Raw genomic sequence first — 144,179 nt, forward strand, 5'->3', positions numbered from 1 at the left:
AACTCCATATCCATTACTGCCGTGCGCTTCTGGAACAAGCTGCCCTGCATTCTGTGCACAATCCAACGTCCTGTTTCCTGTAAGAAGCATTTCCTTCTAATAATGTTTCCCGACAACAAAGTATTTGCTAGTTTAGCACCGTCAAACCGTGAAGAAAATGCATATATTTTGTCCCGGTTATGCTTCTTTCTCTCTCTCTTCATTTCTCAATCACCTGCGTCACTTTCTTCTCTCCTATCTTCCTTAATCGTATTTTATCACGTTTATCTTTCACCCGTCTCTCATGTCTGTTGCTGATAGCTCTCAAGATTTAAATCTACCTCCTTTTAATTGGTATCTATTGTTGTACGTCTCATGAAAACATCTAAACAGTGTTTTTACTACACTGTAGTAACTACGAAATGTTGTATTCTATATTAGATGTAACGTATAACATGCTTGTTGTAATGTATGTAATGTAAAATATTAAGAGTGCCTGGTTAGATGTGAGAGAGGTCCTGATGGCTCTAATCTTGCCAGGTTAAATAAATCAGTATAAATAAAAAAAATTCTAAGCAATAATCCATTTAACGCCATATGTTCTGAAGCATATGTGGAAACACCGACGGAAGCGCATTAAAAATGCACAGTTTGCGTTCTGGGGCTGTTTTTAGCAAAGGTGTCACGTTTGCAAGGTTCGTCACATAGCCCGAGTCGGCCGGAGTGGCCGAACGGTTCTAGGCGCTTCAGTTTGGAACCGCGCTGCTGCTACGGTCGCAGGTTCGAATCCTGCCTCGGGCATGGTTTGTTAGGTTCAAGTAGTTCTAAGTCTAGGGGACTGATGACCTCAGATGTTAAGTCCCATAGTCCTTAAAGCCATTTGAGCCTTTTTTTCTGAAATATCGCTTAAATACTTCGTCGAACTTACATTAAAAAGTTTCTGTTATTCATAAACAACTTTCGCATTCACCAATAATAATAGCAAACTCTTGCCTTTGATAGCAACGAAGAAAATATCATCAGTTCCAGTTACTTGGCGGAGGGGGTTGGGGTGGTGGTGGGGAGGTGTGGGTGTGGTTGGGGGGGGGGGGGGGGGGTGAAAAGAATCGTCAACTTCCAGTTCGTTTCTTACACTTCCATTTTTCTTTTACTGCCAATACTACCGCTAGTGCCACCATTTACTCACATTTGTTTACTCAACGTTTTGGTAGAGTGCAACTCTAGGTATAACCGATCTAGCGCTTTGGGAATCGGTCTGTCTGTGTGTGTGTGTGTGTGTGTGTGTGTGTGTGTGTGTGTGTGTGTGTGTGTGTGCTGAAAGGTGCAATCCTTGGAATCCGTATCAAGCTGTGGCATCAGACATTGCCTTAACACGTCCAAGTAAATGTTTGTTGAAAGACATAGCTTAACGAAGGAAAATGGACTGTTTTTTGAAATTGCCGATGCCATCTGCGAATATTGTTGGCATTTGGAGGTGCTCGATCGTAACGCTAACAGAATATTCTCTGCACTGGGGTGACATAACGCCAATGATTAAATTCTAACACGCAGAATGCCTTCTGTACTGGATCCGCCATTTTCACTTATGACACAAAACTTTCCACTTATGCATCACCACGTATGCGTCGGCTTCCGATTCACTGCGCTTGCACAATGATAGAAGTTTTGAGTTTCCTTTTACATTCACTGTAATTCTTACCTATGTATAGCTTCGTATTAAATCGATATATTCACTTTGAATTTCCCTGTATATCGTCTTTATTGTAAAATATTAGCTGATTTCTTTGTGTGAGTGTTACATTCATTTAAACCACGCTGTAATGTAAATATAAAGGTAAACCGAAATATTTTTTATTATAAAATCTTGTAATACGTAGTGGCTGCATGGTCAATACGACCAACTGCGAAAATAAATAAAACAGGAATTGCTAGTGTTGAGTTCAAAAATGTTGTGAATTCCTGAGGGATCAAACTGCTGAGGTCATCGGTCCCTAGACTTACACACTACATCCGGCGGGAGAGGCCGCGCAATCCGTACATGGCGCCTTAAACCATGAGAGGTGGCATGAGCCCCCTCTCATATTTCTATCTTACGATTCTCCTCTCTAGTTGCATGCGGTGGAGGGTTGCTTTTCCTTAACACGCGTACTTCCCACGCAGCGTCTCTCGTCACCCGGGTGGGCCGGTGACAGGCGGGCTCTGTGGAACTGGAGAGAGTTAAGCCGACGTGTGTGAGGCAGTCGAGTGAATGCTTTTCAGACGCCGACATTGTCAAGAGACACGCCCGCTGGGGTGTGAAGTAGCGGCTGGGCTAGAGGTTCCGTTACTTCAGAGAAACTTTGCGAAAACACTTTCTGGCGGGCTACCAGCGAGGCGTGGGAATGACTTGTGTACCCACGCAGTTGTGGCGGGAAAATTCCCGCACTTTCGGCAAAATCAGCACAGAAATTGGCGCCAAGAATCTCCATTGGTGGAATGGTAGTGCTCCGGCAATGGAGTGGAATTTCCGCCGGTTTTCGAGTTGCTGATTGGAACGTAACCACGGCCACTGTCGTGGGGGCGGGAATGTTCGGTGTTCGGCCTGTACGGGTGCTCTGAGTAGTCGGCAGTCGCCTTTCGGTCGAGGACGTCGGAGCAACCAGCCCTCGCCTGCGGTACGCCAGATCGTGTTCTGGGAGATAAGAAGACTGTTGGTAATGTACGTCCGCAGCACCGGCAGATAGGGATTTTCCTAGGTGATAATCAGAGCTCAGCAGAGCGCGCCTGTTCATCCTTTTCTAACTTTGTTCAGTTTCGAGTAGCAGCAATTACTATTGGGTTAGCTGTGTGTCTCTCTTGAGATTTGAGTGGAAAGGAATTGGCTCCACATACCACTTCGTCTTAAACCTCACGATCTAAGTTAGGGACAACTTCACCTTTACTGTGTTTGTATGAATCTCCAATTTTAGCCAGTTTGATGTTTTATATTTCCTGTGTCTCTTTTACTATTCTGCGTTTAATCTTAATAAATCATATTGTTATTTTGGACAGAACTTTCTTTCTGTTAATCAATAGAGCAACCCTATCATTCCTCACTATGCTAATGAAACCTTTGTTTATTTAACTTATGTATCAAATTAAATTATTGCAGGTGCCAAACTCTCTTCTACTCCACTAGCAGGGTTGATTAGAGTCAGTTCGCGTATTTGTTTTATCCTTGTGCAACAGCAAAAGTCGGAGTTAGAATAGGGGGGGCTTAGAGCATGATTTACACATGTGGATTCTAGTAGAATTTAGTGATAAATACACTACTAGCCCCGGCACCTCGCAACCACACGGCCACTCCGCGCGGCGCTAGTATTGAGTCTCTGCCGTATTACCTTTCGTTCTAAATAAGCCTTTCATCCTCACGCATTCCCAGGAATAGTATACTGTTCGGTGCAGTTATAAAAAAATAATAAATATAGAACCTATACAACAACTTCGCCGTTGCCCGAAGCGATTCCGTTTTCAGAAATATTGTACAGCGAATATTATTATCTGGATTCTGTTAAAATTAACCTGTAACTAAAGCAATCGTCGAACAATTATAGGTTGTGGACTCTTTCTTCAGTTATTTACCATTGTATGTATATATTTTTTAATATGTCATCCCTTCCTCAATAAACGTGTGGAACAAGCACGGTGAATCAGAACAGCCATCTGTCTCCTTTCTTGATTTTAGCTGTTCTTTCAATTCCATTGAAAGTTATTTGTGTACACTGCTTCTTACACAGTTTCCGTATAAAGAGTCTTTACAGTTCCCATTCTATACTTCGAATGAAGTGCCGGTTTAAAGTGTAACATTTGTAATCTTTTCCAAACAAATTAACTAAAAAAATGTCTTCTGCTGATTTCCAGTGATTTCTTCAGTATCATCTTCAAAGCTAAAATTTCTTCACCAGCTACTTCCCTGGGTCTAAAACAGTGATCTTTGTTTATTTGATGGTGTATCATGATTTTAACTCCTTTTTTTTATTGAATAATGCGTTTGATGTGAAGGACAAGCAATCTCAAATCAGTGTACCATGTAGTCATAATGACGTTCCATCGGTCAAGTGGGAACCTTAAAACTGGCGTCCGCTTTGTTACTTCTCGATACGAGTAGACTTAGAGTCGGCAACTGGCTGCACCTCCTGAGTACTGCTAGCTCAGCATTTAGCACCACCTTAGCACAATACTACAATGCACTGTACTTGTATTCATAACAATAGTGCATTCTAAATAGTAGCACTTAAGTCTAACATCACTTGTTTATGGTCATGAAAGATGTCAGGTGTCGGCAGGATCAAAACAGCTTCCAGTTCGTCAGCTCACCGAATGTTACACGTTTAATTTTTGCCCCAAGACCCACAGCTAGATACATGCGCGGGTGAGGACTATCCGCAGTGATCACTACTTTGCGGATCAAAGCTTACGCCGATGCTGATAGCTGTTGATAAATATCTGCGGATATCCGCAGTAATAATTACTTGGTGATGAAGAAAAAAAAAAATGATCGGCAAACGAAACCTTGGGCCAGGAGCAATCACACCGTCACCACTCCGGCTACAAAACAATGTTTTGAAAGATATTAATGTCCGTGGTTGTGGATGGCGATGCGGATCTCGTTTCTCTTATCTGCGCAGACCTCTGCCTGTAGCTGTTATTCGAGTGACATAGAAAGACACTTGAGCGTGTAATAACCTCATTTAAGTATATCAGGGGGCGAAAAAAATGCAGGGTTTATTCAGCGCTCAATGAAAAAGTTTGAGAAGGCCATCCTCTGGCAGGCTGACATCACAGGACGAATGTTATCAGAGTCGGTGATGGTAAGGTTTTTCCCTCCGGCGCCAAGAAGACTGGGACAGAACAGCTGGCTACCATAAACAGTGCGCGCCCAGCCCATCAAGTGTTTCTTGCAGCGGCTGGGCTTGCGTACACACACACACACACACACACACACACACACACACACACACACTGGGGAGACGAGACGCGGCCCTCTCTGATTTACCGACGGCTATTAATTAGCGCTCTTGACGACGGCCATAAATTGTCTGAGAGACACTCGGTGCCTACTCGCGTGTCGCTGCTTCGGACGACCACAATCTGGAGACTGCAGGGCTCAGTGACCAGATGGAACCGACGTCTGACTTACAGCAAAGAGTTGCAGACTGTGATTAAAATGATAAAAGACGAAGTTGACAGAGTATTTTGTTAATATACAATAATACCTCATTTACTTCTAGACTCAACCATTTGCGACTTCGTTACGTCGTCAGAGTGCGCTGATGTAGCCAGTAACATCTGATAAGTGTTCAACCAAGGCGAAACCGGGCCTTCGACAACAACGTCATTTAGAATGTACTGTACTAAAATACTGTTACCATCAGATGTGATGCTGTGTGTACATATTTACGTATCATTTCTTCAAATACAGAAATTTGTTTTGCAAATTCCATTTATCGTGTGAAAAACCGCGCCACCATTAACGGTTTTGTGGTGGCCCACGAGCGACGTAGACCAAGTTAATCGCTGTCACAGTTCATGCTAAGACCTGCTACAGTAAAAAACGCAACCTTCCGAAGCACCCGGTTCTTCCATGACCCCTGAATAGCATATTACAGTTGCATAGCTGGTGATATTGCAGACGTGGTTTGAACAGTACGAATGCTCCAACAAATATTACACGGGCATCGTGACTTGGATTGTCGTGAAAAGGAAAACACGAATCCCATTCTCTGCTCCACGCTCTCATAAAAAACTGAGGGAAGAACAGTCGATATGATCTGAGTCCTTGTGCATCTCAATCCACGCTCGGTTCTTGTTGTAGCCTTACAAATGTGACGCAATAGGTAATATTCCTAACACACTTCTGGCAATATGTACCTTACTGATTTTACCAGTTAGTCGTTTAGTCAACTTCTCTTCGTATCCGATTCTGCTGACCGCCATGATCATCTACGAAAAACATTCTCCTGTGTGGACAAGGACTCATGTCTCTTAGCAATGGTATCACGGTATGTAATTGCGAAAGTGTTTCCATTACTTATGAGATGATTGTAAGCTTCCTCTGATGTGACAGCTAATTTTCATTTGCATACTGCCAATTATATTTCGTATAGTTTCACTATATTTAGAAACGACCAAAATGTACCCCCTCCAAATGTTGATTTACGCACTTGATCACAGAAGCCAAAACTCCGACACCTTTCGAAACAAAACACTCTTAATGTGTCCCGGTTTGCTGTATCCATTACTGTCAGACAAGTGCCCGAAAGATAAGTCGTATACAGACCAATAATCGTCCCAAAATATACTGCAGGGGACAATGTTTTTATGAGATTGCAGGAGTGGCCCAGCGGTTCTAGGCGCTACAGTCTGGAACCGCGCTACCGCTACGGTCACAGGTTCGAATCCTGCTTCGGGCATGGATGTGTGTGACGTCCTTAGGTTAGTTAGGTTTAAGTAGTTCTAAGATCTAGGGGACTGATGACCTCAGAAGTTAAATCCCATAGTGCTCAGAGCCGTTATGAGATTGCAGTGGTGAAGCACGATTCGTGACGATACTTCATTCTCACAATCAAAATTCGTACAGCACTTGCTGATTATGAAAACTCGACAAACCGTTAACTGCGCCCTTAAATTTCTTCACAGTTGCGGATTATATTGCACAACGTGTTACTAAATATCGAGAATTCATCATTCATGGAGGAAACAGAATTTCAGTGTTTGGTAGGGAACAATCTGCAGATGCATAGACAGTTGATCAGGCTCGTGAACGTCATCAACTTTGGCATGTTGGAGGGCTGCTGCTGTTATTTAACAATTGACAACTGGTGTCAATCCGGAACCAATAGAACAGCTGTGACCAGCAGTTACAGGTTAACAGTCCAAACGATTGCCGCATGTTGCGTTCAAATTCTTATATACCTTCAGTCTACATCAGACGCCCACTATTTAAACCGCGTCTCGTACTTTTTCATCAGCGATGGTGGTTCGCCTGGTACAACAAACATTTGATTGAATGAGTAACGAATGTGGTGAGGCCTGTTAGTCATGTGAGTAATAATTTTATTCATCCTTAAATCACTTTTACAAAGATACTGGACTCTTCGTGGCACTACAATTTACGAAAAAATTACGTTAATCGTATATACTTGGACCAGAATGAAAAATGCACCTATCACGGCATAAAAAAGGCGAATGTGTCTTTAAAGTTCAGAATGCATAAATTGGAAGTTGCAGGTGTTCCAACACCTTGCAACTAAGAGAGCTCATTGCGCTGGGGAATTAATCTCGAATTCACTGAGTAACTGTTTAACGCTACTCGGTATGTAGGCGTCCTCATGTTGGGGGTTTCCCCCCAGGGGATCCACAACTCTTTTGTGGATACGTGCGTAGCGAGCACGGGACCCCGAGCTGATGTGGCCTTCCTTCCTTTCCGGGCTGCATACCTTCCCTTTCCGCATCCTTCCCCATCCCCCATCTTCGCCCCCCCCCCCTCACCTCTGGCTCTTTCTTTCCCTTTCTCCCCTTCTGGGGTTTTGGTTTGTGCCTACGTCCGGAGACGGACGCTTCTAACTATACTACATTCTTCGCCTTCCTTGCTTGTAAGTCTTCATCCTTCCTTTGTCCTTCTCTTTTCCTTACCTCTTCTCTCTACCCCTTTCTCCGCTGCGGCGTTTGAGACCTCTCTTCTTTCCTTTCCCTTTCTCTTTTTTCCTCCCTGTGCGTGTCTGAAGGCCGACCCACGCACTCCCATGCGTAGCCGGTGATGGGGTAACGCGTAATTCCCCGCCCCGGGTAGACAGGTAGGACACGTACGTACCCCCTGGTAACGGCCAGGCCAGGGAGGGGTGATTACCCGAGCTGATACCTTCCGAAAGTGCCGATTGGTCCCTCCGTCCGTTTGTCGGGAGGTGTGACCTGAGGTGTGAACAATCACCTAAGGCGGGTGTGCCCTCAGTGAGGGCCCCCACAAGGGAGGAGCGCGCCATCGGAGACGCCGGTAATCATGGGGGATTCTTCCGCAATGGTTTCCTCACCTTCCACTATGTCTGCTCACAAACGTAAGTTCACTGAGTCTCAGCCACAGACGGTTCTTCCATCGTTGCCACAGTTCCTTGTTGTTTCTCGGTCTGACGAAGGTCACGACTTCTCCACGGTCAACCCTTTCATTATTCAGAAAGGTGTCGACGCAATTGCAGGTCCTGTAAAGTCTTGTTCCAGATTACGGAATGGCACCCTGTTGTTAGAAACACACAGTGCCCTCCAGGCACAAAAATTGCTGCGTACTTCTCTGCTCCACACCTTCCCTGTCCGGGTGGAACCGCACCGTACCTTAAATTCCTCGCGTGGAGTCGTTTATACACGCTCCCTCGATGGATTGTCTGACGAAGAAATTCAGCATTACCTGTCTGACCAGGGCGTAACGGCTGTTCATAGAGTTATGAAAAGGGTTGACACGAACATCATTCCAACCCGCACTGTCTTCTTGACATTTGACAAAGTTCAACTCCCATCGAAAATCAAAGCCGGCTATGAGATAATTTCCGTTCGCCCTTACGTCCCAAACCCTACGCGTTGCTATCGATGCCAGCGGTTCAATCACACCAGCCAGTCCTGTTCCAATCCGGCCAAATGTGTTACGTGTGGCAAGGATGCCCATGAGGGTGCTTGTCCACCTCCATCCCCTCGCTGCATCAACTGTATGGGTGACCACGCTGCTTCCTCTCGAGATTGCCCCGTTTTTAAGGACGAAAAACTCGTCCAGGAAATAAGAGTGAAGGAAAAGGTGTCGACCTTTGCTGCTCGAAACTTATTCGCCAGTCGACAGCCCACCGTGCCTCAGAAAGGACAATACAGCGCTGTCCTTGCTTCTCATCGGCCAACAAAGGAGGCGGCCACGCAGACTTGCGACCTCACCTTTAGTACCACGGTCGTCAGATCGGCCAGCGCAAAGATCGCCCGTTCAACCTCACCACTTTCGCCTGCCCACTCTATGGCTCACCCTTCCTCGGGTTCTGCTAAATCTCGAGCCCAAAAGTCAGACGCCAAGTCTTCGAAAAAAGAGCATAATCGTGAAGAGTTTTTACGTACGGCAACTTCCCAACCATCGGTTCCTCCTTCCTCTAAACATCATACTTCCAAGAAGGCTACAAAGAAACCCAGTTCCTCTCCTTCTCCGCCAAGGCGTGTCCCATCAACAGCACCACCTGGCGGAAGTCGCCCTCGGCCGTCTTCTGTGTCGCCGAGGCGCACTGCTGGCGGCCGATCAACCGGCCGGTCGCTGGTGGCAGGAGCTGCTCCTGACCAACCTATGGATCAGGATCTTCTGCCTTCGGCTGAATGCCATTCCATGCTGTCGGTCGCAAGCTCAGAGCAGTCGTTAAGTTGACAGCACCCTTGGTCACATTCCTCCATTTTCTGTTCACCCTATGTCCATTCTCCACTGGAATATCCGCGATATTCGAGCCAATCGGGATGAATTGTCGATCCTCTTCCAATCCTACTCACCGGTCATCTTCTGTCTTCAGGAAACAAAGCTGCGTCCCCATGACCGCTTTGTTCTCCCTCATTTTCAATCCGTCAGATATGATCTCCCCTCTGTTGAAGGCACTCCAGCACATGGAGGACTCATGATTCTTCTCCATGAAACTCTCCATTATCACCCAATCCATTTAAACACTTCCTTCCAAGCTGTCGCCGTCCGTCTTTCCCTTTCCGGATACACATTCTCTCTTTGTACTGTATACATTCCATCGTCCACACCAATGGCATGAGCTGATCTCCTTCATCTTCTTGGTCAGCTTCCACCCCCCATATTTGCTGGTTGGGGACTTCAACGCCCACCACCCGCTTTGGGGATCTCCACATCCTTGTCCACGTGGCTCACTATTGCTAGACGTCTTCCACTAAGCAGATCTAGTTTGCCTCAACACTGGGGTCCCTACATTTTTGTCTGCCTCCACGACAAATTTATCTCATTTGGACCTTGCGGTCGGTACTCCGCTAGCTCGGCGCTTCGAATGGTTCGCCCTTGATGATACACACTCGAGTGACCACTTTCCATGTGTCCTTAGACTGCAGCCTCAACAGCCATATATGCGCCCGCGACGCTGGAAGTTTGCCCAAGCCGATTGGACACTTTTTTCATCTCTAGCGACATTCGATGACTGTCACTTTCCCAGCGTCGACGATGAGGTCACACATATTACCGACGTTATTCTTACAGCTGCGGAACATTCAATACCACGCACCTCTGAATTGCCCCGGCGCCCCCCAGTTCCTTGGTGGAACGAGGCATGCCGTGATGCACTACGTGAGCGGCGACGTGCTCTCCGCGTTTTCCGCCACCATCCTACTTTGGCCAACTGTATCCGCTATAAGCAGCTCCGAGCGCGATGCCGTCGTGTCATCCGCGATAGCAAGAAGGAAAGCTGGAAATTCTTTATTAGCTCATTTAACGCCTTCACTCCCTCCTCGGAAGTTTGGAGACGGCTTCGACGGTTCTCAGGCGCGTCTAGTTTCTCCCCGGTCTCTGGGCTCACTGTCGCGCATGACACATTAGCGGACCCCGTCGCAATTTCTAACTCGTTGGGTCAGCACTTTGCTGAGATTTCGAGCTCTTCAAATTACCCGCCAACGTTTCTCCCGAAGAAACGTGCGGCGGAAGTGCGACCTCTCGCTTTCTCCTCTCAAAATCGCGAAAGCTACAATACCGTTTTCTCGTTGCGGGAACTCCAACATGCACTCTCTTCTTCTCGCTCCTCCGCCCCAGGACCGGATGGTATCCACGTCCAAATGTTGCTGCATTTATCAACCCATAGTCTGCGTTCCCTCCTTCGCCTTTATAATCGAATTTGGACCGACAGTACTTTTCCCAGACGATGGCGGGAAGCTATCGTCGTTCCTGTTCCGAAACCTGGAAAGGACAAACATCTCCCCTCTAGCTATCGCCCCGTTCCTCTTACGAGTAGTGTCTGTAAGGTTTTGGAGCGTATGGTGAATTACCGTTTAGCGTGGTGGCTGGAATCCCGCAGTCTTTTAACACCTGCCCAATGCGGATTCCGAAAGCATCGTTCTGCAGTTGACCATCTTGTTGCTCTCTCCACTTATATCACGAACAATTTTCTCCGGAAACGCCAAACGGTAGCAATATTTTTTGATCTGGAGAGAGCATACGATACCTGTTGGAGGACAGGCATCCTCCGCACACTGTTCTCTTGGGGCTTTCGAGGCCGGCTGCCCGTTTTTCTTCGCGAATTTATGGCAGAGCGCACATTTAGGGTGCGGGTGAACACCACTGTCTCCCGCACTTTCTCCCAAGAAAACGGGGTACCCCAGGGCTCCGTGCTGAGTGTTGTACTGTTTGCAATCGCTATAAATCCAATTATGGATTGTCTCCTTCCTGATGTCTCGGGCTCCCTCTTTGTGGATGATTTTGCGATCTACTACAGCTCTCAACGGACCAGCCTTCTTGAACGACGTCTTCAAGGATGTCTCGATCGCCTCCACTCTTGGAGCATCGAAACCGGCTTCCGTTTCTCTCCCAGTAAGACCGTTTGTGTTAATTTTTGGCGACGTAAGGAGCTTCTTCCGCCCTCCTTACATCTAGGACCTGTCAACCTTCCGTTTTCAGACGTCGCTAAATTCTTGGGTCTTATGTTTGACAGAAAACTGTGCTGGTCCTCCCACGTTTCCTATCTTTCGGCTCGCTGTCTGCGATCGCTTAACACCCTCCGTGTCCTGAATGGTACCTCCTGGGGAGCGGACCGAGTGGTCCTTCTCCGCCTCTATCGCGCCTCAGTGCGCTCGAAATTGGATTATGGAAGCATAGTCTACTCCTCTGCTCGGCCGTCTATTCTTCGGCGTCTCGACTCTATCCACCACCGTGTATTACGTTTAGTGTCTGGAGCTTTTTACACTAGCCCTGTGGAAAGCCTTTATGCTGAGACTGCTGAACCTCCGCTGTCCAATCGGCGAGCAGTCCTTCTAAGTCGTTATGCTAGCCATCTGTCTTCCATGCCTGCTAATCCAGCCCATGACCTTTTTTTCGACGCCTCCTTTGATGTAGGGTATGCAGGCCGCTCCTCCTCCCTACTACCCCCGGGAGTCCGCTTCCGTCAACTGCTCCATTCTCTTTCCTTCCGCTTTCCTAAAACCTTCTTGACAACTTGGGGTACAGCACCGCCTTGGCTCCGTCCCCGGATCTGCCTGCTCCGTGACCTTTGTCGATTTCCCAAGGATGGTACCCCTACACTTGTTTATCGTCGGGCATTTGCTGCTCTATGTGCACAAATGACGGACGCCACATTTATTTACACCGACGGCTCGAAAACATCTTTAGGTGTAGGGAGTGCCTATATTGTTGGCGACACCCCAAATCAATTTCGGCTTCCTGACCAGTGTTCGGTGTATACTGCGGAGCTTTACGCTGTTCTCCAGGCTGTCCACTACATCCGCCGCCATCGGCGGATACAGTACGTTATCTGCTCCGATTCTCTCAGCTCTCTCCTCAGTCTCCAAGCTCTTTACCCTGTGCACCCTCTGGTCCACCGGATTCAGGACTGTCTGCACTTGCTCCACTTGGGGAGCGTCTCGGTGGCGTTCCTCTGGCTCCCGGGACACGCTGGTATCTGTGGGAATGAGGCGGCCGATATAGCGGCCAAGGCTGCAGTCTCTGTTCCTCGGCCAGCTATTCAGTCGCTTCCCTTCACCGATCTACGGAGCGGTTTATGTCGCAAAGTTGCTCATTTATGGCATGCGCATTGGTCAACACTTCCCCATAATAAATTGCGGGAAGTGAAAGCCCTTCCTTGCGCTTGGACCTCTTCCTCCCGACCGCGTCGTCGGGAGGAGGTGATTTTAGCTAGACTCCGGATAGGGCACTGTCTTTTTAGCCATCGACATCTTTTAAGCGGCGATCCTCCCCCACTCTGTCCCCACTGCTCTCAGCTGTGGACGGTAAGACACCTTTTAATTGAATGCCCCTATTTTAATCCGTTACGCTCCCGTCTACAGCTATCGCCTGATCTCTCGTCGACTTTAGCAGATGACACGCGCTCAGCCGACCGCGTTCTCCAGTTTATTAGTGACAGTGAAATGACGTCAGTCATTTGAAGCCTTTTTTGGGGACAACCAACCCCTTTCTGTAGTGGATTTTTAAGCATTCCTTCTGCTTTTAGTTTCTCCAATTTTATGACTTTGTTCCCATTGCTGCTGGTTTTCAATTTCGGTTTTTTACTGTTTCGTAAGTCACGGGCTGGGCGCTAATGACCATAGAAGTTTTGCGCCCTAAAACAAAAAAAAAACAAAAAAAAAATAAATGTTGGGGGTTTGGTCGCATACCACTGCGGCAACTGAATCGCGTGAGGCATGTACGTACATGGCCTCAGCATGAAATTTTAATAGCCAACAGGATGATAGAACTAGTAATTTAGTGAAACTGTTCATTTAGTTATATGCTGTATCTTTCTTCGAATATTTCCATAGGCGCTTGCAAATGTTTCTCACCCGTATGAAAATTTTGTATTTTATTTATTTTTGCGTTATTGTTACAATCTCATGAAAGTTCGCAGTGCGTTTGAAACAGTGCATGACGTGTCCCTCCCCTGCATCCACCTTTGACGTGCAATATTATATCTGTATCCAGCCTCTTAAAATAATCTCTAACGGTGTTCTCTGGCTAAATAACGGTTTTGTCACGACCCACCTGTCGATTAGACAAAGGGTCGTTCAGATGATGCTTCACGTGTAATGTAATGTAGAATGCAAATAAGCTCCACCATGTGGGAAGTACATTTCATTTCGTGTGGCCAACGCTTAACCCTCAAATTCCACCGCTAAATTAAAAAAAAATTATTGTATACTGTAATAAAAACATCGCTCCACGAGCGAAAACCTAATGTGTTTTAAATGTAGTCTGTTTCGGAAAGCATTCGGATATATTAATGTATAAACTTTTTAGCTTAAATTATCATACCTCCCACATTACCGACTTTCTCACGTGGGGGTATGAAATTCCACTTATAAGCAATTACAGCTTGCAATGTACCTTGCCGGGCTAATTTCCCGCTTCTGCTAAGTTAGGTCACATTGCTCCAGATTTCTTTAACTGTTGGGATACGTGACTTAGATACCTCGAATGTTCTCACACCAGAAAAAGAGATTGAGCTATCAGGAAGACCAAACCTATCCTGCATTCTATGAAGGTTATCCAGAGTGCACATGACGGATGTGTGCCATCACACTGCTTTATTAGCTCGTAGACTCGATCTCTAGCTCCAGAAAATTTGTTCGAATTATTCAGATTAATGTTTTTAAATCCTAAGGAAGGTATGAAGCATCTACGGACGTAAGTTCATGTTCAAAACGTAACTAACTGAGTCCACAAAAGTCTTGTTGTTGTTGTGGTCTTCAGTCCTGAGACTGGTTTGATGCAGCTCTCCATGCTACTCTATCCTGTGTAAGTTTCATCATCTCCCAGTACCTACTGCAGCCTACATCCTTCTGAATCTGCTTAGTGTATTCATCTCTTGGTCTCCCTCTACGATTTTTACCCTCCACGCTGCCCTCCAATACTAAATTGGTGATCCCTCGATGTCTCAGAACATGTCCTACCAACCGATCCCTTCTTCTTGTCAAGTTGTGCCACAAACTCCTCTTCTCCCCAATTCTATTCAGTACCTCCTCATTAGTTATGTGATCTACCCATCTAATCTTCAGCATTCTTCTGTAGCACCACATTTCGAAAGCTTCTATTCTCTTCTTGTCTAAGCTATTTATCGTCCACGTTTCACTTCCATACATGGCTACACTCCATACAAATACTTTCAGAAACGGCTTCCTGACATTCAAATCTGTACTCGATGTTAACAAATTTCTCTTCAGAAACGCTTTCCTTGCCATTGCCAGTCTACACTTTATATCCTCTCTACTTCGACCATCTTCAGTTACTTTGCTACCCAAATAGCAAAACTCCTTTACTACTTTAAGTGTGTCATTTCCTAATCTAATTCCCTCAGCATCACCCGACTTAAGTCGACTACATTCCATTATCCTGGTTTTGCTTTTGTTGATGTTCATCTTATACCCTCCTTTCAAGACCCTGTCCATTCCGTTCAACTGCTCTTCCAAGTCCTTTGCTGTCTCTGTCAGAATTACAATGTCATAGGCGAACCTCAAAGTTTTTATTTCTTCTCCATGGATTTTAATACCTACTCCGAATTTTTCTTTTGTTTCCTTTACTGCTTGCTCAATTTTCAGATTGAATAAAATCGGGGAGAGGCTACAACCCTGTCTCACTCCCTTCCCAACCACTGCTTCCCTTTCGTGTCCCTCGACTCTTATAACTGCCATCTGCTTTCTGTACAAATTGTAAATAGCCTTTCGCTCTCTGTATTTTACCCCTGCCACCTTCAGAATTTGAAAGAGAGTATTCCAATCAACATTGTCAAAAGCTTTCTCTAAGTCTACAAATGCTAGAAACGTAGGTTTGCCATTCCTTAATCTTTTTTCTAAGATAAGTCGTAGGGTCAGTATTGCCTCACGTGTTCCAACATTTCTACGGAATCCAAACTGCTCTTCCCCGAGGTTGGCCTTTTTCAGTTTTTCCATTCGTCTGTAAAGGATTCGCGTTAGTATTTTGCAGCTGTGACTTATTAAACTGATAGTTCGGTAATTTTCACATCTGCCAACACCTGCTTTCTTTGGGATTGGAATTATTATATTCTTCTTGAAGTCTGACGGTATTTCGCCTGTCTCATACATGTTGCTCACCAGATGGTAGAGTTTTGTCAGGACTGGCTCTCCCAAGGCTGTCAGTAGTTCTAATGGAATTTTGTCTGCTCCGGGGGCCTCGTTTCGACTCAGGTCTTTCAGTGCTCTGTCAAACTCTTCACGCAATATTATATCTCCCATTTCATCTTCATCTACATCCTCTTCCATTTCCATAATATTGTCCTCAAGTACATCACCCTTGTATAGACCCTCTACATAGTCCTTCCACCTTTCTGCTTTCCCTTCTTTGCTTAGAACTGGGTGCGAAGTAAAGAAGTTACGCCCTAATGGCATATCTTAGTAGCAGATCGTAACAACGTAAACTGTCGTAACTTTCCTGTCGGAAAAGTTGGAGGGAAAGTTCGGAAACGGCCGCCGCCGGAACTGGACTTGACTCACTAGGTAGCGTAGGAAACATCTGCAACAACTCCCAGCCTCTTTTGTCGCTTTTATCGGTTCTTTTCTTGTAATGGCTCTCAGTCAAGTTAGTTCGAGCTGCCTTCATATGTCTTTATGCACGCGAATCTGAAAGTTTCTTTCTTTATTTACATTGACAACAGCTGCCCTTGCTGTGAAGTTAAATTTTGATTTGGAAAAATTTGCTTACTTGAGTATTACTCAATAACAGAACGTCGTCTTTCGTTTTAAAATGAAATTGCTATCATGGAAACACTGTAAGAGGAGGAGTTGTTACTGAGATTTAGTAGAGGCACAAGGGTGCCCGCGCTGAAACCTTGCTTCTAGAATCTGGAAGAAGAAAGTAATACCTTCAGAGCAAGAGCTTTTTTGCCTTAAGTGGATTTTCTCTCCTCTGGAAGATCAGACGTATTCTCAAAAAAAAAAAAAAAAAAAAAAAACCGTGTTAAGGTGGTCTGCCGGCCTCGTACGAAGATTGCAGCAATACTCAGTTGTATGAAGCTCCGTAAGACTGGCGTGTATCACATTCCTTATAGAAATTGTGGTAAGTCATGTATAGGTCAGACAACATGCACCGTTCATGAGAGTTGCGTGGAAAACACAAGATACTCACGCTTACTACAGCCAGACAAATCATCTGGAGCAGAAAATTGTGTGGATATGGGTCGTTCGATGACTTACAGTAATGTGAAGATTTTAACATCCATCTCTTCTGGTTCTATTCATATTTTCAAGGGACCCATACAAATTAGATTAACAGGTAACTTAATAAACAGAGATAATGATACTAAGGGGGTCAAGACCGCCGATTCTACCCATTGGCGCCACAAACCACCACACCTAGCTTTTGTCTACTGTGCCGCTTAACAATGTAGTCTGTCAGATCGCGGTCACCACGACACTGTATAACATAACAAGGCAACTATCTGTTAAGGACCTGTTGAAGTGGGTCCCCTCCAAAAACATTCCATTTAGCTACTCGGAATGGCTCTGAGCACTATGGGACTCAACTTCTGAGGTCATCAGTCCCCTAGAACTTAGAACCACTTAAACCTAACTAACCTAAGGACATCACACACATCCATGCCCGAGGCAGGATTCGAACCTGCGACCGTAGCGGTCGCGCGGTTCCAGACTGTAGCGCCTAGAACCGCTCGGCCACTCCGGCCGGCAGGTAACTACTCGGAATATCAGCGACTATATTGACGAGTCTGTAGCAGTCTGGAACGTTTGTGATTTCTGGAGAATGGAAGCCGACGCACTGGCATGGGAACCAACTGCGCAGCACAGAATATGTCATCGCGCCAACATGGAAAGCAGCCATGCGGACATAGGAGCCATCGTCGAGTGCCGTGATCACCGTGTGTGATCCAATGCCCCACCGTAACTGCCTGTCACCTTCGCACGAAAAACTGTAGCAACAACATGTCAATGGCAAAATCATTTCACAGAGACCTATCGTTTCGCCCTGTTTGAACTAAGTAAGTAACACGCATATATTGCACTCTTTAGTGTCGGCGAGGTGTACTGGGACTTAGCACTCCGTTTGACGGTTCTTTATTAAAAAGAGTAATGTGACGTTGGTGATTCAAAGTCAGTTGTGTTCCCTAATCCATAACAGTTGGTTGCAATAAATTGGAAAGATAACATTACAAAGTCGTTATTAATTAGTTAGTATCTATTAAAAGCTGTCTCAGTAAATGGTACAGCAAGTGTCCTCCACATTCTGCCATCCTAGGAGAAGGGCGCGCTGCTCCTGCGGCTCTGGCGTTCCTAATAACCATCCACATACCAGTGCCAAACTGAGTCACAAAAATGGAGCATTCGGTTCACCACCAAGGAACATGTATTCGAATCCGAACACTATGACCCATTTTCATGAGCGTTCATGAGACGTACTGAAATACTCTGTTAGGGTCTTTATTCTTCCGCACAGGCAATGATCGTAATAAATTGCTGGTTAGTGCAGCTTTGTGTGTTAATATATGTCATAATATAAATTGACGGAGAGAGGGCAGAAGTTGGTGCGAACTAACGTCACTCTTTTGTCGACTGCTACCAAGGAACCCAACGGATATATCAAAACCAATTCCGTCATTACCTTCCCTCCATGAGGCCTTGTCAAGTGGATTGAAAGTTGCTGAACCGTCCAATAATAAGAAACTATAAGCTACCATTGTTGTCACAATACTGTCGACGAAAATTTTTTATACCACCTGGACTGGAACCGTTCTCCTCCTGAGTAACAGCCACCAAGTTAGAGTGCACTAAAGGCTGGAAGAAAATGTCGTATGCGCAACAAGAATAGCGTCGTCTCATATGTAACTGAAAAGGTCTGTGTTACAGCAAGTTCAGTCATTAAAGAACCAATAAATAAATTTCGAACGGAAAAGCAGGGGCCAGTAAGTCTCACCGACGTCAAAAGCATGCAATATCAATAAATGAATTGTTTTGGTTTGTACCGCAATTGTCCTCGATTGATATGCAACCTTATAGACAATTAATTGTCAACAGACAATTGTCAGAGGTTAGTCCAATGTCTGGTAGACGTCGAGGTCAGTACAGATTTGTTTTACAGTTAGCTGTAATCGTTGTGCACCATGCCATGGTCCACCACGAGATGTCTGCTGACACAGTTGTGATGTGCACGCTAAGAGGAAAGTATCCCGTGCGTATCCGCTGCTCGAGTGGCAAAACTCAGCTTTCCGGTAGCTACTAGTAGTCGTCTCGTATAATTAATGTGGTTGTTGTTGTTGTTTTCAGTCCGAAGATTGGTTTGATGTAGCTCTGCTGTGCAGGCGCCTTCATCTCCGAATAACTACTGCAGCCCACATCCATTGAAGCACCTCCTATTACTCAGCTGTTGGTCTCCATCGATAGTTTTTATTTTCCCACACTTCCCTCCAATACTAAATTGATGTCTCAGAGTGTGTTCTATCAACTATTCCCTTCCTTTAGTCAAGTTACACCGCAATTTTTTCTCTCCCATACTATTCAGTACCTCCCAATTAGTTGTGTGATATAGCCTCCGAATCTTCAGCATTGTTTTGTAGCATCACGTTTCGAAAGCTTCTATTTTCTTCTTGTCTAAACTGTTTACAGTGTACGTTTCACTTCCATACATTGCTACACTCCATATTTAAAAAAAAGGCTCCGTAACACTTAGATCTATATTCTGTGCTAACAAATTTCACTTTTACAGAAACGCTTTTCTTGCCATTGCGAGTTTATATTTTACCCGTAAATCCTCTCTACTTCGGCCGCAATGTTATTTTACTGCCCAAATAGTAAAACTTATCTACTTGTTTCAGTGTCTCATTTCCTAATCTACTTCCCTCATCATCTCCTAATTTAATTCTGCTACATTCAGTTACCTTTGTTTCGCATTTGTTGAAGTTTACCTTATATCTCCATTCCATTCAAATGGTCCAAATGGCCCCGAGCACTATGGAACTTAACATCTGAGGTCATCAGTCCCCTAGACTTAGAACTACTTAAACCTAACTAACCTAAGGACATCACACGCACCCATGCCCGAGGCAGGATTCGAACCTGCGACCGTAGCAGCAGCGCGGTTCCGGACTGAAGCGCCGAGAACCGCACGGCCACAACGGCCGGCCCCTTCCGTTCAGCCGGTCTTCCAAATCCTTTGTTGCTTCTGACTAAACAACGATGTCATTGGCAACGCTCATAGTTTGTATTTCATCTTCCTCAACTTCAATTAGCTCTTCAGCTTTCTCCTTTGTTTACTTCATTGATTGCTCAATGTTCATGTTGAATAACATCGGGGATAGGCTACAACTGTCTCATTCCCTTCTCAATCACTGCTTCCGTTTCATGCCCTTCGATCCTTATATCCTGTTTCGTACAAGTTGTAGATAACCTTTCGCTCCATGTGTTTTACGCCTGCTACTCTATGGTGTGGCAAGTGGGCCAATATTGCATTTTCGGGCTGTAGCGTCGGATGCAGCTGGCGTGCCTACATGTTGTTGCGACTTCTTCTGGCGCGAGGGTAGCAGAGCGCGCAAAAAACAACATGACTAGTAGCTGTGCAGACAGCGTGGTAGAGGCTGGGACAACAGTACTGTAGTGAGGTTTCCGTAACGTTCGTCCGCTGCCCGATAGTGGAGGCGCAGTTCACCAGCTGAAGCCTATCCATAAACATAACTTCTGAACTACAGCTAGCGAATCTGTAAACGATCGTATCTTACAGGTACAGTAATACGCCCAATAATTTAAACCACAAGTCTCTGATTAGAGGGCCAAATAAGAAAATCAACGCATAAACAACTGAGACGGCCACTTTGGATGATAGCTCAGCAGCGACAGAAAGGAAAGTGGCCACGCTTTCGGAAAAAAGAGGTGAACACCTCTAGCGATGGGAACGAGAATGTCTTTCTGCGCAGGTGCTAAGTTACTTTTTGTGAGCTCTGCTGACTCCTTCACAGCGCTGTCTGGTTGACTTTCCGTGATTGCAGAGCGTGACAGCTTTTGCAGCTATTCGTGTACCGCGTGTCAAGAGCGCGTTGGTCTTGTTGCAGGGGACCACCTGACGGTGTGCCCGCAGGGGCCGACGTGCTGCACGCAGGAGATGGAGACGCGGCTGCAGCAGCAGAGCCTCCGCGAGTTCGACCGCGCCGTCAAAGACTCCCTATCCAAGCTGGCGGGCCTCCTCAGGACGCGCGCCACGCGCTTCGACGGTAAGATCGTGCACACGCAAACTGTTTGGTTCTCCTTCTCTACCGGTGCATAAGTACAAACAAGTAAATTATGTGACTAGTAGCAATACAGAACAAATAATTTATTCGTAACAGTCATTATAGTCACATAGAAAGCTGATGTAAGTTGCAGACATGCAGAAAAGGAAAATTTTGAAAAGCTGAACAGTTACTACATCATTGGTCTTCGTGTTTGCTAAACTCTGTAGCACTCAAAGGTGCGCACTTTTTCTTCAGTAGTCTGATTCAGTATCCACTTTTACAGCGTCACATAGCGCTGTTGATTTATGGACGCGTGACAAACCCACAGAGTTGGTGGCTGACTGTCGGAATGTGTCTCTTCCCTTTTTTGTGTCCGTGGAAATGATCAGTCACTGCCAGCAGACGCGTCGTAATTAACAACTTATGAAGCGAACGGTAAGGCGGTGAGGCGCGTAATTACACTTGATCCGGCGGCGAGCATTCGTGGGCTAGCTAGCGGCTGGACCGCCACGTGGTGCCAGGCGCTGCGGCTGATTGATCGAGGAAGGGCCCGGGCCGTGCCTCGCACTTGACGGCCCCTGATGGAGTGGTTGGCGGCAACCGGAGACACCGCCGCCGCGCCGCGCCGCGCCGCGCCGGACACAACAGCCGCTGTCCCTTTCAGCAGCCTCGCCTCGCCTCGCCTCGCCTCGCCTGTTTGCTCTGCGCCCGGCCGTCGACAACGCTGCGCGGATCCCACGTACGGTGCCTGTACTCAAACAGTTCGGTCACACTGTAACTGAAGTGCAACCATCTGCACCAGTTGTCGTCAAACCTACATGAAGTTTTCGTGCTGTCCGCGGTTCTCAGTTTTATTTTATAATTCGCGCCTAACAAGGACAAGTCCCCATCGGCGGGTCAGCTATTTTAAAAGCACCAATACGGTGATGTGAAAGGCTATTTACTATTTGCACGGAAACCAGATGGCAGTTATAAGAGTCGAGGGGTACGAAAGGGAAGCAGTGGTTGGGAAGGGAGTGAGACAGGGTTGTAGCCTCTCCCCGATTTTATTCAATCTGAAAATTGAGCAAGCAGTAAAGGAAACGAAAGAAAAATTCGGAGTAGGTATTAAAATCCATGGAGAAGAAATAAAAACATTCAGGTTCGCCTATGACATTGTAATTCTGTCAGAGACAGCAAAGGACTTGGAAGAGCAGTTGAACGGAATGGACAGTGTCTTGAAAGGAGGATATAAGATGAACATCAACAACAGCAAAACGACGATAATGGAATGTAGTCGAATTGCGTCGGGTGATGCTGAGGGAATTAGATTAGGAAATTAGACACTTAAAGTAGTAAAGGAGTTCTGCTATTTGGGTAGCAAAATAACTGATGATGGTCGAAGTAGAGAGAATATAAAATGTAGACTGGCAATGGCAAGGAAAGCGTTTCTGAAGAGAAATTTGTTTACATCGAGTATAGATTAAAACGTCAGGAAGTCGTTACTGAAAGTATTTGTATGGAGTGTAGCCATGTATGGAAGTGAAACGTGGACGATAAATAGCGTAGACAAGAAGAGAATAGAAGCTTTCGAAATGTGGTGCTACAGAAGAATACTGAAGATTAGATGGGTAGATCACATAACTAATGAGGAGGTATTGAATAGAATTGGGGAGAAGAGGAGTTTGTGGCACAACTTGACAAGAAGGAGGGATCGGTTGGTAGGACATATTCTGAGGCATCAAGGGATCACCATTTTAGTACTGGAGGGCAGTGTGTAGGGTAAAAATCGTAGAGGGAGACCAAGAGATGAATACACTAAGCAGATTCAGGAGGAGGTAGGCTGCAGTAGGTACTGGGAGATTAAGAAACTTGAACAGGATAGAGTAGCATGGAGAGCTGCATCAAACCACTCTCAGGGCTGAAGACAACAACAACAATAATAATAATAATAATAATTTATGGTCCTAGGTACCACATCCTGCAGCCATTCATCCTGGTTATCCACGTTCGCGAACAATCGACGACAAAAAATGCGGAATTTCGCAGGATACTCCATAGTTTTATTAAAGCACTGCATGACAGACTGGTTGCGAAGCGCAATGGTGAAGATACCGGCGTCATATACAAAAGGTTCCGGTTCAAATCTTCTGGAGGTTCGAAGACTTTTATTTTTAAATCTTTCTCGAAATGACGTCCGTCGTTATTTATATTGAATTAATTGCGTGAAATGTAATTTTTTGTTTCTATTACTGCGTCACATTATTTTAATCACTGTTATTTTTATCAATTGCTCTCATTTTTCTGCCTGTCATTCTTATCTACTTGGAATCTTTCAAATGGTTCAAATGGCTCTAAGCACTATGGGACTTAACATCCGAGCTCATCAGTCCCCTAGACTTGGAACTACTTATACTTAACTAACCTAAGGACACCATACACATCCATGCCCGAGGCAGGATCCTAAACTGCGACCATAGCAGCAGCGCGGTTCTGGACTGAAGCGTCTAGAACCGCTCGGCCACAGAGGCCGGCTTGGAATCTTTGTGCACGTGAATTCTTTTTATTTATCTGTCATAATACTTGAACATTTGCAACTGCCGATGCATTGGTAGAAAAATAACGGACGAAATAATCTTTTTTTATTGACTGTGTAGTGGTGTAAAAATGCATTTTTCTTTAGGAGATGTACATTGTTTTGAATGGCAATTGTCAGACATAATTTAAAAACACTCATTGTTACTGCAGTGTGGACAAAGTAACGCAGATGAATCTTTAAACGAAAGAATGGATTATAAATGAAATGAAGTTCAAGTCAAACGGAAATAAAGAATATACTAACATGGACAAAAATATAGCATGATGAAACGGAAGCAGGCCGCGGTGGTCGAGCGGTTCTAGGCGCTTCAGTCCGGAACCGCGCGACTGCTACGATCGCAGGGTCGAATCCTGCCTCGAGCATATATATATATATATATATATATATATATATATGTGTGTGTGTGTGTGTGTGTGTGTGTGTGTGTGTGTGTGTGTGTGTGATGTCCTTAAGTTAGTTAGGTTTAACCTAAGTTCTAGGGCACTAATGACCTCAGAAGTTGAGTCCCATAGTGCTCAGTGCCATTTGAACCAATTTTTTGATACGGAAGAAACTAAATCGAAGTTAATACATAAAAATAATTAAAATCACATTAACAGTGATTGCAAGTGGGGAAAGTATGATAGGAACAAAAATAATATTTAAACGTTAAAGTTAACACAATGCTTAAAATGATGGGACAAAGCGATAGGAAAAAATATCGATTCAAAGTAATTAACTGAATAAAAATAACGACCAAAATCATTTCGTGGACGATTTAAGAATTAAAGTCTTCATTCAAATTTCCTGATGAAATTTGAACGATCAACCTTTTGCATGTGACAGTCCACAACTTCGCCGTTACGCTAGAGAATCAATCTGTTAAACATACCTTTATTCCAGTTGTACAGCATCACACAAATCTCCGAAGTCTTTTTTAGTTGGTTATTCGTAAACGAGGGCCGACCCGGATGAATGGCTGTAGGGTGTGATACCTGGGACCCTAACCTACATCACCATATAGACGATATCAAAAACTCTATCCCACCGCTGGGGACCTCTACTCGTAACAACTAACAACCGAATTCAAAACCGTCAAGCAACGGTAAGAGCTTTTACGAGTGTAGTTTTCCTGTTCAGTGAGAAACAAAAGTACTTACAGATAGTAATATTTTAAGATGCGCTTAACTTCCGTGAATTCGGCCACGAGCCAACTTGGCTGCTCCCCTCAGGGACAGAGAGGTAAGTATCGGGACCGCTACGGTGTTTGAGGATGCGTGCGGGAAAATGTTTTGTCGTTTGTTTTCCAGTACTGAAATCTCACTGCCGTGCGCGCCTCGAACCGATGAGCTGTTACAATAAAAATTGCAAACGGAACTCACACGGTCGCGTGAATGCGCTTTACAGAGACGGTGTCCGCCCCCAGTAGCTGAGTGGTCAGCGCGACAGAATGTCAAACCTAAGGGCCCGGGTTCGATTTCCGGCAGGGTCGGAGATTTTCTCCGCTCAGAGACTGGGTGTTGCGTTGCCCTAATCATCATCATCATTTCATCCCCATCGACGCGCAAGTCGCCAAAGTGGCGTCAAATTGAAAGACTTGTACCTGGCGAACGGTCTACCCGACAGAAGTTCTAAATACACATTTACATACAGACGGTCATCCTGAAATGTGTTACATATTTGTAGCAAAGAACATGAAATTAAATTAAGGGTGTTGTGATAGTAGAATAAAATTGGCCAGGTACGAGTAGACCTTGCGCACTTAGCGTTGCGTACATACTTAATTATGCATATTCTGTAGACAGTTCGTCTATCCCAGGAACAGAGAACCTTGACAATTTTGGCCTGTTAACGGTATCGATAGTGGCAAGATATCGGTCCCAGGAATTCGAAGACCATATCGAAATCTCTATATGAAACATATTTGCAGTTGCGAATATGGACTATCATCAGCTTTATAATGGAATGACGACACTGAAAATGTGTGCCGCATTGGGACTCGACCCCGGATTTCCCGCTTAACGCGAGCGGTCACCATACCATTAGGCTATCCCAGCACGACTCAGGCCCAGACGCAAACTTCCATAGGTCGTCAACCATGTATTTATGTCCCAAGGAAATGTGCATCTTATTCGGAGTAACATAGTCACTACGGTATCGTATTTATCGAACACCGGACAAGCGACTTTAAAGTAAAATGTCTCCTCTGTAAGGGAATCTACGGGCGTCGTTCAATAAGTGATACCCCACATTTTGTTTCTCAGAACATATTTATTGTTAAGAGACAGAATTTGGTGAAAATATACATCAACATGTGTTGTCCATGTCCTATTTTCCCACCTAGTCTCCGTCACGTTTTATGGCTGTACGCCAACGTTGTGGAAGAGCATGGATTCCCTGCTGGTAAAAGTTCTTGTCCTGTAGGCGTAGCAATGTTTTCACTGCATGACTGACACTCGCGTCACCTTCAGAGTGGGTGCCCCGTAGAGAATCTGTAAGCTCTAACAATTCAGAAGAAATGGCCTCTCTTTGAATCTTGTGGTCCACTGTGAGCATTCGTGGAACCCACCGTGAGCACCTCTTTGAATATCCGAGTGTCTCGATCATTGCAGACGCATTTCCAATGCTGATCGGCAGCTGTAGAGGCAACGCGAATAATGGCATCTGCACTATTCATCATATCTGGAGCAGTGGCTGTGACAGTACGTCCCGAGCGTGACCGATCATGGAGCTCTGTTTCTACATTTCCTGAGGCTGTAACTTTCTTTACCCATCGCCTAACTGTACTCCCACCATCTGCAGCATCGCCATACACTGCATCTGCACTCAAGAATTCAATAACAGCACGCTGCTTGTAACGTGAATCTTATTTAGACGCCATTTTGACGCTGTGCTACGGCTCTGCCATCTGCAAGAACGGTTCGAAACTTCACCAGCGCAAAGAACAAACATTAAATGTGAAGCCCCACCAAGGGCGTTTGTTGTGTATATTAATGGCTTTTTTAAAAAAAAATGTGGGGCATTACTTATTGAACGACCCTCGTACATAATGGATGTACAAGTACAGGTTGTGGACACATGGTTGACGACATATAGAAGCTTGAATCTGACCATAAGACTTATTCGGGTAGCCAAATGGTAAGACGACCGCTCGTGATAAGCGGGAAAATCCAGGTTCGAGTCGCGGTCCAGGCCAAATTTTCATTGTCGTCTTTACATTACACAGCTGATGGTTGTCCATATTCGCAATTGCGAATACATTTCATGTTATTCATAACGGCTGTAGTCGCAGCAGTCCCTGTTTCTTCGGACAAGAATTAATGTCGGAAGGAACTCTCCATCGTAACTCCGAGTAACACAGGCACTGCAATATCGCAAAATCTCTGTAGTCGTTCCTAAGACTAAGCTCCACATACAAAAAGAAGCGAGCATGGGACTTAAGTTTACGTACGTATAGAGAGAAGATTTAATAGAATTTTCATTTACTTACTAAATAAAACAAGACTACAATTTATGCATGCCTGCAGTAATATTTTTCTTTCACCGATGATGAATTCAATGTAACTTACAATGGCGAACGTTTTTTATGTGATATAATTACAGTTATCAATTTTCGGCTTTTTTCCTCTTTACTTTTATTATGAAACCTTGCTTCTTGCCAAATTTCATGTTTCTAATCAACGGGAAGTACCCTATAGTTCTTGAGGAGTGAGTTTGAGAATACAAAAACATGTGACACAAATGGCCGTTCTTTTGTTTGCGCTGACTTAGATACTTACCTTTTTTACACTACAAAGGGAAGATAGACCTTGGTATGGGGCCGTTCTTTTGATTGCACTGACTTAGATACTTACCTTTTTTACACTACAAAGGGAAGATAGACCTTGGTATGGGGCATAAATTTCAACTCGGTATGTCTACCCCGTACTGACAAAAACGAGTTTTGACGGATAGGCAGGCAGACAGACAGACAGACAGATGGATGGACAGCACAGAAATCCTAAAACGCTTCCGTTTCCACGGACTGAGGTATGGCACCCTAAAAATTACATTCAAAGCATTCAGTACATATTTGTGATCGTGTATAATATCTCATAACGTATTTAAATAAAGTACAATTACTGTTATCAATCAATTAACCATCCTGTCATACATACAACACAACACCATTTCGTCAGGCCGACCGGGGTGGCCGAGCGGTTCTAGGCATTTCAGTCTGGAACCACGCGACCGCTACGGTCGCAGGTTCGAATCCTGCCTCGGGCATGGATGTGTGTGATGTTCTTAGGTTAGTTAGGTTTAAGTAGTTCAAAGTTCTAGGGGACTGATGACCTCAGAAGTCCCATTGTGCTCAGAGCCATTTGAACCATTTTGAACTTCGTCAGGCAATTACAGCATCACAATTTTGGCGTCGCTGATGATGGGAGCACTCTAAATCAGAGAAAACTCGACGTGAAGTTTTATAAACGGTGCGGATTTTTTACGATCAGAACTCACGAGCAATCTTTCTATAGCTACTTTTTTGGGTCTCATAACATACTGATTTATGTCGGTTACCAATTAATAATAAGATCGGTAGATATGTGGTCCGAGGAGCCCACCCACAGTTTCAGTATTGGCAACTGGTCAAAAAATTTTGACTACCGCTGATCTTCACTGATGAGCCAGAACATTGCAACCACCTGCTTAATGTCGTGTTGACTTTTGAAACGCAGTGCAGCAGCGATTTTGCATGTCATGGATTCGACAAGTCCTTGGTAGATATCAGCAGTGATTTGGCACCAGATGTCTCTGCACAGGGTGCTCAGTTACTGCAGATTACGAGTCTGTATGAAACTTTGCGGTAGGTTAAAACTGTGCGCCAGACAGGGACTCGAACCGGGTGCCTTCGCCTCCCTCGGGCAAGAGCTCTATCAACTGAGCGACCCAAGCACTACTCACGAGCCGTCATTACCTCGTCTCCTTCCCGCCAAACTTTATAGAAGCTCCCTTGCGAAACGTATTGGACCAGCACCACTGGAGGAAAGGATATTGTGGAGATACGGCTTATCCACAGCCTGGAGGGATTGTTCCCAGGTGGTTTCATATCAGCTCAAGCTCCGCTGCAGAAGGAAAATTCATTCTGAGCACGAGGAAGCGAAGGTGTCGCACGATAACGTCCCAGATGCGCTCCATCTGGTTCAGAATAGGTTCGCTATCATGCTACTCAAACAATTGTAGCAAAATTATGGCCTCGTGTGTTCACGGAGTCCACAGCTGTCACGGTACTTTTTGATAACTAATACAGGTCCCATGGAAGTCCAGCGAATGCCCCATGTAAGGTGCGACATGAGTCGAACAGCCATTCGCCTTCACGACAGCGTATCCGGACACGACTGTCGAACTGGTATAGCAAGAAACGCGTTCCTTCAGCCCAGGCGACACATTTCTATCGATCCACGGTCTAATCTGGATAATCCTGTATCCACTGAAATCGCATATTGACCATATGACATTATAGAATGAGTACAGGTCGTTTGTTGCGGAGCCTCGAGATCAAAAACATCGCTGTACACTGTATTCGGAAAAACAGTCTGCGCCAGCACTGTACTGTGTAGTCAGATCGGTCACAGATCATCGCCTATCCTACCTTATAGAACAGACAAACCTCAGACCTTCACGTTCTCTGATGAGGCGTGGACGTCAAACACCGTGTCGCATTCTTGTGGTTTCAACGTCTTTCAACCACTTCTTACAGCTTCTCACAACATTAGCACGCAAACAGCGTACTATCTTTGTCAGTTTCAAGTCTACACAAATTTCTGGGAACTTAAACGGGAATCCTCGGAAGAAAAGACGCCATAGTTTTCGCGAAACCTTGTCAAGTACTTTCAGAGATCCTGTATTCAAATAAGGCCAACGGCCTGGCCGCAGAGGTAACACCGGTTCCCATCAGATCATAGAAAATTAAGCGCTGTCGGGCTTGGCTAGCACTTTGATGGTTTATCATTCGGGTCTGCCGAGTGCTGTTGGCAAGCGGGGTGCACTCAGCCCTTGTGAGGCCGATTGAGGAGCTACATGATTGAGATGTAGCGATAGCGATCACACAAACTGGAAACGGCCAGGAGAATGGTGTGGTCATCGCATGCATCTCCGTTTCCGCATCCGACGACACCTCAGGGCTGAGGATGACATGGTGGCCGGTGGGTTCCGTTTGACCTTCAGGACCTGTTCGGTCGGTGCTTTTTGTATTCAAAGACGTTGTTGGTTGCTTTGGGGAAGGAGACCGACCAGACAGCGAGGTCATCGGTCTCATCGGATTAGAGAAGGATGGGGAAGGAAGTCGGCCGTGCCCTATCAAAGGAACCATCGCGGCATTTGCCTGGAGCGATTTAGGGAAATCACGGAAAACCTAAATCGGGATGGCCGGACGCGGGACTGAACCGTCGTCCTCCCGAATGCGAGTCCAGTGTCGAACCACTGCGCCACCTCGCTCGGTATATTCAAAGACGATTGTGCTGTCATTGTGCTGCACCATCGTATATCTCGCTTAGGGACCATAAGAAAAAGAGAACCGAAATTATGGCTTTTATAGGAATACATAGTCGGACAATTTCTTCATTGCTCAAGGCAACAGGAAAGGCAATCGATAACACTCGTACGACGTATGGTACACCATGCATTGTATGATGGCTTGCAGAATAAACAGTGTGTTCCTCCTAAGAGTCGTCATTTACATTTTCTCTGGTTTTTCGGCAGATATTCGCTCTTCCAGTTTTGCAGTGTGTCCTTGAAGTCATCCCTAACAAACACTGCTCATCACGTCTTACGTCTGACACCCAGTGTCGGCGGAAAGCGTCTTCAGCAAATGGTTTGTAAAGCGGATTTTTAAGTGTCCATTCGATTGAGCAGTCCCAAATTAGCCTAGCGCGATATTAATTTTGTCGATATTTATAACAGAGACAGTAAAACACGTAGAATAACCAGTACTCTAGCAGCGACTGCATTGCCCGCGCTGACTGCTACCGTGAAACAGAAACAGAAGCGGTGCGCAATCGCTATTGGTATGATGGTTATTTTCGTGTTTTTCTGTCCCTGTTAACCTTTGTAGCCCCAGTGGTTTCTGCCACAAAACAAAATTTCGTTGTTTTCTTTTGAAGTACCAGTGCTTTTCGCATGAAAAGGCAGAGATTTCTAGTGGTACACTGAGGTATTTCTACGAAAGCCGCAGTCACTTAGACAGCGCTCAAAGCAACAGTCGGCGCGGGGTTTGTGCTACGTGATTGTATAGGAGTTCGCGATGTTTTATAGTGGCCATACTGAGGAGATCATTGATAGTGAAACTAAGTATATCTAAGTTATTGTAACGTGAATGTGAGTTCGTACTGTTACTTTTATGTGTTCTATAGAAATGAAACCACTGTGACAGTATGTAGTCGTGATACAAAATTTATTAACTTTTAGGTCTATTTTGCTTGTTATTTAGGACCATATTTTTTAAGTGTTAGGAGTTCCTGGAAGTTTAAATATGTTGGATTTTGTCTAGGAAAATTGCGAGTGAAATGCTCCGTCTTTGAAAACTCAATGTCCCAATGGTTCGAAAGTACAACCACCTTTTTGAAATAATTTTTTTTTACTTTATGCCGATTTCTTCTTGTATTCGATGGTTATTATGATAATAAATGTAATAATGTCTTAAAATACTTTTTTCACATTGTTTGACTCAGAGTTAATAAATGTTGAAAAACTAATATCGCACTAGGCTAATTTCGGACTACTCAATGGAATAGGCACTTAAAAGTCCGCTTTAAAACTAATTTTGTTTGTGACAAGAAACAAAGACGCTTTCCGTCGACAATGGGCGAAGCATGAAAGTCATGATAAGCAATATTTGTCTGGACAGAGTCGAGTTACACACCGGAGAAACGAAATTACAAGTATCTGCCCTAAAGTGGACTCAGGGTGAAGGGCCACTTCTGTGCAACGTTCGGTTACGGCGGTGAGTCACAGCGAGGATGCAGCCCAAAGGCAGCTCAGATAACCAACATCAAAAGTGAAATTTTTAATAAAACCCAGGCGACTACACTCAATGCGGCGGTCACGCCCCTCTCGCCACATGTTGAACATGGTGCGTCGTCCTCGGCAGCGGCGGATAGCTGTCAACCAGTGGCCTGTGATGTCTGCGCCCAGACTGCTGATACCAGAAGCTGACTCAGCGGAGTGCGCCCCAGTCTGGCGTTGCATGGCTGGTCGCGGACGGTGCCAGGCGCTTGGAAGACTGCCAAAATACTTGCAGGGGATGACAGCCTCCGATGTCGAATCTCGCCCCTGCGAGTGGCGTCCAGGTGTCTGTGCCATTAGGGGTGAGTGAACGACTCTGCTGTCCCCGTCTGCTGACCTGGCTGCTACTGGAATTAGCCTGGAGGCATACCACTAATAGAGGGGCACCGTGTCCAGAAAGGAAAACTGGGTGCGAAAATTTTGCGGCGGTGGAGGCTTCAACTTGTGACGGCTGTTTTCTGACCCATATCGCTCAGATGCATGGCGTTGCCCTCTCATCGTGATAAATGCTGCCCAACTGGGGATTGCTAAAATGGATGGTTATTTATGTGGGCTGGGGCCCACTTATTGGACCGACGTGCTGCTTCCAGCCTCATTCGAAACTACAAACGTGTGGCCCGGAAATGTTGAAATGCTTGGCTCGTCTTGCAAGAATCCCGCCTTAGTGCCGTTGGCAGGATTGTTGTTGATACCGGCATACTGACATCTTAGCGCCCCTGCATGAAGGGGCCCTCACAAGTGGAATAATATTGTCAAACCGTCAATATTTTGACCGCCTGAGGGTGCGCATTGACGTACTGTCAATACCTGGAATATTGGCGAGCAGTATTGTCAGTACATATAACGCTAGACGGTGTGATGAATTCTCCATTCAAATGTTGAGAGAGTTTCATGAACCAGCCACACGGCATTGTGTTCACTTTTTGTTTTCATTTCGCCTTGTTGCAGACCGCACCTAAATCTACATCGATACCCTGAAAATCACATTTAAGTGCTTGGCAGAGGGTTCATCGAACCACCTTCACAATAATTTTCTATTATTCCAATCCCGTACAGCGTACGGAAGAAATGAACACCTACATCGTTCTGTACGATATATTCTCGCGTGTTCATGTGGACAAATATGTTAATTTGCCGGGTGTTGATATGTGGTGTGGCCTGTCACAGCGCAGTTCGATTGGCCCATTATTCTTTGAAGGTAATGTAACTGGTGGGGTGTATCTTCATACCCTGCAAACATCGATTTTACATGCCACCCGAGAGATGTTTGGAAATGAAAGATTCTATGTACAACAGAATGGCGCTCCACCTCACTACCACAAAAATAGCTGAGCCTCTTTGGATGAAAATCTCCCTGGACGATGGATAGTTCGAAGAGGAATTGTTGAGTACCCACCACGGTCTACAGACCTTTCACCTTTTGACTTCTACCTAAGGGGGACCTTAAAAAATAAAGTTTATCGACAGAAACCAGCTGTACTGACCGAGCTACGAGGAACCATCGAGGCGCCCCGTGCGGCTATCACACCGGCAACGCTCACAGCCGTAGTTCGGCCAAACGTTCAGCGACATCGACTTTATTTGCCTGCTAATGGGGGTCACGTAGAACACACAAAATAACCTCGCCCATGCAAGAACTGTGGCGTTACGTCATTTTGTTGCTTTAATATTGACTATTAAAGAATGTATACATTTTTCTGAACGTATTTGTGTGTACTCTCCTTGCAGGAACTTAGAAAGAATAGCGGGTGTATATACACCCTGGGTTTTCCCAGCCTGCTGGATTTGTATGCCCTGAGCTTGTTACTTTTCCTTTCTCGCTTTAGTATCCCATAGTGCGTGATTCATGCTACAAGAACGGAGATATGTCCAGGTGACCAAGAATGGTGGTACAGTAAAAGTGACACACAGAATACACCATAACGTTAGGGTCTGAAAAGCAACTGAACAGCTTCTGACTGCAGCTGAAAGCGCATTCTAGTCTGATGAGAAACGGGACTACTCGTTAACAGTTCTTGAAGATACAGTCTGAGTAGGTACACAGTAGTAGTAAGGAAGCACTGTGATAGGCAAAGTCTGTATCTGCCGCACTGTCTGTGTCTTGAAACTAATTGCATGTGCTGCTCCCTGACGAACTGCACTTAGTGAGCGTTGATGTCGAACTCGCAAGATGAAATTGGAGCTCACACTCTCGCAGATAGACTTCAGAGTTACTGGAGGCGACGTACAAAGCCACCCGGCGGATGACTGCTCGGAAGTAGTGATTGTATTACGGGGTCCGGGGACGCGAGCTGGTGCCGGTAACAGCGGCGGTGTGGCGCCCCCAGATACAGAGCACCTGCTGTTGAAGGTAAGACGGGCTGCGGTTGAGGTGCGGGCACCTTGACAGCGCGGCAACCCCCGACTCCCTGCTGTGTGGTTGGCGGACAGACCGTAAGGTGCCCGCCACGGACACTAGCAGATAGCTACAGTACTGGTCATTAAAATTGATACACCACGAAGATGACGTGCTACAGACGCGAAATTTAACCGACAGGAAGAAGATGCTGTGATATACAAATGATTAGCTTTTCAGAGCATTCACACAAGGTTGGCGCCGGTGGTGACACCTACAACGTGCTGACATGAGGAAAGTTTCCAACCGATTTCTCATACACAAACAGCAGTTCAGCGTTGCCTGGTGAAACGTCGTTGTGATGCCTCGTGTAAGGAGGAGAAATGCGTACCATCACGTTTCCGGCTTTGATAACGGTCGGATTATAGCCTATCGCGATTGCGGTTTATCGTATCGCGACATTGATGCTCGCCTTGGTCGAGATCCAATGACTGTTAGCAGAATATGGAATCGGTGGGTTCAGGAGGTTGATATGGAACGTCGTGCTGGATCCCAACGGCCTCGTATCACTAGCAGTCGTGATGACAGGCATCTTATCCGCACGGCTGTAGCGGATCGTGCAGCCACGTCTCGATCCCTGAGTCAACAGATGGGGACGTTTGCAAGACGACAACCATCTGCACGAACAGTTCGACGACGTTGGCAGCTGCATGGACTATCAGCTCGGTTACCCTTGACGCTGCATCACAGACAGGAGCGCCTGCGATGGTGTACTCAACGACGAACCTGGGTGCACGAATGGCAAAACGTAATTTTTTCGGATGAATCCAGGTTCTGTTTACAGCATCATGATGGTCGCATCCGTGTTTGGCGACATCGCGGTGAACGCACATTTGAAGCGTGTATTCGTCATCGTCATACTGGCGTACACCCTGCGTGATGGTACGGGGTGCAATTGGTCAAACGTCTCGGTCACCTCTTGCTCTCATTGACGGCACTTTGAACAGTGGACGTTACATTTCAGATGTGTTACGACCCGTGGCTTTATCCCTCATTCGATCCCTGCGAAACCGTACATTTAATACACGACCGCATGTTGCAGGTCCTGTACAGGCCTTTTTGGATACAGAAAATGTTCGACTGCTGCCCCGGCCAGCGCATTCTCCAGGTCTCTCACCAACTGAAAACGTCTGGTCAATGGTGGCCGAGCAACTAGCTCGTCACAATACGCCAGTCACTACTCTTGATGAACTATTGTATCGTGTTGAAGCTGCATGGGCAGCTGTGCCTGTACACGCCATCCAAGCTCTGTTTGACCCAATGCCCAGGCGTATGAAGGCCGTTATTACGGCCAAAGGTGGTAGTTCTGGGTACGGATTTCTCAGGATCTATGCACCCAAATTGCATGAAAATGTAATCACATGTCAGTTCTATTAAAATATATTTGTCCAATGAATACCCGTTTATCATCTGCATTTCTTGTTGGTGTAGCAATTTTAATGGTCGGTAGTGTATAATTTAACTGCAGCTACTCACAGAGATCCAGTGTGTGCTGTAATTATCGTATGGCAGAAAACGTGGTAGAGATGGTAATGCGTTCATGCGGAACCGATTTAAGCTGGAAAAAAATTAGTTCCAATTTTGGCCACCAGGTGCAAATCTGGCGTTGTACTGCAGCTCGTCGACGTCTCTGGTGCTCATGCTGAACAAACACTGTAAACTGTAGTTTATAATAGAATCAACCTTATACCTTTCTCGCTCGTTTGACTTTTACTGCCCACATCGCGTTCCTAATCCGTTACATATGGAAACATTTCTAAATGTCTTTCTTGTATTCACATTGCCAGATTTGCACCTGATGGCCAAATGTGGAACTGCACTTTAATAATAACCCCCCCCCCCCCTGTATGTATCCTATGCTCTAGTCACTTGTAACAATTCACTGTTCAAGGATTCTACATTTAATTATGGCTACAAATGAAGCTACTTCACTTTCAAATTCCCAATTGAACCTCGGAAGGTTCGACAGAACTCTAGTTGACTTGATCAGTATCAGCACTGGGATACTATATCATTCATTTTTGCACTCCCATGGAAATTAGTTAGCGTCACATCCCTTCGTTTTTCTTTTGAGAAAGAACAACTGAAGTGTTGGAAACTTCAGCTTTCATTTTACTATTGCGTCCCTATATCAGCCACGTGTGTCCACACTGCTTTTTGTACTACTGACAGCCACAACATATCTCACAGAATTCCGACTTTCCCCGAAACAAAACTAGACCAGTTAGTGCGCGTGAATCCCTATGTTAATATCATGGAACGGCAGTACAACGATATGACTGGCCTGTCGTATCTCCTCTGAGTTCACATACCTGAACAGGCTGCACTTAAAGAAATGAAATCAGAGTTCATTCAGAAAACACTTGCAGAACTGTACATACGCAGGTTGATCTTTTAGCTTTAAGTTGTAACCTATGTTGATTAGAACAGTTTCAATTAAAGCTAATACTGTGATGTACTTAAACTCAGTTGTAAAATAGTGTATGCTACGAAGGTTGTCCAGAAAGTAAGTTCGGATCGGTCGCGAAATGGAAACCACTGGGAAAATCCGGTAAAGCTTTGCACAGATGTGTTGGGCAGTGTCTCTAGTAGGCCCGTCGATCTTGTCACGTCGCTCTTTTCAGTTTTGAGTGAACAGTGAGCACGTAAAGATGCGTAGGGAATAGCGTCTCCCGCCAAGTACGAGGGCCTGGTTAGAGATTTCACCTGTGTCATGCAGCCCACGTAACCCAACTGTCGAGCAGTTCCTTCTTCATGCCAATTCTCGGCCGCACACTGCAGGGGCAATGAAGACGCTCCTGCAGCGTTTTCGATGAGAAGTGTTAGATCACCCACAATACAGTCCGTAATTGGCTCCCCCCTGAGTCTCATCTCTGCTCACAAGAACCTCTGGCTACGAAGACAAAATTTTTCCACAGACAACCAGCTGCAGACCAGTGCAGATAACTGGCCGAAAGCACAGGCGGCTGCTTTCTATGACGAGGATATTGGAAAGTTGATACAACACTACGACACAACTCGAAGTTGGAGCGGCGACTGTGTAGAGAAGTAGGTGGAAGGTGACCTAACTGTTGCAAAGAAAACGTTTCTTGTTTTCACTGTGATTTCCATTTCGCAACCGATCGGAACTTACTTTCTGGACAACCCTCGTGTTACGTAGCTGAAGATATTTCTTTCCTGACTGTTAAACCCGTATTGCAAAAATCTTTGTTTTCTGTGCGTGGTGCTGCTGAAGATGGCCTCCTGCCCTGTATTAGACCACTGACATACTGTATAACCTTGCTGAACTACTTCAAAATGGAACTTAAAAAATTGTACCAGTGGTATTATAGTTACGATTTTTAATAAATCTTCCTCGCCAAATAATCACAATAAGCTTACTTCCGGGAACGTTGCGATTTCGCAGTAAGGCTACTACGGCCAGTCTTCCATTCAGAAAATATGTTGCCAGAAAGCCATCTCACATCGTAATGTAACGGCTTACGATTCGGTTCTGTCTCATCCACTTCCGGGATACACTCACAGAACAAGTGTGTGTGATAGTGAACCAGTTCTTGACTATGTCAACCGAAAAGATTAATACGCTCAGTTTTTGTCGTGCATGACACATCGACTTCCGGATTATACCGTTCCTATTCGTTCAAGGTGCAAAAATTTTCATTCGCCCTATAGTATTAGATGCATGTACGGTTTGCCCGTAATTTAACGTTCTAAAACTCATCACAGTTTAGATTTAAAAATAAAAGACCATTTAAGTTTTCCCCTAGAAATAACATAATCGCGCCAGTGAAACAACCGAAGACAGGACCCCCTGAGCAGCAGTTGTTATCTTTACGTTCGAAATATGGCTGACGGGCTCACTCAAGAAATGTATCTTCTGTTGCTGCATTTTAGCCTTATCTGCAGTCATTTTAGATAAGTCGAGTTCCTAAGCCGAGCTCAAAGAAGTCTTTCTAGACGCAACATAAATTTCATCTCGCCTCTTTAATCTAATCTGGGCTGTAACAGTCTGAACAGGAAGAGGCTGCATTAATAGCGCCTATGGCGCCTACGCGCTTTTCGCATTTCATAGTAAGACATTAACAGATTTGTTATGTAGCGTATAGCACTGCACATGAAATACAGTCAAGAGTACAGAAAAAATACATAAACAGATATTAATACGTGTAATACATTTAAAGCTGGTGTTACATTCTGATGTCCAGTCACCTTATCTTGTCAAGGCATGATGCTGTGGTTATGAAAAAGTTGCTTGGGTCGCCCAGGTAAGATGTCAGTTTACAGTTCTTAACAAAGTGCCGGATGGTATGGTTCGATGCTCCACAGTCACAGCTTGGGGTGGGCTGCTTACCTACACTGCACAATTTGCGGACGAGATGATCAAAAGACGTCTGTGAGTCATATTTAGACCATAGATGATACAAACGACGCGTGATGTCATAATGTTAAACAAACATCTCGGTCCCCTAACTATTAGCACCATCCGTTTGCAGGCAACATCTACAATATTGTTCAGTGTTTTTTTTTTAATTGTAGTACTTTAACTACATGTTTCTTTACTACACATGGTGAAATCTTGGGCAGCATTTGGTTGCCCGAAAGATATGTGAAATGAATTTCGTTCCACAGGTCAAGTTAAGAATGATAATTCAAATGGTTCAGATGGCTCTGAGCACTATGGGACTTAACATCTGAGGTCATCAGTCTCCTAGAACTTAGAACTACTTTAATGTAACTAACCTAAGGACATCACACACCGCCATGCCCAAGGCAGGATTCGAACCTGCGACCGTAGGGGTCGCGCGGTTCCAGACTGAAGCACCTAGAACAGTTAGGCCACACCGGCCGGCTGACGGAGAAAAAGTCGCGTCATCAAAAAGGACTTTTGCGACATAAACCAAAGTTAGTAGGTATGTTTGTGCATCTGATAGATGCTGTCTGTTCCAGTTTCGCGCCAAATCATATTTGCTTTAAATACACGCTGTAACGGTCGTGAGCGTTATAGTCACATTTGAGATTAGACAGCTGGGTTGATGTCACTCGAGAAAGCCTTTAAGGCGACAAAGACATTATAAACACCTTACTGAGTCTTACAGGGGCTATGAGAAGATGAATATTCCCTCTACGATACTACAGAAAACAACCACTGTGCATGATTGTTGTCAGTGGTGATATCGAGAATGTACGATCGGAAGAAGACTTGGCTCCGGACGGCCACGTGACATTACTAAGAGGGAAGACCATAGTGTTCAGCGCATGGCTCTGGTGCATCGTAACTGCATCTTGCAGCAACAGTTTGAGCAGCAGTTGGCACCGTGTGACACGAAGAACTGTTACAAATCGGTTACTTCAAGGGTAGCTCCGAGCCACACGGCCTGTAGCGTGGATTCCACAGACCACCGCCAATTGCGACTTTAGTGGTGTCAAGTAAGAGATCATTGGAGGTAAGGGCAGAGGTCTGCTGTGATTTCTGATTAACGCAAGTTCTGCCTCTGTGTCAGTGATGGTTGTGTGATGGTTGGAAGAAGGCCTGTTGAGCACATGCAAACAACCTGTACTGCGTGCTGGACACACTGGACCTATATGTAGATCTATGGTCTGGGGTGACAGCAGGAACACACTCGTGGTTATCCCATGCACTCTGACTGCAAAACTGCGCATCAGTCTGGTGTTTCGACCTCTTGTGTCCTGCCATTCGTGAACAGCATTCCCAGGGGTGTTTCCCAATAGGATAACGCTCGTCCTTGTGCCACCTTTCTAGGCCACCGTGTTCTGCAGAGGGATGATTCACGGGAAGAAATCTATGGACACAAGTCACTGAATGCTGGCCTCTGTTTTGCCTGGATCAGAGGTGAGACTCTTCCTACACGTCGGTCAGAAGGCCTGTAGATGGCGTAACGTAGCGCTGAAACTGGCTGCTCAAATAAAATAACAACTGGAAATTTAGACGTCTCTAGGTGTTTTGATGCGACATTGTATAGTGAACAGCCGGGGTCTGTATAAAGAGGGACTTATCTACAGAGTGACGACATGTTGCCTTGGCCTGCTCGATTACCAGATCTATCTCCAATTGAGCACATAGAGAACATCATCGGACGACAAATACAGCGTCGTCTGCAGACAGCATTAACCATCCCTGTATTGACCGACTGTGTGCAACAGGCATGGAATTCCATATCATCAACTGACATCCGGCACTTGTACAACACAATGTATGCACGTTTGCGTGCTTGCATTCCACATTCTGGCGCCTACACAGGTTATTAATGTACCAGCATCTCACATTTGCAATGCCTTATCTCGCTCTTACATTAACCTGTGATCTTGCAATGTTAATCACTGAAAATGTCACACAGGCAAATGTATTACCGAAATTTCATTACTCTGTATTAATTTTTATTTTTTCTTTTTTGTCCACTCCCCCCCCCCCCCCCCCCCTGTGGCTGAGTTGCCAGCGCGACAGAATGTCAATCCTACGGACCCGGATTCGATTCCCGGCTGGGTCGGAGATTTTTTCCGATCAGGGACTGGGTGCTGTGTTGTTCTATTCGTCATCATTTCATCCCCATCGACGCGCAAGTCGCCGAAGTGGCGTCAAATCGAAAGACTTGCACTCGGCGAATGGTCTACCCGACGGGAGGCCCTAGTCACACGGCGTTTTTTTTTTATGTTGCAGTTTTTTCCATCAGCGTAGTTTTGACTTCATGTCCTAATAGCGCCGCTGTCACGTCACGTGACGAGGTGGCCTACGAGCTTAAGTTAAGTAGGCGTATGTGAAACAGGCGCGCGAGGCACCAAATGTGGCCCATGCCTGATCTGAAGGGTCGTAATTCACTTGCCCTTGGTTTAATCTAACCTACTGTGTTCTTTTTAAATACCCTAGAAAAATTAGTGGTGACAGCAAAAATACTGCGACCTAACTTGAATATTTGTTGCGAAGAGGGATTCTGAAGCATTTTGTTAATAATTATAATACACAATTAAAGATTTCACTGCTAAGTTTAATTAATAATTACTATCACAGTCGTATGACACAAAAGCTATAGTGGTTCCATACGAAGCGTGGTTCGAAACATGTGATTATTTGGTAGAAAGTGATGGAGACGCCGAGGGAAAGTTTGACAAAATTAGCCAAGTTTGTAAGTAAATAGGATCGGCCGTTGCACACAGGATGAGGTATAGCTGATAGCGTGGTTAGCAGTGTTGGGTATAATCATACTGAAGTCTTCTCTCTATCGCGGTTTACAAGTTCAAAAATGGTTCAAATGGCTGTGAGCACTTTGGGACTTAACATCTGAGATCATCAGTCCCGTAGAACTTAGAACTGCTTAAACCTAACTAACCTAAGGACATCGCAAACATCCATCACAAACATCGAACCTGCGACGGTAGCAGTCGCGCGGTTCCGGAGTGAAGCGCTTAGAACCGCTCGGCCACCCCGGCCGGCGGTTCACAAGTAAGATAATCTCGATGTCCGTGGTTACAAACGATCAAATTTTTCGTTTCACATGGTCGCTAGTGAAAAGTTCATTCAAAGGTGCACCATCCTTGTCCGCAGGTATGGTCGTGCGGTAGCGTTCTCGCTTCCCACGCCCGGGTTCCCGGGTTCGATTCCCGGCGGGATCAGGGATTTTTCTCTGCCTCGTGATGACTGGGTGTTGTGTGATGACTGGGTGTTGTGTGATGACTGGGTGTTGTGTGATGACTGGGTGTTGTGTGATGACTGGGTGTTGTGTGATGACTGGGTGTTGTGTGATGACTGGGTGTTGTGTGATGACTGGGTGTTGTGTGATGACTGGGTGTTGTGTGATGACTGGGTGTTGTGTGATGACTGGGTGTTGTGTGATGACTGGGTGTTGTGTGATGACTGGGTGTTGTGTGATGACTGGGTGTTGTGTGATGACTGGGTGTTGTGTGATGACTGGGTGTTGTGTGATGACTGGGTGTTGTGTGATGACTGGGTGTTGTGTGATGACTGGGTGTTGTGTGATGACTGGGTGTTGTGTGATGACTGGGTGTTGTGTGATGACTGGGTGTTGTGTGATGACTGGGTGTTGTGTGATGACTGGGTGTTGTGTGATGACTGGGTGTTGTGTGATGACTGGGTGTTGTGTGATGACTGGGTGTTGTGTGATGACTGGGTGTTGTGTGATGACTGGGTGTTGTGTGATGACTGGGTGTTGTGTGATGACTGGGTGTTGTGTGATGACTGGGTGTTGTGTGATGACTGGGTGTTGTGTGATGACTGGGTGTTGTGTGATGACTGGGTGTTGTGTGATGACTGGGTGTTGTGTGATGACTGGGTGTTGTGTGATGACTGGGTGTTGTGTGATGACCTTAGGTTAGTTAGGTTTAAGTAGTTCTAAGTTCTAGGGGACTGATGACCATAGATGTTAAGTCCCATAGCGCTCAGAGCCATTTTTTTGCACCACCCTTGCACAATGTTTCTCTTACAGAAAATCCGTGAATCTTTCTACGGATATTTTGCTACTCGCGAAGCGATTCAAAAATTGTTTTCATATCTCCACAACAGTAGTAGACGCTTTTATATGAGTGAGTGCTATTCCTCACTTGCGATTCCGTTTGCATTTAAGGAATACCAAAGCGCCATTAATTTACAGGACTTCCCGTTGCTCATACCACATAATCAGGATTGTGAGCAACGTTGTGGTCAACTGGGTTGCTGCGTGGAGATGCTATTAATATTCTTGACACAGACACTACGTCTCGATCGGTGAATCTCTTACGCACGAAACCGTTTAAAAGAGCTGCGGAGGTGGTACGTTTGATTACGAAAATTAATTGCGGACCATCGGAAGAATGCGGCAGATATGACGTGCCTGCATCTCTTGGCACCTGTAATCATCTACCATTCATTTCCTTAACGTCCGACTCTGAGACATGCACGTAGCTCACGACGATCTACTGAATGAATTACACAGGAAAAGGAATTTAGCCAAAGAGAAGTTGATTGATAACTGAACGGAACATTAAATACAGCATTTCCCTGTTCTGACTAATTTCGTTTCTCGATCATTAACTTCGGAGAAAGTTAGACTGTGTAATCTAGATTGTCAGTCGCTTAACCTGACTGTACGCAAAAAGGTGGCAATACATGACGGGCAGTTTTAAGCTATGAAGCATTTTTTCTTTATTTTTGCGCCGGATGATTTAACGGGCGGAGTTAAAGGTCATCGCGTAATTTAAATTCCAATCGTTCCTGCACAGCGGTGTGAGCGCGAACCAGTGCCTGTTCTTCCACGCTGACGCGCTGCAGCTCTCGGTGGCGCCGCTGTACGTTATTAATGACGGCCTGCCGTCCTGCTCAACACGTGTTTTTATCACCGGCGACCGCTGGGCGTGTCTCCCCTCGCCCGCGAGTTTTCTTCTTCTTCCTCCTCCTCCTCAATATTATTAAAAATATAAAACTCGCCGTCTTAAACAAACTGCGCAGGAGAAAATAAAATAAACCCGCGTATTTATTAAACAGTGAGGGCGCGCCTGGCCCGGGGCTCGGCTGCTCCCACACAAACACAGTGGCAGCGCGAGATAAACACGGGACGCGTGTCAAATATTTATGCTGTCTGGAGCTGAGACGGATGGCTGCGCGGACGGAAGGAAGGAAGGAAGGCGACTAGGCGGGCGCTAACGCTCGATTTTCTTGTCAGTCGCAGGGCGGGGCGCAGAAGCCGAAGGCACGCCGGTGAACTAACAACAAGAAATTCCCTCTCCGATGGTGAGAGACTGCCTGTGGAACGCCTGCGCTCAGCGCAATGTGATGCGAATGTGTCAGTGATTTGGCAGTAGACGAGGCTTCTATAAAAATGCACAGTGAAACAACTGGAAGCGAGGTGTAGCAGTGAGCGCTCAGCTACGATCTACTCTCTGCTCCAAGAAGAGAGTCAGTACCAAGACTAAGTTATCTGTGTACCGTTCAATCTTTCGACCAACTTTGTTGTATGGGAGCGAAAGCTGGGTGGATTCAAGTTACCTTATCAATAAGGTTGAGGTTACGGATATGAAAGTAGCTAGGATGATTGCAGGTACTAGTAGATGGGAACAATGGCAGGAGGGTGTCCATAATGAGGAAATCAAAGAAAAACTGGGAAAGAACTCTATAGATGTAGCAGTCAGGGCGAACAGGCTTAGATGGTGGGGTCATGTTACACGCGTGGGAGAAACAAGGTTACCCAAGAGACTCATGGGTTCAGCAGTAGAGGGTAGGAGGAGTCAGGGTAGACCAAGGAGAAGGTACTTGGATTTGATTAAGAATGATTTTGAAGTAATAGGTTTAACATCAGAAGAGGCACTGAATAGGGGTTAATGGAGGAATTTTATAAGGGGGGGATATACTCTAGACTGAACGCTGAAAGGCATAATCAGTCTTAAACGATGATGATGATGATGATGATGATGACGATGATGATGATGACGATGATGATGATGACGATGATGATGATGATGATGATATGATGATGATGATATGATGATGATGATATGATGATGATGATATGATGATGATGATGATATGATGATGATGATATGATGATGATGATGATATGATGATGATGATATGATGATGATGATATGATGATGATATGATGATGATATGATGATGATGATGATGATGATGATGATGATATGATGATGATATGATGATGATATGATGATGATATGATGATGATATGATGATGATGATGATGATGATGATGATGATGCGTAGGGAATAATGGGGCCTAGTGATCAACACAGCACTCGGTAAACACTTTGAAGCGTGACTGTGTGTATTACGTAGATCGCGTCTGTGATGTTTTTGTTCGTATGTTTTAGTTGTAAAAGTGGTTCTTGCCTTTAGTTTACAGTACGCCTATTTTTTAGTTGTTTTGAGTGGTGACGTAGGTCGCATCAAATACGCGCTGTATTCACATGAAGTTACTACGGCGTTTAAATTTCATGACGAGCTTAGTATAGACGCACACTTCACTATGTGAATGTGTGGATTTCAATTTATAGTTAATACACGACTCTGAAACATATTCTGAAACGGAGCACGTTCCATTTGTGTCTTGTGATAGTCGATCTTTATAAACAACCTACACGGTGAAGACAGTAGTTCGTGGTGATGGTGAGGATTTGCAAAAGTCTGTTGATAGTTTTTCAACAATCAGAATAAAGTGAATTGTGTTTCAGAGTCTGAGGAACCGTAACAATAGTTAAAAGTGGATCTAGTTCTGAAAGTAGTGATGAAAATGGCGATAATGATGAATGTGCACCGGCCGTTTTAAAATGTGTTCATACTAAGACACAGACTAAGCAAAGTGAATAGGACTGGGAAAAAATTTTTATACTAACCCTGTTATCTTTCCCTTCAATGTCTACAGTGGCGTACGTGAAAATTTGTTACATATAAATTACATTGTTGGAGCTGCATTTTTTTAGAATGTAATGGTAACGTTGTTCGGACTGATTTGTGGCGGGACCAATGCTCACGCGAAAAAACTGTTGAACTAAAAGATAAAAGGTGGTGAAACTACACAAGCTTTCTTTCCTTTCATCAAAGAATGGTGTCGCCTGGTGATTCAGCCAGCCTATAGAAAGGATGGTGAAAAATCTCCCAGCCAGAACGAATGAGACTGGGGCATATTTTACATTAGTTGTTCTCATGTGACAAGTGCGGAAGTCTAGACTCCAAAGCTGATACGTCTTAAAGCTAACTTCGCAGCAACCAGTAGGACATTTAAATACGATCTCACTGGGCTAACCTACGATTGGATATTAAAAATAAACAAATGCTTCTAGCTTCATGGCCCTTGCTTATTTAGGAAAGGAGACTTTGAACGTCACGTTTGTGTCAGTCAGCACGCTTTTGCGTTCGTCAGTGCGTGCGCAGCAAGCGACTGAAATGGACGTCTTATTGCGTCCCCTGCCAGTCGCGATGTATGTGCTGTCATTCGCTTCCTGCAAGCAAAAAGAGTCAGTGCCATTGAAATTCGTCGTCAATTGCGTCGTATGTATGCGGATGGGGTTATGAGCGATGGCGTTGTGAGGGAGTGGTGCAGAAAATTCAAGGTTGATCGCACAGACGTGTGTGATGAAAGTGGTCGAGGAAGACATTCAGATGTGACTGACGAACTTGTGCATCGCGTTGACGTGAGAGCCATTGGTTCGCAATTTCCGGACCTTCCTGAATATGTGCCACGGATTTCGAGGACATCCGTCTTAAAACGGCCTCAGAGAGTGTAGGTAACCATAAGTATTGTGCACCGCTGGTACCAAAATGTTTACCAGGTGTTCACAAAACTGCAATAGTGATTTCAGAATTGACATTCTTCGAGCACTATCAAGAAGACGGGGAGCGATTTCTGGACAGAAACGAGACGTGAATGCATTACGTGAATTCTGAAATTAAGTCCAAACAATGAACGCGCTCTCATTCTCCCAATCACCCCAAAAAATTCGAGCAGATGCAGTCAAATTCCAAAATGATTGCTGCAGTTTTTTTTTTAATCGCAAAGGTATTTTGACAAGAGATTTCATGGTAGTAAAGCGTGAGAATACTGACATCGCAGGTTTATTGTGAGACTCCGAGGATCAGAAAAGAGCGCGGGATGATTTCTAATGAACCATTCTCCTTGACAAGAATGTGTGAGCTCATACTGCGGATGGAAAGAAGGAAACACACGTTTTGGCTGGGAGATTTTTCAGCATCCTTTCTATAGTCCAGCTAGGCACCAATTGACTTTCTTCTCTTCCCCGAAGACAAAGACTTGGCTGGCTCGTCAGCATTCCATAGCTGACGATGAGCTCGAGGATGCTGCCGACAACTCGTTGAAACACCAGGCGACACCATTCTTTGATGATTGAAACAGCTTGTGTCACGGTACGAGAAGTTTGTGTATGGCTGACGACAGTGTAGGAAAGTGATATCAACCTGTAACTGCAGACTGTGTGTAATTTTTTGTCTATGCTTTCTTTTTTAAAAATCCAGTTGGACGTGAATTCGACTTGCCGTTGTGGGTCTAGTTGAGATGACGATTAGTTTGATGGAGACACTGGCTAGAACCGAGCTATATATATGATCTGTGTAGCTCTAATGGAGATATGGTGCTTCTTTGTTATGGAGGTTGTGCTGCCAGACTGAACTGTAGTGTAGTCCAAAGTCCAGGCTACGTTGGAAGGTGACAGTTTGGATGCAAGTTGTCGAAGCAAACGCAAATACCACGACAATATATATAAATATACATCGCGCATTCCGTAGTTCCATTTACATTCATGATGAAAATGCCTATTTTTGCACTGTGATAAGATATAATATCATCTACGCCCAAAACCCCCTATTCCCGTGGAGGTCTTGTCAGTTTGTCTGCTTCCGTTTCGCTCACGTTTCATAAGCTGGTATAAATCTGATCAAAGCAGCAGTTGTCTTAAAATCATTCATTTACTGCAGTGACATCGCGATACGAATTTGAAGTGCTAACTGTACAGCCTTGTAGATAGTGCATGCATGTCTTCATTTTTCATTCATGGCTGCACTTTTATATTAATTAAATTGTTGATCGGCTTCTCCTTGCAAGATGGCGTGAATCCGATCACTAATTTATTTTGTATGCAAAAACAGACTCAAACTTCCAGTGTAGTGAGTCCTACTATTATTTTCAATTAAAAGAATGTTGATGTACGAGGGTAATCCCAAAAGTAAGGTCTCTTATTTTTTTATAAGTACATAGACCTCTTTATTTCTACATTGGTTTACATCAGTTTACATCTTGAACATTTAGCTATTTTTCGACATAATCACCAATTTCTGTCGATGTATTTTTGTAGACGCTGTGGCAGTATTTGTATGCCCATGTCATGTCATGTCAGGTCAGCTCGCCGCCAGCTCCGCGGCTGTGGTGAAGAAGGATGCCGCCACTGGCCTCTTTGTTGCTTGGTCTCAGGTGTAAAGTGGTATGCCCAGGTTTCGTCACCCGTGACAATTGAGTCCAGAAAGTTGTCCTGTTCGTCTGCAAGGCGGTGAAGAAATGCGCGGGAAGCAAAACGAACATTGACATCCATGCACGACTCACCATACACTTCCGTCATTTGGCGGTGGATTTCAATCGGCGCAGTGCCCTTTGCGTTCAAAAACCGAATAACTGCGCGCAATTCGCACTTATATTGTTATTGACGTCATCAACTGGTCGTTTCATGGAGCTCGTATTTCTACCATTTAAGCAGCAGCAAATCAAAATTATTACTCAATTATAGCTGAGAGGTTTCAAAACGCGTCATAATTTACTGGTATTAAAATTTAGTGGTTGGTTCTGAAGTGTTTCCTGTTCATAGCCTCAAACTAGCCACGCACATACTGTCTGTGTAAACATGGTCACGTGTAAAACTTGAAGGAAGTTTAAATAGGTATTATAGTGCTATCTGACAGCTAACCGAAAGCAAATACCAATTGTTAATGATTTCAGTTATTTAAACATGGGAGACAAATCACATGACGTAGTAATATTGCGTTACAAATACAGTGTGGCGTCAGCTGTAGCTTTCCCACCAGAGATGTATATAACAGTAAATCTGTTATGAACACGACAGTTGGCTTGGATGCCATAGTGCTGTACGAAGAATTGACCATTTGGAGGTTGCCATAGCGTCCCTCTGCCCTTTGAACTGACTTATTGAGGCGAACCCATAGTTTAATGTGAAATCTGAATCACGGAACAAATCAGCGTTTTTCCCATTAAGAAAATTTACCTAACGTGAAAGAAATGGCAAGTGGAAGATAAAAATCTGAAGACCGATCGGAGATTGAACCTGAATGCTTTGGATCTGTAGTCTGGCACTTCACCACTGAGCAACCAAGCCAAATTAAACAGCCACTGTATATAAAGGCATTACCAACATTCACCTCTTTTTAAATGACCTCTTAGATCATGATGAAAAATTAGCCACAGCCTCGTACAGGCACCATGGCAACTAGAAGTAAAACTGAGCGAGGCGAGTGGCGAGATACCGTACTACTACTTGGGAGGGCACAGGCTCGAAACATTGTCTGGCTATTCAGAGTTAAGTTTCCTGTGAAATCCCTGAATCGCTTAAGATAAATACTGGGGTGATACATCTGAAATAGACGCACCCCAAATTTTCTTCCACAATCTGAACGTGCGACGTCTGTAAAATCAAGCCATCGATAGGATGCTAAATCCAAATCTTTCTTCCTTCTTATTGACTTGAAGTAATTTCCTGACAAGGAATAGTTGCGTCAATGACGTTTTCACAAAAAAAAGGTTGAGGGAGAACTTCGGAAATAAATGCATTGGATATCAAGTACGAATTTAATGTAATTTTCTCAGAAATATTAAATGTTATTGTGCAAAAAAGTTGTACGGTACTGGTACACGCGAAATAAACATGCACATTATTAAACTGTTCATATATTATGAGGTGACTGTCTGACATTCAGGAATACCATGGAAACATTAAAATCAAATGTGGAACATGCAAAAAGGAAGATGGAATTGCTACAGAATAAGGCAAATAATTTATTAAACGCTATGGGTAGCATTCTGCAGCAAAATGGAACACACCTCAAAAGACATCTCAGACGTAAAGTAGCGTTTCACAAACAGAATCGCAAAAACTGAGTCACTGTGGCTTTATTCCAACTTATTCATAGGAAATTAGCCACATATTCACCCTGAGTGACATGAAATGCAGTGTTCTGCTCTATTGGGTGTTACACAACCAAAAAATGTTTGTCATCTACTCTGATATGCACACTTCCAGGGTTTCCATGTGCTTAAGAGCAAAGGATACTATTTAAATAAATCAAATTATACCTGAAGGTGGAATCACAGGGCTGTCTGCATGTGCCACATAGGCTACTGCAATAAAACGTAACATCGATGTAGGTGGTTTTCCACATACTGCCTGGTTATATTCTATAGTAATACTGAGCTGCTAAAGCCGGCCGCGGTGGCCGAGCGGTTCTATGCGCTTCAGTCCGAAACCGCGCTGCTGCTACGGTCGCAGGTTCGAATCCTGCCTCGGGCATGGATGTGTGTGATGTCCTTAGGTTAGTTAGGTTTACGTAGTTCTAAGTTCTAGGGGACTGATGACCTCAGATGTTAAGTCCCATAGTCCTCAGAGCCATTTGAACCATTTGAGCTGCTAAACTGAAAATAAAATACTTCAATTGAACATTTCGAATGTTGCAAAATAACATCATGAAGTCCTAATGCCTCACGTTAATGGCATTGAAGTATTTATCTTTGACATCTTATTTATTTGTCTTCACTCTAGAATATATTTTCAGTGTTTCAGGCGATATGTCTGATATTACCACCTGGAGAAAAATACATAGTGGGTGACATAAGAGTTATGTCTCTAAAGGATAATTGTGTGACTTGTGTTGTGAGATACATGATAATCCTTAAAAAATGGGAGTTTGACAAAAAACTGTATTAAGAACTTATAGCCGCTTTGAAAGTTCAGCTGTGTATAATAAATATAAACATAAAAATTGTGAAACTAGAAATTTGTGGTAAGTTCTTATAGGACCAAACTGCTGAGGTCATCGGTCCCTAGGCTTCCGCCGCGCGAACCGTGGCAAGGCGCCCTAGACCGTGCGGCTACCCCGCTCGGCAGATGTAAAAGAAGGGCCCCGTAGCAAAGTGCACGAACAGTTGCAAGATAGAAATAAGTTACCCCATTAATTTGCGTAATTCTTTCTGGAACCAATTTCCCAGGAGGAATGGTCAATATTCAACGATATGACAGGAATGATCGATCATTTGAAGCAAAAATGTCTAGTAAACATACCTCAAGAGCTATGGTCACTTATTTCATCTAAGCTACTTGAAAAACATCACGTCTACTGAATAAACGCTCGTAGTTCTTAAGATACCGTATCTATGTTAGAACATATGTTTACTAGACGATTGTTTCTTGTTTTCGTCCTACTACCACTACCCAAAACGTGGAAAGCAAAGAGTTTGTAGCACAAGAGATTTGTTTCTCAGTATAGAAGATGTAGTGCTCATAGCTCTTCAGGTTGCATTTTAGAGCCCATATTTACTGGACTTTTTTGCTTCGAATGATCATTTCTGTAATATCCATGAATATTGACCACTCCGCCTGGGACGCGCCGTATAGCTTTAAGTAGCCGTAGACGTTAAACATTGTGAATGCTTAATTGAAAATAAAAGATTTCAATTGAATATTTCTTCTGTTGCAGAATTTTTCAAGAAACTTCTGACTCAGTCAAAACGTGATTTCCATGAGATGTTCAAGAGGACGTACGGCATCATATATGAACAACATTCTTATGTTTTCACGGATCTTTTTGAGGAGCTTGAGCGTTATTATGCACGGGGAAATGTGGCACTTGCTGATGCTCTTGACAATTTTTTCAGTGTACTGTACCAGAAGATGTTTACTGTGTTAAACGCACAGTATCAGTTTGAAGAAACGTAAGTATTAACATGCATACCACTGGAACTAGATTTACAAGGAGAGGAGGCCTACTCGCATCGCCGAATTCGTCCAAATTTATGGTATATGTAGGGCGTGTTAGACAAGAAAGTGTCCTAAGTGGAAACTCCAGATGGCCAAGCGTTTAGGAATTTTGATACGGATCTATCAACACGTGCATCTCACCAATTGTCCCTGTGACAACTTGTATAGAAATCGGTGTTTGGCTCAGCGGTGAGAGCACATTTCATCCTATGCCTATACTTTCTGTGCTTATATAAATTAATAAAATAACTTATATGATGATGCGGTTAATTCTGATGTCAGTAGTGTACGCATTGCCAAGGAGCACAAAAATATTTCCCACCAGGCAGAATCGAACCTGTAACCCCTCCAACGCGAATCCGATGTCTTACCGCTGAACCAAACACTGCTTCCTAAACACACTTTCTCAGGGACATTTGGTAACGTGACATGGTGATGGATCCGTATCAAAATTACTTTTATTTCCTAAGCGATTGGCCGTCTGGAGTTTCCGCTTGGGGCACTTTTTGGTCTCACCACGCCCTACATGTACCATGAATTTGGACGAATTTGGTGACGACGAGTAGGCGTCCTCTCCTTGATAGAGAGGAGTTTGTTCATGGATCACCCACAAAACAAATTTCGCACTTCTTGTTACGATATCACTGTACAGAAGTGCAACATAACAATTTAGTATTTTGCATATCACTTCCATTACCACTTTCTTGTAAATCATGTTGAAGAATGTACTTTATTTAAATGTGTGCTTTCACTGTCAGTCAGTCCTGGCCAAGATTTGCGCTCCCATTGCACGCTCGCGCTTCGCAAACGCAGCCGAGTGTATTTAGCGTTCCGGTTTCCCTCCACCACGGTGCTTTTGCGAGATCTGTATGTGAGACAGTTCTGTGCTGAAAACTACACATGGGGACGACCTGTCTGAAACACCGTGGGGTTACTTCTAAGAGGGAAATATTGCAGCCTACTTTTAAAAGCATTATTTTTATCATTAATTATTTTCAACATACAATTCTTCTTCCAAAGCAATATTACTTACTTTAGTATCGTACATTAGACAGTGCTAATATGGTGGACAGAACTATAAAAAGCTTTACGTAACGGAATAACATTAAGTTGTGATGTTTACAAGTTCATACACGTTTCTATTTTAGAATATGTAATATATCCGGAACTATTAATCTGCTAAAATCAGAGACATTTAGTTACTCAGATTGATATCTGTTAGACCCGAGCGTTGGTGGAACTTTATCAGTTTCATAACAGAAGAGAGACGCTCACACACTTGAGTTAAAACAAACACTGAAATAACTTTAGCGGCCTGTCTGCGCAATTGAGGATATTGCTCTTGGGGTAACATTTTACGAAAGTCTCGTAATTCCTGGCTCGGACAAAAATGTCGTTGAGCCGGGTGCTACACTGTGCGTCTGTCATAGTATACGTTAACGGCAGAATTACACCCATATCCGTTTAGGGCCAGAGACAGTTACACTGTACTGGTACTATCTTTGAGTTAGTGCCACAAACACAGTGTTCATTTTGGCATATTTCGCTGTTTTTATATTCAGGCCATTTAAGATTTATCACAATCCTTATCATTAAGTGCCAAGATACTTCAGTACAATAAGCCTTCAAGTGATGCTATGATAATTAAGGCAAAAGATGAAAGTCGCGTGGCTTTGGCGTAGCGTAGTGGATAATGTTATGAATTAGTGAGTCCAGGAAAGTGGGTTTGCATCCCATCGTTCCCTCATATGCGAAATTTTTCATTTTCATCTTAGCGTTTTAAGACGATTTGAGACTTTCTTATGAATATAAAACGAGTAAGTTCTACTGTAGTCGATGTTATTTACATTTCCGAATGACTATAAAATGAAGGTTGAACCAAATATTTGGCAGTTTGTTTCCGAATATGTGTCAACTTCAGTGTGTCTAGTTAGGCAGGAATCTAAGAGAACATCTTAAATTGCTGCGAGTGAAACGAGGTGCAATAACAATTCTTCTTCGTCACAAATATTTGGCTGTTTATTTCCTGGCGTTAGCAAACTCTTGAGAAGACAGTTACTTCACATGTTATAACCAATGGCACATACGGTTGGTGTATTTTTCCCGCTATCCACATGTGTTTGTCAGCTCAAATTGAAAGTAATGAGGTGCATCAGCAACCAAAAGTGAGAACGATCTGACATAAAACGAACAGTCTTCAGTCGTGCATTGTCCTGATATGTCTTGGGGAGCCCTTGATGAAATGTTTCTATTAGTGAAACATAGTCAGTCATGTCTGGTACACAAATGACTGCCTTGAATTCCGGGAAATGTACCACGTCATGAAACTGAAGCTGATTCTTGCGCAGGATTAGTTTTTGTTTGACAGTGTCAATCTTGTCCACCATATCTGATTTTTACACTTGCATTAGGACATTTAATGAATTCAAATAACTGTTGATGCAGACCATAAAAGATTTTAGCATCGCTCCACTTACTCTTAACTCAATTCTTTTCCTAATGACCGCCTTGATTCAGCCAGCATTCACTGTCGCTCGTCATAATACAAATGTATCATATCGTCTTCGTGGCTGGTATTATCATGACGTTGCAATAAGCATTTTTCGAGCTCATAATAGTGCGAGCAGATATTAAGTATTTTGCATGGCCTTCAGACGCACGAAAAGGAAAGCAATTCCCATACAGCACTGGCTCCTCCACTTTTTCGTTTTGAGATAATTGCGTAGGTGCCATACTATTCCTTACGTACAACATTAATTTACTTTAACACAGGTAGCATTGCCAGCAAACTGCTCAGCGTGTTAAAAGGCGACTGTCTAGCTGTAGCGGCGCCCAGCTGCAGCTTTCCTGTTTCCTTCCCCCTTCGTCCCTCGCAACCACTCGCTGTTGCGTTCCGAGCGCTAGGTAGCAGCGCAGCCGAAGCACTTGCGCTCGTGGAGCTCCTTTTGGCCAAGCCGGCTGCAACGAATGACTTTCTGTTAGATGATTTGCCATAGTGCGGAGAATGTTATACATCTGGAATACACATGGAAAGTCAAAGGTTTATGTATAAAAACCGAATATTAGTGGTCAATGCCTGCTTCTCTGTTGAATGTGGATATCACGCAATTGAAGATAATGGGTGGATTCTCTAATTTTTTCTGACTGTATTTGTTCTTTTTTTCTTTGTCTTTTGCTGAGAGACAAACATGGTGCTTCAGAACACCGATTTATTCTTTGGATAAATGTCTGTATTTCTTCTTTCTTTTAGCACAAAAATAAATAAGAAATTCTATCCTCACACCATTGACTGCGTGTTTTGAAATCAGAAACGTTGCATATGTACTAACAGTCGATTACCTTCCATATCACTAGGTACCTGCGATGCGTCAGCGAGCACATGGAAGAGCTGAAGCCATTCGGTGACGTCCCTCACAAGCTGTCTATACAATTAAAGCGCTCCTTTGTTGCTACACGTACATTTGCCCAAGCGCTTAGTGTAGCGAGTGATGTTGTCAACAACATGGTTATGGTGAGGACCACTTTTAAATACTATGCAGATACTTAAGGAAAATGTGGCTTACAATGGTAAGCACGGGTTAACTATGATTTTCGCTATTTTACATCCAAAATTAGAAACTTAATCGTTGTCAAAATATGTCTTTCCTTAGTGTTGTGATAACATATTTTGATATGACAAACGGGATAGTTTGAAAACATTTTATGGGTGTTACTGGTCTGTGTTGATTGTTAAGGTACATACTGTGATTCCGACGTACTTTCTTTAGATTTATGTATTTCTTTGTTGTTGTTGTTATAGATTGCCCCGAGCCAAGACTGTATCCGTGCTCTCACAAAAATGACAGGTTGCCCAGCTTGTCAGGGGCTGCCAGAACTGAAAGCGTGCAATAATTATTGTATAAATGTTATGAAAGGCTGCTTGGCATATCATTCGGAACTGGAAACCGATTGGAACACTTTTGTTGGTAAGATGTGACACATAATAAGTAAATAGCAGTAGAAGTGACTCGCAGTATAAACATTCCGCGGTACAGTGGTGTTGATTGTAAGGCATTGTGTTAATTCATTGTTTCTGATTATATAGTTACTCCTTGTTTTGTCTCGTTGCAAACCGCATACTTACGTGTAATTAGTTTATATGTGGAAATAAATCTTTTCACGAGTTAACCACTGGTGCCGTGATCACGCATAACAGTAGTTCTGCGCCGGCTTCGACGTTCGGCACCATGTCAAAACTACGACTGTTACTTCCGCGCCAGCCGCGTCGGTTTTTCATTCAGCACGAAGATGAATTCCTCGCCAGTGCCTGCCGTGCCAACCTCAAGTAATGGAGTTATCAGCAAAACTACGATCAAACCATCACCTTTTTGGCAACATAACCCCCTTGCTTTGGTTTGCGCAACTAGAGAGCCAATTCATCTTAGCACAGATTACGGCAGATGAAACGAAATATAGTTACGTGGTAGATGCGTTAACGGAGAAGTCCAGGGCATTCTCGTTACGCTCCCGGAAAGCGAACGATATGCTGCTATAAAGAATGCATTGATTATGCGATTGTCCCATTCTGAAGCTAAACTTATGGGTTACGCTGTATAGTTGATTGATTGTTTGGGAGGGTGAGGGGGGATTATGGGACTAAACGGCGAGGTTTTAAGTCCCACGCAGTATAAGGCTATCCCGACCCGGCTGCGTAGAGGATTTTAACGGTATGTCCCGGAGATTTGAACGCATTAGCGCGAACAGCAGATCGGATAGCGGAAATGTATCAGGCGACAAGCGTCGTGACGATGACTATTGCACAGGATAACACGAACTCGGCGACTATATCGTCACTATAGTCTCAGCCAGCTGAGCTTACAAGTGACCGTGCTACAAAAAGCACACAAAAGGAGTCTAAATCGTTCGCCAGCGACACAGAAGATACGAGATTGGTACCACAGAAAATTTGGTAAAGACGCACAGAAGTGTATGCCACCGTGTAAAGCGAATTGTGATGCCGATAAAGCAGCAGCTACAAGCACGTCCACCGGCAACACACACACCATTTGTTTGCTACTGACGACAACAGTGGAGCGGTAATTTCAGTGTACCTCGCGACCAAGTTACCATGTCACAGCCGCGACGATTCTTGCGTGTGTGCTGCAAATGATACAAAGATTATGTCGTACGGACACGTCACTGTACTACTCAACCTCGGACTTCGTCGCACCTTTGAGTGGCGGTTTACTGTGGCTAATGTATCAGACCCCTCACTAGGAGCACTGGCGTTGCACAATATAGCACAGTACCTACATGTGACGCAACAGTGAACATGGCTGCACAAGGTAAAGTAACCCAACTGCTACCACGCCAGTCAGTGGTCTCCGAGGACACGGAATATACTAAAAACCTAAACTCCACCCGAACAGGCCATGAAGTCCCAACGGTACTGACCAGCTGTCGTGTCATCCTCAGCCCACAGGCGTAACTGGATGAGGATATGGAAGGGCATGTGGTCAGCAAACTGCTCTCGGGGCCATATGTCAGTTTAAGAGACTGGAGCTGCTACTCTTCAATCAGGTAGCTCCTCAGTATGCCTGACAAGGGCTGAATGCACCCGCCTGCCAACAGTGCTCGGCAGACCCGATGGTCACCCATCCAAGTGCTTAACTTAAGTTATCTGACAGGAACCAGTGTTGCCACTACGGCGAGGCTTTTAGGTTACACGAAATATATGCGACTACTAAAAAATTTCACAGAGATCACGAGGCAGTCAGTAACGTTTGCATCTGTCACACACTTGACGTTTCATCATATCCCCACCACCCAAGGTCTGCTAACTTATGCACACCCTTGACGATATTTCTCCTAATAAATTACAAATTATCAAACAAGAGCTTTGTAGCATGTTAGGTCAAGGTATCTGCTGCTCTTCAAGTAGCAGCTGGGTAGCGCCCCCCCCCCCCCCCCCCTTTTCATGTGGTACCCAAAAAGATGAATGACTGGCACCCCTGTGGTGATTACCGGCAGTTAAATGCGAGAACCATTCCGGACAGATATCCTGTGCCACATATAGAGGATTCTCTGCTGGGGTACAAGGCAAAACAATTTTTTCAACAATACATTTGGTCAGAGCATACTACCAAATTTTGGTCCAGAAGACACTCCCAAGACAGCTGTCACCAGTCACCACGCCGTTTGGTTTATTCGAGTTCACACAAATGCCATTCACTCTCTGTAATCCAGCCCAGACATTTCAGCGGTTTGTGGGTGAGATAACATGTGATCTAGAATTTTGTTACTTATTTACAGATGATGTGCTCATTATGTCTGCATCTGAAAAGTAATATATGCAGCATTTGACACGAAGTTGTTTGAATGTTAGCACACACAAGGACTAATAGTGAACCTATCAAAATGTATTTTTGGTGTCAAGGAATCCAGTTTCTTGGCTACACAATGGATGCATGTGGCATCCGACCATACCCATGAAGCCACAGCCGGTTACAATTCAGCAGTTGCGGTGGTATACCGCCTATCAGAAGTTTTGGTCACATCACGCATTGATAATAGTACGAGGGAAAAGAGAGAGAGAGAGAGAGAGAGAGAGAGAGAGAGAGAGAGAGAGAGAGAGCATTCTTTGGAAGGCCACAATTTCAGTATCTTTACGAACCACAAACCACTAACTTATGTCTTCAAAGTGAAGCCAAATAAGGTATTTCCAAGACAACTGAGGCATATTGACTACATTGGCCAATTTGTAACCAACATCATGTATGTGCAAGACAAACTTAATGTATCTGCTGACGCACTCTCTCGGATTGAAGCAATTGACATAATCGAGCATACATCACTGCACATTGAGGCCATAGCTGCCGCTATTGATTCTGATGCCATGGCATGGGTGCAACAAGACGATGAGAAGCTGCATACATTGCTTGTGCAACAATCAGGTTTCCAACTATGAAGGGTGACAATATCGGGCACAAACACTTAGGCTGTTTGTTCTGCAGCAGTTTTGAGCTCAGACAATCACTTCAATACACTGTCTAACACATCCTTGAGTCTGAGGAACCACAAATCAGACTAAACAGGGTTTCTTCTAGCCCAGCATGAACGTCAGCTGTAAACTGTATGTCTGACAATGTATGGCCTGTCAAAATACAAAATCACACGACGGGTAAAATGTGCTTTCATGGCTGGAAATTTCACAATTAATAAAATTTGTGAGCTGTTATGCTATGGTCGAATGGATTTCAACTTAAAATCCAATGTTTAATCCCTGTCTGCTGAGGATATTTTCAAGAGGGACCATAGCTTCTCTGAATGTTGGATTGTGAATCAAAATTCAGAGAAGCTTCAATCCCCCTTGAAAATGCACTCTGCAGATGGGGTCAAAACCTTGGTTTTTAAGTTGAAATCCATTTGACCATGACATAATAGCCCAGAATGTTTTATTAATTATGAATAATCACAAGACGTGTCAAGGCACCACTAGGTACATTTATACTGCCTGACCAGTAATTTGAACCCATCCATGTAGATATTGTGGGCCCACTATCAATTTCCAAAGGCTGCACTTACTGCCTTAAAATTGTGAGCAGATATTAGAGATGGCCAGAAGCATTACCTGTGGCAGACATCACTGTGGAGACTGTCAAAAACGTTTTTCAGAGGATTGTCTGCATATTTTGGTATATCATTGAGAATAATGACAGATCATGGATGTCAATTTGAGGCATACCTCTTTAAAGCCCTTCCCACATTGTTAGATGTCAAGTAAATAAGGACTATCACTTATCATCCTGCAGCGAAAGGTATGGCGGAACACATACACTGAAAATTGTAATTGGCTCTTAGATGCCACTCAACAGACAAGTGGATAGAAACTCTACAGATTGTTTTAGAAGGATTAGAAACAGTTTTCAAGTGTAACCTCCAAGCTACAATGGCAGAGTTAGTATATGGCCAATTATTATGTCTTCCTGGAGAGTTCATCCAAGATTTGGGAGTTGAAATCACCACAGCATCAGTCTTCGCTATCAAGTTGAGATCCCACCTACATTAGTTTCACTCAAGTACAGCCTCAGGACAAACTGGATGCCACACATTTGTCTTTGGAGATGTAGCCACTTGTTCACATGTGCTATTATGTAATGACACAGTCTGAGACTGCTGCAACCCCCACATGAACGTCCAGTAATTAGTTGAGGTGACAATAATTTCAAGATAAAGATCTGTGGCATACCTATCATGGTTGCGCTTGACCATATCAGATCGGTATTTCAAGATCCATAGCCAACAGAAAAAGAACTGGCATTGAGAAACATGAAGAAGGGAGAGACAGCAACTAAAGGTCCTCCCGCATGTCGAGCAGCAGAGGAGCCTCGACGAACATCGGATGCTGCCACAAGAAAACATCAGCAGGTGCTACCACCAGCTAGAACAACACACCAACCCCAAAGAGAAGCCCCTGGGCTTCAAGAAAAGCTGTGATCATGCAATCTGGATGGCATTTCAAATTTGAAAGACGTATCACTGATGCTGGGGAGGGGTAAAGACTCAGTATAGTGACTCCCTCTGTATACATTCCATGGCACAGTGGTGTAGATTGTTCGAGAGTTCCATGGGTTCATGATGCAGTGTGTTTATTAATTGCTTTTGATTATATAGTTATTCCTTGTTTTGTCTAGTTGACACTGAATGTCATGCAAACCATATACTTCTGTGTAATTAATTTGTGCGTGGAAATTAATCTGTTCGTTGGTTAACCACATGTTTGTCATGATCAACAGGTAAACTGAACAATGGTTGTTATAACATTTAATGTGAGTATTATGTAAGCAATATTGTTTATTTATGAGCCTTTTTCTGAAAATTTAACAAAATTTGACATTATTTTTATCATCTGGAGATGTCTGCTAAAATAGTGAAAATGTTTCTTTTATTTTCAGACACAGTCAAAGTTATCTTTACAGGTAGCAGGGTTCAACCATTTCGACTGTCCATCTTAGGATCCAGTTGCTGTACCAAGGTGACAATGCATGGTTGTATACAGGAGCTGGATCTCAGGATGACTGTTTGAGCTGGTCAAAACTGGTCATCTCTAAAGATAATTGTCAGTCTGCCGGAAAATAAATGAAATATTTAAAAGAGTTTGTGAATAGTAGTAACGTCTGTCATATTAACTAATGTACTTCAACTTTAATAGTATTTTCCACCTGCTGGTTCGGCACAGGCTAATATCTTTTCACAACTGTTTTCCTGACTACATATTTTTGTCTAGTGTCTTTTAGTTGAGAGTTAATGTCCAGAATATAGCCTGTAAATTCATTTCGAGTGGTGTAATCTGTTTAATAGTTCATTCATTCAAATTAAAGAATATATCACTGTAAACAGTAGTTATAAATATTAGTGTGGTCAAAGGACGTAGAAAAATCTTGAATCTGTGTTATTGTGTTTGATTGGCTTAATGCAAATACTGCCTTGTGTTTTAACACTTAAATTTTATTTTTAATTGAACCTAGTGTTCAGCAGGCTTCTCCTTCATTACTAACATATTTCCACCATTTCACAGATATTATGGACAAGGTAGCTGAGAGGCTGTTGGGACCATTCAACATTGAGATGGTAGTGGAGCCTATAGACATAAAAATTTCGGAAGCTATCATGAATTTCCAGGAAAATGGGCATGAAATATCACAAAGGGTAATTTCATAATTGGATTTTTAAAGTTTTTTGTTTGTTCCTGAAGCAGTAGTGTTCTAAAAAGTGATCAGTACTTGTTAACGTATTTCGCCTGATGAAAATATCTTCCCCTGAAGCTGACTGTTTCATTTTAATGTCATCTTATTAATGGCCATTGGAAAGATCACACCTTAATGTAATTTTTTTCCTCCATTATGTTGCAGTTAAAAAAATGTTCTCTTCATTTTTAGGTATTCAGTGGTTGTGGAAAACCATTACTGGGAAGACGAAGGAGGCGTGATGCTTCTGAACTTAGTTTTGATACTTTCAACATGGGTGCAGACAGTGATAACTTGGATGACAATGATGATGATGGTGGAAGTGGTAGTGCAAAATTGACAAAACTTATCAAAGATATCAAGTCAAGGGTGGGTAGTGGCAAAACAAATTGCCTGAATCTTTGTGCATTCATTCAAAAGCCTAGAATGTCTACAGTTTCTTACTAATCAATCATTAAATCTAAGAATTTCATAAAATGTTTTAACATGTATGTTTAAAATGTTGCAGTTTCATGAAGTAATGCAATAAAGAATTTAATTAGATTCATGCTGCAACATATAGGCCTTTCTGGAGTTACTTTTCCCTTTATTACATTGTATGAGAGAAATTCACAAATATTATATTTCTTATGAGAATAAATTTTTTCATGTTGCACAAAAATAATTTCTGAAATTTAAAAAATGGAAAACAGAACTAAAGTATTCATTTCTTGATGTTGGGTTGCATGAAGCTTAATTTTGGTTAATGGATTGTTGTGTATAGTGACTACAAAACTGTCGGCAGACTTAGCATTATCAGCAGGTAATTTTCTTTAGAATTGCTGTACTATGGGAAATGACATACAATCCTAAGGAATAAAATACAATTTTCAGTAATTTTGTCAGTTACAAAATTTATAGTGGTGAAATGTGTAAACAAAGTCTACAGAACAGTGCAGGAAAAACTTCATTTGTGATACTCAATGGGTGAACTGTCCACAACTAAAATAACAAACTGTTTCAATAAAAGAACAGTGAGGAATTTCCAGGATGGCAAGGTGCAAAATGGTCAGCAACTAAGCAAAATTTCATCAGCAAACAAACTAATTAAAAGGACAACCGGACAGAAACGCACAGTAATCCAGCTTAGAAACTATTATACTTCTTGTGCTACCAATCGTACACTGAAGAGACAAAGAAACTGGCACACCTGCCTAATATCATGTACAGCCCCCAAGTACGCAAAAGTGCTGCAACACAACATGGCATGACTTGACTAATGTCTGAAGTAGTGCTAGAGAGAATTGACAATATGAATCCTGCAGGGCTGTCCATAAAACTGTATGAATACAAGGCAATGGAGATCTCTTCTGAATAGAATGTTGCAAGGCATCCCAGATACGCTCAGTAATGTTCATGTCTGGGGAGTTCGGTGGTCAGACGAAATGTTCAAACTCAGAAGAGTGTTCCTAGAGCCACTGCAGGAATTCTGGATGTGTGGGATGTCACATTGTCCTGCTGGTGTTACCCAAGTCCACTGGAATGCATAATGGACATGAATGGATGCAGGTTATTGGATAGGATGCTTATGTACATGTCACCAGTCAGTTGTATCTAGATGTATAAGGGGTCCCATATCACACCAACTGCACACGCGCCACATCATTACAGAGCCTCCACCAGCTTGAACAGTCTCCTGCTGACATGCAGGGTCTGTGGATTCATGAGGTTGTCTCCATACCCGTACACATCCATCCGCTTGATACAATCTGAAATGAGACTCGTCTGACCAGGCAACATGTTTCCAGTCTTAAACAGTCCAGAGTTGGTGTTGACGGGCCCAGGCAAGGTGTAAAGCTTTGTGTTGTGCTGTCATCAAGGGTACATGAGTGGGTCTTCGGCTCCAGAAGCCCATATTGACGATGTCTCATTGAATGGTTCACACACTGACACTTATTGATCGCCCAGCATTGAAATGTGCAGCAATTTGCAAAGGGGTTGCACTTTTGTCACATCAAACCATTTTCTTCAGTCATTGTTGGTCCTGTACTTGCAGGATATTTTTCCAGCTGCAGTGATGTTGGAGATTTGATGTTTTACTAGTTCCCTGATATTCATGGTACACTCATGAAATGGTTGTTGGGAAAATCTCCACTTCATTGCTACCTTGGAGATGCTGTGTCTCATCGGTCTTTGGCCAACAGTAAGACCCCATTCAGACTCACTTAAATCTTGATGACCTGCCATTGTAGCAGCAGTAACCAGCCTAACAAGTGCACCAGACACTTGTCGTCTCATATAGGCATTGCCAGCTGTAACGCCATGTTCTGCCTGTTTACATATCTGAATTTGAATACACATACCTGTACTAGTTTTTTTGGCACTTCAGTGTATATTGCTACATGATGACTTATGTATGATCTGAGCAATCATCTATCACAGCTTCAAATTTTCTCTGTCTCTCAATTTGTTTTGACCCCTTGGAATGGTCATATGATACTAACCTTAGTTTTGATGGCCTGTCTCTCACAAGTAGTTAACATCATTGCATGCAAATATACTTGTGAGCAAGTACAGCTTTATTTGTATCTAAACTACATCCAGACTTTGAAAATATTTTGAAGGCCTTTCCTCAATTAATGTTGAGTATACAATGTTGGAAGACATTCCTAGGCCCCTCAGTGAAAACTAATTTTGGGATTTTGTAAGTAAATTTTTTAACATCTAACAGTTGATACTGTTCGACTTTTGTGTAGCACTCTCAGTTGAGTTCAGATCTATAACCATTTTTGGTGCTCTCTCTGTATATGTTACATGTTGCCTTTTAATCAGTGTAAGCTTTTTCTTTCCTTTAGGAAGGAAAGAGTGCAAATAACTGTTCTATTTATTAATCAATGATATACTAATGTGTTACAGAGGAAAAATACACGAGATTATACTAGAATGTTGAAACTGTGTGTGAAGCTTTTTGTGTTTCATTATTTTGTTTTGGGTTAGTTTATCAATAACAAGATTATTTGGAGGTTTTCCAAGTCCAGTTGTTTTCTTTTTGGTGGAGGTAAATAACATTGGAAGAGAAAGTTAACATGAATATGTGTGTTCTCCTGTTACTAATGCTTCAAACATATTTTATTTTGGTAGATAACATTCTGACAGAAAGAAGATTAATTTTGGTTAAGTTATCACTGATGTGATTATCCTCACTACCAGAGTTTACATTATGTGTGTGCTTATGGTACTTCATTTTTTTGTGCAAAATAAAACATTTTCTATCATGAAATTTTTATTATTTATGTCTTTTTAAGGTACAAGATACAAAAATGTTCTGGTCACATTTACCATACCAAATATGCAACAATGATGCTGTAGCTGCTAGTCCTGCCAAGGAAGACAGCTGTTGGAATGGAGCAATGAAAGCCAGGTACATATTCTTTCATTTTCATAATATTTTGCAGATCATTAGTCCAGAGCAGTATCAGTACAAACAAATATAAATGTAAATAGTTGACTGAGGCTACAATCTAATAACAATGTATTAGAATCCAACACTTACTCACACTCAAATGGAGGAAATAGTACAGAGAGATCAGGAAACCATTGTCGCCACCAGAAAAGCCTGTATGTGTAAACAGTTATACATACTAGCTGAATACCCTGGCTTCACCTGATTATTTATGCACTTCACCTTTACATGCCTCTTCCCAACTTGTTCTCTATCCACTTGCCTCCTCACATACTTTACGTCTTCCACTTCACACCACCTCGCTCTTCCAGCTGCACTGTCATACCTGCATCATTTTCCGTAAGCCAACTATCCCTCTTCATCCTTCGTGTGCCAACATTTCCCTCTGCCCCCCCCCCTCCCTTTCCCACCCACTCCACTCACATCCACATCATCATCCTCCTCCTCCTCCTCCTCCTCCTCCTCCTCCTCCCTCTCCTCCTGCTGTCCATCACCTCCTCTATCCCTCTCGACCGACACTAAGCTGTGCTCATCCACACACGTGCACAGCTGTGCCAATTCACATGTGTAAAACAGGTTGATAAAGTGGGCAAATACTACTACAACACAATGCCTGTCGTGCAGGATAGCCTACACGTTGGGACTTCAAAACAATTTCTTGCCCCTGACATGTAGGCTGCCCTGCAGAGGACATTGATAAGGCATGGTGATGCTATCCCCAAAGAACACAACTGTTATGCAGTGCCACTTATAAAGGAGCAGCTGAAAAACAATTTTTTTTTGCCTATATCTCTGCTCTTGTCAGAGCTAGGAGGTTATGAACCTCACACTGCAGGGCACTGCATTGGATGACATTTGAAAACCTGAGCTTAGAAGTGAAATATAGGGTAATAAGCAACACAGAGATTACTGACAAAACATTGTGCAAGAGTTAGAGTGAAAAGTGCATTATTTGTGATAGAGTGGGGGTGGGGGAAAATAGACAGGTCAGAAAATAGGAGATACAGAAAGCTGAAAATGAATAAAGAAAGGAATAGTTACTGAGAATAAATGCTGAGACTGAGAAAACTAAACAAAATAGTTAATGTAAATTAAGGCCAGGTGGGTTGTGAGAAGCAAGAACATGTTACCTTGCCAGTTCCCACCTGAAAACTTGTGAGAAGCCAGTGTCTGGTGGAAGACTCCAAATAACATGTGTGGTGAAACAGTCACCAAGCTCACAACTGTAATGTCATTGAGCATGCTGTGCAACAGGGTACTGTGTGTTCCAATATATACCCTCTATATACATCCATTTGTATTAACTGGGAACTTGGTGGTAGTCATACCATTGTAGAAGACGATATAACAGTGTTGACATAAAAGTTGGTACATGATATGTGTCATTTCACAGGTGGCTTTGCCTTTGGTAATATACGAGGGCAGTTCAATAAGTAATGCAACACATTTTTTTTTTCTCGGCCAATTTTGGTTGAAAAAACCGGAAATTTCTTGTGGAATATTTTCAAACATTCCCGCTTCGTCTCGTATAGTTTCATTGACTTCCGACAGGTGGCAGCGCTGTACGGAGCTGTTAAAATGGCGTCTGTAACGGATGTGCGTTGCAAACAACGGGCAGTGATCGAGTTTCTTTTGGCAGAAAACCAGGGCATCTCAGATATTCATAGGCGCTTGCAGAATGTCTACGGTGATCTGGCAGTGGACAAAAGCACGGTGAGTCGTTGGGCAAAGCGTGTCTCGTCATCGCCGCAAGGTCAAGCAAGACTGTCTGATCTCCCGCGTGCGGGCCGGCCGTGCACAGCTCAGTGCTCAACTTGACATCTCTGTTGGTAGTGCTGTCACAATTGTTCACCAGTTGGGATATTCAAAGGTTTGTTCCTGCTGGGTCCCTCGTTGTCTAACCGAACACCATAAAGAGCAAAGGAGAACCATCTGTGCGGAATTGCTTGCTCGTCATGTGGCTGAGGGTGACAATTTCTTTTCAAAGATTGTTACAGGCGATGAAACATGGGTTCATCACTTCGAACCTGAAACAAAACGGCAATCAATGGAGTGGCGCCACACCCACTCCCCTACCAAGAAAAAGTTTGAAGCCATACCCTCAGCCGGTAAAGGCATGGTTACAGTCTTCTGGGACGCTGAAGGGGTTATTCTGTTCGATGTCCTTCCCCATGGTCAAACGATCAACTCTGAAGTGTATTGTGCTACTCTTCAGAAATTGTAGAAACGACTTCAGCGTGTTCGTAGGCACAAAAATCTGAATGAACTTCTCCTTCTTCATGACAACGCAAGACCTCACACAAGTCTTCGCACCCGAGAGGAGCTCACAAAACTTCAGTGGACTGTTCTTCCTCATGCACCCTACAGCCCCGATCTCGCACCGTCTGATTTCCATATGTTTGGCCCAATGAAGGACGCAATCCATGGGAGGCACTACGCGGATGATGAAGAAGTTATTAATGCAGTACGACGTTGGCTCCGACATCGACCAGTGGAATGGTACCGTGCAGGCATACAGGCCCTCATTTCAAGGTGGCGTAAGGCCGTAGCATTGAATGGAGATGACGTTGAAAAATAGTGTTGTGTAGCTAAAAGATTGGGGAATAACCTGGTGTATTTCAATGCTGAATAAAACAACCCCTGTTTCAGAAAAAAATGTGTTGCATTACTTATTGAACTGCCCTCGTATGTTTTGCCAGTTACGGGGCTGGTGTAGATGGTGGTAGGAGGGTACATAAGGCATGTCTTCCAGTGAGATGGTCACAGGGGTAGGAGACCTAGGGTAGCCAAATGGGTGCAGAAGGAGCATAGGATCCAACCAGGAGTTTGCAGAGATTGAGAGGGGAGGGTGGGGGGGGGGGGGGGGGACATAAAGCTATTCTAGGTGTGTTGAGCAAAAGTCATATAGAATGGACCTCATTTTAGGGCATGTTTTATGAACTAGCCATTTAATACATGCAAGACCAGGATAATACTGAATGATTTGAGGTGTAATCCTACCATGTTTTTTGGAGGATTGGATGTGGTGACTCGGGAAATCATCTTTTGAGCTAAGCTGATAGTCATTATGTTCAGTAAAGGCCGGGGTGAGAGTGGTAGTGTATTGCTGTACAGTGTCTGTGTCTGAATAAATATGTTTGCCTTGAATGCCATGGCTGCATAGAAGGAAACATTTCACATGGAAAGGATGGGATTTGTTAAAACGTAAGTACTGTTGTTTTGTTAGTAGGTTTAATGTGGACATAAGTTCATGGCTGACCCTCAATGAGGATGATGTCAGCATTGAGAAAAGTGGCATGGGATTCAAAAAAGAACCATGTTAAGTGTAACTGGGAGAATGTTTTCACTTCATCAGACTTCTCTCCTTCTACAAAATACTGCAGTTATCTTCCCCTCATGTTTCCTTGGATGGTTATCATTCACAAAGCCAACTTTAAATTGCAACAACTGGCCAGACTTCACCTTAAAAAGCTATCCTACCTTCTAATAAACTATCTCAGTAGCAGTGTTTCCCTCCCTGCCCCTCTCTAGCTCCCTAAACAGCCACATCATCAACCACCTTCCTCTCCTACAAATGGAGCTTGGCCAACCTTCTTAGCATCTCCATCATTCACCACTGCCTCCCAGAGCAATAACAACTTATTATCGCAATAACCAGCCACAACAATACTGTGTTCTCAACGTCTCATATAAGGGACTTTCCTCTCCTGAGTTAAATGTATTATTGAAGTTTCTCACTTCGAACTGTAAACCTGCATTTAATCACGCTCTTTTGGTCAAGGACCTACAGTCCTTTACACGTTGAGTGTCAACTAGAAATATCACTTTGCCACCCAAACCCAAAACCTTTCCAACAGAAAATCTGATATTGAACCCTGTTTTGAACAGTTCCACCCACAATCTCATCTTGATCCATCTCCACTACCTCAAGATCACCCTTTGCAGGCCTTCCAAGAATTCCTAACATCCAGCATCATTTCACAACCCTTTCTCATGTCCCTGTAACCTGACCCTAACATGTCCTATTCAGAACTCCAAGCTCTTTGTTCCATAAAAACTGATGACTCAATCATCATCCTCCCAGCGAACAGGGATCTACCACTGTTGAACTTGATGGATGGGAAACTCGGGCCTCTCACAAGGACTAACACCTTCATCCATAGAACTTCTTACCCTACCCAAATACCCAAACCATGCACTCCCACCTTTTACCTGCACCCTAAGATCCACAAACCTCATCACCCAGGCTATCATGTAGTTTCTAGCTTCAAAGCACCCACCAAATGTATATCTGCCTTAGCTGATCAAAACTTGCAACCTGTAGCACAAAACCTCCCCTCCTATATTAAAGACAACAACCATTTCCTAGATCATTTGAAATCTCTGCCTGTCCCACTCCCATTGCATACCTTGCTAATCACCACTGTCGCCAACTTTCTGTATACCAACATCCCCTGTGTACACGGTCTGTCTGCTACTGAACATTAACTCAATCAGCACCCAACTGAATCATAACCTATGATGATCTTCCTGCTCACCTAAACCACCTTTATACTTCCCATGAACTAAATTACCTTCGAGGGGCAGACATGCAAACAGATCAGGGGCATGGCCATGGGAACCAGGATGGCTCCTTCCTATGCCAACCTTTTGATGGGTCACCTGGAGGGGACTTTCCTGGGATCCATAAGTCTTCAACTCTTGGTTTGGTTTAGATGCATTGAGGACATCTTTCCCATATGTACTCACGGTGAGGCTGACCTGTTAAAATTTTGGAAATTTCTAAACACATCTCCCAGTTAAATTTCACACGGTCCTATTCTGAATCCCATGCCACTTTACTTGGCATTGACGTCATCCTCACCAAGAGTCAGCTACACACTTTTGTTGACATGAAACATACTAACAAGACAACAGTACTTACATATTAACAGTACTTAAATATTAACAGTTACCCATCCTTTTCATGTCAAACATTCCCTCTCATACAGCCTTGGCATTCAAGCAAACATACTTGTTCAGATTCAGACTCTATACAGCAATGCACCACCATTTTCACGTCAGCATTCACTGGACATAATTACCCCACCAAACTAGCTCAAAAGCAGGTTTCCCAAGTCATCACATCCAATCCTGCTACTGTTGGATCCTCAAAAAAAAACAAAATTAAGGTGTATACTTCTCATCACTCAGTATCATCCTGGCCTGGAATGCATGAATTGGCTACTTTGACAGGGCTATGAAATCCTAAAATCATGCACTAAAATGAGGTCCATTCCATCCAACACAATGCCCACCACCCCTATAACAGCTTTTCGTCTCTCTACCTTCCCCCTCCCCTCCCTACTCTCCTCTCCTCCCCAATCTCTGCAAACTCCTGGTCAGACCCTATGCTCCTCCTGCAACAATTTCCCTATTATAGGGCTCCCACCCATGAAACCATCCCCATTGTAAGACTTGCCTTATGCACCCTCCTACCAGTCCCATAACTGGTGAAATATATACTATCAAAGGGAAAGCCACATGTGAAATAACACATTCTATGCACCAGCTGTAATGTCAACATTGTTTGGCCTTCTGTATTGGTACAAATACCAGAAAGTTACTAGTTAGGATGAATGGCCTTAAGTGAAGAGTTTGTACTGGCCACACACAATATCCTGTCGCACAGCATGCTCGACAACATGACAGCTGTACCTTGATACCTGTCTAACTACACATGCTTTCTGTGTTCTTCTCCCAGACACCAGTTTCTCTGAATTCCACTGGTGGGAACTGACAATATAACATGTTTTTGATTCTCATCACCCAAATGATCTTAGTTTATAATAACTATTTTCTTTCATTTCCTCAGTCTCAACATTTCTTATAAGTAACTATTTCTTTCTTCAAATTATGATATGAATATAACAGAGGGAAACATTCCACATGGAAAAATATATCTAAAAAGAAAGATGATGAGACTTACCAAACAAAAGCGCTGGCAGGTCGATAGACACACAAACAAACACAAATATACACACAAAATTCAAGCTTTCGCAACAAACTGTTGCCTCATCAGGAAAGAGGGGAAGGAGAGGGAAAGACGAAAGGATGTGGGTTTTAAGGGAGAGGATAAGGAGTCATTCCAATCCCGGGAGCGGAAAGACTTACCTTAGGGGGAAAAAAGGACAGGTATACACTCGCACACACACCCATATCCATCCACACATACAGACACAAGCAGACATATTTCAGAATCAAAAACATGTTATATTGTCAGTTCCCACCAGTGGAATTCAGAGAAACTGGTGTCTGGGAGAAGAACACAGAAAGCATGTGTAGTTAGACAGGTATCAAGGTACAGCTGTCATGTTGTCGAGCATGCTGTGCGACAGGATATTGTGTGTGGCCAGTACAAACTCTTCACTTAAGGCCATTCATCCTAACTAGTAACTTTCTGGTATTTGTACCAATACAGAAGGCCAAACAATGTTGACATTACAGCTGGTGCATAGAATGTGTTATTTCACATGTGGCTTTCCCTTTGATAGTATATATTTCACCAGTTATGGGACTGGTAGGAGGGTGCATAAGGCAAGTCTTACAATGGGGATGGTTTCATGGGTGGGAGCCCTATAATAGGGAAGTTGTTGCTTGTGTCTGTATGTGTGGATGGATATGGGTGTGTGTGCGAGTGTATACCTGTCCTTTTTTCCCCCTAAGGTAAGTCTTTCCGCTCCCGGGATTGGAATGACTCCTTATCCTCTCCCTTAAAACCCACATCCTTTCGTCTTTCCCTCTCCTTCCCCTCTTTCCTGATGAGGCAACAGTTTGTTGCGAAAGCTTGAATTGTGTGTGTATATTTGTGTTTGTTTGTGTGTCTATCGACCTGCCAGTGCTTTTGTTTGGTAAGTCTCATCATCTTCCTTTTTAGATATATTTCTTTCTTCATTCCCTTTTGGTTTTCTATATCTCCTATTTTCTGCCTGTTTATCTTTCCCCCACTATCATCTCTGCCACAATAACGCCCTTAGCACTCTGCTCTTATTAACTCTTGCACAATGTTTTGTCAGTAATCTCTGTGTTGTTTATTGCACTATCTTCTACCTTTAATCTCTCAGGTTTTCAAATCTTAACCAGTGCAATGCCCAACAATCAGTCTCTTCTTCTCATCCCATCCAGGAAGCCTCTCCTAACTTTGGGTTTGGACAACTTTTCCATCATTCTCCTCGTTTCATAAACCTTGCCAGTCCTTTTCCTTCGCGTATCTTCCTTCCCCTTCAACACTTCTGCCAGAAGAAGGAGCCACTGACTCCAAAAGCTTGCACATTTCATTACCTTCGTGTGTGTTTTCTCCTGTCACTTCGTGAGTAGATTTTGTTACCTACCCAGTTACATAGCAGACTGTATTCGTGTATGGAAGAAAGAGCCACTGGTGCTGGAAGCTTGTTCATCCATTTACCTGTGTATGTGCTTTATCCTCCCACCACTTGGTGAGTATATTAAAACCACTTGAGAAATTAGAGTATGAAGGGGTCAGTTAATTAAAGGCAGAATCTGTTGGCAAAAGGAAATACCTCTTAGAAATGTTTCACAAAATATGATAGCATACAAAAAGTTGTGCTGTTAACTACAGGCTAAAGGGCAGCAAAATAATATACAAAATTTCGTAACTAAGAGGTAACTCGCCAAGAAAAGTTGTCCATTCACATAGCAGGGTAAGGAACGACATTTGCCTGAAGATAACAGTTGATCTGATATATAAATATGATTTCTGTGGATCTTTCTTGAAGTTGATAGAATAAATGAAAACTTCTCTCATTTTTATATTAGGTATAATGACAGTTACCTATGTAAGTTAGCTCTACTGCAAAAACTGATCTGAGTATGAAGCTATTGGGAAATGTAACATTTTTAGCAGAGACCGGAGTCCATTTTGTTCCTTGGCTACCTTTCTTGCAACAGGAGAAATGACGATTTATTATGGAGCCTTTCACAGCCACTCAGCTACTGTGAACATTTCATGGAGTTTGGAAAGGGCTAGGTGCAAGGCCCACGTCTTGCCTGTTGGCATCTCAGGTTTACTCTTATTAGTGTTAGGCCAAGTGACTTGATGTCTACACAGTCACCTTTGTGTCCATAGGATATTCCTTAGATTATTCTGAAACATTTTGGGAGCAACAGGATTGTGCTACATCCAATAGAAGTATTCACAGGGCCAAAAAGTGTGTTCTGGTATCATTTGCCAATGAGAGGCATTGTCTTACATTTCAGAAGTGCCAATTTATCTCTGGTAATGTTCTCCTATATGAGAACAACTGCACTGTATACCTGAATAGTACCATGTAGGCAAGGAAATGCAGTTGTCTTGTCTTTTGATATTATCATTCCCTGCCATCGCACATATCCATATATGCAGTGATCCATCAGTCCAGATGATGCTTTTCTGGGCTTTGAATGGCTACGTTTCTTTTCTTAGTCTTACCTCTGTTCTGTGATGTGCATTGAGCAGAAGGACAGATATGAGGTGTCGACTTTTATATCTTACCATGATGTAGTGGTTTGGTGTGGATGCCTTCTCATTGGCTGTTGGCCAGTATTGATAAGATGATTGATATGCTTCACAATCACCTGTCTGTTATTACCACTTGCAGTAGTCAGTGGCCATACTGGTGCAAAAGGTTATTGCCCATGATGCTCAACAATACTGGTTGCATAATTAAGATAATTCTTATTTATTGTTCCATCTCAGTTCAATTTCACATTTCAGTCACTTTGGATTATCTTCAAATCTAAGTTCTGAGTAGACAATACAGGCTGCTGATGCAAAGGCTGAAATCTGAAGATGATCCAGAGTTATCAAAAGATTTAATCTAATTAAAAATGTGCAACTGAGATGGCACAATAAATGATAATTATCATAAATATACACACAGTTGCTGAATATCTCAAGATGATTATTTTGACTATAGTGTATACTGGTCGCAATTTTCCCCAAATTAAAAGACACCCATGACTTAGTGGTATGTGAAAATCACAGTATCTAAAAAATCTCAAACTTGAAGTGTCCCCATGCATTAGGTTCCTATGATCTCACCATGATAAATTTCTCTAATAATGTGTCTCTCATGCCTTCATGTACTAGACTGTATGTCAACAGTCAGCATAAGGTCTGGCGATATCCCGGTTGTGTGACATGTTAAACTACCCCTTTCACTGTGCAAACAGTAGCATTCACCCTCCAACACTGATATTAGCTCTTGTTCAATTGATTGTGACTCTCTTTCAAGTCCAAGAAGATTTTAATTGTTGTATACAACTATTCAGTTCTCAATGCTCTAACTGTATGGACATTCATTGCATGTGTTTTACATTTTCTACAGGTATGAACCTCAGATAACAGGTGACGGTATCAGCAACCAACAGAGTAATCCAGAAGTCAATGTTGATGTAAGTCACCCTAGCAGTCTGCTGAATGAACAGATGTTTACACTCAGATTAATCACCAGTAAACTGAAAAGTGCATTCAATGGGCTTGATGTGGACTGGATGGACATGGATCCTGGTAGGTCATCATGAAACTATTTGAACATTAAAATATAAATTACTTTCTTGTTATTTCTGTGATATATTATACCATTTTATAGCTTACTTTAAATTAACATTTTAAATTTGAAAAATTAAAATATGAATAAATGAAAAAATTGACAGCATTATTTTCAACTGAATCTCACCTCATAACAAAGAAAAAGTACAGAGAGATTGTAACCTACTTCATGTGGTCCATTAATAAGTATGCTTCAGTTCTTAAGAGATAGGTAAAAACAATAAGAAAAAAATTCAACAATATGGAAAAGAACTCTGTGCAGCCATAACTGATGGAGTAACAAGCACTCATGATCTAGTGCTACAGCAGACCTACCTGTTGATTCCTGCAACTCAGCCCAAATAGCTAACACTGCAAGCTGTTAAATCTCACATCTTTTATGTGGTCTGCACTCATTCTGTTGTTCTGTTCCGACTGTTATCGCATACAAATTCTTGGATTAAAAGATGTGCCAGATAAGAGAATGGTTGATGAGCAAAGAAGCACCCAATGTGTCTGGTAAAAACAAACTATTTTGTTGAGGTCCTGTGTCCTTTAGTTAAGTTGGTGTGTACATCAGCAACAGTTTTAAATCTGAGATAAATGTGCATCACACCAGAATTCATGGACATCACTAATTCAAAGCAATCATCTTCCCAATGTACCTTGGACAAACTGGTGCTCACAAATAAATTATGGTGGCACGTGTGACTTTGTAAGTGAAACACAAGGTTAGTTCTGATTCTTCTTGGCATCTCAACCCACAAGATTTGCTACTACTATTCAATTTACTTACACAATTGCAACCAGAAGGCCATCTATGATTATCTAGCACAACACTTACCAGTAACATTGTGAGAGACGACATAATAGCATGGCATAAGCATTGCTCATTGGACCTAATCACATTTAAATCTATAGTTACTGTCACAGTTAGTTTTTTAACTTTTAAACACCAATTAAAGTCACTTCCTAAGTGACCATAAATAATCATACTTCACAAACGTAAGTCAAACTAACAATAACGCTTATTACATCACTGAAGGATACCCTCAGTCAACACCCATTGTGATCTGCCGAGAACAAGGTGATGCTACCCCTATTTGTAACTTTTTCAGAGACTATGATGTCATATATCATTATTCCTAATATTCATAATTTAATTACTTTGAGCTACACCAGTAACTCGCTTGTAAATAACTTGGAACACTTCTTGTAACAATTCTGTGATTGCCCTATCTGCTTCGGAACATTTTTTTCCAAAAGAGTGCTTTTTCTCCTACCCTTTACAGTGACAGATGAATCCTTCCTGCTGTTGCTAAGGGATTTCTTCCCACTAAAGCTGCAACTTACATTTTAATTTTGATGGAAGCACACCTACGTTAAGCTTCCAGAATACTGGAAATGTCTCGCCTTCACCACTCTTCGGACCTCACTTCTGCCCAACCTCACTTCTGCCCACCTAGTGGACTTAAGCCTCCCAAGCCTCACCAACTCTGTTGCCAGTGGTTGAACATGGCTGCTGGTCACACCTCCCCAAATCCTGATGTCCTACTCAATTTAATTCACACAACTCTTGAACCAAATGTCAGATTTAGATGCAGTTTGCATCAATAAATTGCTGAGTCCACAGAACATATATTTAGGGTGTGTTCTATAACTAATTATTCTTTTCCTGAACTTAAGACATTGATAAAGCTTTATTTCAGAAATAAGTGTGGTCAGTGAAATAGCACATCACTGCCATGTCTCAAGATCAAGTTCTCTTTCAGGGTTTAAGTGCATCAATAATTTTGCAAGAGAATAAGTAACAGGACAGGTTTATTTTTTGTGCATTCACCAATTGATTTCATAATAATCTAACTGTGCAAGTAATAGAAATTTTTATCTGCTTTTCCTATTGTGGCCAATGAAAATTATAGTATAGTTAGTTCCAAGAAACTGCACCCACTTCCTGCTGGAATTCAGCTAATGCTTTGTTTTGCTTTGTCCTTGCACAATGACATGGTGGTAAATGGCACCAAAGAGGAGATACCATTTTTTTTATTTGGACATCCATATCAAAAAATTTGTTGCAGATTTTCTTACTGACTGCTGACTTGAAGAAAACAATTTTGTGCTGATTTTAACTCATTGGCTCAAGCTACTTCTTATTAAACCTGTGTGTCTCTCCCTCCAACCTTTCAATTGTTCAACACATTCTGAAATGCAGAATTACACTGTTGCATGCTTACCAATTCATAGTTTACTGTATGACCTTAATTTAAGTTCAAATGTGAAATGGTTTGTTGTTGTTTGTGGTTCTTAGTCTGAAGACAGTTTTGGTCCAGATTTCCACAATATTCTGTCTTGTGCAAGTCTCTTCATCTCTACATAACTACTACAGCCCAGATCCATTTTAACCAACTTACTGTAGTTGAACCTTAGCCTACTTCTACTGCTTTAACTCTCACACCTCCTTCCATTACCAAATTAACAGTTCCTTGATGCGTCAAGATGGGTCCTGTCAATAGAACCCTTCTTTTATAGTCATATTGTGCCATACATTTCATTTCTTCCCAGTTTCATTCAGCCAGTGTCTGTTCATTGGTTAATCGGTTAATTGGTTAGCCTGTCTACCAGTCTAACTTTCAACATTTTTCTGTAGCACCACATCTCAAAATCTTCTATTCTCTTCCTGTCAGCACTGGCTATTCTCCATGTTTCACATCTGTATAATGCTACATTCCATACAAGGACTTTTAGAAAAAGCTTCCTAATACTTAAATTTATGTTTGTCATTAACATACCTTTCTTTTTCAGAGAAACTTTTTGCTGCTCCAGTCTGCATTTTATATCCTCTATACTTTAGCCATTGTCAGTTCCTTGGTTCTCAAACAGAAAAAACTATTCTACCACATTTAGTTGAATAACTTTGAGGTAGGCTGCAACCCTATCTCAACCTTTCATGCCCTCCAACCCCTAGAATTCATGTCTTTTTTTCTGTATAATTTGTAGATAACCTTTTTCCCCCTGCACTTTGTTTCGAGCACCTTCAGAATTTCAAAAAATGTATCCCAGTCAACATTGTCATAAATCTTTTCTAAATCTACATATGTTGTAAATGTGGGTGTCTCTTTCTCCAACCAATCTTCTAAGATAAACTTCAGGGTCAGTGTCACTTTGCATGTTCCTCTGTTTATCCTGAATTCAAACTGATAGTCACCCAAAACTTTTTCTATCAGTCTTTCAATCCTTCTGCAAATAGTTTGTGATTGTATTTTGCAACTAGGTGGAAAGATGTTAATAATTCTAGGGAATGCAGTCTACTCAAAGTGCCTTGTTTTTAGTTAAAATTTGATGAAGCGCTGAGAGATTTATTAACATTTATTTCTTTCCCCTTTCAATCTGTTTTTGCTTAGTAGTAGTTTCTTCTGAGCTCTTGATGTTCATACAGTTGCTTCTCATTACTCCCGAGGTTTATTTAATGTTCCTATGCATGACATACATCTTTCCTATAGCCATGCATGATTCTACAGCTTTGCATTTCTCCTCTATTCACTCGTGTTTTGCCATTTTGTACTTTGCAGTCTCTGTTTTAGATTTCCTACCCCCTTTTAGCTGCTTTTATATTTTCTGTTCTCATCTGCTAAATTTAATATCTCAACTACTATAAAAGGACTGCTAATGAGCCCAATCTCTCTTCCTTATTGTTCATCTGCTGCCTTTACTAGTTCATGTGTTGTAGCTAACCATTCATCTTCTGCTCTGCCACAGCAGTAATAAAACCTGGCTACATTGGCAAATGTTACAAGGCCAGACCAATCAGTCCTAGAGAATATTGCCTCTGCTGTCTTTAAAAAGGTGCTGTTCTCATCAGGTATCTTATTTTAGTCCAGCCTCTCCACATACACTCTTCAGAACTGGTTGTATCTACAGATCTATAGTATTGCGATTTATATCTCTGAGGCACACAAGCTACCCCACCACAGCAAGATCCATGGTTGATGAAAGATGGAAATGGTTTATCAATGGAATGGAAAGCAGTCTTTTGATACAAGTGCTAAAGTAACCAAAATATAATTTTAAGTGTTTTGTAAACAGTTTTCATGAATGGTAACAAACAAGAAAAATGCGTATTTATAATTTAATGAATTAGTGTGAATAACCAGAGATCTTCTTTGTCACAGGTAACTTGAACACATAGCTTAGAATCTCTTCCTTTTAAGTTTTTCTGCTGCAAATTTTAAAATTGCATCATCACAATCAATATCTGCAAATTTTAAAATTGCGTAATCACAGTCGATACCTTTGATCTTCTGTAGAATATGCCTTGTGGTGGCAAACACACATCAAGTTATGCACAGTAACGGAAGAATGCCAATGCTCACAATGAGTCTGATGCACAATAATTGCAGTTTAATGCATGATACTAACAGTGACTTCATTTATACTGCTCCAAATATGTAGACAATACAAGAAAATATATTCTGACAGAAAGTCTCAGAAGAGGCAAAACAAAATTTTGTTGAGTTGTTCTGGTCCAGTGTGAATATTTATCTATTTTCATTGCATAATTCAAAAACGTAAAATAGTTCTGAGAAGGGCACTGCATCCAAGAACATGCTATCACAGTCACATGATTTAACAAACATAGCAACCATGTATTTGTTGCAAGCTTGTAGGACTGACTAGACCCTAGAACAGGAGTGCCCAAAGCAACTGCCCCAGAACCTGATCATGAAGGAAGCTATGATTAAACATACTTACACTGGCACAGATATTTGGCTACACATTTTGTGGAAAACACTTTTTTCTTAATCCAGGAAGCCATAAACTGTATATCTCCTCAACTTCACTGTTCTTTACGATTGCATTATTTCTGCTACTAAGGGACTGATTTTCTTTATTTTCACAGGTGTGTCTTACTACAAAATAAAACCTTCATAGCACAATCAAATTATAGAGATATTTTAACTGACAAACTATGTTAACAATGCTGCCACCAAACCTCCCCCCCCCCTTCCCCCGACAAAAAGAATATGCAGTAAAACTTGCAAAGGGGAATGTTCATAATTTGTAAATCTGGCCAAAATGTACACACCTTTCAGTCGTGACGTATTCAGTACAAATTTATATGCTAATTTTTTGTATAAAGTGGAATGTGCTTAAAGCAAAAACAGAATGCAAATTTTAACTCTTAATTAATAATTCTTTCTATTATGTGAGAAAAGCTTATACAGTACTATTATATTACAGTATACCTGAATTATTCACATCTATACAAGGATGCTACTTTTAACATGAAAATTGCACAGCTCTGACAATACTGTTATGTGAAAGAGGTGGTAGTTGTTCTGTTAAACAGTTGTTTTACCCAGCAAGGTGAAGCTTTCCAAAGAAATGCACTAGATGCATTATTTTGTACCATGTGCAACTAGCCTCGCACAATCAAAGGACCAAGTTGGGTTTTACATTCCAGTTCCATAATAGATGATTATTCTTAGTGCTGAGGAAGCTGAAAGAGCATTTCTCTTATGGATGCAGTAAACTGGATTGGCTTGGTAGTAAGGGAAATTATCATAAAGTGCTTCAACAAAGCAGGGTTTTGAGGCAATGAAAAAGATGCCTGTGTCCTCATCGAAGCTCAACAAAAGGCAGCAACAATTGCCGACTTAATTCAAACACAGAACATTTCATGTAGTCCAAGTGAACAATATTATGAAAAAAATAGTTGCTGCTCACCATATAGCTGAGATGCTGAGTCACAGATAGGCACAACAAAAATGACTGTCACAAAATAAGCTTTTGCCCACAACACACACACACACACACACACACACACACACACACACACACACACACACACACACACACACCTTCTGGGGAGCATGCATGGACAAGGTAGAGAATGGATAGGGCAGCTAGGTGCAGTTGGGAGGTTAGACAGTGTGTGGGGGAGAGTGTGGAGGTAGCCAGAAAGAAGAGAAGTAAAAAGGCTGCATGGATTGGTTGAATAGAAGGCTGTATAGTGCTGGAATGGGAACAGGGAAAGGGCTAGACGGTGAGGGAAATGACTGACAAAGGTTGAGGCCAGGAGGGTTAGGGGAACATACAATATATTGCAGGTGGAGTTCCCTCCTGTGCGATTCGGAAAAGCTGGTGTTGGTGGGAAGGGTCCATATGGCACAGGCTGTGAAGCAGTCATTGAAATGAAAAATGTTGTGTTGGCCAGCATGCTCAGCAACAGGATGGTCCAGTTGTTTCTTGGCCACAGTTTGTCGGTGGCCATTCATGTGGACAGACAGCTTGTTGGTTGTCGTGCCCACATAGAATTCAGCACAGTGGTTGTAGCTTAGCTTGTAGATCACATGACTGGTTTCACAGGTTTCCCTGCCTTTGGTGGGATGGATGATGTTTGTGATCAGACTGGAATAGGTGGGGGTGGGGGAGGGGGGAGAGGATGTATGGGACAGGTCTTGCATCCAGCTATATTACAGGGAAATTAGCCATGATGTAAGGAGTTGGGGGCAGGGGTTGTGTAGGGATAAATGAGTGTATGGTGTATGTTCACTGGATAGTGGAATACCACTATGGGAGGGGTGGGAAGGATACTGGGTGGGATATTTCATTTCATGACATGACAAAAAGTAATCTAAACCCTGGTGGAGAATGTAACTCAATTGCTCCAGTCCTGGGTGGTACTGAGTTACAAGGGTAATGCTCCTCTGCACTGTATGGAGAGGTTTTGAGAGGTGATGGATGACTGGAAAGATAAGGCACGGGAGATTTGTTTTTGTACAAGGTTGGAAGAATAATTACAGTGTGTAATAGTCTGTCAGAACCTTGTTATCTTTTGAGAGAGACCGCTCATCACTGCAGATGCAACAGCTGTGGGTGGCTTGGCTGTATGGAAGGGACTTCTTGGTACGGAATGGGTGGTTGCTGTCGAAGTGGAATAATTGCTAAGCTTCAACCCCTGTGCTGCATTCTATGTGGGCATGACAATCAACAAACTGTGGCCGAGAAACAACTGGACCACTTTGTTGCTGAGCAAACTGCCCAACAGAGCATTCATCATTTCAGTGACTGCTTAACAGCCTGAGCCATATGGATCATCCCACCAACACCAGCTTTTCTGAATGCACAGGTGGGAATTCTATCTGCAATATATCCTATGTTCCTGTAACCTTCCTACCCTCAACCTTCGTAAGTCATTGCTCTCACCCATCTGGCCCCTTCCCTGTTCCCATTCCAGCACTATACAGCCTTAACCAATCCATGCAACCTTTTTACTTCTCTTCTTTCTAGCTACCCTCCACACTCTCCCCCACAGTCCATCTAACCTCCCAAATGCACCTAGCTTCTCTACCCACTCTCCACCTCATCCCCGCATGCTCCCCAGCAGAACTTCACTGTCCCCTAACTCTACCCTACTATCCCTCCCTCTCCCTGCCCTAGCTTCCTCCTTACACCCCCTAGTTGCCTCTCCCATCATGCACTACTGCTGCTGCTGCTGCTCATAGTCAGGGTACAGCTGCCAGAGACTCTGTGTGTGTGTGTGTGTGTGTGTGTGTGTGTGTGTGTGTGTGTGTGTGTGTGTGTGTTTTGTCTGTTTTTGACAAAGGCCTTGTTGGCTGAAAGCTTATTTTGTGACAGTCTTTTTGTTGTGCCTATCTGTGACTCAGCATCTCCACTATATGGCGAGTAGCAGCTATCATTTTCATAACATTTTTATATTCAAAGTGATGACTTTCTGTCAAATAACTCCACTTTTACTCCAGCAACACTTCCAATAGAAATCTGCAACACAGTAAATGATCAGGAAGAAATAAAGGAAGAAGAAGAGGAGCAAAATAATGTTTCTAGAAAAATTAATACAGCTGAAGAAGCTATTCCCTGCATAAATGATGTTACGCAATTTGGAGCACACACAAATTCTACCAATCTATTTGAACTATTGAGTAGAGCAAAAAGTTGCACAGAAAAAAGTTTTGAACAGGAAGTTCAAGCAGATTTCCCTCCATGATAAGTGGCAAAAAATTGAAATGTAAAGCAAATAAACATAGCAATAATATGTATGTGCAACAATAACCATAATTAAAGTAAAAATACATGGTTGCCATATTATGTATCAATTAATGTAATAGTCTAGTATTCTATTGTACAATATACAGTAAATGAATGTCTATGATATATGAGTAAAAGTACATTAAATGTATGCACAATTAAAAGTTCATACTCGTGTGCATGATACTGGAGAAATTTTATGTAGTCTAGTGTGTTTTGTGTAATCAGGTAACTTGTCCAATTAGGAAATTTATTTTAGCCCCATGTTATTAGTTTTGACAAGTTTTACTGTACATCAAAGCAAGATCATTGACATTGTCTCAAGGAGGGGTTAGTGTTGCACCTAGAGTATATTGTACCTAGGAAAACATGACTTTTCTTGGGTTGGCACTTCAGTCTAGATTTTAGAATCACATGAAGGAATGCACACTAGAGATCATTGTAAGCAGTTTCTGACATTTTCTTACATCTGTATTTGTTGTTGTTGTTGTTGTTGTTGTTAAGCATGAGGCTGTGTTTTATGTAGCATTTGTAAATATTTCACATTCAAATCCTATGTAATAAATTAAATCTATTTGGAATATATTTTTAATTCTTCAGGTAAAGAATTTTGTAGTGATCAAAATGTTACATACTTTTAGAACTATTTATGTAACATTTGGAGAGTTAAGCCATACTGTTAGTCTTGCCCATCTGGTACCATGCAACAGAAGGTCGTCTTCTACGATGGAACATGTGGTACTTGAAAATGAACAGAGTTTCTTATATGTCCTAACAATTTAATCTGTTTTGAAAATGGAAATTTATGTTACTTTCTAATAGCTTCTGCTTCAATTTGTATTTAACTTGTAATGATCTTTTAAAATGCTTCTGCATAATTTGATTTCACTCACTGATTATTTTTATGTGGTAGAATAATAATGTAACAGATAGCTAATTAAATATGACATGACAAGATTTTCTTGGTAGCAATGCTTTTAAATTTCAATTGACAGTTTTTTCCTAAATACATAACCATGTTGTACCTTGGAACATCATTTTCACATTCATGCAGATTACTTTTTTCAGAAAAATACAGCAGCACATAAAAAGTGAATGCCATCATTTAAAATGGCATGCTAAATTATGTTAAATTTGTGAACAGTGTACCAAGGTACAACTCTTTTCCCTTCTGTGTGTGAATAGTTTTCGTTTGCATGCACTTGAGTGGTGAAATGTGCATATGTATTCATAAGCTGTCTGGTTGCCTACCTGCTCCCATAAGTGTCAGGAATGAAATGATTGTACATATCTCACAGAACTGGTACTCGGTGTGTACCCCCCCTCCCCCTTGCTACACCTCTGCTTGGACTACTATAAAATTGTGTACTATATAAACTTCTCCTAGCCTTCCTGTGTGATAGGCAAGGTACTGTTTTTGACATCTTACAATGTTTTTGAAATTCTTATCTACATCTACATCCATACTCCACAAACAACTGTTGAGTGCATGGCAGAGGTTGCTTACTATTGTGCCTGTTATTAGCGAATCTTCCCCTTCCATTCCAGGCTGGAGTGTGGGAAGAATAACTGTTTAAACATCGCTGTATATGCTGCAATCAGTCTAACCTTGTTCTCTCAATCTCTATGGGTGCAACACAGAAGCAGTGTAATATGTTCCTAGATTCGCCATTTAAACCTGGTTCTTATCTTAAGCCTTGAACTGCAAAGATCATTATACAAAGTTCCGAAACACTGTTCTTTACATCTAGCTACTTACCTTGTTTCTTCATGATAAGATATATGTAATACAAGTGAACTCACGTATTCTGAAGTTAAGTATCAGGATTATCATATGCTGAATGGTTTGACCCAGTTACCTCAGAAAAGAGTAATGTATATAGTGGTTTTCTCTGGTCAGTTCTAGAAGTGATTAGAAATACTTACCACACACGGAAAATTAAAGTGATATCTGTATCTCATACTCCAAAGAAGATAATAGAATACTGAAATACTGAAGAAAGCGTCACAGGTGTTTTTTGTGTTCACTAATACACTAGAAATAATTATTTACTCATTGACACTGATTTATGCAGATTACTTAATTCTGCACTTGTTAATGCATCTTAAGGCACAGAATTTGAAGTTCTATAATTTTCATTTTTTTACAGAAGATGTATCATCTGGAGCTGGTAGTGGATCTGGTGATGGAAACACTGAGCTCGATGATGATACCGAGGATGGAGATGTGGATGAGGGTTCTGGTGATTTTGATTATGGGCGAGGTGGTTCTGGTGGACGCCCTGGTGGAGTGGGAGGTGGCCCATATAGGCCACAAGGTGGTGACGAGTCAGGCAGAGGTGCTGCTGGCCCTGATAGGCAGCGACCCAAGAACACCACTTCAGGTGGCAATGGGCATATTAGGGAACCTGTTATCTCTGTTACACGTGCTGTTACTTCATACCTCCTACCAATAGTAGTCATGTGGTTTGGAGGTATATTTTCTGATTGGCTGTGATCCTCAACATTACGCTGCTTTGCAGAGTTTTGGAGTGTATTGGTTGGTGTAAATCCCACTATAATGACATTGAGAAACTAATGAAATACGAAATATTTAATTTGTCATGGCAACATGACATCAACAACGGACCTCCACATTAATGAGAGCTGTAGCATATGTGCGTAAATAAAAACTCTTCGTGTCTCAAACTGGACTACTTAATTGTGACATCTTGAAGTTCTAGGAAATGAGATGAAGTGAGATTTAAATGTGTGTTAGTGGCTTTTAAATGCACAAGAACACTGCTTCAAGCAGTGACAAACATTTTTGTGAATGATTTTAATGTATATTTTAATACTTTCTTTGTATTTATTATACTTTTTGTTACTGACATAGTAACTGAAAGATAGCAAAAATGTCATAAGTGATTTATCTCTTTCTTCTTGTGTTGGTGACCAGAAGGCACTGATACATTTTCTGTAAAACAAAATAGGAATGATATATCAATAGAATCATTTTATTGACACTGCCACTAATAATTATATCCCAGATTATTTTGTAAATCAAAATGCATTTCACTGGTTGTTAGAAATTATTGTGAGGAAAGCCTTGACTTGCTGACTTTTGTGACAAAGAGGATTTTATACAGTATTTTAGATTAAAAATGAGAGTGAAATATTGTTGTTAAATTTGATGGATTTTGAAAATGTTCATATGGAGAATGATAACATTAAGAAATTGTGTAACTTTAGACAGCTCATTCTTACAAAGATTGCATATAAATTGTTGATTGATAACTGAATATGTACGTTGGAAGGGTGAATATATGTCCATAATATTATGAACTTTGGAAGACAAATCAATGCTAAAAATGCTGATCCCATGAAATAAAGTTCTGGTTCCATCATAGGTATTTCAGAGGGATCTTTTAGTTTTTAGAAAAACTTATGCCTTCAGTTCTGAACTTTGTCTTCCCGTAAATTATTCTGAGATTATCATGTTGGATCTTATAAATTATTTTTCTGCAAAACTACTAAACTACTTTACTGAATTGTTCTTTTCTGACAGATGTGTATGACTGTTTAATTTTAATACTGGCAGGAATCCATAAAGCTTCAGTTAATGATAGTAAAAAATTTTGCTTCAATTGATCTTCAGCATTGAGGTATAATATTATTGCTTTAACCTCCTACTGCATAATCCTGAGACATATTTCATAGCCTAAGTTTCTAGTCCATCCAATAAGTGATGTATAAAAAAAAGGCAAAAATACTCAGGAAGGCAAATGCATGGAGACGTGTAATAATACAGAATTGAAAAATGACTATTATGCAGGATGCTACTTGTTGAAACAATAACCATGTATTTTAAAAATTGTATTTGAATAATGATACTGCAATATGCTATTTGTTGACCAAAACAAACAGCTTCACCCAACATCATGATCAAGGGACAACCAATATGATCATCCTCTTTACTCTGCCATTTTAAGAACTGTTTCCTTTGTGCATAAGTAATAAATAGTGGAATTGGCTTCTATTTAAATTAGTGCCAACTCACATTGAGAAATGGTGCCTTTCTCAGATACACACAATGGTATTTATTCATGTGCCTTTCTGATCATGAATAGCGAGAAGAAAATGTGCCTTTCTCATTTTTAAGAGGGAAATGAAATGACTGAAGAAATCTATTATAGGGTATATACTTTGTATGTCTTTTTTGTGGTTGGGAGAATAATACTTAAATGAATCAGATCATGGAAATGCACATTTTCTGTATTATTTTCAGAATTTGCACACAAAAAGTCAACAATAAGCCTATTGCAGTTTTATTCGCCCATGGAAATAACATTCTTTTCTTCAATTGTTAATGAGAAGTCTGAAATGAATGTCAATTGAACCTTATTTAAATAACAAAAATACACTAATGCATTTCAGTTTACTTTAATTTGTGACTGATGTTGGAAAGAGTGGTAGAAGCAGACCAAAATAAAAGACAACTAAAATGTTGTGTTATGATGACTTTTGATACGAATACTTCTGTTACAGTCAGTTACTTCTCACAGCCTCTTTCATAGAATAAGTCACCTTACTATCTGAATATCAGGGAAGGAAGGAAGCTTAGTGTTTAACGTGTTATCAGCATTGAGATGGTTAGATAAGGGCATAAGCTTGGAATGGGGAGGGTAGTCAGCTAAGCCCCTGCAGAGGAACCATCCTGGAATTTGACATCAGAAAATTAAGAAAATATCAGAGAACATAAATATGCATAGGCAAATGGGGATTTCAATCACCATCACACTCCCCTCTCCCATTACAAGACCAGTGTCTTATCACTGTGCCATACGTGGGAAGTATGTCAATCGGTTTTGTAATACCAGATGAGAAGTTGTATGAGTATAGAAACTACATTGTTAATTCATGACTCATCAAAGATGTGAAAAGTAATTTGGATTTAATTTTGTAGCAAGTAACATAATTTTGTTTCCTCATATGCCAAAGAGCCTTATGACATTTACTTGACCCACAAATAAACTAAAAAATGAAAAGAACATTCTTCTGTGAAAGAGGAAGTAGGTTTATTACAACAATTTCATTCTCAAGTGTGTGTTTCAATCATCATCATAGCTTAATAGTATGCAAACACTGTTGTGATGTCAGCCAAAGAAGTAGAAGTAGCAGCAGCAGCAGCAGCTTATTCAACCAGACATAATAAACATTACATGGATTTTGCAAGAAAATATATACAACAAAAATACTACTATGTTTAGTACCCTATAAAATAGTATTAGTGATTCTAACAAAAAATTTCATATGGACATATGCCCTATTGCGAATGGTTTCCTAGATAGAAGACATTTAATATTACTTTTGTATGTCTTTCTTTAATAACTCGAAAACTCCACACTCCAATGAAAACGTGTCTCAGTACACAATTAAATTAAATTTGCTACAAAAAAAATCCTATTTATTTTTTGTTAAGGACTAACAGTTTGTGCAGAGACCACAAGAATATTGAAAATATCATGTGACGCACGTGCACTGTAGCTTAGGTACTTTTTGTAGGCCAGTTTGAGGAAGTTTGAGGACTTGATAGACCACACGTGTTCTGTATCAAAATGTTTGTCTCAACTTCCTCTATATTACTGTGGTACGTAGTAAACAATGAGAATGAATAATACACAAAATAAATAGAAATTTACATTAAAAGTGTTGTATCTCGGAAACCATTCTGAATAGGGCATATGTCCACATCAAGTTTTTTGTTCAGAATCGGTAATGCTATCACCCATCAAAAAACGTGTATCACCCTGTGCATAAATCCGCTAACTTACAAAAATGTTTCACAAAAGTACTTTACCTAGAATACATACAGTTGATATTTATATACAAGTAAAATGTGAGTGGTCACATGTTGTAGATGAAAGTTACAAGATAATGGAACACAACAGGCTCAATTGTCCTTCAATGTCCCTGATGAACTCTCCTTACTGTCATCAGTGGCATTGAAAAATAAGAAAAGTTGCATGAAATGGTGGGTGGGTATTACAGCTGCTGGAGCAAGATACGCTAATTGGACAGCAGAGTCAAATGTACTACTTTCAGAGGCCCTGTGAGTAGGGAAGGCTTTTTGCAACACAACTTGGTCTACGATTATCACTCATGGAGATAGAATAATTTTTTTTTTTATCCATCTTCTTGTCACATAGCCAGTACCAGCACCACACAATGGAAATAAAGGTGTAACTTTGCCATCTGAAGACGAGCCACAGAAGACTCAAAAACTACACTGAAGAGCCAAAGAAACTGGTACACTTACCCAGTATCGTTTAGGGCCCCCTGAGCATGCATAAGTGCTGCAACACGATGTAACATGGACTCAACTAATGTCTGAAGTAGTGTTGGAGGGAACTGACACCTCGAATCCTGCAGGGCTGTCCATAAATCTGTAAGGGTACAAGGGGGTGAAGATCTCTTCTGAACAGCATGTTGCAAGGCATCCCAGATATGCTCAATAATGTCCATGTCTGGAAAGTTTTGTGGCCAGCAGAAGTGATTAAACTCAGAAAAGAGTTCTTGGAACCACTGTAGCAGTTCTGGGTGTGTGGGGTGTTGCATTGTCCTGCAGGAATTCCCCAAGTTTGTCAGAATGCACAATGCACAATGTATATGAATGGATGCAGGTGATCAGATAGGATGCTTACATATGTGTCATATCTAGATGTATCAGGGGCCCCATATCACTCCAACTGCACATGCCCCGTACCATTGCAGAGCCTCCACCAACATGAAAAGTCCCCTGCTGACAAGCAGGGTACATGGATTCATGAAGTTGTCTTCGTATTTGCACATGTCTGTCCGTTCAAAACAATTTGAAACATGGCTTGTCTGAGCAGGCAACATGTTTCCAGTCATAAAAAATGAAATGTCGCCATTGATAGACTCTGGTAAGGTGTAAAGCTTTGTGTTGTGCAGTCAACAAGAGTAAATGAGTGGGCCTTCAGCTCCAAAAGTCCATATTGATGATGTTTTGTTGAATGATTCACACACACACTGACATTTGTTGATTGTACAGCATTGAAATCTGCAGCAATTTGTGGAAGGGTTGCACTTCTGTCATATTGATCTGCTTCAGTTGTTGTTAGTCCCATTCTTGCAGGATCTTTTTCCAGCTGCAGCGATGTCGGAGATTTGATGTTTTACTGAATTCCTGATATTCACGGTACACTCTTGAAATCCCCACGGGACAATCCCCACTTCATCGCCAAATTGGAGATGCTGTGTCCCATTGCCCATGCGCCAACAACAACACCACGTTCAAACTCACTTAAATCTTGATAGCCTGCCATTGTAGTGGCGGTAACAGACCTAACAATTGTGCCAGCCACTTGGTGTCTTATATAGGCATTGCCAACCGCAGTGCTGTATTCTGCCTGTTTATATATATATATATATATATATCTGTATTTGAATACGCATGCCTATACCAGTTTCTTTGGCACTTCAGTGTATTTAATGGGGATAAACAAACATTTCAAAATGTGACTGGTCACAGTTTTCTGTATTTATATTCAATACAAAGTCAGAAGTTCTAAGTCATTCACAATGGATAATCTTAATCAACCAGGTTGCAAATGTGTGCAACAGACTTATTAAAATACTGTTACAATGGTGCTGTTGAGACAAATGCCTTCATCCTCTACTGCAGTGCCAAGTTCTGCTTCTCACTACTTGGAAGTAGTGAGAACAGTTATGTCATTACTTATGATTGTCATCTGCTGCACTCTGATAATGTTTTCTGGGAAGGTATCATTGACTTATCTGATATTGTGGTTTGTATTCCCGATTGAGAATCCCCAAGTGGCTCTGCTAGTACATTCTTCAGTTGTCCCTTAAATATCTATTCCATATTATGAGCTGGTAGTTAATGAGTAGCTTATGAATTGTTTAAGTGACACTGGTTGTCAGTGATTCACACTTACCTTGTTAAAATGGCAGACTAAACAATTCTGACATGCTGTGACATCAAAAAGTATTAGTTCATTGCTACATATTGCATATTGTAAGACCCTAAAATAACTGTTTACAAAAAATAGCTACACTTATTTTTAAAGTAAAATTTTTTACGTAACTTAAAGATATTGATTCTTTGCCTCCTTTAGAGCATTCCCCTAATCCATCCTATACAATTATTTTAACATAACTTCTGCTCCACTATGCAATACAAGAAAGCTTATTTTGAAATATCTTTCACAACCCACAATGAATTCTCCTGAATGTGAAAACGTGGTGTTGAAAACAAGAAAAACCACATGAGTGAGTCGTGGGGAAGAGAGTTGCTGGGGTTGGACACTTGTGTGATTTTTGGCACAAAATTCTACATATTTACAATGCTGAACTGACAGGCATCTTTTCATATTCTGTTGTCTCTTTTTTTTGTGTATGCCTTGTGTAACCTTTTTCAAAATACTTGAATTCTAACAATGACTGATGTTTGTCTACCACATTAAAAATCATGCACAGATGTTGACAAAAACTAGAAGCAGGTCAAAATCTAAGCTGTCTTTTTACTGAATGTAAGTTAATACAGCAATAAAGAAAAGCTCAAATTGAGGAAGGCTGTAGAAAATGATGTAATTCGTCCTGAGTTCATTAAAAATTGGGGTGTTTTAGCTTAGAAGAGGACTCACAAAATTCTGCTTCCATAGTCCCAATGCCGAAAGAATCCCAAAACAATTTAAAACAGTGCAAATGCTGCTCAGACTATGCTATTATTGAAGTTAATTTACAATAGAATGTATCATCACTGAAAAAGTTATACCAAGTAAGTGGTTTTTTGGATTTCCTGAACTTCAGTCAGCTGGGATATTTGACTTGAGCTACCTGCTTTCATCAAGAAAATGATAAATTTTCAGTCCTTCACAATGAAAATGAAAATGGAAATAATTCTGAGTAAGTCAAATAACTTGTAAATTCCACATAATTGCAAAACAATGAGAGACTGCATTAACAGAGTGTTGATAGCTTTGTGAGGCTATTCACAGACAATGCTGTTTTCTGTAGGGAGGTTATAATGCCAGAAGATTGTAGCAAAAGGCAGAGAGATCTAAAAAGAATCAATGATTGGTTTCATGACTGACAGTTGTCAATCATTCTCAAAAATAAATCTTCACTTTCATATACTACTTTAAAGCGGGCAAGAATTTATTTGCTAGTGAAAAGATGTTCTTATAAATCAGTGTCCCAATTCCATCAATTGAATTCTTGACTCAAGAATTCCTTTCCAATACAGAGAGATGTATAACAAGTGCAAAAAAATAGTAGTAGTGTGGCTTCATGCACTTCTAAATTTACAAATCAACACAGACAAATATGCGGTATTATTTCTTCAGTGATAATATACAATTATTGACAGCTTAGTATCCTCTGATCAGATTGATTTTGAATTAAATTTAAATAGTTAGGAACAGATTTTTGGTTTTCATCTGTTGAAATGAGCTTCAGAACAGGGCAGAAACATTTTTTGTTGATCTGACTGCAACCCATGATATTATATGGCTGGATGAACTATTGAATATGCTGGCATGAACCATATGCTCATTGAACTACTGGAGACTGTACTCAAAATGTGACGTAAACAATGTAGAGGAACAAGTAGAGGATGAAGATGACTGTTGCTCATACTACTGTTGGAAAAAGTTCAAGTAAATCATAAGAGACAAAAAGTTAAATGCTCTAGGGATCAGTGGCTCCTGATTTATTTAACTTATACACAAGTGACCTGCTGACAACCACATTTAAAAAGTGTTGTTAGGCAGGTGATACTGTTTCAGCAACACAAAGAAAAAATTATTTCAGAGAAGTACAAACAACCCTCTCATATAGTCTACATACAGTCACATTGAAATATATGCATATATGAGAGAGGTTTCAAAACGCAATAAGTTCACTTTCAATTGCGATAGTAAATTAGTTTGAAGAGGGTTTTCTACTCTAGAAGATGGGATGCATCAAGCTAGGGTGTTGTTTTTATCCAAAAAGAAATTTTCAACCATTGAAATCAGGTGAAAGTTTGGCCTTTGGTTCAAAACACAATATGTGCTGCAGCAAAGTTGTGCAACTCATAATAGATCCATTTTTTCCTGATCACTAATGTAAGTAGTACCTAAAGTCCAATAAAATCCTTGATGCCAAGACAGAAATATTTCAAAAGTTCACAGTAACATGTTTGTTGTATACTGCTTATTGTTGGAGCCAACACATTGTTGCACACAACAGGTTTGTGGCCTAGCACTGTGCTTTTATGTGGGCTTGCAGTTCCTACTCTTCTGGATCCAGGAAGTGACAGAAGGGCTTAGTGGAAAAAGGAGTGGATCAGATTGAAAGGTAAGTTTTTTTTTTTTAATTATGGAGTTGACTACCCTGTGAATTTTCTCACTTGAATATTAAACACTACAGTTGCTACATTTTAAGTATCTACTTTGCCCTTATTACATGTTTTGGGATGATTTATCCCATCATAAAGTCATTTAAAAGCACAAGTTGTAAAGCATCATTGTACCTGAGCACCTGAAAATGAGATGGGTGATAATACTTTGCCATTTGCTCATACGTACATTGTTAAAATTAAACTACTCATTACCAAATAAACAGAAAATCTTGGTCATGCGCAAGTGCTCATTTGATTGCAGCCAGAATATATTGGAATCTGAAACTAGTTTTTATTTTAGATATGTTTCGGCAGTGAGAAAGACACATACTAATTTCTAAACATTCTGGCTGGAGCTGAAAAGAGCACTAGTACACAATGAAATCATGAATGTATAATATCAAATGACAATGCCTTATGAATTAAATGATTGTAATGTGCTCCAGCATGATGCTGCTTTACAGCTTATTTTTTTAAGTGACTTGAAAATGAGATAAAGCATCCAGAAGCATCTAATAAGGAGCAAATAAGTCCTTTAAATGTAGAATAAAGTCAGAAAACAAGAGAGACTTCATCAGTCTTCTAAAACACCACTTCAGTCACAATTGGTGTGAAGGTGAAAGCCTGCAATTTTATGTTCACCGTCTTGAGAGAGAAGATTTGGTAAACTAAGTTGAAGATGAAGAATATGACTGCTTGAAGGAACAGCCTGGATACCAAATGCTTTGAAGAGAATTAAAAAGCTTTTTGTAAAAATGTATGATTAAAATAACAAGTTCAATTTCAATATTAGGGTGTACTTTTTAAATATTGTTTGTAAATACATTGCGTAACTAAGATTCTGAATGATCCTACAGAACAAATTGAAATTTCTCATACAAACAGTATGCCTTTTTCTTGAATAATTCAAATACTGTGGCCTGTATTGAATGTGTATCCCTGTACAAAACTTAATTACATTAAATTTTCTACAAAAAGGCTTTGTTCATTTTCTCTGTTGGACCGATAATTTGCACATAGTGAGTGGGAGAATATGAAAAACTTGCACATGGTATTTGAAGGTATTGTGGATTGCATAAAACTCGGTGGCATGGGCAGCTGAATCACCCTGTATGTATAGCGATTGCTCTCTCTTGGTACTTTTACTTACCCTTTGTTGTGTAGCCTGTTGTGACATCTTTATAATACGAGGGCAGTTCAATAAGTAATGCAACACATTTTTTTCTCGGCCAATTTTGGTTGAAAAAACCGGAAATTTCTTGTGGAATATTTTCAAACATTCCCGCTTCATCTCGTATAGTTTCATTGACTTCCGACAGGTGGCAGTGCTGTACGGAGCTGTTAAAATGGCGTCTGTAACGGATGTGCATTGCAAACAACGGGCAGTGATCGAGTTTCTTTTGGCGGAAAACCAGGGCATCTCAGATATTCATAGGCGCTTGCAGAATGTCTACAGTGATCTGGCAGTGGACAAAAGCATGGTGAGTCGTTGGGCAAAGCGTGTGTCATCATCGCCGCAAGGTCAAGCAAGACTGTCTGATCTCCCGTGTGCGGGCCGGCCGTGCACAGCTGTGACTCCTGCAATGGCGGAGAGTGCGAAGACACTCGTTCGAGATGATCGACGGATCACCATCAAACAACTCAGAGCTCAACTTGACATCTCTGTTGGTAGTGCTGTCACAATTGTTCACCAGTTGGGATATTCAAAGGTTTGTTCCCGCTGGGTCCCTCGTTGTCTAACCGAACACCATAAAGAGCAAAGGAGAACCATCTGTGCGGAATTGCTTGCTCGTCATGTGGCTGAGGGTGACAATTTCTTTTCAAAGATTGTTACAGGCGATGAAACATGGGTTCATCACTTCGAACCTGAAACAAAACGGCAATCAATGGAGTGGCGCCACACCCACTCCCCTACCAAGAAAAAGTTTAAAGCCATACCCTCAGCCGGTAAAGTCATGGTTACAGTCTTCTGGGACGCTGAAGGGGTTATTCTGTTCGATGTCCTTCCCCATGGTCAAACGATCAACTCTGAAGTGTATTGTGCTACTCTTCAGAAATTGAAGAAACGACTTCAGCGTGTTTGTAGGCACAAAAATCTGAACGAACTTCTCCTTCTTCATGACAACGCAAGACCTCACACAAGTCTTCGCACCCGAGAGGAGCTCACAAAACTTCAGTGGACTGTTTTTCCTCATGCACCCTACAGCCCCGATCTCGCACCGTTGGATTTCCATATGTTTGGCCCAATGAAGGACGCAATCTGTGGGAGGCACTACGCGGATGATGAAGAAGTTATTGATGCAGTATGACGTTGGCTCCGACATCGACCAGTGGATTGGTACCGTGCAGGCATACAGGCCCTCATTTCAAGGTGGCGTAAGGCCGTAGCATTGAATGGAGATTACGTTGAAAAATAGTGTTGTGTAGCTAAAAGATTGGGGAATAACCTGGTGTATTTCAATGCTGAATAAAACAACCCCTGTTTCAGGAAAAAAATATGTTGCATTACTTATTGAACTGCCCTCGTAATTTCACATCCCACGATTTTGCATTCTCATGCCTTCAACATGGTAAGAGAAATGGAACAGATGTACAAGATAGGAGACTTTTGTATGTATCAAGCAATAACTCTCAGATGTAAAGACACAGGGTGCTTTTGTATGTATCAAGCAATAACTGTCAGATGTAGAAGCACCTAAGAAGACCATACATTTACTACAAATTATAGCATTTTGGGAACTGCCACACAGACCCATGACATAAGTTTCTAGTGACTTCCATTAACAAATATAAAGTCAAAGCAATTTTTCCATTTGCTACTCAAGATATACTTCCAGAGAAAAGCATCAGATATAAACACACCTTTAGAGCAATTATTCTCAGATTTGAAGAATACTTGGAGGTATAAACACACACTCTTTACTTGCCTTTTTGGACTTCCATTGTACGTGCACCTATCCCATAACTGCTAGCAGCAGTATGTAGTTTAATCTCAATATTCTTGTCAAAAAGTGCCAGAACTAGTGAAGAGGTTGGCTTTTCCTTAAGTAAATGGATAGGTCTTTCTTGCTTCTCACTGCAAATCAATTTAGTATGTTCCTGCTACAGTTCTTGTTTCCATTTCTGTTAGTTAGTTGTCCCAAGATTTTTGTTTCTTGGGTGATGACGGCTTAATGTCATTCTCTTGGAGCATCTTCTCCACTTTCTTCTGAATTATCCACTGTTCAGCAGTAGACACCCTAGAAGACTGCTGACGGTGGGGAGATTATCCCCAGTGTTGGTACAGTGTTTCACACAGAATTGTATGGTTTGCTTATACCCATTCTGGACTTGAATGCTTCCAAGAATTGGTGCAAAATGACCAATAATTCTGATTCAGGCAAAGCTTTTGCCATGATACACTTTAACATAGTTGTCAAGTGGCTTAGATATTTTTCAAATGTCTCAGAGAAAACAACAATGCCAACCAGGAAGCATTTAAGACATCAAAGCACGTTGTCCATCCTGCACCATGCAGACTAAACAGCATAACTTTGAATTTATAGAGAACATAATATGTTATGAAAGCAGTCTTTTTCCTGGCCAGTTCATCAACCTCACCCCCGTTAGCTGAGTGGTCAGCATGGTGGAATGCAATGCCAAGGGGCCCGGGTTCGATTCCTGGCTGGGGCAGGAGATTTTCTCCACTCAAGGACTGGATGTTGTGTTGTCCTCATCATCATTTGATCCCTATCTCTGATGCACAAGTCGTCCAATGTGACATCGAATGCAATAAGTACTTGCCCTTGGGAGCTGAACTTCCCCAAATGGGGGACTCCCGCCCACAATGCCGTATGCTCATTTCCATTTTTCCATCAACCTCAATCTGTCAGTAGCAAGTCAGCATATCCACACTGCAGAAATACTTTGCTACCATCAGTCAATTGAATGTGTCATTGTTTCATAGCACTGGGTACTGTAACATCGATTTTGGCTATTTTCATCACTTGACAGTAATTAACACAGAAGTGACATGTGCCATCTTTCTTCTTCAAAGAGTATGACAGGAGAGGACAAGACCTCTCTGACAGCTGAATGTCAGCATCTTGGAGCATCTTCTCCACTTTCTTCTAAATTATTCACTGTTCAGCAGTAACACACTAGAAGAGTGCTGACTGTTGGAGAGCTGATCATAGTACAGTGTTTCACACAGAATCGTATTGGTTGCCTCATCCCCATTTTGAGCTAGAATGCTCCTGAAAATTGGTGCAGAATGACCAATGTTGTTCCTAAGTCAAGCTCAGATCTACTGGGAGCTGGATAGTCACTTATAATGGTAAGTAGTTAGTAATTTCATCATAGCTTTTATTTTCTATTAATGGCACTGAGGTGATCTTACTGGACTAATTTGACTGTTCCTATGCACATACTATTTCTTTTTCCTCCTCCTCCTCCTCCGACTCATCTTGTCCTATTTTTTCTATGGGGTTGATATTGTTCTACAGGTTTTGGCAATGATAGTGACTGTTGCTGTGATGCCCTTCCTGACACCACTACTCCTCTGGGGATGGAATTTGTGTACCTCATCTGTCTGCATCCAGAGTAAATCTCATGCTCCCATCCCCCTGTTTTCTAAATGTGTGCATAGCATGTATTTTGTAATGAATCTGTACCATAGGGACCTTTGTTCAACAAAAGATTATGATTCGTATGCTGACTAATAAAATCTGCAATGCTGTTTCTTTTTTCACCTATATTTTATCAAAAATTGCAATCCTGATGTTCAAAAGGGGAGCCTTTGGGATTGATGTATTGTATGGGAACAGCTATTTAAAATTTCATTCTTTTCCATGTTTTCTGTAATATTTTGGGAATCCATTTTTGTCTTAATTTCAAAGAAGTTAACTATTCTATCAATTCAGTTTATTTCTTTCAGCTGTAATCAGCACTTATTTATTATTTCACAACATTTCCATATCAAATTTAAATTTAGCAATATGCATTTATTTTATTTCTATAAATTTTGTTGATATCTAGAGGCATGTTTTCTTGGTAAATGTTAACTCAAGCATGCAGAAAAAATATGTACAAGATTTAATTTACTTTTTTAATTGTTAGTTTTGGAACAACTGAGATTTTCTTGGTAACATTATATGATTGGTTCCGCACACCAAAGAGTTAGACAATCTTTAATTAGCTTTCAAGGATAGAAGTGTTGGTATGGAACTGGAACAGAATAATCACGTCATTGTTTTAGAGTGAAGGTACATTTTTTGGTATGAATACTGAAAATTAAGTGTGTACCACGTATGGCAGTTTTATTTCATCTTGTGGCTATTAATGGAATATGGTACTAAAATGAAATTCTGTCTCATCAACCTGCAAACAGAGCTTATCATATAGAAACAACTATGATCTCTATAGCAAATTTTGTAAAGTTGGAAACATAAAGTTGATTGTTTGAAATGTTGGAACTGGAAATAAATGACAATGTGAATTAATATCTTCACTGATACTTTAAAAACCTGGACCTGAAAAATCATCCCCTAGGATACATCAACGTGACAAGCTGGGCCACAGGTATCTCTACAAATCAAGATCAGTATTAAGTCTGTTTGATTAATGCAATAGCTATTACTGAACTCACAATCTACACTGCTGTTTCCCATCACAGGTAGTGCTGATAAAGAAATGCAAATACATCATTTATTATACTATAAAAATGTTGATTGGACTTTGGGAACAGAAATGATTATAATCTGATGTAGAATGTTTCTCACCAGCCTAGTATTCACCTAGCTGGATATGGAAAACTATCTGAAAACAACATCCAGGATGACCAGCTCACCAGCCCTCATTGTTAACCTGTGAGGCAGATTTGATATGGGGCAGGCTTGCCTCCCTGAATCCAAGAAGCAGCATATCAACATGTTGACTATCCAGGTGGTTCATATCAATTGATTTTATGAGACTAAGTAAACTTTTGCACTTGATTAAAGGTTCACAGTTACACTGTCCAGACTGTTGACTAAAGCTTACCTTGTTTGTGATGGTGGGATAAGTGTGTCTTCAATGGTAGACAATTACCAGGAACAACTACTGTTGTGTGAAATTATTGAAGTAACTTTACAGTCTGCAGCTCCAATGTTTCATAGTATATGACAGCTTGTATTGCCTACAAGAGGCCCTGTCTTACGATAACATTATGTCTACATTCATGGGATTTGTTCTGTCATTGATAGTCCTTCTCACTCGACAGTTCCTGAGAGCTGGATGTATTCTCCATTTGCAACCTTCAGCTCAATGGCCTTTTAATATTGGAGCATAATCTTCTTCATCTGGCAACAATAAGCATCCAATGTCACAGAAAATGGTCCCCTGAATTGACTAATGCCTGAAAAGTTTGTTCATTAATAACACTTAACATCTCAGCAGCTGTTGTCCATGAAGGATTATCATCTGTGGTGGCCTTATTTCCATAGACAGCTGCCTTATTTCATTTTCCAGATTTCATTAGCTGGATAAGTGTTAAGAACCCATGAACTGTAGAGAACCAATGTGGTGTGTTAGTGAGTGATTTCAACAAGGACAAAGCAATGAGCTGCATCTCACAGGTGGCTGTAATCATGTGCAATTTCCTGGTATGAACAGAACTGCCTTGTTGCTTGATATCTTGCAGTGTAATAGTCATAGAACATTGGTCTTTTTTTTTACAATAGTGTATAATGTGCTCAAGGCATCCACAATGGGAATATACTGGTGTGTTGTTCTTCATTCTCCAAATGATCATATTTCTGTGTAGGGTTGAACTGGTCAGGGAACCAGTTGTATCTGTGTTGAGAACCTTGGGTGTTGTCGGACAATTGTGGCAAACATTCGGGGTTTCTGACTCAATTCCTAAATGTTGATTTCTCTTTTGAAAATAGTTTACAATGTTAGAACCTCTTCTTGAATTAACAATACTGCCTCCTCATGGCTGGGTTTGATAAATAGTGATGTATCTAGCCACCTGGGTTTGATATTAACAGACCTCATAAACTTTAGTGTCTTGTCTCTTGTTACTCACTTAATTAGTGATGTGCAGTACTGATGGTCTTACATGACTGTCATCTGTATGATATTCAGAAACCTGTCAAATGTGTTTTGGCATAATCTTTTCTGGTGCGTTACCTTGATATGCTGGAACTACATGATTAAGTTCTCTTTGTAGCAACATCTTCCAAAAGAAATCCTCTGTCACATCCTTTTTAGATGTGAAACTAGGTCAGCTTCTGTTATTTGGGTTCACTGCGTATGACAGTACCAGAACATAGAATATATATGACTCTGTTATTTTCCCATAGTGTTGAATGCTATTTTTTTGCTGATCTTCAACCATGCAGACTTACTATTGCCTTTTACCTTTTTTTCACCTAAAATTTGTCCCAACTCTGAAGCTTTTCCTTGTTTTTCTTAAAGCACCATTGGGATGTACTGTCCAAGTAAATAGAGGCAAGACACAAATCATTCAACCTCTTATACAATGCAGTGACAAAAGTTATGGTATATTGATATGCATATATCCAGGTGGCAGTAGTATCGCATTCACAAGGTATAAAAGGACAGTGCACTGGTGGAGCTGTCATTTGTTCTTAGGTGATTCATGTGAAAGAATTTCCCATATGATTATGGCCGCATGATGGGAATTAACAGACTTTGAACAGGAAATGGCAGTTGGAGGTAAACGTGTTGGACATGCCATTTGAGAAATTATTAGGGAATTCAATATTCTGAGATCCACAGTGTCAAGAGTATGCCGAGAATACCAGATTTCATGTATTACTTCTCACCATGGGCAACACAGTAGCTGACAGTCTTCATTTAACGACTGAGAGCAGTGGCGTTTGCTTAAAGTCATCAGTGCTAACAGACAAGCATCATTATGTGAAATAACCACAGAAATGAATGTGGGACATATGACAAAGGTGTCCATTAGGACAGTGCAGTGAAATCTGGTGTTAATGGGCTATGGCTGTAGACAACAGACATGAGTGCCTTTGTTAACAGCGCAACATTGCCTGTAGCACCTCTCTTGGGCTCGTGACCGCATCAGTTGGACCCTAGATGACTGGAAAACGATGGCGTGGTCACATGAGTCCTGATTTCAGTTGGTAAGAGCTGATACTAGGGTTCAAGTATGGTGCAGAATAGGGCTGTTGATAAAATATGGATGTATTGATATTTTTTCCCAAAAATGTCGATACATATCAGTGATATTTTTTTTCTCGATATATCGATATTGAAATGACAATATCAAGAGCTTGTCATTACAATATCGATACATCAGGAAAAAAATATCACTGATATATATAGAGATTTTTTGGAAAATATATCAATACATCAAGTTTTTACTGAAAATTATATATGTATATAATAGAGGGAAACGTGGAATATATATAATAGAGGGAAACATTCCATGTGGGAAAAATATATCTAAAAACAAAGATGATGTAACTTACCACACAAAAGTGTTGGTATGTTGATAGAGACAATAACAAACACAAACACACACACAAATCTCAAGCTTTCGCAACCCATGGTTGCTTCATCAAGAAAGAGGGAAGGAGAGGGAAAGATGAAAGGATGTGGGTTTTAAGGGAGAGGGTAAGGAGTCATTCCAATCCCGGGAGCACATATGTAAAGGCAAAGAGTTTGGGCAGAGATGTCAGTCGAGGTGGAAGTACAGAGGCAAAGATGTTATTGAATGACAGGTGAGGTATGAGCAGCGGCAACTTGAAATTAGCGGAGGTTGAGGCCTGGTGGGTAACGGGAAGAGAGGATATATTGAAGGGCAAGTTCCCATCTCCGGAGTTCTGACAGGTCGGTGTCAGTGGGAAGTATCCAGATAACCCGGACGGTGTAACACTGTGCCAAGATGTGCTGGCCGTGCACCAAGGCATGTTTAGCCACAAGGTAATCCTCATTACCAACAAACACTGTCTGCCTGTGTTCGTTCATGCGAATGGACAGTTTGTTGCTGGTCATTCCCACATAGAAAGCTTCACAGTGTAGGCAGGTCAGTTGGTAAAATCACGTGGGTGCTTTCACACCTGGCTCTGCCTATGATCATGTACACCCTACGGGTTGCAGGACTGGAGTAGGTGGTGGTGGGAGGGTGCATGGGACAGGTTTTACACCGGGGGTGGTTACAAGGGTAGGAGCCAGAGGGTAGGGGATTTCATAGGGATGAATCAAGAGGTTACGAAGGTTAGGTGGATGGCAGAAAGACACTCTTGGTGGAGTGGGAAGGATTTCATGAAGGATGGATCTCATTTTCGGGCAGGATTTGAGGAAGTCGTATCCCTGCTAGAGAGCCACATTCAGAGTCTGATCCAGTCCCGGAAAGTATCCTGTGATAAGTGGGGCACTTTTGGGGTTCTTCTGTGGGAGGCTCTGGGTTTGGGGGGATGAGGAAGTGGCTCTGGTTATTTGCTTCTTTACCACGTCGGGAGGGTGGTTGCGGGATGCGAAAGCTGTTTTCAGGTTGTTGGTGTAATGGTTCAGGGATTTAGGACTGGAGCAGATTCGTTTGCTACGAAGACCTAGGCTGTAGGGAAGGGACCGTTTGATATGGAATGTGTGGCAGCTGTCATAATGGAGGTACTGTTGCTTGTTGGAGGGTTTGATGTGGATGGATGTGTGAAGCTGTCCATTGGACAGATGGAGGTCAATGTCGAGGAAAGTGGCATGGGATCTGGAGTAGGACCAGGTGAATTTGATGGAACCAAAGGAGTTGAGGTTGGAGAGGAAATTCTGGAGTTCTTCTTCACTGTGAGTCCAGATCATGAAGATGTCATCAATAAATCTGTACCAAACTTTGGGTTGGCAGGCCTGGGTAACCAAGAAGGCTTCCTCTAAGCGACCCACAAATAGGATGGCGTACGAAGGGGCCATCCTGGTACCCATGGCTGTTCCCTTTAATTGTTGGTATGTCTGGCCTTCAAAAGTGAAGAAGTTGTGAGTCAGCATGAAGCTGACTAAGGCAATGAGGAAAGAGGTTTTAGGTAGGGTGGCAGGTGATCGGCGTGAAAGGAAGTGCTCCATCGCAGCGAGGCCCTGGACATGCGGAATATTTGTGTATAAGGAAGTGGCATCAATGGTTACAAGGATGGTTTCCAGGGGTAACAGATTGGGTAAGGATTCCAGGCGTTCGAGAAAGTGGTTGGTGTCTTTGATGAAGGATGGGAGACTGCATGTAATGGGTTGAAGGTGTTGACCTACGTAGGCAGAGATACGTTCTGTGGGGGCTTGGTAACCAGCTACAATGGGGTGGCCGGGATGATTGGGTTTGTGAATTTTAGGAAGTAGGTAGAAGGTAGAGGTGCAGGATGTCGGTGGGGTCAGGAGGTTGCTGGAGTCAGGTGAAAGGTTTTGTAGGGGGCTTAAGGTTCTGAGGATACCTTGAAGCTCCACCTGGACATCAGGAATGTGATTACCTTGGCAAACTTTGTATGTAGTGTTGTCTGAAAGCTGACGCAGTCCCTCAGCCACATACTCCCGACGATCAAGTACCATGGTGGTGGAACCCTTGTCCGCCGGAAGAATGACGATGGATCAATCAGCCTTCAGATCACGGATAGCCTGGGCTTCAGCTGAGGTGATGTTGGGAGTAGGATTAAGGTTTTTCAAGAAGGATTGAGAGGCAAGGCTGGAAGTAAGAATTTCCTGGAAGGTTTGGAGAGGGTGATTCTGAGGAAGAGGTGGTGGGTCCCGCTGTGAAGACAGAGGATGAAACTGTTCCAGGCAGGGTTCAATTTGGATAGTGTCTTGGGGAGTTGGATCATTAGGAGTAGGATTAGGATTATTTTTCTTTGTGGCAAAGTGATATTTTCAGCAGAGAGTGCGAGTGTAGGACAGTAAATCTTTGACGAGGGCTGTTTGGTTGAATCTGGGAGTAGGGCTGAAGGTGAGGCCTTTGGATAGGACAGAGGTTTTGGATTGGGAGAGAGGTTTGGAGGAAAGGTTAACTACTGGATTAGGGTGTTGTGGTTCCAGATTGTGTTTATTAGACTTTTGAGGTTTTTGAGGTTTTGGGGGGAGTGGAGCTGGAAGTGGGACATTGAGTAGATGGGAGAGACTGGGTCTGTGTGCAATGAGAGGAGGTTGAGGTTTGCTGGAAAGGTTGTGGAGGGTGAGTGAGTTGCCTTCCCGGAGGTGGGAAACCAGGAGATTGGATAGTTTTTTGAGGTGGGGGGTGGCATGCTGTTCTAATTTGCGGTTGGCCTGTAGGAGGTTGTACTGAACAGCTGGTGTGGATGTGGGAGAGGAAAGATTGAGGACTTTTATTAAGGATAGGAGTTGACGGGTGTGTTCATTGGCTGAATTGATGGGTAGGTGAAGGATTAGGCAGATGAGGGCTATGGATTGTTCAGTTTGGAACTGGTCTAGGGACTGATGGAAAGAAGGGTTACAGCCAGAGATGGGAACTTTAAGTGTGAGGCCTTTGGGGGTAACGCCAACCACCTTCCCTACCCTCTGGCTCCTACCCTTGTAACTGCCCCAGGTGTAAAACCTGTCCCATGCACCCTCCCATCACCACCACCTACTCCAGTCCTGTAACATGGAAGGTGTACGTGATCAAAGGCAAAGCCAGGTGTGAAAGCACCCACGTGATTTACCAACTGACCTGCCTACACTGTGAAGCTTTCTATGTGGGAATGACCAGCAACAAACTGTCCATTCGCATGAACGAACACAGGCAGACAGTGTTTGTTGGTAATGAGGATCACCCTGTGGCTAAACATGCCTTGGTGCATGGCCAGCGCTTCCCAGAAATCAGAAGTGGTAAATCATACATCATTGCAGGAAGTGTGAATCAAATAGGTGACCAGCACGTTGGTAGCCATGGACAATAACTGCTACACCAGATTTTGTGGCATTATCAACTGCTGCAAAGTACAAGGAAACTGACAACCTCCAGATTAAATAGCTAGACTTAATACTCAACCACTCTCCAGCATTTAGGAAAAATCTGAACAGAAAAGTAAACTTAGAACTATTATTGGGAAGCTGATTGGAACAACAAGAGGGGAGCATAAATGTCACCTTATGTACAGCACCACAAGTAATTGTGTTGCTGAATACTGTGCTCCTGTGTGGGCTAGATGCACTAAGGTCAAAAAGATTGTTATCCAGCTAAATAGCACAAATAAATTGACAATGGCACACTAAAATCAACATGAGTTCCCTGGCTTCATATGTTACCTAGTACAACACCCTCAGGTGACAACAGGCAGGCTACTACAAATTTCAGATCCCTGGGCATAGAGCTCTTATGAAACTGTATGCTAACAAACTCTCTAAATGTTCATTTGCTATCATTTTATACTAGTTTGTTAATATTCTTGTAAGTTTGTTTTATGTATTATTTCTCTGTGTCATGTTTTATTTTTTGTAGTTTTGGCATTCACTATCTAAATAAAATAAAAATGAAAAACAAAACTGTGAGCATTATTTTGAGACTAGATTGATAGTAATGTGCTTGTTTTGGTGTCAGTATCATTTTCCAACCAACTGTGATGAATGGATATTCAAGACTTGTCTTCTGCCATGATCCTTTTCATGAATGTGTAATCACTGTCAGATTGTTCAAGGAGTTCCTTGCAAACACTCAATGTTCCTTCTGCAGGTGATGCATACTCAATTTTTTAGTTAAAATATAACTACCAACTAAGATTCCCACTCCTGAAAGTTCTTTCATAGTTAACACCCATCAGATACCTGAAATTCAGAATGTGAATGTCACCAATTGAGGTCAAAGGTCTCCCTAATTAAAAGTCATTTTCAGTTGAGTGTCAATTACTTTTGAATTGGGAGAACCACTAGTACCATTGAATTACACTGAAAGTATAATCAAGGTAAGTTCCCTTCTAAAGTTCAAATGTTTCATCCATCTTCACACAAAATTTCATATTGAGTCACTGTTCCTAATTAACCAGTACAAATATTGTCAAGAACACTGTACTACTTAACACTCAAAAATAAAGTTTGGAAAGGAACAACATAACAACAGTGTATTTACTCTGCAGACTGTGAAAGATACAGTGCTGCCAGTGATGACCTCACTGAGCTACTGCATTGTCATTTCAAAGAAAAAAAGTTGCATTTTTTTTAAAGAGACCTTTTAATGCTAATGTGGACCTAGGTGTTGTGGAACTGTCCCCTTGTCCTTCATTAAGAATCTCTTATGCCCCCCCCCCCCTCTCCACATACACACACACAGAACAAAGACTGCTTCTTTGAAGAGATGTGTCCAGGAGAAATCAGTGCTTGAATTCAAGAATGATGCAGTTGTTACAATGAAGAAACAACATAATCATAAATCATGGAAACTGTTGCAAACTTAACAGTAAACTTGAAGCCACATCTCAAAGCTTTTCAAATGTAATGTACTAACAGATAATGCAGTGATACTGCAGAAGTAAATATAGGAAAAAAATCCACTTAGTAAGCTGCAGCACATAATAAACACAAACAGGCAACAAAAGCTTCCAGAAATGGGGGTGTTTCTTCATCTGGTAAGAGTGTATTGGCATTATTCTGTTAATTTCTTATATCCTGAATGATGTCACCATCATTTCTCAGATGTCAACAATAAATTAATTTAATCACTGCTGACTCTGAGGCCCTTAATTTCCTCAAAGCTGATTTCTTTATCACTTTCTTCATTCTGCACAAAGGGTGTCAACAGTGGAGTTGACCAAGTAATGTATATGGGGCAGTTCCAACAGATACACTTACAGCATCTGAGATCAGTGTAAAAATACAATCTAAATTTGTTATAAACCTAGGCCCCTCCCAAGTTTCAGGGTTGAATTCATGAAGCCATTTAGGCCTTGAATAGTCACTTTTTCCACAGTTCTTTTCTTCTACTTGAACCACTTGAATTCAAATAGACTGTCACTCACCAAGCAGATGGGGCACTGTGCTACAGACAGGCACATTTAAAAGTAGATAGTACTTACTATAGGACAAAGTCCTTCTTCAGATTTAGAAAAACATACATACTCATACATGCATAACACACACATATGGCCTTTGTCGACCCCGAGTAGCAAGGTCAGATCGCATGAGCAGCATTCCCAGATGGGTTGGATAGTGGGGGTACAGAACAGATGTGAGATAGGGAAGGATATCAAGGCAGGAGTGAGAAAAGAAGCTGCAGTGTTGCCTGGGGGAGTACGCAGCAACATTGTGAGACAGTGTGACAAAGCAAGCTGGGATCTTTTTACTTCCTCTCTTATTTTGTCATCTGCCTGCTTAAATTAATTTTATTTTCATTTTTGCCTACTTACCATTAACATACATGAGTATAATCTGTATTTCCATAAAAGGGAGAGGTTGCCCTCAGTCTTGGACTGTAGCACCAGATCTAATTTTGCACTTAGTTTGGTGTATGTAATCAATTTCCTAATTTATTTTGACTATTCCTAGTTAATATCTTTTGTTGTAGGGTGAAATCAGTAATTATTTTGTGACTTAAATTCTATTGTTGTCTTATGAACAAATATAAATTCTGTACTAATTATAAACATTTGGAAAAAAAGAATGACTAGGATTCATTAAGAATTTATTTGGCTCTATTCAAAAACATTTTAGCAAAGCCAGCCCTTAATTAACTCCAAAATAATTACCAGGTGCATCAAAAGTATTGTTTGTATAACTATATCTGTTAATTTCATTATTTAAACAAATAATTCATTCTTCTCTGAAGAATAATACTGGTTAAGCGAATTTATCAGACTCTCTCTCTACTATTGAAATAATTTGGTACTCGAAGGATACTTTTAATTCAGTCATGGTATATTTCAATTTCCACTAAAAACAAATTCACTATTTCTCATATAAATATTCGAACTCGTGCGAGTCAACCAAGTTGTCGAACATTAGACTCTATTAAAATACATTTACAACAGGGTTGGTATAATAACCACCAGAAAATATGAACATGTCTTGCTTCTAGCAAGTCCAGCACATGAATTACTTAAAAATCTAATCTCATTTCTTAATTTGTTCTTAACAGTCATCACAGTCACTAAACCAGGAAAGAATAGCACAGGCTCTTCTCTACACATACAATGAAACTCTATGGATCGTACAGCAGGTACGTGTCGGCCGCCGCGTCCACATTTTGTTCGTGACTGTTTTTAGACCTGCACACACAAACATGCAATGCGCAGTAGGTCGGATTCATCTCTCTCACACTTCTATTTAAAATATGATGGGTTCAAGACGGAGGAAGCCCAAGTGGTTCTAGAATTTACATGGAAGTTCTCTAAGCACTACATATTCCCCCCCTCATGTATTTTATATACCATCATTATGTACATTTATATCACATATAATATCAATTCATATTTCAACAGTATACCTTGTTCTTTTAATAACTGTGAATACTCTTTTTCTTTTATTTAGCTATTCCTTATTTTGTTCATTTTACTTTAATTATAAAATGTGAATATTTCAAGCAATGCTGGAGTTAGCTCTTTCAATATCTAAAAATTGCGAGGACCAATTTTTTTTCTTTTTTCTGCTCTTAAAAAATTCGTAAATTACAGGTGTTCAGGACACTTGAGAACTTTATTCTTTATTCTGATTCCTTGTACAATTTTTGCTTAGCACATACTAGTATCATTATTTATAGTAGTTTGTAGCCTGGAGGAACTCTGGGCAAAATAAAAGTGTTCCCTTTTGACACTCGTAAACTTACCTAAAACATAATAAAGCTAGTGGTATAGAGAATTCAAACTTACCAGAATAATTCCTATTAAATGTGTGACTTCTGTCACGATACTGTCGTTTCCCCCTAGGATCAGTACCTATACCTTACATGTGTGTTGACTCTATCAGTGCACTTCCTCCTTCCGTTCTGGTACGTACGTTCCTTTATAAGACATCCCTGTTCATCAGGCCACAGGTCGTCCTATCTCTATGTAGGTACGCCTGCCATATATCCTTAAGCAAATGCCGGGTACGTCCTCGTTATCCTTTACGAGTAGGCCTCATGGTTCATTGCCATAGTATACATCTTTACGTACACTATAATTAAATATTTCATAAGAAATTTTGGTCTTATGTCAAAGCGGTAGGTGGATCAAAACAAAATGTCCAGACACTCTGTGACCAAAATGGTACTGAAACAGAGGATGACAGACTAAAGGCCGAAATACTAAATGTCTTTTTCCAAAGCTGTTTCACAGAGGAAGGCTGCACTGTAGTTCCTTCTCTAGATTGTCACACAGATGACAAAATGGTAGATATCAAAATGGATGACAGAGGGATAGAAAAACAATTATAATCGCCCAAAAGAGGAAAGGCCGCTGGACCTAATGGGATACCAGTTCGATTTTGTACAGAGTACGCGAAGGAACTTGTCCCCCTTCTTGCAGCAGTGTACCGTAGGTCTCTAGAAGAGCATAGCACTCCAAAGGATTGGAAAAGGTCACAGTTCATCCCCGTTCTCAAGAAGGGAAGTCAAACAGATGTGCAGAACTATAGACCTATATCTCTAATGTCGATCAGTTGTAGAATTTCGGAACACGTATTATGTTTGAGTATAATGAATTTTCTGGAGGCCAGAAATCTACTCTGTAGGAATCAGCATGGGTTTCAAAAAAGACATCGTGTGAAACCCAGCTCGCGCTATTCGTCCACGAGACTCAGAGGACCATAGACAAGGGTTCCCAGGTAGATGCCGTGTTTCTTGACTTCCACAAGGCATTCAAAACAGTTCCCCACAGTCATTTAAAGAACAAAGTAAGAGCATATGGACTATCAGACCAATTGTGTGATTGGATTGAAGAGTTCCTAGATAACAGAACGCAGCATGTCATTCTCAATGGAGAGAAGTCTTCTGAAGTACGAGTGATTTCAAGTGTGCCAAAGGGGATCATCGTAGGACCGTTGCTATTCACAATATACATAAATGACCTTGTGGATAACATCAGAAGTTCACTGAGGCTTTTTGCGGATGATGCTGTAGTATATCGAGAGGTTGTAACAATGGAAAATTGTACTGAAATGCAGGAGGATATGCAACGAACTGACACATGGTGCAGGAAATGGCAATTGAATCTCAATGTAGACAAGTGTAATGTGCTGTGAATACATAGAAAGAAATATCCTTTATCATTTAGCTGCAATATAGCAGGTTAGCAACTGGAAGCACTTAATTCCATAAATTATCTGGGAGTAGGCATTAGGAGTGATTTAAAATGGAATGATCATATAAAGTTGATCATCGGCAAAGCAGATGCCAGACTGAGATTCATTGGAAGAATTTTAAGGAAATGCAATCCGAAAACAAAGGAAGTAGGTTACAGTACACTTGTTCACCCACTGCTTGAATACTGCTCACCAGTGTAGGATCTGTACCAGATAGGGTTGATAGAAGAGATAGAGAAGATCCAACGGAAAGCAGCGCTTTGTTACAGGATCATTTAGTAATTGTGAAAGCGTTATCGAGATGATAGGTAAACTCCAGTGGAAGACTCTGGAGGAGAGATGCTCAGTAGCTTGGTATGGGCTTTTATTGAAGTTTCGAGAACATACTTTCACCAAGGAGTCAAGCAGCATATTGCTCCCTCCTACGCATATCTCGCAAAGAGACCATGAAGATAAAATCAGAGAGATTAGAGCCCACACAGAGGCATACTGACAATCTTTCTTTCCACAAACAATACGAGACTGGAATAGAAGGGAGAACCGATAGAGGTACTCAAAGTAACCTCCGTCACACACCGTCAGGTGGCATGCGGAGTATGGATGTAGATGTAGATAATAAAGCTAGTGGTATAGAGAATTCAAACTTACCAGAATAATTCCTATTAAATGTGTGACTTCTGTCACGATACTATCCTTTTCCCCTAGAATCAGTACCTATCTTCCCCAGGATCCCTACCTTGCCGGTACTTGAGTGAGAAGCCAGAGGAGGTATGGTGTTAAATCGTCTCCTACAGAATGGACATTCCCACCTTCACCCTTGAGGTCCCTGAAGAAAATCTTAGCAACTCTATGGAAACGGCAAATGGTGAAGAATCAGGCACACTTTCTTGTGAGGGTCATTTGAAAGGTGTAAGGTATGTTTCGTGTTAGTCATGATTTATCTGTTAGTGTAAATCAGGCTTTTACCTAGACTACCCACCCCCTTTCAACATTGATACAAACCCTCCCATCTATGTCACATCTCATAAAAGGTATAAAACATTCTGTACGAAGTATAAAATTATATATTCCATTATTGCAGTCATTTAATTAGTCACACAATTTATGTTTTCCACAAATATAATATTCTATTCATTTTACTACGAAAAACATGCTTCCATGACTTTAACTCAATTATCTTACATTCAGTGTGAAAATGGTATTCTCACAAATTCAGAAATTATTTTGAAAGTTATGTGCCAGGTATGGTTCTCCCTGCTTACTTAGAACTATGTGACAAAAAAAGATTACCAGGCAGCTTTCAAGAAAACCATTTTTGGAATCGTAATTATGATTCATATTAATAGAATATACACATTTAATGACATTGATTTCACCCAGACTTCTGCCCACAGATTTGCACAGAAAACTGGTGAACAGATTACTTACATGGACTAATTCACGCAAAAATAAAACCTAGCTATTCGTGGTGACCGCGTTGGCTGCTGTTGACATTACAATTGAAACTGTGGGAGAGAATGGCTGGCTAGGCAGATTTAATCTATCTTATTTCAGGGATAATATGTGTACCAATTCCCAGTTCATGTCGCTGCCTAGTAATGTCAGGATAAGTTGGGGCGATTCAGGACGAGTCATGAAGACAGGTAGGGGCACCTCTGGAATAACCGAGGAAGACACAATCAAGATTTCTAGCGGGCAAAACTTTCTAATAACCGAGGACGACACAGTCAAAATGCATAGTGGGCACAACCATCTAACAACCGAGGACAACGCAGTCACATACCAGGAGCAATTTTGGGTGACATAATCACAATTTCTCGCTAGTATGTTTCTCTAATAACCTATAAGTGGGGGATGATAGAATAGTGTAAGAAGTTGGGGGAATTCTGTGCAGGAAATTTTTATTGGAGAAGAAACACCAAAAATAACTCAGGATCTGACGGTCGTCACTGCACCCATTAACACAGAACATTAATGTCCCTGAGAGATATGTGACTTAATGTCCTTTACATAGTACGGTCCTTTTTCTGACCCAGTTCTTCGGCAAGGCTTGGTTAAATCTTTTCAGAAAATGAGTTTGATGTACATCCCCTTCTGGCTTAAACTTAGGGAATTGCCTGGATAATCCTGAATTGGCCCTCCATTGTAGATCAGTCATCACTTCACTAGCCACTACCACTAAGGAGAAGTCATCTTCTTGTCTACTTTATCTTGGATAAGTTTGAATTCTCACCATAGGTCATCCATACCTCTCTTGGTATCACTAAGTTCAGAACATAAAATAGGAGATACGTTCCTGGATGTTACTTTCTCGGAAACTTTTTGATCTATAAGTTCTTCCATATGTTCCTCCAAACTATTTATATTTATAAGTTCACTAGTTTCTCTCTGAAATTTCTTATCACAGTATCTACTCATGTATTAATGCCTGTAATTTGCGATTGGATAATTGGTATCAACGTTTCTTGCTTATCAACGCTTTTTCTTACAGTATGTAATCTCTACTTTACAACATTGAACTTAACATTACATACATTTTCAGATTATCCTAATTTTTCATTGATTTTGGTTTCTACCTTATTACATTTTCCCTCAATATCAAATTCTACCCTTGTTGCTAAATCTTGGATTTGATCATTCTGTTTCTGACTACAGTCAGTGAATAGCTGATTTACCTGAAGGTATAAAGAACTCATTAATTCTTTCTTTAAATCAAATTTCAAATTTTCAACTGTACTGTTCAGTGTGTCAAATTCAGTCTTTAGTAAACCTATATTTGTTGCTTGCCTATTCAAGGTTTCACTCTGGTCATTTAGAACTTCACTTTGAGCATTTAAACTAGAATGTACCAAACCTATTTCTTCCCTTAGAGTTTCATTCTGAGAATTTAATCTAGAATTTAAAGTTTCATTTAATTCCTTTCTTAAAGCCACTGAATCTGCCCTCTGGGCACCTAGTTTTTCACTTAAAGTCACAATTTGAGTATTTGAAGCTGCACTTTGTGCTTTAATTAAATTTTCTAACTCAGTCCAGTCTGGCATTCCTCTACTGATTCTCATAGCCATGGCTGGTTCTGACGTTTCTCCAACTAACTGTACGTTTCCCATGGCTTTACCAATTTTTGATCTAGCAAGCATTTAAAAAAATTATTCAAAGTATAATAAATACACAAATACAGTCTATTGAATGGTTTATTCAACTTTATACTCAAATAATTATTGTTTTACACTCACCCGGTGTAGAGTTTTAGGCAGTGTCAGTGAGTGGGTGTGGAATCAGCACTGATGAACAGCAACTGGTGCCAGTGTCGTTGGTTGCTGGTTTCCACGTCAGCATGATGTAGAATCAGCACCGGTGAACAGCAATGGTGCGGGTGGCGTTGGTGTTGGTTTCTGCATTGGCGTCACCGCGATGTGTGTGAGACCTGTATACTCCCCACACTGAATCTTCTTAGTTGAATTATTCTCATCATATCTCTTCTTAGTCTAATATGTCAAGGTCTTCTTTCCATTCTTTTAATGTTATTACTTCCTTATGTCTCCCTTTGCTGCATTCGCAAATTTTCTTTTTCATTTGATTTCTGGGCTAAATCAAGTTTCTCTTAACAGTTTTCTCGTCTTGTTATACGCAGTTGCTATGGCAACATGCAACATCCACTTTTCTCCTTTTCATCTCTAATTCACATTTTTTCGGGTCCTTTTCACTGGTCTCAACGTTCTAATGCTTTTTGATGATAGAATGTGTGGAGTAAATGTACAAACTTTATGTTTCCACCAATTAATTATGTATTGGATTATGCAAAATAACATTCTTGCATTTCACATGTAAATATCTCCATCTTCTCATATTTCACCCATATTTTGAGCTATAGAAACATATTAAATTAGCATTCATAAGTGAGTTGGTTTAAGAACCACTCGTAATTTATGAACATGTCTTGCTTCTAGCAAATCCAACACATGAATTACTTCAAAGTCTAATCTCATTTCTTCATTTGTTCTTAACAATCATCACCGTCACTAAACCAGCAAAGAATAGCACAGGCTCTTCTCTACACATACACTGAAACTCTATGGATCGTACAGCAGGTACTTGTCGGCCGCCATTCGGCCGCTGCGTCCACATTTTGCTCATGACTGTTTTTAGACCTGCACACACAAACATGCAATGCACAGTAGGTTGGATTCATATCTCTCACACTTCTATTTAAGATATCGTGAGTTCAAGACAGAGGAAGGCCAAGTGGTTCTAGAATTTACACGGAAATTCTTGAAGCACTACATGAGTTACATTTTAATTGTAATTTCTGTAACTTAAACACCAAACAATGTATAGTTTTAGTGCCTGTTATTGTGAGGATATATAAAGGATGGACTTTAGGTCTCTAGACAGTAAGTCCATGGCCGATTTTCAGACGGGAAGTCTGCATCAGTTAGAATAACAATAATGCATTAACTTAACAGTGGAATTAGTGTAACACAAATAGGCTGTGTTTGAAAAACAATGACAGTGTCTGTTCAATTTATTTCCGAAATAGTTTCACACATACCTTATTATTCTGCAAGAAGTGTGAAATGTGTGGTTAGGTTTTACTGCTCATAGATGTTCTACAGCAAACTATTGTAGCAGTATGCTGATGTTTGCCTGCTACCTATTAATGAGGCTTATCAAAATTTTGCAGTAGTGAACTGGCCATATAACTGTGTAATGTTGGGGGGTTGGGAACAGTGAAAGTAAAGAATTGTGAAACACGAGAAGAATCCAGATGGCATAGGCAATGAAACAGTCACTGAAGTCATGCATGCCATAGTACATAGCATGCTTGGCAACTGGATCCGGCTATGTTAGTATACTACATGGCTGCTTTCACAGGTGGCCCTGGCTTTGATGGGATACAAAATGTGTGACAGGAGTACAGTATAATGAGAGAATGCTTGGGACAGGTCTTGCAGCTGGGTCTTTTTCAGGGATATAAGAAGTGGGATAAGGGGCTGAGAGAAGGGGTGAAATAGGGATGGACAATTATATTGTGTAGGTTAGGTGAGTGGCAGAATACCACTGTGGGAGGGATGGAGAGGATGGTGGGGAGGGTATTACTCATTTCAGAACACAACAAGAGGTAGTCTGAAGAAGAGTGTGATTCAGTTACTCCAGTGCTGAGTGGTACTGAGACACGCAGGGGCACTCCTTAAGGCCAGTCAATGAGGGATAATAGGTGACTCGGGAGAGAAGGCATGGGAGATCTGTTTCTAGACAAGGTATGGAGGGTAATTTCAATCTTCAAAGGCATCAGCAAGACCCTCAGCACATTTGGAAAGGGACTGTCTACCACTCCAGATACAACGAGTATGGGTGGAAAGGCTGTACGGAATGGGCTTCTTGGTGTGGAATGAGAAATGGAGGTTTGATTTGGACAGAGGTACTGATGGGAACTATCAATGACATGGAGATTAACATCAAGGAAGGTGACTTGTTGGGCTGAGGAGGACCAGATGTGGTAAATGGGGGAGAAGGTGTTGAAGTTCTGGAGGAATGTGGATAGGGTATCCTCACCATCAGTCTAGTTCATCAGGATGTCATCAGTGAATCTGAAACAGGTGAGTTGTTTAGAATGTGAGTGACTAGACAGATTCCTCTAGATGGCCTGTGAATAGGTTGGCATAAGATGGTGCCATGCAAATGTCTACATTTGTGATGTACAGGACATAAAATCCCGTCTGAGGCCTGCGATCATTTTTATGTTAATAATTGGCAACCATTGCTGTACAATGCGATTGTACAGCATTGGTTGTCAATTATCAACATTTGTAACACAGATTTATTTGTAGATGATGCCTTCAATGAAAAATTACTGTGGGTGAGGATATGGTTGGTCATGGTGACTAGGAAAGATGTTGTAAGTTTGGATTCAGTTGGGTGTTGAGAAAGGTAGTGTTCAGTAGTGGTGAGGCCATGAGCATTGAGGATGTCAGCATAGAGGGAGATCACATCAGCTATGGTGAGCAGGGCACTAGGTGGTAAAGGGACAGGTACCATTTAGAATTGTTAGAGGAAATGCTTAGTGTTTTTATAGAGGAGGGTAGTTTATAGGTAGTAAGCTGAAGATGTTGGTTCACAAGGGTAGAGATGCCCTCTGTGAGAGCACAATACCCAGCCACAATGGGGTGTCCTGGATGGTTGGGCTTATGTATTTTTTGTAGCAAATAGAACATCAGAGTGTGAGGGGTGACCTACATCTGCATGATTTCTCTGTTATCTACAATTAAGTGTCCAGAAGATGGTAAATCAAACCACCTTCAAGCTATTTCTCTACCATTCCACTCTCAAACAGCGTTTGGGCAAATCAAACATGTAAATCTTTCCTTGCAAGCTCTGAATTCTCTTATTTTGTAACGTTGATCATTTCTCCCAATGTGGGTGGGTGCCTAGAAAATATTTTCACATTCTGAGGCAAAAGTTAGAAACTGAAATTTCATAAGAAGATCCTATCATAACAAAAAAATGTGTTTGCTTTTCATTGATTATCACCCCAAATCACACAATATATCTGTAGCACTCTCTCCCCAGTTTCGCAATGATACAAAACGAGCTATCCTCCTTTGATCTTTTTCGATGTTTTCCATCAATCTTATGTGGTGTGGATACCACACCACACAGCAATACTCCAGAAGAGAGCAGACAAGCATGGTGTAAGCAGTCTCTCTAGTAGAGAGAAGAGTGAGAAGGAAAATAAACTCAGGGAAAAGGTTCTGGGATGGATATAGGGATTTGAGATGGGAATGGGGCTCAACCTGCATTTCTGGAATGGGTCACTGTGATACCACTTGTATGTTGAGATGTCTGATGGCTGGTGGAGCCACTCAGCCAGGTAAAACCTACAACTCACAACAACAGTGGTGCAGCCTTTATTGGCAGGTAGCATTATAAATTCGTAATAAGTTTTTAGGTGGTGGATTGTGGTCCTTTCTGCGGATGAGAGATTGGTTTCCATGTTAAATGATTTGTGGAATGCTGCTGAGGCAAGCTTTCAGGTTAAGAAATTCTGGAAAATTATCAGGGAATGAACTGGGTGGGTGGGGGGAGGGGAGGGGGGGGGAGGAGGAGCAGGAGTGGATCATGGATAGCGCAAGTGAACTGACTGAGACAGGGTTTGATTTGGTCTGATTTCTATGTTTGTGATGCAAAAGTGTTTCCACTGTAGGAACTGGAGAAGAAGAGGAGGTTTTTAATAAGCCCAGGCTTATGTTAAAGACTGAGACTTCTGTGGGACTGAGGTTTTGGGAGGACAGGCTCATAATGGTGGTATGGGCCTGTTTTGGCATCTTCAGCTTAACAAAAAACTAATGGTTATTCTTGTATGTATTATTCTGCTGCCACTTGACAAAACTAAGTTTTCTTGCTATTTTTATTTGGTTGCAGTTCCATTTAGTGTTTTTTCTCTTTACTGTTTTGTTGCTTATTTGTGAGTGGAAGTTGTTATTTGCTCAATGAAAAGATTTACCTACTATGAATACAAAACTTACAAATAAACTGGACAGTCATGTTAAATATACATAAAAACTTTTACTAGACATACTGGGAAATTAAGCTCTCTAAAACATTTTGAACAGACCATTTCTCTACTATGGTTTCATGGTGTCTTGTGTCGAATGCAGAAGTTGCACCACCCACATCTCCACAGAAGATACTATATTTAAACAGACCTCCAGCAGGTGCCACTGCAAGCCACACTACTGACAGGACTCATTGTATTCTGATGGATGGCATTATGGATGTCACCAGAGGGCATGTTTTCACTTCCACTCACTGCATGCAAATGTATTTGCCCATGAGCCTATTTAAGATGCTGCTCACCCAGTTCTGCCCTCATATATTGGAAAACTTGCAGTGAGATAACTATGAACATTTCATACCATTATTAACATTTGACTGCTGTATGCAGATTAACATATCAGAGACATTGGTGGAATAGAGATTCAGAGTGATCCAAAAGTAATTTATTAATTCATAATGCTGTACCTATTGTAAGTAAATATGTTGATGTTTTATTCATTTATTAAATTTCTGTAGTATTCATAGTAAGTCGTGTTATCTTGTGCCAACTATGGATATAACTTCTACCACCATTGAATAGCTTCGGGGATAGTGACTCAGGTTATAATCCTTCATTTTCCTTCATACATTTACTCAGTGGGATTTTGGAGCTCATTCTAGAAACAGAAGATGAGTTTGTGTAATCACTGAAAAGAGACCACTATATGATGGAGTCTCCAGAGTAAAACATGCACTTTCTTAATTGAGGGGTTTGGTAACGGTGTAACCCACAATTACCAGTTTTTTTACATTTTGTGTTTTTTGTTACTTCATTACATTTTTTATAGCCTATCATTTTTGTACTTCTTTTCAGATGTCATTCAGGAGTAAAACATTAGTGGTGCAACTTGTAGACAATTATTTTGAAATTAATTGAGTGGAAAATTGGTATAACCCATTATGGATTCGTCTAGTGAAGAAAATCTGAGTGATTCTGGTTCTGATAAAGAATGTGTTCCAAATGCTTCTTCATACAAAGATGACTCTGATTAAGAAACCGCCAAAAGGAAGCTTAAAAAGAGAAATGTGAAAAGACAAACTAGTGCTGAAACAGAAAGACTACAAGCATCTGCTTTCTCAGCACCTATAAATGATCCACAAAGTAAAAGAGGTAACCCTACTCTCACAGATCCTGGAAATGATGGACAAATGCCAAGTACCTCAACTAAAACAGCATTTACTGTCATTGAAAGAGATGAAATCGCCGATCTAGATGTGAGTGGAAACTTTATTGATGTTGAAGATGACCCTCCTGCCATTCAAAAACAGGGTAGAAAGAGAACAAGGAATCCTGGTTTGTGGAAATGAAATGTAAAGAAGATGGGATGTGTTACTGGCAAGTACAAGAAGTTTAGTTTCTATTACTGCAACTGTCCTAAAAACTGTGAGATTAATGTTCCTGAAGAAGACATGTAGTGCAATTTTGAAAGGTTCTCTTCCCTTGGCAAAGAACGTGAATTAGCTCAAAAAAGTTTTATCTGTGGACTGGTGCAACAAACAATGAAGAAGTGGTCATATAGTACAACAGAATCATGTCACACATTCACTCGTACATACACCTTAAAGAAACAGGATGGTACTCATATTAATGTGTGCAGACTTGGTTTCCAAAACACCTTTCAAATTTCGTCTAGTTGGCTAGACCATGCTGTTACTTCTTACACACAAAAAGGAAAAGTCACTTCAGATAATTGTGGTAAATGTGAACCTGCGAATAAAAATTCTGCAGAAGTCAAATATCAAGTTAAAGGTCACATAGAATCATTCCCAAGGTGCCACTCACATTATTCCAAAAAGGACAATCCAAATTGAGAATATTTTAATCTCGAGCTGAACATTGCCAAAATGTATCATTTGCATTTGGATTGATGAACAGAACGAGATTATGCCCAAGTAAAGGAATCTCTTTACTGTTAGGTATTTATTTCAGATTTCAATCTTTCATTCCATCCACCACATTCTGATATGTCTAACAGCTGTGAAGTTAAGAAAACAGAAACAGCAGATTCAACTGATTGAAAATGGAAAGAAAATGCTGGAACTGTCACATCAACTACACCTTTGAAGAGCTGAACTGGTGAGGTCCCAAATGAAGGAAGCTGTAGAACTGGCCAGATCTGATCCTGAGATGTGCATTATAGCATTTGATTTGCAGAGTGTTCTTTCATTGACTGAACTTCCAGTTTTCTGAGATATACTATATAAGGCAGTTAAGCTGCTTTGATTTCTGTATCCACAATCTAGTGTGAAGACAAAGCTTCCATGTATTTCTGGACAGAGGTACAAGCAGGTAGAGGATCAAAAGAAGTTGCTACATGTATTTTGCATTATGTGAAAAATCTTCCCTTGCATGTAAAGAAATTTGTTTGCTATAGAGATACTTGTGGGGGACAAAATTGAAATTTCAATCTGTCTCTTATGTTGCTGTATACTGTCATGAATCCAGAGATTAGTGTTGAGACAATTGAGCTGAAATTTTTTGTATCAGGATACTCTTTCATGACCTGTGACCAGAATTTCTCATGTATAGATAATGGAGTGAAGAAAGAACAATATATTTTTGATGCTGAAAGTCTTATTAGAATTATTGGGGCAGCAAAGAAGAAAGAAACAAATTTCAAGTCACTCATCTACAGGAAGACAATTTTAAAAGCATCAAGCCCTTGAAAGATATAACTGTTAAGAAGAAAATATGTATGGACGGTGACAAAATCAACTGGCTGAAGCTACAGTGGCTGAAATTGCACATGGAAAAACCTTTTGAAATCAATTTCTCTGAAACAGTAAATCAAGATATGCCATACAGGTCCATGAATTGCAAGAAAACCAGAAAAGGATGTCAAATACATCAACCAGATTGTGTCATGCTTTTGAAGTTATCTGAGGTGAAAAAACCTACAATAACACAGCCTAAAGCTAAAGATTTAAGGAAGCTGATGAAATATGTTCCTCCCATCCATCACAGCTTTTATGAAGATATTATTAATTCACAGGCTACACTTCCAAAGTCTGATAAAGACATAGCTTTGAGTCAAGAAGGCAAAAATGAATGATTGCTTGTTTACTGAGAGAAATGTCTAAACATTTTTGTAATATTACCTAAAAAAGTTGCATTATTTCGAGTACTAATGTCAGTAAAGAAAGAAGTTTTACTTTCCATCCCATATTTGCAGCAAAATGTGAAACAGATGTTGTCTATTTTCTTTAATACATACTGTTTACTTAATTTAAATAGTGTTCTTACCATCATTTTTCTTAAAATTATGATAATGGAGGTTACTTCATTTTGGCACTAAATACACATTTTGTTCATAGGGAACAAGAATGATGTATAAAAGTACAGAAATGTGAAATACACCAATAAAGTTTCAAATTTTTCTTGGAGGTAAAATGGTGTAACACACAATTTTGGCACTGAAAATACAATTTTTAAGTTCATATAGAGAGTAAATATTTACATTTAATAATATCACTCCAAGTCCAAAGAACAATTTTTGTAGCAGTAATAGTTATTTTAGACAGTTTCTTTAATTTTCACTCCTTTTTTTTCTAAAAACAGGAAACTTGTGGGTTACACTGTTTCTGCAGCAAACCCCCCAATTACCCTTTGATAAGCAAAATTTGGTTGATGGAGAAAAGAAATAAGGTATTCAACATAGTACATTAACCCAGCAGTTGTAGGACAACTCCAGCCTAGAGTTTTGTTCATTAACATAACACACAAATGTTGATCCAAACAGAGCCCACAGCAAGTTGAAAAGGTAGTTAACACAGAGATGTCAGTACAACAAGACCTTATTGTGAATGTCTAAAACATTTTGTGATGTAGAATGCATAAACTGAGATAAAAAAAACTAACTTTTTTCCGTACAAATATGGTTACATGCTGATCCATTTCTGTTGAGTGACTTTCAGGTACATTTATATTAAAATTTCAGTCTCTAACTACACACACACACACACACACACACACACACACACACACACACACATGTGGGTGACTAGACTCCAATAATCAGCTTATATGCAAAGAGGATGACTTCCTTACCTCAGTCAGTGAAATGAGAATGCTATGAACTACAGCTGAACCTGCCATTCACACAGATAACTAACAAAATATGCATGTGTTATTCCTCAACTCACCCACTTAACAGATGTGATAACTGAAGAAGAGACTTTTAAACCTTTAACATCAAAGCTACTACTTATTTACTGGCTGAATAGTTTTGGGATTTGCTCACTTTTGCTGTTAATAGTTCTATTTAAGTCATCACACTTAAACATATCACAGATCTTCATTGTCCAGCATGATGTGATCCACGTTACAATGATATTTGATATACAACTGAGAATTTGTTATCATTGGATTACCATGTGTGTCAAGCTGGTTTATTCATCATAAGTGTTATTGTAATTTTGACAGTCTGTCAAAAAAGTAGCAGCTTTAGTGTTAAACACTGACAATATCTTTTCCCCAGAATTTGACAGCTGCAAATCACAATGTACTGAAAACATTTATAGATGTAATTATAACATCTTAATTAGGGCTCCTATCCATGTGGAGATGTGTATTATTAGGCTTGCTCTACACATGCTGTCAGTACCACACTTTACAGCAATAGCATTGAAAGAGAGAGAGAGAGAGAGAGAGAGAGAGAGAGAGAGAGAGAGAGAGAGAGGAATGTTACCAGAGGGGAGGGCAATTTGTCATAGCACATGTCTGATAACCAACAAGCATGACTATCACTGAAATACCACATAAATTGCCTACGCTAACAACTGATGATGGTCGAAGTAGAGAGGATATAAAATGTAGACTGGCAATGGCAAGGAAATCGTTTCTGAAGAAGAGAAATTTGTTAACATCGAGTATAGATTTAAGTGTCAGGAAGTCGTTTCTGAAAGTATTTGTATGGAGTGTAGCCATGTATGGAAGTGAAACATGGACAATAACCAGTTTGGACAAGAAGAGAATAGAAGCTTTCGAAATGTCGTGCTACAGAAGAATGCTGAAGATAAGGTGGGTAGATCACGTATCTAATGAGGAGGTATTGAATAGGATTGGGGAGAAGAGAAGTTTGTGGCACAACTTGACTAGAAGAAGGGATCGGTTGGTAGGACATGTTTTGAGGCATCAAGGGATCACAAATTTAGCATTGGAGGGCAGTGTGGAGGGTAAAAATCGTAGAGGGAGACCAAGAGATGAATACACTAAGCAGATTAAGAAGGATGTAGGTTGCAGTAGGTACTGGGAGATGAAGAAGCTTGCACAGGATAGAGTAGCATGGAAAGCTGCATCAAACCAGTCTCAGGACTGAGGACCACAACAACAACACCCAGCATCCTATTGCTGAGTATGCTATGAAACATACCAGAAGGACTTAGGGTACCTGCGCCATCAAGTAACCCATCTAGATTCTTCCTCCTAACAGGAGCACTTCTGAACTGGCTCCACCATACATATTGGCCATACAAGTCTTAATTTACACTAGTCTCCTTCTCTTTAGTTTCTCTTGCATGGATTCCTACCTCTCTTTGTCTTTATGTTTACAACATTATTCTATTTTGTTTTACTTCATTTATTTCAGTAAAAGACTACCGCAAATCTTAGTACAAAAAATTAAATATTCAGAGTGACCAAATTGGTAGCATGCACTACCACTACGTTCCAAAATGCCGTGCATAAAAATGGGATTTTTCTGGAGCTTATACCTCAGATTGTATTGGTGACAGAAAGATAGGGCCAAGTGTCTGGGATGGCCATTGGGCAAGGATCACTTGCATACCCAACAGAAGGGCTGTCTTACTGTAATTATCCTACATTACAGGGTCAAGGTTGGAATACTACACTCTTCCTGTAGCTTCAGCAAATGGAACAAATCATTTGGTTATTTCTGCATTAGATGTGGCCTATGGTGTGCCTTAAGGAGCTTAAGCAGGCAACATTTACTTCTTGGGCTGTTCCTGAGAAATAATAATAATAAAAAACAAAAAAAGACATTTTTCACATTTTTTTCACTGTCAGCAACAGATATCTTAATAACTAAGTGCAGAATATTGCTCAAATTTTTACAGCATATTCTCTAGGCATTTATCTAGAAGTGCCATCTTTCCATTTTCTAAAACCCTTATCTGTTACTGACAAACATCCTAAAAATGGTTTTTGGGTTCCAAAACTGAGCCGCAGATATACTAGCTTTCATCTGTTAGTTGTCATTCTGCTGACTACATGTTCATTAATGAGGTGTGTAAAGGATTTGTAAGAAGGAAGGAATATTTGGGACAGAAAGCTAACCTCAGATTGGACAAACATGGGGAAGGAAATAGGAATGTTCCTGGCACTCACCATAAGTTATTCATAGTCATGGCCTTGTTAAGAAGCTTTCTGGTCACTTATATTACGTGATTTAAGGGTATGATGAAAAACTGAAATGTGCTTGTCTGGATAGGGAATTGAATTGTGTTCCTTCTGAATGCCAGACTAGTACTTAACCTCTATGCCACCCTATTAAAAGGTTATCAATAGAAAATCTGGGATGATATAACAACAGTATTATGAAAAGTATGCAAAGGGTAATTTGCTACTCAACATATATAGGAGACACTGAGTCATAGACAGGTGCAACAAAAAAAGCTGCTACACATGTAAGCTTTTGGCCAAAAGGCCTTCTTCTGAAGAAAACACACACACACACACACACACACACATACATACATACATACACACACACACACACACACACACACACACACGACCATTATCTCTGGCTGCTGTGGCTGGACTGTGGACAGCAATTTCGCCCGAAGGGAGCAGTAATCTAGTGTGGGTGGTGGCAGTAAGGGGAGCCCTGGGCCAGGGAGGGGGGAGGAGTCGGGAAAGTGTAGCACTGCTTGTGGGAGCATGCAGGGATATGGTAGGGACAGAGTAGGGCTTCTAGGTGCATTTGGAATGTTAGGATGGAGTGGGGAAAGGGAAGGCAGGGGAGTGGCAAAGGAAAGAAGTAGATAAGGGGAAAGAGACTAGTGGGTGCATTAGCAGAATACAAAGTAAAGTACTGGAGTGGTAGCAGAGAATGGGATAGGTAGGTGGAGGACAGGAACAAGAGAAGGTTGAAGCCAGGAGAGTTACAGGAAGGTACAATACTTTGCAGTGAAATTTCCCACCAGTGTAATTCAGAAAAGCTGGTGTTGTAATGATCCAGATGGTGCAGGCTGTGAAGAAGCTATTGAATTACAGCAACTGTGTTTGGCAGCATGTTCAGCAACTGGGTAATGCGAATGTCCTTCAGCCACAGTTTGTCGCTGGCAATTCTTGTGGACAGACAGCCTGTTAGTTGTCATGTCCATGTAGAAAACTGCACACTGTTTGGAGCTTAGTTTGTAGATCATATGACTGCTTGTACAGGTAGCACTGCGTTTGATCAGACAGAAGATGCCTGTGACCAGATTGGAGTAGGTTTTAGTGGGAGGATGCATGGGACAGATCATGCATCTAGAATGCTTTCACAGGTAGCCTTGCCTTTGATGGGTAGGAGATGTCTGTAACTGGACTGGAGCAGGTGGCAATGTGAGGATGTATTGGGCAGATCTGGCATCTAGGTTTACTGCAGAGATATGAGCCACAAGGCAAGGGATTGGAAGCAGGGATGGTGTAGGGATGTCACAGATATTGCACAGGTATAATGGACTGTGGAACACCATTTTGGGAGGGGGGATAAGGACAGTGGATAGGACAGCCCTCATTTCAGTGCACAACAAGAAACAGTCAAAACCATGGCAGAGAATGTCATTCAGCTGCTACAGTACAGGGTGGTACTAAGTGCTCCTGTGTGACTGACTGGTGGGTATGGGGGAGGTGGTAGGTGACTGGAAAGACAAGGCAGATGAGATCTGTTTCTGTAAAAGGTTGTGTGGCCAAGTTCAGCCTGTGAATGGGGCAAAGTCAGACTGTGAATGCCTCAGTGAGATCCTTGGTATATTTGGAGAGGTGCTGCTCATCGCTACAGACACAATGACAGCAGGTAGTTAGTCTGTATGGAAGGGACTTCTTAGTAACGAATGGGTGGCAGCTGTCAAAGTGGAGGCATTGTTGATGGTTGGCAGGTTTGGTATGGACAGAGTTACTGATGTAGCCTTCCTTAAGTTGCACTACATCATTGAGGAAGTTGGCTTGTTGGGTCGAGGAGGACCAGGTGAAGTGAATGAAGCAGAAGGCATCAAGGTTCTGGAGGAATGTGGATAGGGTGTCATCACTCTCAGTTCAGATAAGGAAGATGACCTTGAAGAATCTGTACCAGGTAATGGGTTTGGGATTCTTGGTGATTAGGGAGGATTCCTCTAGATGGCCCATGACTAGAGTGGCAAGGCCAATGGCAGTGGAGATGATGGTGTTGACGAAGGTGGCGTCAACAGTGATGAGCAATGTGCTGTGTGCTAAAGAAAGAGGAACTGTGCAGATTTGATGTAGGAAATAGTTGGTGTCTTTTATATAGGAGGGTAGGTTATGGGTAAAACACTGAAAGTGTGGGCCCATGAGAGCAGAGATTCTCTCAGTGGGGCATAGTAAGCAGCCACAATGGGGGGCCCTGTGTGGTTGCGTTTATTGACTTTAAGGAGCATGTAGAAGGTTGGAGTGTGGGGGAGTGGTAACAGTGAGTAGAGGGATATACACAGGGGAAAGGGTTTTTGGTATGGGCCTAAGGATTTTAGGAGGGATTGTTGATCCTGTTGGATTTCTAGAAAGGGGTCACTGTGGCAGGGTTTATATTTGGATGAAGCTGACTGCTGGTGGAGTCCCCCTACCAGGTAGTTCCTGTGGTTCAAGACCACTTTGGTGGAGCCTTTGTTGGCAGGTAGTATTATAAGGTTGGGGTTAATATTTAAGTGGTAAATTGTGGTTCTTTCTGCGATTTTAAGGGTTATTTCCATGTTGAGGCACCTGGGGAATGATGGTGAGGTGAGTTTTGAAGACAAAAAAGTTGGGTTGTATCATGGTTGGGCGGTGGAGTCAAATGAGTTATGCAGGGTTCAGTATTATTTTTGGGTTGAGTCTGGTAGGGTTGGTGGTGAAAGAGTGTTTCCACTTTAGGAACTGGTAGAAGGGAGAACATCTTTAACAAGTCAAGCATGACTGAATATGGGAATGCAGCAAAAGGTAAGGCCTTCAGAAAAGACTTATACTTTTGTGGGACTTTGGCTTTTGGAGGAAAGTTTCATGACTGTATTTCAGGTCTGTTTATGCCCTGGATTCTGTATGTTGGCAGGAGGGAGTTTCTGAGGGCTTGGTAAAAGCAGTAGGTTCATGAGGTGGGATTTGTCAGCTATGAGGGGTTGACGGGAGTTTGGTGGCTCTTATGGAGATGGTGGATGGTGGTAGTCCAAAGTGGGGGTATAAGGTGAACAGGTTGGAGAATTTTTTGAAATGGCATTGTACTTGTTGTTATAGTGCCAGGAGGACAAGTGTTGCAATGTGGCAGATGGGATCCAGGAAACTGGGATTGCGGAGCAGCAGATTTCGCAGATGGAGAGAAGGTATTACAAGGAGGTTTGGTTCTGATTTACATGGTTTCACAGGACTGGGTTGGGAGGACTATGGACTGATAGAGATCATCACACAAGGACGGGTTGCAATGGGAGATGAGAAATTTGATGGTCTGGCCATTTGGGGGGATTCCATGAGCTAGACAACAACCCAGGAACAGTATGTGAGACCGAGGATAGGGATAGGAAAACTTTTCTCTAATGGTGCAGTTGGAAGGAGCAAGGACCCATACTGGTTGGTAAAAACATGTAAAATTACATGGGAAAAACTTGTAAAAATACGTAAAATATTTAAAAATACATGGGGAAAACTCACAAAAGGATAGAATAGATTAGGTACAAGTAAAAAAGTGAAGACTGATGGAGTAGGGATGGTAGTGGAAGGAGAAAATGAACTAAAATCGATGTGAAAACACAATGAGATCAAAGACAAAAATAAATAAAAAGATTACAATAGTGCGATGAAGATCAGTTGGTGGAAGTGTGTGATGTGTGGGGACAGCAGGTGAAAATGGATTAGGTGAGTATGTGCATGCTGGACTAAGGGGAGTGAAAGAGAGGGGGAGAAGGGTGTTGGTAAGGTTTAGGTTCAACAATTAATGTGGCACAGGAATGTCTGGAAATTACCATGCACAAATACACAAGAGCAACGGAGGAATATTAAACACTGCCTGACTCAGTTCACTCCACCATCCAATTGTGATCCACTCCCACAGCTCTGAAATCACCCCCTGTTAATATTCTAGAATTATTTAACCTCAAAGCTTGTCTCACTATCATTCCCCAAATCCTCAACATGGAAACCAAACTAACATACACAGAAAGAACGGCATTCCACCACATAAAAACTGATCCTCAAGTTACCTGCTGATGAAGGCTCCACCACTTTGATTTTTAATCACAGGGATTACCTGGTGGAGGGAGTCTGCCAACTGTCAGGTTCATACACCTACAAATGCTGCCACAGTGACTCCATTCCAGAACTCGAACAGTCTCCTGTCAAATCCTTGGACCCATCTCGGAACCTCTTCCTTGAGCCTCTCTCCCCCATTATTCCTACCATTCCTTGCACTCATGCCTTCCTAAAGTCCATAAACCAAACCAACCCATCCCATAGCGGCTGGTTACTTTGTAGCCACTGAAAGAATCTCTGCTTTTGTAAACAATGCATTCTGTCTATTACCTGTAACCTACCCTCCTATACAAGATGACACCAACAACTTCCTCCAGTGAGTTTCAATAGTTCCTGTTCCTTTACCACACAGCACCCTGCTCTTGTTGATGCCACCTCACTCTTCACTAACATCCCCAATGCCTGTGACCTCGGTGCTATTGACTACTACCTTTTCCAACATCTGATTGCACTAGCAATTACTTCTCCTTTGAAGGCATGACCCACAAACAAATCCACAGAACCCCACTTGGCACCATCCCATGCCAATGTATTCATGGGCAGTCTAGAGCAATCCTTCCTAACCAACCAGAATCCCAAACACCTCACCTGGTTCAGGTTCATTGATTACATGTTTGTGATGTGGACTGGGAGTGAGGACATCCTATTCACATTTCTCCAATAACTCAGCACCTTCTCCCCCATTCACTTCACCTTGTCCTCCTTAACCCACAACTCATTTTCCTTGATATTGACCCTACCTCAAGGACAGCTGCATCCATATCAAACTTACTAACCACCAGCAATATGTCCACTTTGACAGCTGCCATCCATTCCCTACCATGAAGTCCCTTCCATGCAGCCTGGCTATCAGTGGTTGTTACATCCTTCCAAATATAGCAAGAGTCACAGACTGAACTTATCCTCCAAACCTTGCACACATATGTATCTCCCATGCCTTGTCTGTCCAGTCATTTCACCTTCCACCTACTTGCCAGTCTGCCACAAAGGAGCACTCCCCTCATGGCGCAGTACCATCTAGGTCTAGAACTACAGAATCACATTCTCTGCAGAGTTTTGACTACCTCCCATCATGCCTTACTTATACCATCCACTATCTTTCCCACCCTTCCCAGAGTTGTTTTTCACCACCCTTAAAATGCACACAAATCCTTGTGGATCCCTATTCCATCCCTACTCCCAACCCCTTGCCTCATGGCTCATAGCCCTGCAATAGACATAGATGCAAGATCTGTCCCATACTTCTCCCCATCATCAACTGCTCTAGTCCAGTCACAGGCATCACCTATCCCATCGAAGCAGGGTTACCTGTGAAACCAGTCATATGATCTACAAGGGCTGTTCAATTAGTACTGCTACATATTTTGTTTTTCTGAAAGCAGGTTGGTTTTATTCAAGATCCCAATACACCATATTATATCCCACTATTTTGGCTACAACATTCTAAGAGGTTCTTTCAAAGGAAACTTGGCCAGTGTGTCTACCTTTGTCTTACATGTAAGGTGGCACCACGTAACTGCAGGTATGGTGGCGCCATCTATTTGTAGAGATACTGACACATGTGCACCGTTTGATGTTGCATAGCGCTAGTGTGGTTTCATGCTGAAGAGAAGATGGTCACAGAAGTTATCGTCCACTACTGAACATGCAGGTGAGTAACCAGGAACAACAAGAAGTGATTCAATTTTTGGCAGCAGATGGAGTTGGAGGCCATGAAATGCATCGAAGGATGAAGGATGTGTATTGTGAGTACAGTCTGAGTCATTCAAGTGTTGTGGAATGTTGCAAACAATTCCTTGAGGGGTGTGAGTCACTGGAAGACGATGCTCATCCTGGACAGGCTCATTGTGTCATCACACCAGAAATGATTGTGGAAATGAATGCTTTACAGAACCTTAGATGACCTATCAAGTTGAAATTCCAAGGCATGTTGTCCAGTGACATTATCCTCCTGCATGATAATGCTGCCCAAACATGGCCAATGTGGTGAAGACGACATCACAGCAGTTTCGGTGGGAAATGCTGGAACATCCACTGTACAGTCCCGACCTTTCACTGTGTGACTTTCATGGGTTTGGACCTCTAAAACAAGCTATTCACAGATATCAATTCGCAACGGATGACAAAGTGTGTGTCTGCATCCAGGCCTGGATCTGACAGCAGCCTACTAGCTTCTTCAAGGATGGAATCGCCCAGCTAGTGTCGCAATGGGATAAATGAGCCAACAGTTTTGGTGACTATTTTTGAGTATGTGTACTGTGTATAACTACATTTTTGAGTTAATAAAATTGTTACCATTACTTTACACTAGTGACCGGGTTTCATTTGAATGCCCCTTATATTTTTCAACATAATCTCCAGTCAGTTCAACAGCCTAACGCCACCTTACTGGTAGGGCCTGTATGCTCACATGGAATCACCTAGGCCACCTACATGTTGACATTGGAGCTGTCTTGCTGCATTAATAAACTTCCCGTCATCCATGTACTGATTCCCACAGAGTTCATCCTTCACTGGGTCAAAAGTCAGAAGGTGAGAGGTCTGCACTATATGGTGGAAGATGAAGAACAGTCCAATGATGTTTTGTCAGTTCCTCTTAGGTGCACAGACTTGCATGAGGCCTTATGTTGTCATGGAGAAGGAGAATTTGTTTTGCATTATGTTGGTGCTGAACATGCTGAAGTCATTTCTTCAGTTTCCTGAGAGTAGCAAAATACACCTCAGAGTTGATTGTCATGCCCTGAGGGAGTACATGAAACAGAATAACCCCTTCACAGTCCCAGAACACTTTCACCATGACTTTACTGGCTGAGGGTGCGGTTTTGAACATATTCTTCAGAGGAGAGGTGGTGTGGCACCACTCACTGTAATTCAACACAGATGGTTCTTTGATGCTCTCTATGGTCTCCTGTTAGCTGTTGAGGAATGCAGTGGGCACAAAACTTCGAGCACCACAAAAGGTGGACGCTGCAAGTACGTATGTCACATTTGTGATGCTCTGGTTTTCTGTCAAAAGAAACTCAATGAAAGCTCTCTGCTTGGAATGCATCTCTATTACAAAGGGCATTTTGAAGGCTATGTATAGTGCCACGGCCTATCGGAACTTCCCCTACAGGGGCTGAAGAGGGAATATTCCACTACGTCCCACAGCAAAACTGCATTTTTTAAACTGAAAACTGTTTCAGAAAAAAATAATTTGCATTACTTACCGAATGCCGCTTTTACAAGCAAAATTGCAACCGATGTGCTGATTTCTTTGTGGGCATGACAACTAACAAGCTGTCTGTCTGCATGAATGGTCATTGACAAACTGCGACCTTCACCCTGAAAATGGTGCCCAACACAATGTGCAGGATTCTTCCAACCAACAACAGCTTTTCTGAATTTCCGTAACCCCCCTGGCCTCAGTCTTTGCTAGTTTCTGTTCTCCACCTACCTAGCTCCTTCCCTTCTACCAGTCCAGTACTACACAGTCTTCTATTCCACAGATAGACCTACTAGTCTTTTTCCCCCTTCTCCAGTTCTGTCCTTTTTCACTACGCTTCCTCCTCATCTAACCTCCTGACTGCTCCTAGCAGCTCTACCCTGTCTCCACCATGTTCCTGTATGCTCCCACAAGCTGTGCTACATTTTTTCCAATCCCTCCCCTCTCCCCACCCAGGGCTTCTCCTTACTGCCAGTGCCCACACTAGATTGCTACTCCTGTCAGCCACGGTTTCTGTCCAGAGTCTGGGCACAGCAGCCAGAGATTCGTCAGGTGTGTGTGAATTGTCTTTGTATGAATGTGTGTGTTTTCTACTTCAGAAGAATTCCTTTTGGCCAAACACTTAAATCTATAATGGTCTTTTTGTTGTGCCTGTCTGTGACTCCACATCTCCTCTATATGGTGCGTAGTTATCTACCCTTTTCATAATGTTGTTGTTATTCCAGTCTGGATTTTCCATTGATATCCTTATAATATGTGGCATAGTGACTAAGTACTAGTCTGACATTCAGGAGGAGCAGGATTCAATTCACTATCCAGACATCATACCCTTCAATCTTAAATTAAATGTCCAGTAGACTTCTTAAATGAGCCATTACTGTGAATCATTTATCGTAAATGCTAGGAACATTCCTATTTCCTTCCCCATATTTGTCCAATCTGTGCTTAGCGCTATGTCCCAAATCTTCCTTCCTTCGCCTAAATCCTTTACGCAGCTCATTAATGAAGACATAGTCAGCAGAATCACAACAGATGAAAGTTAGTATAAGTTATCTAGTTTGTATCTTCTGAATTCAAACTAAATGTAAAGAAAAACAATAATAGTTTATACACTCAGTCCAAGTAATTGGGCTATCATAGATATACAGTATGAGAGTGGTGCCAATATTTTCTTGGTGATAGGCTTATATTGTATTCAGTCGCACAGAGTATTTCGTTTCTCTTTTACAAAGATCTCCACAGGTGTTTCACTGAAATAAACGAAGGAAAGCAAAACACAATAATGTTGTGAACATAAACATATAGACAAAGAAAGATAGGAAGCTGAGCAAGAGAAACTAAAGAGAAGGAGACTAGTGTAAATTTCAACTTGTATGATATATATGTGCGTTGGAGCCAATTCAGAAGTATTGTTGTTAGTAGGAACAGTCAAGATGAGTTACATGATGGTCCAGGTGCCCAGAGCCCTTCTGGTATGTTTCATAACATACTCTGAAATGGATCCTGGGTGTTGCTAGTATATGCAGTTTATGTGGTATTTACTTGCCGCTTTTATTTAATAGTGTTTTCATGTCAGTTGTCACTAGTTTCCTTCTACCACAATTTGACCTACTCCTTCAGGCTTCACTATTTTTCCCCATACATCACCCGTTCCATCCTTTTATGAGCTTACCTGACTTTTATACTCCACTGTGGATTCTTGCTTCTTCCATCTCTGCCAACACAGAAACATTTCCCATCCCTCACATAATGTTCCTGCATTGTTGCCTAGCTAATGGAATCCCTCCAAATGGTCAGACCATCGAATTACCCATTGCAACCTCTCCTTCCACGATGATTTCTGTCTGTTCCTCACCAACCTAGTCCAGCAAAACCTTGTAAATAAGGACCAAACCTCCTTGCAATATCTCCTCTCCATCTATAAAAACCAACCTGCTCTGAACTGGATCAAATCTCTCATAATCAAACTCTTGCTTCCAGGCACACTTATTCATCTCCTGCTCCCACCTTGGAGTACCACTACCCACCACTTGTAAAAGAGCCTCCAAAACTTCCCCGCAACCCCTCATAGCCAACAAACCATGCCTCATATAGCTACTGCATTTACCACACCCTCAGAAAATCCCTCCCACCAACATATGGAATCCAGAACCCAGACAGACCTGAAATACAGTCATGAAATTTTCATACAAAAGCCATAGTCCCACAGAACTATCGGTCCTCTCCAGAGGCCTTACCTTCTGCCCCATTCACAAATTCCATCAAGCTGGACTTGATAGGACCTTCTCTCCTTCTCCCAGTTCCTACAGTGGAAACATGTTTTTGCTACCAACCCTATCAATCAGACTCGATCCAAAACCAATATTGAACCCTACCTCACTCAATTCACTCCTCCATCCAACCATGATCCAGCCCCACTGCCCCCAAATCACTGCCTGTTAAAATTACACAATTTCTTAATCTCAAACCCTGCCTCACCATCATTCGCAAAATCCCTCAACATGGAAATGAACCTCAAGAACTCCAGTCCATTACCTAAAAATTAATCTCAACCTTATAACACTATGTCCGCAGCTCGTGGTCTTGTGATAGCATTCTCACTTCCCGCGCACAGGGCCCCAGTTTCGATTCCTGGTGGGATCAGGGATTTTTCCTGCCTTGAGATGACTGGGTGTTGTTGTGTCGTCTTCATCACCATCATTCATCCCCATTACAGTTGGAGGAAGGCAATGACAAACCACGTCCACTAGGATCTTGCCCACTACAGCAGTGCGGGTCCCCCACATGTCCCCTACGCTCCTTGGAGTATGGGACCTCATCATCATTATAACACTATTCTGGCAAAGGCTTCACCACTGTGGTTTTGAACCACAGGGATTATCTGCCAGAAGGACTCTGCCAGCAGTCGGATTCACCCACATATAAATCCTGCCACAGTGGCCTCATTCCAGAAATACAACAGGATCGCCAATCTCTCCTGAAATCCTTAGGCCCATCCCAATACATCCCTCTGAGTCCATCTTTCTCCTCACCCCTACTGTTCCCCACACTCCTACTGTCTACATGCTTCTTAAAGTCCATAAACCCAATCACACAGGGGCCCCCATTGTGGCCACTTATTGTGCCCCCACTGAGAAAATCTCTGCTCTCGTGGACGAACACCTTCAGCCTCTTACCCATAACCTACCTTCCTACACAAATGACAATAACCATTTCCTCCACTAAATCTCCACAGTTATTGTTCCTTTACCACATGGTGCCATGGCAGTCACTGTTGGTGCCACCTTTCTCTATACTAACATCCTCAGCACCCATGGCCATGCCACTGCTGAATACTACCTTTCCAAATGCCTGTCTGAATCACAAAATAAAAGCCCCTTCTGATCACGATGACACTCTGTATCCTCATTCACAGTTACTTCTCCTTTGAAGGCATCACTTAAAACAAATCCATGCTATACCAATGGGCACCTGCATGGCACCCATATTTGCTTCACCCGGTTCTTCTTAACCCAAAACAAGCCACCTTCCATGATGGTGACTGCTACCTCAAGAATGACTACAATAATATGCACAACCTTCCTACCATAGATAATACTTTCACTTCGACAGTTGTCACCCAGTCTGTTCCTAACATACGGGTTAACTATCCATAATCATAGCATCTGTATTGATGAACAGTGCCCCACTCCCCTTCCAAATGTACAAAGGGGCTCAATGAGGCCTTCACAGACCAAACTTAGCCTCCTAACCTTGTACAGATACAGATCTTCCATGCTTTGTCTCTAGTCACCTAACGCCTCCGACATACCCACTGGTCGGCTACAAAGAAGTGTTGCCCTTGTGACTTAGTACCACCCAGGACCGGGGCATTTTAATCACATTCTCCACTGGGGTTTCGACTATCTCTTGTTGTGTGCTGAAGTGAGGAATATCCTACTTTCTATGCTTTCCACCCCTCACACAGTGGTATGCAGCTGCCCATTAAACCTATGCAACATCCTTGTCCATCCTGGCTCCCAACCCCTTGCCTCATGGCTCGTATCCCTTCAGTAGTCCTAGATGCAAAATCTGTCCTTGACATTTTACCACCACCACCTACTCTACTCTGCTCAAAAGTGTCTCCCATCCCATCATAGGCAGGGTTACCTGTAAAAGCAGTCTTGTGATCTACACACTAATCTGCAACCACTGGGCTGCTTTGTATGTTGGCATGACAACTAACAAGCTGTCTGTTTGCATGAATGGCCATCGGCAAACTGTATCCAAGACTCAGCTTGACCATACATTTACTGAACATGGTGCCCAAGACTGTACTTCACAATGACTGCTTCATAGCCTGTATTATCTAGATCCTTCCTACCGACACCTGTTTTTCTGAACTGCATAGGTGGGAACTCTATCTGCAATCTATCCTATTTTCCCATAATCCCCCGGCCTCAACCTTCACTGTCCTCCACCTACCTATTCCCCTTCCCTGCTCCATCACTACACACCATTCTGGTCAGCAAATGCCCCTACTAGTGTATTTTCTCTTTCTCTCCTTTTCCGCTTCTTCTCCCCCTGCAGCAACCTATAGGCTGCACCTAGTAGCCCTACCCCAACTCCACCACATCCCTACGTACTCCCACAAGCAACACTACACCTTCCCCCACCCCTACCCTCCTTCATGTTTCTCTCCCAGCTGCAGCTCGGCACACACACACACACACACACACACACACACACACACACACAGAGAGAGAGAGAGAGAGAGAGAGAGAGAGAGAGAGAGAGAGAGAGTGTGTGTGTGTGTGTGTGTGTGTGTGTGTGTGTGTGTGTGTGTGTGTGTGTGTGTGGCTTTTTGGCCAGAAGCTTAAATGCATAGCAGTATTTTTGTTGTGCCTGTCTGCAACTCAATGTCTTCTCTATACAGTGAGTAGCAATCTATCCTTTTCATAATATTGTTGTTATTCCATCCTGGACTTTCCATTGTTTGATTGTGCCTAATGGGTTTTCTTCCATCCCACAACCCAGTGCTGTGTTTCTTTGTTACTATTCTCGAACACTTTACTGTACTCAGTCAGTGACTGTCCATTTCTTTCTCTTCTTTCCTGTGTTTTATCTGTCACATTCCAACCAACTTATGCTCTGACATATGAGCCACATTGTTTCAACACTCTCGTCCATGCATAACACACAGATATGTTACTGCACAGATTTTTGTTACAACAACTCATGTCCCATTATTTTCAGTGATATAATTACTGCTAGAGTTTCAAATTGATCAAACTTCCTACTTCACCCTTGTGTATTTTTCATGTTTTTTCCTGTGGGGACCAACAGATCGAAGTGCATTGTAAAGTGTGGTGTACAGCGATATTTTTACCCGGCTAGTGACTTTTGTGTTTATAATTTGTTTATGTTACCAGTCTCTCTTCGAAAGTATATTTTCTGAATAAATTTTGGTTGTATGTTATTGTATACCATTTCATTTGCAGTTAGGGTAACATCAGAAAAGGAGTCCTATATTGGTGACCCCAATGTGCTCTCAGCTGCAAATTTCTCTGGAGGTAGTGACATGATGACATGCTGTTTGGTGAGATTTTGATATGATGCTGCAAGGTGTGGCAGCATTATTGTTTGGCTTTGAGTGCGATTATCAGTGCAAGGAATTCATTCAACAACTGTGCACAAAGAGCATCACTGGAAATGTCTTACAGCTCACCTGTCACAGATACTGCAACAGAAGAAATGGGTAGCTTCTTGCATGCCACAAATGGGTGTGGTCCTCACTTGTCAAAGTACGAGTGTCGTGGATCCGAAATCCGCACCACAAAAGTCTTCGTGCAGGCCCTGAAGGGCCTCACATGCTCATCGTGAACCGGTAAGGGTGTCATGACAGGTAAAAAGTTATCAACCTTAGTGCTGACCATACAGCTTCACTAGGTCTGGCATCACTTTGAAAAATTTCAGAAAATTGGCTCCTAAGATAGGGCCACTGATATCAGTGATGACGAGCCTCCAAGGAGGCAGAGAATTAGGACAGAAGTGCAACAAGACCTCCTGTTTGCTGCACAAACTGATGTGTGTATTATTTGCCACCATCAAGGTATGATAAATAGCCAGCGTCGGCTCTGCACACAGATACCATGGAAAAACTCCAATCTCAGAAGCCGAATCATACAAAAATTGCATCCTGTATTTCTGTTTTCAATAAACAACTTGTTGGAACATCTGAGCACCACTACTGCACTGTACACTACGAATGTTCTTATTAAAATTCCCAGTAGGAAAATTGCACAGCATTGCACATTTTCTACCTTTGTATCCAAACTTTTTCAATGCCTTGAAGACTTTGGGACACTTATTAATGCATAGAAGTGTGTGTTTGGAAAATCTGATTTCTTTTCTGGGCTACAAGGTCTCTCCTCCAGTGGACTGGCACCACTACATGACAAGGTTTTAGCCATTCAAAATGTGCTGCACCCTATGATATAGAATGGCCTCAGGTATTCTATTGGCATGGTGAATTTTTACTGCCAACATTTAATGCACATTACAGTTATGCAGCATCCCCTTCATCTACTTCTCTCTGGTAGAAACACTTCTGGTGACAGAAAAGTTGTGTGGTCTGCAGACTCATCTCAAGCACTTGAAGACATGAAGAAAGCAATGGAAAATGTAACACTTCTCACACATCCAAAACCCAGCACCTCTATTGGACTTTTTGTTGACACCAGCCTAGTAGCAGACTTACAGCAAAAAATACATGGATGAGGTGCAAACTAAATGGAGCACTACAGATAGGGAGCTGCTCACTATGTACCACGCTATTAACCAATTCCATCCCATTTTGGAGGGCCAACATTTTACATGGTGACTATGAGATTGACTGAAGTGCATTATGCAGTGTGGTGCAAAGTGATATCTTTACCTGGCTGGTGCCTTTGTGTTTGTAATATGCTTATGTTACGGTTATCTCTTTCCAAGTGTATTTTCTGAATAAACTGTGGCTATTTGTTATTGTATACTGTTTCATTACTCACAGTTAGGCTAACACAACAGAAGAAACCCTATATTCCTTACCTTCCTGGACCTTATGAATGCCCCCCCCCCTTTCTCTCTCATCCTTTATTCCAGCATGCACATACTAACTGCATTTAATCCATTTACACCTGATGTCGCCTATCTTCACACATGTCCACCCAACATAATGCATCCCATTATTATCGCCATTTTATTTATTTTTCTCTTTGATGTCATTGTGTTTTCATACTGATTTTAGTTAATTTTCACAACTCACTATTGGCCCTACTCCCTCAGGTTCATTTTCTTTTCTTTGAATACTTTGTCCATACTGTCCTTTTGAGAGTTTTCCCCATGTATTTTACTTAGGTTCAAGAGTTTTTCCCACATATTTTCAATATTTTTATTCTCTACCATGGACCCTTGTTCCTTCCAAATGCACCATTACAGAAATGTTTCCCTATCCCTAGCCAGAACCCAGTCCCACATACTGCTCCTGCATTATTGCTTAGCTCAGGGAGTCCCCCACCCCCCAAAAAATGGCCTGACCATCTTCCATTGCATACCCTCCTCCTGCGATGATTTCTATTTGTTTGAATTCAAACAGTCCACAGCCCTCACAAAACTAGCCCTGCAAAATCATGTACATCAGGTCCAAACCTTCTCGCAATACCTCCTCTCCATCCATAAAATTCTCTTGCTCTGCAATTCTAAATTCTTGGATCCAGTCTCTCACACTGAAAGATTTTCCCTCCATGAAATAGAGCAGTATGCACAATGCCACCTCAGACAACTCTCCAACCAGTTCATCTCCTACTCCAGCTCTGGACTACCACTATCCATCACCCTACAACAGCCACCAAACCTCCCCCGCAATCTCTCATAGCTGACAAATCGTGCTTCGTATACCGACTACATTTACCACACACCCTCAGAAACTCACTCCCACCAAAATACGGAATCCAAACACCAGATTGACCCAAAACACAGTCATAAAACTTTCATCCAAAAGCATTATCCCACAGAACTATCAGACCTTTTCACAGATATTACCTTTTGCCCCCCCCTCCAAAATTCAATCATGTTGGATTTGTTAAAGGCCTCTCCTTCTCCAGGGTCCTAAATGGGAAACACTTTTTGGCCACCAACCCTACCAATCAGACTCAACACAAAACTAATACCGAACCCTTCTTGACTCCGTAAATAAATACCACTACCCCCAAATCACTGCCTGTTAAAATTACAGACTCTCTCAACCCCAAACCTTGCCTCACCTGTATTCCCCAAATCCTTCAACATGGAAACTGGTCTTAAATGTGCAGAAAGAAAACTGGCATAGGGATTCTACCAGCTGTCATTTTGTGCTTTCAGCCTATTACTCATAACCTATCTTCCCATTTAAATGACATTCTCCACAGTTCCTGTTCCTTTACCACACAGTGCCTTGCTTGACACTGTTGGTGCCACCTTTTCTACACTAATATCCTAATGCTCATGGTCTTACTGTTATTGAATATTACTTTTCTCAATGCCCATCTGACTCCAAACCTACAACCCCCTTCCTGGTCACCATGACCAACTATACCCTCACCTACAATTACTTCTCCTTTGCAGGCATCAGCTACAAACAAATCCATGATACAGTAGTGGGCACCAGTATGGCATCATCCTATGCCAACCTATTCATTGGTCAGGTAGAGGAATCCTTCTTCCTAATCATCCAGAATACCCCCACCTGGTTCAGATTCACTGACAACGTATTTGTGATTTGGACAAAGGGTGAGCCAGATTGCCTACAATACTATAGAACAGCCTAGCTACCCATGATCACTGCATCTGTAGTGCTGAGCAGTTCATTTCCAAATATATCACGAGTTTCACTGATGTGTTCACAGACTGAAATTACTATCCCAGCCTTTTACAGGTATAGAGCTCATGTTCCCTATCTCTCATCACCTACCACCTTCTACATACCTATTAGTAGGCCACGAAGGAGCAGTACATCCAGGACTGGAGCAATTGAACCACTATTCCCCAGTGGGGTTTCAATGACCTCTTGTCGTGCCCTGAAATGAGGAATATCCTTTTCACTATGTTCCTTTCCCTCCCATACAGGTGTTATGCTGCCCACCAAAACTATTTAATATCCTTGTCCATTCCTACTCAACCCTGCTCCTAACCCCTTGCCTCATGGCTCATACCCTTCAATACACCTGGATACAAGATCTGTCCAATATATCTTCCCACCACAATAACCACAACCACCATTTATTCCACTCTGCACTCATAGACAGGGTTACATGTGAAAGCAGTAGTGTGATCTTCAAACTAAAATGAAACCACTGTACTGCTTTCTATGCAGCATGGCAACTAACAAGCTGTCTGTCATATGAATGGCCATCGACAAACTGTAGCCAAGAGAGAGCTTGACCTCATAGTTGAAAATGGTGCCCAACACAATGTGCTCCACTTCGATGATTGCTTCATAGCCTGCACCATCTGGATCATTCCTACCAACACCAGCTTTTCTGAATTGGGCATGTGGGAACTCTCCCTGCAATATATAGCTTACCTTCCCTGGCCTGAACCTGCGTTAATCTCTTTCCTCCACCCGCCAGTCCTCTTCCCTGCTCCCATTCCAGCACTACAGTGCAGCCTTCTATTCCACAAATGCACCCACTAGTCTTTATCTCCTTCTCTACTTCCATTTTTTCCCAACAAATCTCCTGACTGCCTCTAGCTGCCCTATCATTTCTCCATAACGTCCCTACAAACTCCCACAAGCATCACACCCCCCCCCCCCCCTTTTCAAGCTGTCTCCTTAGTCCCACTACCCACACTATATGACTGCTCCTGTAAGGCACAGATGCTGTTCCCACAGTCTGGTCATGTGTGTGTGTTTGTTGTGCTTGCAAGAAAGTTTGTGTGTTTTCTACTTTGAAAGAAGATCTATTGGTTAAAAGCTTAATTGTATAGAAGTCTTTTCATTGAGCCTCTTTGCGACTGAACATTTCCTCTATATGGTAAATCATTAAACTACTGTAAGTGCATTGAGCTCCAGCAACATTCCTACAGAATCACAGCAGTAACATACTAATTTATGATCTTAGAGAAGGAACACAGGTAACATTAGAAACATTCCAGTTTACCTTAGTGTTGGGTTTCTTCTTACCCACATAACCTACTGAAATATTTTTGCTATTCATAAAAAAGTTAGGAATGAAATGTATAATAAAAATGAATCTTTCATCCAACAGAATAGAACAATGTTCAGATAATAGTTAGACAGGAAGCAGCTGTCCACAAGCACTTTTGTAAGTGTCAAGATTTTGGAGCCAGGGTTTTCTTCATATGGAGAAATATGTGTGAAATTATTATGGGGTGTGAAAGGCAAATCACCTAGGATTATAGACCAACAAAGGACAAGGTAGGATTTAATCATATTAACAAAAGAATGCACTGAAAAATAAATTTTGAACACACACTGCAGGATGGCTCGGCTTCACTAGGTGCTTATTTGACTTGTGGATTAGTGTTCCTTATCGTAAGGCAATAATATACTGAGTATAAGAATGCTTAAGATGATATCTTAATCACTTGTATAGACAAAGTCATATTTTTACATCAATGTCTACTGAAAAAAGCAGTAAGAGTTAGACTGCAACTGCTGTTCCTCATTATTGCAACAATATTACTATCTGCTCATTAGGACAATAAAATACACTACTGGCCATTAAAATTGCTACACCACGAAGGTAACATGCTACAGATGTGAAATTTAACCGACAGGAAGAAGATTCTGTGATATGCAAACGATTAGCTTTTCAGAGCATTCACACAAGGTTGGTACCAGTGGCAACACCTACAACGTGCTGACATGAGGAAAGTTTCCAACCGATTTCAAATACACAAACAGCAGTTGACCGGCGTTGCCTGGTGAAACGTTGTTGTGATGCCATGTGTAAGGAGGAGAAATGCGTACCATCACGTTTCCGACTTTGATAAAGGTCGGATTATAGCCTATCGCAATTGCAGTTTATTGTATCGCGACATTGCTGTTCGTGTTGGTCGAGATCCAATGACTTAGCAGAATATGGAATCGGTGGGTTCAGGAGGGTAATACGGAATGCTGTGCTGGATCCCAGCGGCCTCATATCACTAGCAGTCGAGATGTCAGGCATCTTATCCACATGGCTGTAACGGATCGTGCAGCCACGTCTCTATCTCTGACTCAACAGATGGGGACGTTTGCAAGATGACAACCATCTGCACGAACAGTTCGACGATGTTTGCAGCAGCATGGACTATCAGCTCAGAGACCATAGCTGCGGTTACCCTTGACACAGCATCACAGACAGGAGCCCCTCTGATGGTGTACTCAATGATGAACCTGGGTGCATGAATGGCAAAACGTCATTTTTTCGGACAAATCCAGATTCTGTTTACAGCATCATGATGGTCGCATCCATGTTTGGCGACATCGCGGTGAACACACATTTGAAGCGTGTATTTGTCATCGCCATACTGGCATATCACCCGGCGTGATGGTACGGGGTGCCATTGGTTACACACCTCAGTCAAGTGCATTGATGGCACTTGGAACAGTGGATGTTACATTTCAGATGTGTTACGACCCGTGGCTTTTTACCCTTCATTCGATCCCTACGAAACCCTACTTTTCAGCAGGATACGGCATGACCACATGTTGCAGGTCCTGTATGGGCCTTTCTGAATACAGAAAATGTTCGACTGCTGCCCTGGCCAGCACATTCTCCAGATCTTTCACCAACTGAAAACATTTGGTCAATGGTGGCCGAGCAACTGACTCGTCACAAGACGCCAGTCACTACTCTTGATGAACTGTGGCATTGTGTTGAAGCTGCATGGGCAGCTGTACCTGTACACACCATCCAAGCTCTGTTTGACTCAATGCTCAGGCATATCATGGCCAGAGGTGGTTGTTCTGGGTACTGATTTCTCAGGGATCTATGCACCCAAACTGCATGAAAATGTAATCACATGTCAGTTCTAGTATAATATATCTGTCCAATGAATACCCATTTATCATCTGCATTTCTTATTGGTGTAGCAATTTTAATAGCCAGTAGTGTAATAATTAGCAACAGTTGGAGGTAAGGAATATGCTTTGCCCATTATTTCATAAATATGCTGTCATTCACATAACGTGTTCATTATACCAATGTGAACTTATGCTCAGTTAGTATTTCTGAGACTGACTTGGATGTCAGCAACTAGACACAAAAAGATAGAGCTTATACATTAGGGAAATGAAACACTACTGACTTCACTAATAACTAGCAGAAAGCTTTCAACAAGTGCATATGTAATAAAAGTTTGCCAAGTGTGAAAAGTGGCAGGATCTAGACACTACAAAAGTTTGCTGATGTTACATTGCAACCAAGAATTCTATAATCTCAAGAAAGAATGGGGGGATAATAAAAGGGAATTGGCCCTGTCCCTTTCAATAAGTCATCCCAGTATTCATACCAATCAGTTTAAGGAAACCATGGTAAATGTTAATCTGGCAGACAAGACAAGGATCTGAATCCTGTTTTAGAAGATGGCAACATGAAATGAAGAAGAATGATGTGACAAAATATTCCACCTTTATTCCACTGTTGAAATATAAAATATATAAGAAAATATCTGTATATGAAAATGTTCTTGTAAATAAATATATATTTTATATAAATATATTTGGTCCCAGACATAAAAATTTGTCATTTGCTATGAGCTGCATTTTTATGAATATTATAGCTTATGACAGAAGCACATTTTTCACAATGTTCTACATTGTTAGTAATCAATATTTGTCTTTGGTCTTGTCTTGAAATATACATAAAGACAAATCATTAGAAAAGTAGCTGCCAATGTAGGTAAAACAAGTGTAAAAACACGCTTCTTATTCTCAATGAACTCCTTCTTCCTTTCTTTCTTTTGCTTGTTTGTCTCTTTCACTTTCCCTTTCAGCTGACGCATTTTTCTGAAGAACTGGGCCTGCAAGACAGTAATGTCATTTATATTTCATGTAGTAATTTCACAGAAGAGAGGCAACATAAAATGTTTCCAACATACAAAAAAACTAATCATGATGTTAGACAAACATGATGCACATGCAGTCAGTGTCATGAATAAATCAAAATGTATATA

General features: G+C 41.8%; 1 protein-coding gene across 1 annotated transcript; it reads left to right on the forward strand.

The window, feature by feature from the left end:
* The first annotated feature begins 17,488 nt into the window (after positions 1–17,488).
* On the forward strand, positions 17,489–86,979 carry LOC126235189 (glypican-6). Its single transcript, XM_049943919.1, has 10 exons — positions 17,489–17,540; positions 20,721–20,879; positions 51,096–51,330; positions 54,731–54,887; positions 55,176–55,341; positions 60,933–61,063; positions 61,294–61,470; positions 64,386–64,501; positions 73,909–74,090; positions 84,311–86,979. Exons 1-10 carry the CDS (start codon positions 17,489–17,491, stop codon positions 84,655–84,657), a joined length of 1,722 nt encoding a protein of 573 aa, XP_049799876.1. The 3' UTR covers positions 84,658–86,979.
* The last annotated feature ends 57,200 nt before the right edge of the window (positions 86,980–144,179 follow it).

Source organism: Schistocerca nitens, chromosome 2, assembly GCF_023898315.1.
Source record: "Schistocerca nitens isolate TAMUIC-IGC-003100 chromosome 2, iqSchNite1.1, whole genome shotgun sequence".
NCBI lineage: Eukaryota > Metazoa > Arthropoda > Insecta > Orthoptera > Acrididae > Schistocerca > Schistocerca nitens.

Excerpts from the sequence above, each read along its gene's own strand:
- LOC126235189 (XM_049943919.1), top strand. The coding sequence starts at position 17,489 with ATGGAAAGCAGCCATGCGGACATAGGAGCCATCGTCGAGTGCCGTGAT. Across the intron at positions 17,541-20,720 it reads CGTCGAGTGCCGTGATCACC|GGGACCACCTGACGGTGTGC; the intron begins GTGTGTGATCCA and ends GTCTTGTTGCAG. Across the intron at positions 74,091-84,310 it reads CTGGATGGACATGGATCCTG|AAGATGTATCATCTGGAGCT; the intron begins GTAGGTCATCAT and ends ATTTTTTTACAG.